Raw genomic sequence first — 138,243 nt, forward strand, 5'->3', positions numbered from 1 at the left:
GTGCAGGGGTTGTCAGGGCTGTTTTATCCTGTAGTACAGGGGTTGTCAGGGCTGTATTATCCTGTAGTACAGGGGTTGTCAGGGCTGTATTATCCTGTAGTGCTGGGGTTGTCAGGGCTGTATTATCCTGTAGTACAGGGGTTGTCAGGAGTGTATTATCCTGTAGTGCAGGGGTTGTCAGGGCTGTATTATCCTGTAGTACAGGGGTTGTCAGGGCTGTATTATCCTGTAGTGCAGGGGTTGTCAGGAGTGTATTATCCTGTAGTGCAGGGGTTGTCAGGAGTGTATTATCCTGTAGTGCAGGGGTTGTCAGGGCTGTTTTATCCTGTAGTACAGGGGTTGTCAGGGCTGTATTATCCTGTAGTACAGGGGTTGTCAGGGCTGTATTATCCTGTAGTGCTGGGGTTGTCAGGGCTGTATTATCCTGTAGTACAGGGGTTGTCAGGAGTGTATTATCCTGTAGTGCAGGGGTTGTCAGGGCTGTATTATCCTGTAGTACAGGGGTTGTCAGGGCTGTATTATCCTGTAGTACAGGGGTTGTCAGGAGTGTATTATCCTGTAGTGCAGGGGTTGTCAGGGCTGTATTATCCTGTAGTACAGGGGTTGTCAGGGCTGTATTATCCTGTAGTACAGGGGTTGTCAGGGCTGTATTATCCTGTAGTACAGGGGTTGTCGGGGCTGTATTATCCTGTAGTACAGGGGTTGTCAGGAGTGTATTATCCTGTAGTACAGGGGTTGTCAGGGCTGTATTATCCTGTAGTGCAGGGGTTGTCAGGGCTGTATTATCCTGTAGTACAGGGGTTGTCAGGGCTGTATTATCCTGTAGTACAGGGGTTGTCAGGGCTGTATTATCCTGTAGTACAGGGGTTGTCAGGGCTGTACCATCCAGCAGTACTGCAGTGCTGGGGTTGTCAGGGCATTATCACACAGGTGTCAGGCCGCCCTCCCCGGGTGGAACGCCCCCCGTCCTCCGCTCCGGGCCGGCGCCCCTCCCGTTCCGGTTTCCTGTGCCCCCTCCTCTCCCGCACACATCCCCGGACATGGCTCTGTGAGACAGCACATGGCGGCCCCGGCCATGCAGAGCCCCCCTAAACCATCCAACACCCCCCCGCTCTTCCTCCTCCGCCACTAGAACACCCGACACTACGCCCCACTCACCAGCAGCAGAAGCGGCGGCCTCCGGCAGCATCATGGGGGTGCACGGCTTCCAGGACTACATCGAGAAGCGCTGCCCGGGCGCGGTAGTCCCGGTGGAGCTGCAGAAGCTGGCCCGCGGTAGTTTAGTCGGGGGAGGCCGCCAGAGACCCCCCCAGACCCCGCTCCGCCTGCTCATCGACGCCGAGAACTGCCTGCACCGGCTGTACGGCGGCTTCTACACGGACTGGGTGAGCGGGGGCCAGTGGAACCACATGCTGGGCTACCTGGCGGCCCTGGCCAAGGCCTGCTACGCCGGCAACATCGAGCTCTTCGTCTTCTTCAACGGCGCCCTGGACAAGGCCCGGCTCCACGAGTGGGTGAAGCGGCAGAGCAACGAGCGGCAGACCGGGCAGCAGATCATCAGCCACGTCCAGAACAAGGGCACCCCGCCCCCCAAAGTCTGGTTCCTGCCCCCCGTCTGCATGGCCCATTGCATCCGCCTGGCGCTAGTCCGCTTCCACATCAAGGTGAGAGCTCAACATGGCGGCCTGGGAAGGATGCCCTGTGCACCAGGAGGGACAGCAGTGCCACCTGTCATTACTGTCAGCTACGGGCACTGCATGCAGCCTGGGCCTAGACTGGCACCATGCCACAGGACTACCCGCCTGTGCCATAGCCAGAATGGTGCTGTGTGCCAGTCGTATGGGACAACCCACCTGTGCCATAGCCAGAATGGTGCTGCAGGCTGTGTTCCAGTCAATGATGATGGCTGACAACATAGTACATCGACTGCCAATGGCCCCTGCCACCCACAGTGGGCACATGTGATATACACTCCTCTATTAGACTGAAGAGAAGCTCTTGATGATATCGTGTGTGTGGGCACCAGGCCTAGTTACTTACATAGTGCATTGATCCAGAGCAAGGGTGGCACACCAGGCTTGTCGGAACTCCCTGCCAGGCAGATAGATGCCTGGTGGCCTCCTGCAAGGGAAAAAAATAATAATCCTGACCCTAGACATGGCACTGTCAGGATTAAAGAGTGATGCCAGGCTGCGCAGTATAAATGATTGCGGTATATCAGCCCCTGATCTGTGTTCATGGTGCCCCCCCGTGCTGCCACCTGTTGAGTTGTGAAGTGTAGGGACGCCCCATAATGACAGACGTGGGTGAGGAAGGATCGGCCATGTTGGATGCTGAGAGGCGGCTGGCAGTGCCCTGTTCCCCTCTGATCCTTGGAGATTATTCTGTACGGGCTGAGGATGCATGTCTTCGGGGAGCTGCTTTCCAGCTCCTTCTCGGGCACCGTGGGTCTCGGGTTCGAAATGAGTCGCCCTGGTCACGTGACGTATGGGTGACATGTCACTCCCGCGGCCTGCAGTCAGGTGACCCACGTCAACCCGGATGTTGACGCAGGCACACCTGCAGCACGTAGTGGGGAGAGATGGCGCTGGATCACAGCGGTGGGGGTCAGCTAAATATGATTCCTGGCACAGGTCCGGCCACATTATGGGGGTCTGCAGAAAAGATCCCCAAGGATGAATGAACACCCCCTATAAGGGTGCAGCCACCTGTAGAGGGTCTGCTGTGGGTTTTTTATCAGTGGCAAGTTGCACACCAAATAGTGTGGATTTTTGGCGCTAGAAATTAGAATGACACGTTTTTAGCGCAGATTTCACCCGAGTTACCTGTGGATTTTCTTGCTCGTGGATGTGATTTGTGCTCACGGATCTGCCACGGATAATTTTCAGTAGTCGTGCCACACATGGCTGTAATGGTATATGTCAGGGATCAGCAACCTCCGGCTGTTCTGAAACTACAACTCCCAGAATCCTCCTTTCACTTCTAATGGAGTTACAAAACCAGCTGAGTTAAGTGGGCATGCTGGGAGTTGTAGTTTCACAGCAGCTTTAAGGCCGAAGTTTGGTCATAAAAGTCTGCTCACGGGAAAGTTTTTTCGGATCCTGTAAACGGCGGGACTGCCTACGGCTCTCCTGCTTTACCTGCGGTCTATAAACACCCAGCACAGGACCGGCAGTAGTCCGACCCCCGGCATTTCTGTGTTTATGGTTCTGCATTTTGTCTACTGGTTGTTGCGCACCTATCTCATAAACTGACAAAGCGAATAAGGGGGCACAGCGCATGCGCAGCCGGAGGAAAAAAATAATTAAAGGTGGAATCTAATTGGTGGCTTTGGGCAATTAAGCCAGTTTTCCTTGACACCAGTTTTGATAAATCTCCCCCAAGGCCTTGTAGGGCTTGCTCTGCCGTATGTAGTGATAGCTTTTACTTCGCAATCTGCTGCTTCATTCTGGAGAAAAAGTGCTTTTTAATCCATATGCAAATGAGCCTTTAAGTGCACCAAGGGCGGGTCCAAGCTACTCTGTGCACCCTCCTGTGTTGCTCCTCCTGATTCCTCTGCCAGCCCCTCCTACTCCTTGATTGACAGGGCCAGAGTCCTATATATTCATCTCGCTGGGCCCTGTCAATCAAGGAGAGGGAGGAGGGGCTAGGCTGCACTTAGCGGTTTGGACCCGCCCCCCTGTGTGTGTCACAATACGATGATGTGACCGGCTCCATGGAATGCCATTGGCTGTGTCTTCAGGTCTCATTCTATATGGAATTAATACAGATTGGTGTACACAAGTGTGAATGGAGCTCTATACATTTAGGACCAGTGCCTCCATACTGTAGTACCGTGTCCCTAGCAACTGCACAAAAATGAAAGCTGTTATCCAGCTGCCATGACAACTGCTTATTGTCTGCTCTATATTCTAAAAGTGAGGTCAACAATGTCACCTGTATTTCTTACAGACTCTTCAAGGGGGTATCCAACCCTCTAATGCTCGGGCTCCGCATACAGGTTATACTTATCTTGCTCCCCTGCACCCGCGTCACTCCTGATGCCCGCACGGCCGCCACTGCATCTCTCCGTAATGCGTATCAAAACATCTGGCAACGCAGGGGTGGGTTCTAGGGGGGCTCGTCCCCGTTGCGGCCTGCTATTGCCTCATGCCACCACCTCCGGTCCCTGGCTGTTTTGATCCATACAACAGGGAGTTGCTACGGCGGCCGTGCGGGCATCAGAAGCGGCACGGGTGCCGGAGAGAGCGGTAAGTACCATCTGTGTGAGAGTCATGAGACTAGATGCTCCAGAATTGTTATTACAAGGGGGATGCAAGCAGGCACTAAAACAGACATGTTAGGAGAGGTGACATGTCCCCTTGAAAGGGGTTGACCACCTTTTTGGAGGGGGGGGCGTGGCTGGATGTTTGGCAACCCCACCTGTGTCGTGACCGCATTTTTTCCCTTGATATTCCAATTATGGGGAAAAGGCAGCATTTTGGTGTAATTATGGCAAACCACGCCCCAAAATCTTATACACCGTTATATAGAAGCCCCAAGATGAGATGTGATGTGCAATGCCAGACGTATAAAAAAAAAAATATCTGTCAATTAATTTTATTCTGACCCGGGGCGCAGTGCGGGTTACGTGCGATTCCGTCAGCTGGGATACAGCAGGGCACAATTTTTTTTTTTTTTAAATGTCTTTTTAGAAAAAGTCCCATTGATGATGCAGGCCGTGATGGAGAATGACATGAATCGACGGCTCCGAAGCTGCATTGTGCTGTCAGCACATTGACAGTTCAGCTTTGATCAGCTGGGTCACTGGTTGCCACGGAGACACTCCCTAACAGCGCCTTCAGTGGGGTTGTCAGGCAGTGCGTCCATAGCAACCAGTCAGCCTCAGACTGCTCAGGTCTTCAGTTCACATGAAAGTAGGCCTCGTCCACACACCCCTGACTATATGGTCGGTGTTTCATCCGTGTGGTCGGTCCGTGTCATCCGCGTTACACAGGCACTGCTAGGCCGAAAATGAATTCCCAGAGCATCTCCTAGCAACAGTCTGTGAAAACCACAGACCAAACATGGATAGCATCAGTGTTGTGTGGGTGTTTTTTTTTCACGGATTGTAATGTGTATGAGGGATCCATAGTGTTGGTCAAAAATAGGGCGTGCTTCTGTGGTGTCACCGCGGTCCATAGGAGACAACTGAGGTGTGAATACACACAGTGAGACCTTAGGCCTAGTTCAGACTTCAGTGTTTTGGTCAGTGATGAGCCAAAACACAGAACAGGAGCGAATATCTCATGCACATGCCGTAGTTTTGGTCTGTATCTGATCTGTGTTTTTTTTTTTTTTTTTTTCGTATCACATGCGGGCCCATTCATCACAATGGGATCGCAAAAAGATGCAGACAGCACACCGTGTGCAGTCATGCTAAAAAATAGAACATGTCCTATTGTCTGTTTTGCGGACAAGGAAAGGATAGTTCTTTAGGAGTAAAAAAAAAAATAAAAAATGGCGGCATGCACTTGTTTTGCGGTTCTGCGATTTTTGGGCTGCAAAATATGGACGGCCGTGTGCGTGAGGCCTTATACCTTATCTCACTGTAGACTACACTTCTGGTTTTTGCTCACAATCACTGATGGAAATCACTGGTCTAAACACTGATGTGTAAACTAGGCTTTAGGCGTCATGCATACGACTATATTCGTTTTGGGGTCTGCAAAACGCAGATCCGCAAAATGTGGATAGAGTCCGTGGTCATCCTGCAATTTTCGCGGGACCAACTGCTAAAAAGCCTATTCTTGTCTGCAAAACGGACAAGAATAGGGCAGGTTCTATAATCTGTGGTCCGGCCACACGGATGACATCCATGTGCTGTCGTTTTTTTTTGTTTTTTTTGTGTATGTGGACCCATAGAAATGAATGGGTCTGTGTGTTCGATCCGCAAAAAATGGAGATCAGACATGGACCAAAAGTACAGTTGTATGCATGAGGGCTTAATCACGGACAGCACACGTACCAGTCCGGTGGTTCGTGGTTACTTTACGGAAGTACTCCCTATTTTTGGCCGTGTTTACAGATGCTATAGGTCTGTGAAAAAACACGGGACACGGATGTCGTCTGTGTTTCATGGGTCGTTCCTTGGAAATACACTAGGAAATGTATTTTCAGCCTAGCATTGCCTGTGGAATAGAGATGACACATAGAGGGCAGAAAACAAACACATGGACCAAACACGGATCCTTCGCGGACAAACAACTGATCATCTTGTCACTGATGTCATCACGGACACAGATGTGTGAATGAGGCCTAAAGTCAATGGATGCGTGAGCAGTCTGTGGAGACCACAGACACCACGTGTTCACTGGAAGAGGCCGTATGCTGTGGTTTGGCAAAAATCACATTGAAAAAAGTGTAATTACCTCAGCATGTGAATGCAAAAATAACTGTGACCAACATATGAATGCGCCCTCTGTCATATGTATGGCTGTACACTACACCAGTACGACCAGTAGATCGGTCATGAATGTTGGCACAGATAGGTGTATGAATACTCCAAATTACGTCTGTACAATCCGCCATCGTCTTCCCCTCTCAGCCTGCGGTTATTTTGTGGATCGCTGACTATTATGTTTGGCAAGGCGTGTTCGTCACCTTTGATTCTCTCTCTATCCGTGTTTGTAACCGGAACCTGCAGCGCTTTGAAATCAAGATTATCACTAGTGGCAGCATAAGTGGCTGTGCAGGTGTGTAAAGTAGGGCGGCCACATCTCATTGCCCTGGGCTGTATGAGGGACCTGATCCCCATTGTCTGAATTCATTGCTCTGAACTTCCCCCAGTACATGACATTGATAGTACTGAGATCTTTTACAGTATTGTGCACGCCCATTCCCAGCGTGGCATTAACACCGTCTTCTCTTCTTGGCACCACTCCGATTCGTTACTGGATGCCTGGCACAATACCATATAGTGCGTATGCTGCCATTGATTGGAATGGCTCTTTGCTTAGATTGTTGCATCCGATTTTTCAGTCGTGTACATTTCTGAAGCTGTGTATACAATCTGTGACAGTGAGGCTTCTCCAGTGGTTGTTACGTCAGCGGCCCGTGCCCACCGCTGTCCCACTACTTAGGGCTGGTACAGACGCCGCTCCACTCCCCCTGTGTCTGTCGCAGGTCCAGCGCTCCGGCAGCAGACCCAGGCATCAGTGTTCGTTGTGTATTTTGGGGATATTCTTCTTTGAACCTTGCCTCATTCTGCTGTACTGCAAGGGTTAAACCCGCCTTTGGTTCTGTTTCTAATGTGTAATCAGCTTCTGCTATGTATACCATGCTGTCTCATTCTCTGCCTGAGCAATCGACTAAGTAGATCCTGTAAGGCCCCCTGCACACGATCAGGATTGCGTGCGGATTTTGCATGCGGATTTGCGTGCGGAAAATCCGCACCGTAGGTCATGTACATTGTATTCTATGAGAATTTGAAATTCTCAATGCACACGATGCGGATTTTTTCTGCGCGGATTTTGACCTGCGGTGCGGATTTTAAAATCCGCGACATGTCAATTAATTTTTTTTTTCCTGACCGGATTTTCTTCATTCACTTAGTGAAATCCGCATGCGGAAAATCCGCACGCAAATCCGCATGCAAATCCGCACCAATTAATGCGGATTGACCGCACGGATTTGCCAGTGAAGACCTGCGGATTTCAGTGCGGATTCTCCGCACATGAATCCTGAACGTGTGCATGTAGCCTTAGGCCCCTTTCACACGAGCGTGAAGGACTAGGTCCGGATGCGTTCAGTGAAACTAGCACCATTTTGCAAGCCAAATCTGCGATTGCGTTCAGTTGTTAATTTTTTTTTTTCTGCGCAGGTGCAATACGATTTGATGCGTTTTTCACGCACGTGATAAAAACTGAAGGTTTACAAACAACATCTCTTAGCAACCATCAGTGAAAAATGCATTGCATTCGCACTTGTTTCCGGATACAATGCGTTGTTCACTGAATCCCCATTCACTTCTATGGGGCCAGGGCTGTGAAAAATGCAGAATATAGAACATGCTGCGATTCTCATGCAACGCAGAACTGATGCGTGAAAAAAAAAAAAAAAAAAGCGGGTGCTATGTGTTCACATCACGCATTGCACCCGTGCGGAAAACTCGCTCATGTGAAAGGGGCCTAGAGGTGCTATAATCTGGTTGCCTGACTACTGGATTCTAACCCTCTGCTACCTTACCTGACTCATGCTTGGTCACCATATTGACCCTGTGCTACTTGCCCCGACCTTTGGACTGTTTCTCGGATTTGTACGAACTCTGCCTCGACCTTGGGCATGTTGCAGATTACGAGTTTTGCTTCGCACCAGTGTCCCTGACCCCCATGGCTCTGCTGTCAACCACGCTGGGACTACTTTAGGGGACGGTCAGGATAACACTCTTTGGTTTAGCCCAAAGTCAAACCTGTTGGCTGACACAGTGGTTCTACTGCCCGTAACAGTCATGTTTAGAAGGATTGTGTTTCCTTTTGAACCCTTGGTGTAGGTTCACACAGAGTTCTTTGGAGGAGGTTTTGAGGCAGATTTTCCTGCATGTTTTTCAGCCAAAGTCAGAAGTGGATCCAGCAGGAAGGAGAAATAAAAGTCCTTCCTCTACAGGTGAAACTCGAAAAATTAGAATATCGTGCAAAGTTAATTTATTTCAGTAATGCAACTTAAAAGGGGAAACTAATGAGAGACTCATTACATGCAAAGCGAGATATTTCAAGCCTTTATTTGTTATAATTTGGAGGATTATGGCTTACAGTTTATGAAACCCCAAAGTCACAATCTCAGGTCCCCTTTGCTCAGGGGGTATGGAATAATTTGCTGACTAGAGTGTGACACTTTGAGCCTAGAATATTGAACCTTTTCACAAAATTCCAATTTTAAGTTGCATTACTGAAATAAATGAACTTTTGCACAATATTCAAATTTTTTGAGTTTCACCTGTATATTTCCCATTCCTCTCAAATCCACTTCTGGCTTTGGCCGGCAAACCTGCAGGAAAATCTGCCTGAAAAATTCCTCCAAAAACTCTGAACCTACCTTGTGTGTTTATGGCCAGATTATGGCTTTGTGGAGTTGTTATATACTTAAGACCAAGGACCAAGGAAAGCCTTTTTGTAAACTTTCATGATCTCGCAGGACAGGAACCCATTCCGTCTGTGGTCCTACACAGAACCACCATATGGCCTTCTGCGTGAAGCAGATCTTCTCAATTCCACTCCAGTTATCATTAGAAGTGTTTCTGGGCTACAGAGGCCATGGATGATGAGTGACCCTAAGGGAGGCCCAAAAGAACAGGGACCTCCAGTTATGGGTTATTAATCCATATGGTCCAGAGCCGTGGTCTTCAGTCTGCAGATTGGAAGGGCTCTTGTGACATGCTGGAGATTTCATTAAAGGTCCACTCATCCAGTCGGTGGCCTCCCTGACCCCTTTAAAATGCCACACGTTGTGGCCAGTGAGGTAATGGACATGGTAACTAGAAGTGCCAACTGCTAATCTGAGCAGCAAAGGTGCCCTTCCTCCTGTTGGTCAAAATAGGGGTCCCCTGTGGGTAGCACGGCACTTTTCTGAAAACGGGCGTGTTCAGAACATTTGAAACCATGAGAAGGACACATTGCAACTTTTTGGCGTGCATTGCTGGTTGCACCTGTATATAAATGCGTACGGAAATGCACTTTTAAAGGTGTAGAAATTTACTGAGTATCTCATGGACGAGGTTTGGTTTTTCCATAGATTCTGCTGATATCTGGCTTGGCCAAGACCTGGTTTCTTATTTCGTCTTCTATAATGGGTGACCTGCGAGAATTGCTTCATGTCTGCGTCTTTGTTCTACAGCATAGTCTATAGGATGTGACCTTCAGAGCAGGGAGATTAGTAACCAGAGCTTAGCATTATCAGGATGGCGCTGCCCCCGCCCTATCTACAAGATTATTCCATGGTGGTGGCTGGGAGAGATGCAGGGTGGATGATAATCCATTAACCCCTTTCTGATGCTTTTCTTTCGACTCTATATAGATAAAGTCTAAATATATTTTGACTTTATAAAGATAAAAATACAGGAACAAGCTAGGTCAGACAATGCCAGAATTCTGAACTTAGGCTTGAATAGCGTCATATAGGGGGAAAGGAACCCGGACTAGGGGGCAATTTAAAAAAGGGTTGTCCAGGATTAGAAAAACATGGCTGCATTCTTCCAAAAACGGCACCTCCCCTGTCCACAGGTTGTGTCTGGTATTGCAGCCCAGCTCCATTGGAGTCACTGGTGCAGACCTGTAATGCTGCAAGTTTTTCTAATCCTGGACAACCCCTTTAAACAGAGGCACCGGGCACTGAGAGCACGTTACTGAGCTGCCCTATATGAATTTAGAAGAGTAATGTACAGGTAAAACTCAAAAAATTAGACTATTGTGCAAAAGCTCATTTATTTCAGTAATGCAACTTAAAAGGAGTTGCATTAATGCAACTGAAAATTAGAATATTACGAAAAGGTTCAATATTCTAGGCTCAAATTGTCACACTCTAGTCAGCTACCGTATTTTTTGCCCTGTAAGGGTCCATTCACACGTCTGTTTTTTCTTTCCTGATCTGTTCCGTTTTTTGCGGAACAGATCAGGACCAGATCAGGACCCATTCATTTTCAATGGGTCCTGGAAAAAAAATCGGACAGCACAATGTGTGCTGTCCGTTTCCGTTGTTCCGTTCCGCATGTCCGTTTAAATATAAAACATGTCCTATTATGTTCCTGAAAAATCGGATCCTGGTACAATGCAAAGTCAATGGTTCCGCAAAAAACGGAAGACATTCGGATGTCATTCCGTATGTCTTCCGTTTTTTGCGGAATCCGTTCCTGGAAACACATAGCAAATTTTTTTTAGTTTTTATTTTTTTTCAAAGAAATCCAAACAACTTTATTTGATTATTGAAATGTATACATGTTTCCGTTTTTTGCGGATCCGAAAAAAACGGATGACATACGGAAACATTTTCAGGAACAACGGATCTGCAAAAAACGGACCGAAATTTGGATTATAGAAAAATACTGACGTGTGAATGTAGCCTAAGACGGTGCGGCACATAAGAACCCCCTAGTTTTTAGAGGACGACAATAAGAAAAAATATTTTTTATTAGACCTTAGGTCAGACCAGCAGTCAGACCCCCAATGTTAATCAGACCTCAGATCACAGCTCCAATCGGATCCCCAATTTTAATAAGACCTCAGATCTGACCCACAATCAGACCTCCGCTCACACCCAAAAGTGAATGACCCACAATCAGACCCCTAGTCTCAAATTGGCTCCCCATGCCTCATTTGATCAGCCCCCAGTCTCATATTGGCCCCCACTGCCTCAGATGATAAAATAAAAAAAACTACTTCTCCTGCTCCCGGCCGCCGCGATCCTCTTCATCCTGCTGTCGGCTGTGCTGTGAACTTGCGCGCACAGCGCGAGGTCACAGAGCACCCTCACGCTGTGCGCACCCTTCACAGCTGACAGCGGAGGACCAGGAAGCGGTGAGTACAGAGCCTTTGCCGCTTCCCGGTCCTCTGATGCTAATGAGTGCTTCCATAATGGAAGCGCTCGTTAGTATTCACCCCATAAGACGCAGGGGCATTTTTCCCCTCTTATGGGGCGAAAAATACAGTAATTATTCCATACGCCCTGAGCAAAGGGTACCTGAGATAGTGGTGACTTTGGGGTTTCATAAGCTGTAAGCCATAATCATCTAAATTATAACAAATAAAGGCTTGAAATATCTTATATTAGTTTCACCTTTCAAGTTTCGAGTTTCACCTGTATGATGCAGGGTTAAAGGGGTTGTCCTGATTTGGACATTGGGGTCATATCGCTAAGACCTATTCATTTCTATGGGACTGCCAAAAATAGCAAAGTGCACTGCTACCTCAGCTATTTTCGTAAGCCCCATAGAAGTTAAGGGAGTGGTGAACGAGCTTTCCCAGAGCGTCTCCCATTTATTTCAATGGGACTTCTGAAAATCGCTGAGCAAGCTATTTGTGGTAGTCCCCTAGTAATAGAGTGCGACCGCGCATGTGCGGCGCACCCTCCTGCACTTGGCGGGCTCCGTTCTATATATAGGTGCAGGTCATTGGGGGTATATGCTAGCGATGTGCCCTTAATGTCCAAGATGGGACAACACCTTCGATATCAGATCGGCTTGGTTCGATTCTCTGCACCTCTGCCTATAAGCTGTTTGAAGAGAGCGCAGATCTCCTACGAGTGCTGTCTTCTCTTCACTGTTTCCCTGCTCGCTGCAGCAATTGCAGTGGTGATCAGGTGTAATTACACCTATGACTAGTGCATATGTTCGACCCCTACCAGTCTTGCATTGATGACCTATCCTGAGGATAGGTCATCAATATAGAAAAGCAGACAACCCCTTTAAAAGACCCGTTACAATATAGCGGTACATTATAGGAGTCCCCCCTCAATTGGAATTCATTCAATTATCACTGGACAGGTAAAAAAAAATTAATCGGTGGTCCCAAGCCACCGCTTGTAGATTGTGTGGATTTCCTGTTGAGCAGGTCGAAGCTACGCTATTCAGACTCTATGGGACTGTGGGAGACAGGCGAGTACCGCGCAAGGTGCCTTCGTGACCCTCGCTCCATTCGCATTACTCACTATGATCATGCAGTGCGAAGGACCAGCTAAGTTTGCAATTTTCAAATTGTCATGTACATGGTGCAAAAATGTAACTGCGGTGCGGAGCTTGAAATCCACATCAAGTAAATTGTGCGGATTTTCATTACAGATTTCACCCTTTGCAATGCAAAGGTTGAGATCTGGGGCAGACCCGCCTCGAACTCCACATGTAAAACGGATTTTGGTGCGGAAACTCCATGAAAACCACACAAAATCCACCCAATATGCACTGAGTCAGTGCATATACATGCTGTCTGCTGATTACTTTGACTTTTGTGGTGACAGGTCCTCTTCAAGGACTTATGCACATAGAAGAGTCTCATGGAATATAACTATGGCGCTCATACTAATCTGTGGGCCCATACTAGATTTCCACGTTTTCAGTTTTATGCACAGGTTTTATGAATTTATTGAGGGGGGAAAACAGTTGTATGCTTCAGTACATGCTTTATTTGGAAGGTCTTTGTCCATATTTTTTACAATTAATCGAGTAATCTAAAAAAAAAAATGAATGAATAGACTGTTTTCCTTTATAAAAACTCATCAGACCCCCCTGCCATCAGTCCCAACACCCTTCGTTCCCCCTTGTGCAATCAGCCTAAGTGCATCAGTTCCCCCAGTGCCTTCAGCTCCACTTCCCCCACCCCAGTGCCTTCAGCTCCACTTCCCCCACCTCATCCATTGCTATGTCCCCCAGTGCCATCTGATCAGCCCCTCCATGTCCCCCATTGCCGGCTGTCCCCCTTCAGTGCCATGTCCCCAGCGCCAGTGAAATAATACTTACTTTTCCTGTAGGGGCGCCGCTCCTCAGCTCCTTCCTCTTCTCCGCGCGCTGCACTGGATCCTGATGTCACACAACGTCGGGCATAGTGCGTGCTTACGTGCACTATGACTGGACAATGTGTCAGGATCCAGTGCAGCGCGGTATGGGCTGGCAGGTGACCACAGAGCGGTAAGTAATAGCAAGCGCTTCACTCCCGCTCCGTGGTCACATGACACACACGAATCCCTGATGCAAAAAATTAGCATTAAGGATTTTTTTGGTGTCAAATTACTCGATTCAATCGAGTAATCGTTTCGGCCCTAGTAGTATGTGTTGCAATATTAACCATTTGCATCAGTGTGGATGCAGCCGTGGTCATTGTTTGCATGAATTTTCATGTGCACGTGTCCACCACTACACCACTACACATTGGATTCCACTTTTTCTACTAGGCCTTATGCTGTGCTAACAGGTGTTCAGACAGGTCACTTCCTGAAACAGCTGATCGGTGGGGGTGCCGAGAGTCGGACCTCCGCTGATGTGATGATGGTGACCTATCCTGAGGATGGATCATCATTATCTTTATCCAGATAACCCCCTTAAAGGGGTTGCCCCACCATAAGAACTGGATAGAGGATAAATATCTCTGATTTGGTGGGTGGCTGACCTCCGGGATGTAGAGTTGAATGGACCAGCAGTTTACATGTCACCGCCACCTCGTTCCTATGATCGGTGGGGGTCCCAGAAGTTGGACCTCCACTGATCAGACACTTAACCTCTATCTTGTGGCTAGGGGATAAGTTCTTATGGTGGAACAACCCCTTTAAAGGGCATCTGTAATGCAGGCGCTCTCTGTAGCCTGGCCAAGAGATGACGATCCTAAACAGGGGACATGCTTCTATTAGGGCAGTGTTTCCCAACCAGTGTGCCTCCAGCTGTTGCAAAACTACAACTCCCAGCATGCCTGGACAGCCTTTGGCTGTGCGAGCATGCTGGGAGTTGTAGTTTTGCAACAGCTGGAGGCACACTGGTTGGGAAACACTGTATTAGGGTATATGACAATAGGTTTCTCTAAGCTTTAGTAAAGACAGGACAACTCCTTTTATTTAAAGGGGTTGTCCTGTCTTTACTAAATGATGTCCTGTCCTCAGGATAGGTCGTTACATAGTAAAAGGAGGACAACCCCTTTAAATGTAGATCTGTTGACTATTGTATGGGCGTGAATGTCTTCTCAGATTTTAGAGCGATGACGGCAGATATGATGAAGGCACGCTTCCGCTTGATTATAACATCCAGTCAGCCGCAGTTGGCAGTTCGTGCCATTACTTTTAGATTGCAGTTTGATACAATCAGATTATCTTTTGGGAGTTGGCATCTGGGGCGAGCGGGTGTGATGATAAGCGACTGTTGGCAGAGACGATGGGAAATGTTTTGGTCAAACCCAAGCAAAATTTTATCAGATATCTTAGTAAAGATCTCTGGCCTCCGCTGTCATTTCTGGTAAGAGGATACGAGTAAGGCTCCATTCAGAAGTCCGTATGAATGGTCTGGATCCGTTCCGCAATTATGCGGAACGGATGCAGACCCATTCATTTTCAATGGGCCCGGTAAAGATGCGGACAGCACACAGTGAGCTGTGCGCTTCTGCACTTCCGTTCCGCATCCGCACTTCGTTCCACAAAAAAATAGAACATGTCCTATTTTTGTACACGGACAAGAAAAAGTCTTTCTATTTAAAGTGCCTGGCATGTGCGGTCCGCAGGTGTCCGTGTTTTGCTGATCCGCAATTTGCGGATTGAAAAACACTTGCGGATGTGTGAGTGGACCCAACATAATAGTTTTTTTTTTTTATACTGGAGTTTCCATTTTGTTTGTTTAGTTGGTTTAGATCCATGAGTGACATTCCAGGCATCTCGGAGTGGGAATAGGTCAGGGTGTCAAGGGTTTTGGACACTGAGAGCTGGACATTTGCTTTCATCGGACACAGCGTGCATGCTGTGCTAATCTTGTCAGGAGATAGAACAGAACTGCAGAGCGTGGCTTCAAACAGCCTCAACGAGCAGTGTGAACGTGGTCTTAAGTCCTCAGGCACATGACCATTGTTTGGGTCCCATTCACTTCAATGGGGCTGCATCTGTTGCTCCGTTCTGTGGCCCCACAAAACAATACAACATGTCCTATTTTTGTCTGTTTTGTCTGCATTTCTATAATGGGCAGCCCCTTCCGTTCCACAAATTTTGGAAAGCACATGGCATGTGCATGTAGCCTAATACTGTATTACACAGCCCGATCTGGTAGACGATTGCTGGGAGTGAAGCGTTCCCTCCCGGCAATCGCCTGCTTGCTAGCAGAGGAGACCGTTGCTATTACAGGCAACAATCTCTCCCGCAACATGGGGAGAAGTGATCACTATGCCATCGCTCGTCCCCATACTGTCTAGGGGTTTGCCAGTGGCAGATCTGCTGCCTACAAACAATAGTACCAAAAAAAACAAAAAATTGCCCCGCGAAAAAACAAGCCCTCACACAGCACTGTAGACAGAAATATGGAGTTGGAAAGATTAATATTTTTTTCCCCCAAAGGTTTTATTTTCTTAAAAAATAAAATAGTAAAACATAATAAAAAATTAAAAGATTTAATCGAACCCGAGTTGAATTTTGCCTGACTCGCTCCAGGCACTGGATACTTATGATCAGCTGTTAACCCTTTAAAGTGTGTGGTTACCTTGTGGTGTGGAATCGAATCACCGATACTTCTCCTAATACATGCCTATTGTCTGTGTCTTGTAATAACCCCTGGACGTGGCTCCTCCAGTCCACGTGTCTAGGAGTTTTACAGTGTGTGTTTAATAGAAGGCAGTCCTGTATGGCTGTAGTAATGTTATCATTACCCATGATAGTACCTGGACCCACCTTCTATTAGCGGTTTCTTTTAATGATCTTCGGTCTTGCTGTAACCTCTTTCTTTCTCCTTGCAGGTCGCACAGAGCATTGAAGACCATCACCAAGAAGTTATTAGTTTCTGCCGAGAAAATGGATTCCATGGCCTTGTTGCTTACGATTCAGACTACGCTCTGTGCAACATCCCTTACTACTTCAGTGCCCATGCGCTAAAGCTGAGTCGCAATGGGAAAAGTATCACCACCAGCCAGTATCTGATGCATGAAGTGGCCAAGCAACTGGACCTCAATCCCAACCGCTTTCCCATATTTGCTGCTCTTCTAGGTAACGTCTTTGGTTTGCTGTAATGTCTACGACTAGAAAATAAGGCTTAGAACTTAGATCTTGTGCCATTTTAAAGGGTGGTTTCATTACAACAACTTATCTCCTCTCCAATGGTTAGGGAAAAAGTGTCTAATTGGCAGGGGTCCGACCACCGGGTCCCCCACCAATCTGGAGAACAGGAGCTGAGTGGCAGATAGGTATGCACGTCAGCTGCCCCATTCAGCTGTGTGATAACAGGAGGACAATTGTCTATCTCCGGGCAGCCCCGCGGACTTGAATGAAGCAGCAACTGGCCCCCATTTGTGCAATCATCTTGGACCCCCGCCAATCAGACACTTATTTCCTATCCTGTGGATAAGGGAAGATGATGTTCTTATGAGGCAATTGCTTTAACTTAAAGCTTAGATACCAGGAACATAATTCTAGGTACAATATTGAAGTTCAGCCTCATTCACACATCCGTGTCCGAGCTCAAATCCGCGAGCAGGTGGTCAGTGATGCATCCGTGAAGCTGTTTGTATAGGGTCAGTGTGTCTTTTTTTTTTTTTTTTTTGCTCTCCGTGTTGCATCCGTGTTTCACTGACACTGAACAGCTGAAAAATAATTTTCAAAGCATCTCTTCTTAATGATCCATGAAACGCGGATGCAACACAGCAACACAGATGGCATCCGTGGTTTTCACTGACCCATAGACTATAATGGACGTGACAGACAAAATAGAGCATGCATCCGCGCTAAAACACTGATGTCTAAATACACACTTTAAAATGAATGGAGACATGTGCTGTCCATGGAGAACACGTATAGCACACGTCCGTGAAACACTGATGTGTGAATGAGGCTTTAGAGAGAAGCAAGTAAAGGGAATGTGTCATCAGGAAATGAACAATTGTTTAAATCACGTTTTTATGTTTAACATATTGTTAAAGAATTTTTGCTGATGTTTTTAATTTTCCATTTCAATATATTTAAATAAAAACCATAAAATCCTGCAGTTTTCGCACTAGCCACTAAGCCTAATAATTGCTGCCACTCCTTGGTCTGTACAGATCACTTTACTGCAGTTATCTTCTTATCTGTCATTCTAATCCTGCCTGTAATGATATCACCTCTGTGTATAGAAAAGACAGGATCTGCCATTGACCATAGGTGATATCACAGCTTATCTTCTCCCTTCTGACCTCTGCACAGGTCAACGAGCATGCCTAGAAAACACTCCCATAGAAGTCAATAGGGTCAGCTCCAGACCATTGTGTCTGAGGCCCATAGGGCTGCCGTAAAAGCTGTTTTCTTAATGCTTTGTAAATGCTGTTGCAAAACGGCTCAGGCAAGATGGCCGCCCCCGTAATAATGTTCCTGAAATGGAATAAAAAAATTAAAACAGATTAGAAAAACAGGATAAGTGTTGTTATATGGTTTTAACTATGGATGAGCGAATCAACTCCGGATGAAACATCCGAAGTCGATTGGCATAAAACTCCGTTCTAATACTGTACGGAGCAGCTCTGTACAGCATTAGAATGTATTGGCTCCGATGAGCCGAAGTTATTGCTTAGCGAATTCTCGCAAGACTTTGCGCAATAACTTAAATGAATTTGTTATGTAATAAACTTTTTCCCGCATTCTGGTTTGGTTCCAAGTGGTACCTTGGAACCGAACCAGAGTTCAGGAAATGGTCGATTCACTTATCCCTAGTTTTAACTGTCAGAAGAAAAAAAATTGGCACATTTTAAGATCCTTTCTACCCCATGTGCAGCATCCAGGGACCCCAGGGGCAGGGGAGGGGGTTAAAGGAACTTTCCTTTACCCACCCATTTTACAAACAAGACAGGAGAGTTTTTCCTTTTCCCGCTTACTTTGTTTGCACAGCACGACATGCTGCCCAGAAACTATGGTTTAGGAGACCGCGATAGCAATACTTTCGTCCGCTAAACGAGAATTTGCTCATTCATCGTGTAATTGGTGGCACATGTAGACAGGGCAATTATCAGGAATTCTCCTCCTAGATAAGTGCCTCAATTGTCAGCCCATTTGAAGGGGTCTTTAAAGTTAAAATATAAGCAGTTGTGCATGTAATGATTGACCTCTGGCATCCATTCCGGCCACTTGCCGACTACGTGACTCTTTTCTTTCTATTTTTATGATATATATTTGCTTATTTTTAAAAAAATATTCTTGGCATGTATGTCGCCCAATAAGTCACTTTTTATTTTATTTTTATTTTACTGCGACTTGGACATCTAATGGAGCCCCTTGTGGGGGCAATGTACACAGGCAGAGCTGAACTGGATGAGGATCCATTCACATGACCATAGTTTTGCTCTGCATCCGATCTGCATTTTTTTGCGGGTCTGATGGAGTCCCATTTATTTCATTGGGACTGCAATGTCCACGTCTGTGTGTCCTTTCCGCAGTCTGCATTGTTACAATGGGGCTGCAAAAAAAAAAAAACAGATGAAACAGTCATCTGTATTTTTTGCGGTACCTGTTTTACGGACTGCAACATACATACAGTCGTGTGAATGCACCCTTATGTACAAGAAAAAGTTGTCAGCTCACAACTTCAAACAGTCATCAGAAAAGCGGGTCCTATCGGCGTCTGCAAAGTGCTGGAGGGTTTTCCATTCACCACAGAAGTAAATGGAGCAGTGGCCGCGCTTGCACGGCGCACTTCCCATTTGTTTCAATGGGACTTCCGAAAATAGCTGAACGTACCTATAGAAATGAATGGAGGGTGGCGAGCGCTCTGTCACATTGTGGGCTCCATTCTAAGGATAGGTTCAGGTCCTAGGTGTGGGACCCACCTCTATCAGACATTGGGAGCATATCCCAGAGATATGACCCCAATGTCCTAGATGGGAATATATAAAAAAAAAACACACAATAAAAAGAGTGTTGGTCCAGAGAAATCCCACAAGGAATTTTTTCTGAAGCAACAGAGCAGGGCGCCAACGGTAGTACCGCCACTGATCTGATAGTTATAATAATTTGTACCTACCGGAATACCTCTTTAATGCACAGTTAAGGCTACTTTCACACTAGCGTTCAGAACGGATCCGTCTGCATTATATTGTAAAAAGTGTGAAAGTAGCCTGAACGGATCCGTCCAGACTTTTACATTGAAAGTCAATGGGGGACGGATCCGTTTGAAGATTGAGCCATATTGTGTCATCTTCAAATGGATCCGTCCTAATTGACTTCCATTGTAAGTCTGGACGGATCCGAACGCCTCCGCACGGCCAGGCGGACACCTGAACGCTGCCAGACTGATGCATTCTGAGCGGATCCGCGTCCACTCAGAATGCATTAGTGCTGGACGGATGCGTTCGGGGCCGCTTGTGCGCCCCTTCAAACGGAACTCACAAGCGGACACCCGAACGCTAGTGTGAAAGTAGCCTTACAGATCCAAAATGTGACTTGCGTTGCGTATCTGTATGGGAACAGTAATGTGACATGGTACATAACCTGGTAAGAAAATCAAAGAAGCATCTGCAAAGGATCCAGGGCCCTAAACGTCCATCATTTGACAGAATCCTTGTGTGAACGTCATGCTAATACCATCATTAAAGGCGGCATTGAAATAAATTGCCATTTTATTTTTTCCCTGTGCGTAGTCTTTGGTCAGAGCATGTCTGTGTGAGACGATCATTACAGCTTTGCCCGGTGAGGCCTGCTCCGTTGTCAAGGTTACGGAATCCTTCAGTGGGGTGTCAGGTGCTAATCTCCAATGGAGGCGGCCCAGCTCATTCTGCGGCCTCAGCCAGAAGTGCCTCATTGTTCCCCGCGCTCTGAAATTTGCCTGTAATTGTAACTAGGAGGCCGGTGCGCTGGGTGTCTGCATGTATAAGTGTACTGGGTCACAATGGTAGAAAGTGGTTCCTAGAGGAGCAGTTTTCATGCTTGGATGGCAGCGTACATACTGTAATACTCGCTGCGTTTGTCCTATTTCCATTCCTGTGTAAAAATTCAGCCTCTAGTTTGCTTCCGTCAAGATAGAGCAGACTTTAGGGAATCTTTTTCTTGAAGACTTTAATGGTGATACTGGTTCTGGGCCTAGCTGATACTGGGCCCAGAGCACCCTCATAACTTGAGCAGACAATGAAGGAGGTTTATAAAAAAAAATTGGTGCAAATAAAATGGAGGAGCCAAAGAGATCCTACCAGGGTGTTGCCTTCAGTTTTAGGCTACATTCACACGACCGTAGTGTTTTGCGGACCGCACATGGCCGCCGCAGTCATAGAAAATGCCTATTCTTGTCCGCAATTGCGAGGCCACAGAACGGAACTGTGAAATTGCGTAACGGATGCGGACTCATTCATACGGTCATGTGAATGAGCTCATTCACCTGACCGTATGAATGAGTCCGCATAAGTTCTGCAATTTCGCAGTTCCGCAGTCTTTTAGGGTCTATTCACACAGTCAGCGATTAAAGAATAAACCGTCAGCACTGTCCAGGTGGAGGCCATTCACGAGCCAATATACACGGTAGCGAGTGAAGCCGTATGATGGCGGTGGTGGTGCTCAGTGCAGTAGGGTAGTCCATGCATCAGTCCAGACTGAAGAAAAGTAGGACAAACTCCTTCTTTATTAAAGGGAATGTGTCATCAGAAAACGACCTAGTATTTTAAATCACGTTTGTATATTTAACATATTAAGTATTTTTTATATTTTTATCTTTCCATGTCACTATATTTAAACAAAAACATAAAATCCTGCAGTTTTCACACTGACCGCAATGTCGAATGATAGCCCCCACTTCTTGGTCTGTACACATGACTTTACTGCAGTTACCTGCTTATCTATCATTCTAATCCTGCCTGTAATGATATCACCTCTGTGTACAGATAAGACAGGGTCCACCATTCACAATTCATGATATCACAGCTTGTGTTACTATCTGATTTTAACTCGCACATTTCCTTAAGGCCTCATGCACACGACCGTTGTTGTGTTCCGTTCCGCAAAATGGGGTTCCGTTGTTCCGTGATCCGTTTTTGTTTCCGTGTCTTCCTTTATTTTCAGTGGACCACCAGACATAAAGGAATGTAAAAAAAAGTCTCACAGGTTTGCCATGCAAATGATAGGAAAAAAACGGACGCGGGTGACAATCTTGTGTGCCTCCGCATTTTTTAGCAGTTCCATTGACTTGAATAGGTCCGCAAACCGTTTTCCGCGAAAATAATAGGACAGGTTATATATTTTTTGACGGATTGGAATCACGGACACGGATGGCAAACCGTGCATTAGCAGAGTTTTCAACGGAAAAGAACAACGGAAAAGAACAACGGAATAGAACAACGGTCGTGTGCATGAGGCCTTAATCTGCTGTCCTATCCAGGTGCAGGACAGGGGATAAAAATCATGCAGCAGGTGGCCTACGGCTGTTCGCTTCCCTCTTACGTTTTCAACGCCCTGAGCGCCATGAAACTTTTCTCGTTCTGGAAAAAAATTTCACACTCCGCTCACAGTGTGCGTCAAACGTATACGTTGGGGAGGATTTTCCGGGAGCATGTCTCCAACATAAGCCACTGCAGTGGCATACGTATTCCTATCTTAAAAAAAATCTCATATGTAGTTTTTAATATATTGGATGCTTCTTATAAAATTAGCATCGTATTTTTTGCACTCCATGGGGGTATATGGATATGTTGAATATATGCGCCAGAAACTTTTCTAGTGCCTGTGCCAAACATACACTGCTGATATCCTATGTCTGCACCAAAATGAGGACTGGAGTCTGATCAGTACAGTGACATTTATCAATAATGTGATCAATGGGGGGGATACTTACACGGCTTTTAGCACAAGCTGGTAAACCAGAGTGGCACTACCGCCCCCACCTTATAGGATGTGACCGGAGCCTCACATATTTATTGCAACCATAAGTGAAGTACCGTAACTTTAAAGCTGAAACTGATCAGGATTCCTCTTATTCTTCTTGCTGTTTTTCAGGGAACCACATCTTGCCGGATGAAGATTTAGCCGCTTTCCATTGGAGCTTACTTGGCCCAGATCATCCATTGGCTTCATTGAAAGTAGGTGAAGAACTTGTGTGTACTGTACACCGTATGGGATTCCTACATTTTACCTTATCTAGAGTTTATTCAAAGGGATTATTCCACGATTGATGTAAAAAATGAAAATCAGACATTGTATAGAACAGTTGTGGCGAACCTTTTACAGGCCGAGTGCCCAAACTGCAACCCAAAACACACTTATTTATCTCAAAGTGCCAACACGCACTTTAACCTGAATGCCAATATAGTATATCTTCCATGTACTTTATCATGTAGCTGTAATAGCCTGCCTACATTCAGTGCGCTGCCTGTGCCATTCATAGTGAGCCCTGCTCTGATGAATGGCAGGAAAAGTCTAAGGCATACTGGTACACCATACCAGGGAGCGGGTGCCCACAGAGAGGGCTCTGGGTGCCACCTCTGGCACCCGTGCCATAGGTTCGCCACCACTGGTATAGAACATGACGATACCTTTCTAACAAATCTAGAACCGGCTGCGTTTTGGTTACAGGCCTACAGCCCGTGACTGCAATGCTGAGCTTTGCCAAGTCTCTGCCTCCAGATTTTAGCTCTTTGAGGGACATTTATCAAGACTGGCGTACCCATTTTTATCCATTTATTATTCTCACTATGTAGCAACATACTCTGCAAACTCCATGCAGTCCTGTCGAACCCAGGACTCCAGCTCTGCAAGGCAACAGTGATGGCCAGTTTGCAGTGTTCTCCAGCGAACACATGTGAGCTGCCATCTTAACTCACAAGTCCGGCGATGCACAGGTAAGTCCTTACCTGTGCGCGAGCCGTTCTGAAACAAATGCGGTCACCGGGAGCTGGCAGTTCCGAGTTCAGCCGCCGGGGGCCTTCATCTGGCTGTTCTCGGAACTGCCAGCTCCCGGTAACCGCATTTGTTTCAGACCGGCTCGCGCACAGGCAAGGACTTACCTGTACATTGCCGGACTTGAGTTAAGATGGCAGCTCGCATGTATTCGCTGGTGAACACTGCGAACTGGCCATCACTGGTGCTAACCACTGAGCGACCGTGCTGCCCAGACCATACACCAGTCTTGATCCCTGCGCTGACGTGAGAGACATATCCCTCCCCTTCCATGCGCCAGGAGCTGAAGTCTACGCCAGCATGGGGCTGGTATATACTTCGGCTATAGTTTCTGGTGAAAGAGAACGATATAGTAAATGCGGTGGTCCACAAGAAGCCCAGGCTTCCCACTAAGCCACTCCCATTTTCTTGTGACCTTGGAAAAGCTCAAAAAGTCGCAGAGTATTGCACTAATATGGCGTGCGCTATAAATTGCGTTCTGGAGTTAGGCGAGGGTCCCTAGCAATATGCCTCCAATGTCTAAAGGCCCCTTTAAACTGCCCAAACCTCAGGCAGATCATTGCTAACAAGTGTTCATAGGGACACTCGTTGGCAATAATCTGCCGGTGTGAAGGTGTCGCCGATTACCCGATGAAATTCATCAGATAATAGGATTATTATCCTGCTAAGGAGGAACGCTTCCTTCCCCTCAGTCGTCTGCTCAAGTGAGCCGTGTAAAGGGGGCTTAAAGACGAGACAAACAATGGCAAGAAAATGGTAATTGCCTCTCAATTGTTTTCAGTGGCTTTTGTCACTAGATGACACTGTGAGATGTGTCTGGGCCACTTTAGAGACCCACCAGGGGTTGACACTGGTGACCTGGGCAGGCGCCTTTTGTCCTGGTTTCTGCTTTGAGAGAAGGCAGTCGGAGCAGCGGATCCTTGTTCATTGCTGTAATAGTTTGTTAGCTGAATGACCGTGACGAATGTGCCGCTTGTTTACAGGCACTTAAAATGTTTGTACGGGATGTGGCTGAATAGGAATGTAAGGCCGCAGGTCACTAAACAGCGATGGCTGCTTTTCAGTCGCCAGGACTCGAAAACCTAAAGGGGAGTAGGGGGTAGTGGATGCTTTGTGATGCTGGTGACATTCCAGTATGTGCAGGCAGGTTTATCAGTGCCACGTCTTGTGCCAGTTGTTGGGTTTTTGAGTGTTTTTTTTTTTTTTTTTTTTTTTAAGGGTTGTGCCAAGTTTAATAGTTCAACTAAAATTATTAATAGAGGATGTTGCACTACTTTCAATTGTTGGTGAGCAGGTAAAAAAGGGAGAAATCTGTCAGGCCCCTATATAGAACAATTCACACGCACTGAAAATCAGCAAGATTAAGAACCGGAAGTAAAGGTGCAAATCAAACGCTTATATTTATAGTTCATAACCCAAAAAAGGGATTTTGGAAGCTGTTCACACTGGTGGTATTGCAGCGAGGTCCTATGCGGTTTGTGCAGCAGGTCCAGTGTAGACCTTGAAGATGTCTATTCCTCCTTTCCACACTGTTCACCGAACCATCTCCAGATAATCAGAGTTCGCCCCAGAAGGAGTGAATAAAATCGGGTTCATCGGTCACAGAACCAAGGCGTAGCTCACCCCCCACTCAAGCAAATGGAGGTGTGGGGGTCGGCGCTGTGCTTGGTGGGCTGCGAGGAAGCCTCGGCTCTTCCCAGAGCTCCATTGAGCCTCACGCTGCTGATCAGACCTCCACTGATCTCATGATTCTCTTCTCTTGGAAGTATGCATACACAGCTAGTCTCCTTAAAGGGGTTCTGCGCTTTGTTTAAACTGATGATCTATCCTCTGGATAGATCATCAATCAGCATCTGATCAACAAGGGTCCGACACATGGGACCCCCACCGAACAGCTGTTTGAGAAGGCAGCAGAGCTCCAGCAGTGCCGCGGCCTTCTCACTGTTTACCGCCGGCCCAGTGACGTCACGACTTGTATCAACTGGCCTGGACGGGGCTATGCTCCATTCAAGTGAACAGAGCTTAACCCCGCCCAGGCCAGTTGGTGCTAGTCGTAACGTCACTGGGCCGGCGGTAAACGGTGACAAGGCCATGGCACTGCTGCAGCTCCGCTGCCTTCTCAAACAGCTGATCGGCGGGGGTCCCGGGTGTCGGATCGCCGCCGGTCAGATGCTGATGATCTATCCAGAGGATAGATCATCAGTTTAAACAAAGTGCAGAACCCCTTCCAAAAAGTGGTGCTAGTGAGATGTTTTTTTTTGTTTTGTTTTTTGCCTGGGAGATACCTCCCTGAGTGTAATGAAGAGAATCCTGGTGAATTCGGGGCATAGCATATCAGATTTTTGCCACAGGTTTTCCACTTTGCACAGGGTGAAATCCGCAGGGAGCACATCTTATGTTTCTGCAACACAAAAGTAGTCCCAGCTTCTGGTTGTGACTAATCTTACAGGAAAGGGGCTGATTTTCTAGTTAGAAAAAAGGAAAAACATTTGGTGGGGATGTATCTTTACCTATTGCAACTAATCGCAGTGCAGCTGTTATTTTGACTGATAGATTTAATATTCACATTATTTTTTCCCTTTTAGGTCCGTGCTCACCAGCTTGTGTTACCCCCTTGTGATGTTGTGATCAAAGCGGTTGCTGACTATGTCCGTAATATTAAGGATACCAATGATTTGGCCTCTATTTCTAATGATGTTTTCCAGCATTCACAGGTAAATAAATTACTGACATGACTCCTCAAACCTCTGTAACCAGTGCTCTTGCCTCGTGCACTTTCCATTAGTCTCCCATGTACTTTCCATCCCCCGTGCACTATCCTTCGGCCTCCCATATGCTTTCTGTCCCCCGTGCACTATCCTTTGGCCTCCCATGTGCTTTCCGTCCACCCCCACCCCCTTGTCCCCCCCCGTCATTATCCATCGGCCTCCCATGTACTTTCCGTCCCCTGTGTACTATCCGTAGGCCTCCCATATACTTTCCGTCCCCTGTGTACTATCCATAGGCCTTCCATGTACTTTCCATCCCCTACCTCCCCCGTGGACTATCCTTCGGCCTCCCATGTACTTTCCCTCCCCTGTGGACTATCCTTTAGCCTCCCATGTACTTTCCATCAGACTATGTAAAGGCCTTTCAAACCAGCACTCGAGTTGCTTTATCGTCCATGGGCGCTCTTGGAATTTGGGCCGTGTAAATGGACCCTAACAGAATATAGTATAAGCTCTCCAGCTCTCTTTGGAAATGCAAGGTTTTCAAGAAATACCTCTGTGCAGCTATTGACTTAGCTTTGTGCTAGGCTTTACAAGTTACAGATAACCCTGAGCCGTGCCTAAGGTCTTGACACTAGTCAAATTAACATGTTACCAGCAAGATGTCAAAAAGTAGTGAGATAGTGAAGAGGTGGAATGAAGTATTTGATGGCCTGTGAAGTATGACATTGCTTTCTTGAAACAGAGGATAGGGTTAATTGCTCATGCAATTATTGCAGGCAGCGCCAAATAGGTCATTCCTTTATGTCCCCTGGGGCTAAGTGTTCATCCTGAACTGCTGGTATATAACACGGATGCAGACAATAATCATACAGCCGTTTATTTAACCGTGTCTTGTGGTTTCAAGAACGTATACTTACAAACAAAATATTAATCAAAAAGATGCCGGTGGGAGATGTAAAACACAATAGGGCTTAGGGCCCTTTCACACCTGCGTTATAGTCTTCCGGCATAGAGTTCCGTCGTCGGGGCTCTATGCCGGAAGAATACTGATCAGGATTATCCTAATGCATTCTGAATGGACAGTCCATCCTTCAGGATGCATCAGGATGTCTTCCATTCCGGAACGGAACGTTTTTTGGCCGCAGCAAATAGCGCAGCATGCTGCGCTTTTTGCTCCGGCCAAAAATCCGGAACACTTGCCGCAAGGCCGGATCCGGAATGAATGCCCATTGAAAGGCATTGATCCGGATCCGGCCTTAAGCTAAACGTCGTTTCGGCGCATTGCCGGATGCGACGTTTAGCTTTTTCTCAATGGTTACCATGGCTGCCGGGACGCTAAAGTCCTGGCAGCCATGGTAAACTGTAGCGGGGAGCAGCATACTTACCGTCCGTGCGGCTCCCGGGGCGCTCCAGAGTGACGTCAGGGCGCCCCAGGCGCATGGATGACGTGATCGCATGGATCACATGATCCATGCGCATGGGGCGCTCTGACGTCATTCTGGAGCGCCCCGGGAGCCGCACGGACTGTAAGTATACCGCTCCCCCGCTCCCCACTACTACTATGGCAACCAGGACTTTAATAGCGTCCTGGGTGCCATAGTAACACTGAAAGCATTTTGAAGACTGATCCGTCTTCAAATGCTTTCAGTACACTTGCGTTTTTCCGGATCCGGCGTGTAATTCCGGCAAGTGGAGTACACGCCGGATCCGGACAACGCAAGTGTGAAAGAGGCCTTAGGCACATTAAGGAAAAGTTACAGAATCCGCTTTTACTCACGATACTGTAGGTAGGATACAGGTGGGGCTGAAAAATAACCTCTGAGGACACTTCAGGTTCTCCACGCAAGTGGTGTCACTCCGGATGAAGGCAAAAACTATCCAGGGTTGTAATCTACCGCTTCATCCCAGGAAGAAAGGTATAAGCTCTTCACAATGCCGAACAATGCCGCAGGCCATTACATTGGCCATTATCATGCCAGTGCCATTGTGCTTTGAAGATTTCCTCCCCTGATGAACCGATGCACCTGAGCTGGGGAAACGCGTCGGCAGTTTGATAGTGGAGACAGGACACTATAAGGACTATTCATTCTTGACTACAGGCTACCTAACAACTGGGAAACCTCCTTTAGGTAGGGATTCTTTAGTACGGTGCAACCACCGAGAAGTGGGGCCGCGCCTTTCGGGGCGATTACTCTGCTTGTAGGCAGGGAGAGTGTAGACTGATAGCGAGAGCCTGCCATTTGCCTATAAGCGGATGTCTATCATCAATATTGTCCGGCATTTTGAAGAGCTGATACCTTTCTTCCTGGGATGAACCGGTAGATTACAACCCTGGATAGTTTTTGCCTTCATCCGGAGTGACACCACTTGCGTGGAGAACCTGAAGTGTCCTCGCTGGTTATTTTTCAGCCCCACCTGTATCCTACCTACAGTATCGTGAGTAACCGCGGATGCGGTAACTTTTCCTTAATGTGTCTAAGCCCTATTATGTTGTACGTCTCCCACAGGCATCTTTTTCATATTTTCTGTTTGCGGGTATACGTTTTAAGTTAAGTGACGTTTTAAAGGGTATTCACATTAGCTTCAGTGACATATATTCTATATATGATTTTTGTTTCAAGCTTGTTAGCCCTGATCAGTTCAAGATATGAAAACCAAAAGCAAAGGCTTCCGTTTTGTATTCCGTCATAATACAAGTCTATAGGCAGCATAATGGATCTGTCCTGGTTCCCGTTATGCAGAACGGAAAAAAAAGTCCTGTCAATGACTGACTGATCCTTTATGATTCCCATGTTATAACGGAAAGCCATAGCGGAATCCAGAATGCTGATGTGAACCCACCCTTACCTGCTCCCAACTGCTTTGGTCGTCTGTGCTTGCTCTTGTGCCTCCATCTTCTGCTCCAGGGTTTGAATTCTTCCTCCCTGGCATGGCCACCTGATCCTCTTCAGCTGACCCCTGGCTTCAGGAGTGATGTGTCCACAAGACAGCAGTTGGCTAGACAGGATCAAGTGATCATGCCAGGGAGGAAGAAGACAAACCCGGCCCAGACCAGATGATGAAGGTGCAGGAGCCAGTGCGGAGGACCAGAGAGGAGTGCAGCAGACAAATATGATCCTTTCGGTAGGGCAGACGCGTTAGCTGTTACAAATTATTCATTCCTGGACAACCCCTTTAAGCTGGCCGTACACATTTCATTGATTTCGGTGGGATTGGCTGACCATGTAATGTGTATGGATGTGGCCTCCAGACTCTCCTTCAACAGCAGATGTCAAGGAGAGAGAAAAGTTCCTTTTTTTTCCCCAGAAGAAAAGCTATCCACTGAAGATGTCTGTTATTCCACTCTCCCATTCACAACGCATGCAATCTCGGTAATCAGGCGGGGTAGCTATCGGTCAAACAGTCATTCGACCAAGAGCTATCTCAAGTGTATGGCCAGCTTTAAGGAGCAACCAGGCAGAATTAGTATTAATATTGTGGTGATAGAAGAGCGAGAAAGAGATTTCACTGGTAAGTTTGACAAAAATCTTGTTTTTTATGGTTGGGTATGTGGTGGTGATGTTGGAGGCTGGATCATATTACTACATGACAGTGGGGTGTGTGATGGTTCGGGGTGGACTACTTATGTGAGAGGATCTTCAGATGTTTTCGCCTTAACCTTTTTATATTTCGTTAATTTTGTTTTTCAGTCAAGGACGGATGACAAAGTTTCCCGGTTCAAGAGAGCAGTCGCTTACTACAGAGCCACCAACAAACCCTTGCCATACTCAGCAGCGCCATACCCTGGTCAGTGTGAAAAATTATTTCCCCAAAAACCAATGCTTTCCATGACCGCGGCTTGAAATATTCAGTGCTTTGTAACTTGGGGTCATGGCTATGAATTCTGAAGGGTTACCACTTGTGTTTCCGGTCATTCCCTCTGAAAGGGAAGTTCCTCTCCGAACATCAGTATGTATTTTGTATTTAGTGTGAAAATGCAATGTGCGTTCAAGATTGAGATGTTTATGTTTAAAGGGGTTCTCTCACTTCAGCAAACGGCATTTATCATGTAGAGAGAAGTAATACAAGGCACTTACTAATGTATTGTGCTTGATTCATTTTTTCATCCCAATATACGCTGCTCGTTTCCAGACGTTAAGACCACCCTGTAATCCAGTAGCTGTGGTCGTGCTCGCACACTATAGAAAAAAGTGTGTGTCTACGTGTGATCCCACGGTCCCGGTCACCAGAGAGGCCAGAGCTTTTTCCTATAGTGTGCAAGCACAACCACTGCTGCTGGATTGCTGCAGGGTGGTCTTAACCCCTGGATACGAGCAGTGTATAATGTGGCAGAAAAATGAATCCAGCCAGCAAAGGAGACAATATGGAAAATCGCAATACATTAGTAAGTGCCATTTGCTGAAGTGAGAGAACCCCTTTACGGAGGGTTATCCTACGAGTAGCATTTCTCACCTCTCCACAGGATAAGTGATAAATGTTGGATCGTTGAGGGTCTGCTAGGATCAGCTTTCCTGATGAGGGGTAACTGAGCCCCCCCCCCCCCAGTGTGAATTAGAAGTGGTGCACATGTTGCTCTGTTCACATCTATGGGACTGACACAGCACAGTTGACATCAGTGCCATAGAAGTAAATGGAGCAGTGGACTGATGTGTGCTTTACCACCCTATTCAGTTAGGGGCCTCAAGGACCCCGTTCTCTGCATTGCTTGGGGTCAGAGAAGTCAGACCCCTAGTAATTCAATAATTTTCACCTATCTTGTGTACAGGTGATGAATGCTATACATAGCATAACCCCATTAAAAAGGGATTGTCCGCTTTTTACTATTGATGACCTATCCTCAGGATAGGTCATCAATATCAGATCGGTGGGGGTTAGGCTCCCGGCACCCCTACTGATCAGCTTTTTGAAGAGAAGGCAGGTACGAGCGCTGCCTTGCTATCAAACAGCTGATCGGCAGGGGTGTCGGGAGTCGGACCTTCATTGAACTGATATTGATGACCTGTCCTGATGAAAGGTTATCAATAGTAAAAAGCGGACAACCCCTTTTAGGGTCCATTCACACGTCCGTTGCAGAACAGGTGCAGACCCATTCATTTTGATGGGACGCAAAAGATGCGGACAGCACACCGTAGTTCTGTTCCGCAAAAAAGATGGAGCATGTCCTATTCTTGTCCGCAGCCACGGACAATAATAAGGCATTTGTATCACAGGGCCAGCCATGTTTTGCGGATCGCAAAACATTTGTGGACGTGTGAATAGACCCTAAAGGGTTTTCCAATCTGGAAAGATGGTCTGGCAGGTGTAATTCCTGTAAGTCATCGCCAGGGGGAAGCTATAGGTGGCTGCACATGTCTCCTACAAAGTCAACAACATGTAATGTTACTTGGTGCCTTTTCACATGAGTAGGTGAGCAAGTAATACATGGTCACACTGAGCCTTCCAAAGTGGGAGCTCTTTGCAGTGGTTTTCCGCTCTGGACGGTGGAGTCCTCAGTAGGAGACGTCTTAAAGGGACACAAACTTTTCACAAAACTTTTAATACGTCATAGAAACATATCAAAAGTTTTTTTTCTGTGGGGTTCTGAATGCTGAGACCCTTGCTGATTCCTAGATTGAGGAGAGAGAATCACTGAAACCACTGAATAGGTGATAGGGCTGGGCGTTATGGCCTAAAATCTATATCGTGATATAATTTGAACTATGTGCGATAACAATATATATCGCGATATATTATGCCATTGCCATTTGCCATCATTCAGCCAGCGCCATCAGCCCCATGCCATAACCATTCTCCAACCAAACCGCTGCCCCAACTCCCTCTACCCCCCGGGTAGAGACAGGCCCCTGCTAATATACATACTTATTCTGCAGGGTGCAGGCTGGCTGATGGAGTCCGCAGGAGACGGATCGTGTCTTCTTCCCAGCATGCACTGGGAGGGACCTGATGTAACACACAGGGTCAGCCAGCGCAGTGCCGATGTGTGCACGCAAGGCCCTGGTCAGTGCAACGTGGTGCCGACTCGGAAGGCCACGCAGCAGTGAGTGAGAAAAAGCTTCTTCAAATCACTACTGCTCCGTGGTCATCTAGGGCGATATAGACAAAATCTATATCGTTTATCGCCCACTCCTAATAGGTCATAAATAAGAGCAACAAATGTCTGACCACTGGGACCCCCACCGATGACCAGAACATGGACCCCAGTCCTGCATCCCTTCCTCCTACCCCGCAAATTCAGTAGTGCAGCTAGATGGAGTTTGAATGGGGCAGCTGTTTTGAAAGGGCAGGACACAGGCTGGACTCCTGCCACAGTCTTGTCTTCCAGGGGGGGAATGGCAATCAGAGGAGGTTCTGGCTACCTTCACACTTGGGTTGTTAATTCCACTATTGAGATCCAACAGAGGATCTCCATTCTGGAATTTGCACATCAGGATGTGGTTGTGTGAAATCAAAACTGAAAAAGCAGATCTGTCACTAAATGCATTGAAAGTCAATGGGTGATGGATCTGGTTTTATAGGCTCCTAAAAAAAAAAACACAGATCAGTCACCATTGACTTACATTGTTTTCAGTGCCGGATCTGTTTTTTTTTTTTTTGTTTTGTTTTGTTTTTATGACTGGAAACAAAACTGCAGCTTGCAGCGGTTTTGTGTCCGGTCACAAAACGTAATGCTGCTGGAACTGAAGACATCCTGAACGGATCTCTTTCCATTCAGAATACATGGGGACTGAACGGAAACATTTTTTTTTTTTGTATATTTGGCTGGGAGCTCGGGATCAGAAAGTGGAAACCCCAGTCCTCCCTGTAAGGCCTCGTTAAAGACGCTTGTCAGATGATGTGTTCACTTGCCTTTGACGACACAAACAGAAGGTCTACTTTATTGTATTTCTACCCCTCAGTCACCAATTGAGTGATTCCCTGCTGGTTTATATTCTTATAATGTTAGCACTGCTGTATAATGAGCACGTGTGTGTGTATTCCATATCTGCATGTAGTTACTTTACTGCTCATTGATGGGCTGTTTTTCTTCTTCAAACAGGCAGACCAAATAGAGGCCCTGGTATGATGCAGGTATGTCCATCTTCTCAAATCATTGATTCCTCTTTTGCACAAGGAGGGTACATCCACATGGGACATTAAAAAAAAAATCCATTGCAGATTTCACGCCAAATGCATCGCAAAGGTTCAGGTTTGCAGTGAAAATCTACATATTGTGGATTTAAAGGTGTTTTCCAGCAGGATAACATTTTTTTTAAGATAAGGCTGTGAAGGGAGTAAGAGGAGCATTATTCACCTCGCTGATCCCCCTGCAATTCCAGCTCTTCTGCGGCCTATGACTGGCTTTGTGGGCATCACCTTCCTCTGTTCTGTACCTTGCCAGGACTAAGGCCCACACAGGCCTGGTCTATAAGAGTAAGGGCTCGTTGCCGTATTGCGGATCCACAATTCACGGGCACCGTTTTGTGGCCATTCCGCATCATGGATGGGGACCCATTCATTTCAATGAGTCCGGAGACACTGAACACTACGGAGTGCTTCTGCACCGCAAAAAGATAGAGCAAGTTCTATCTCTTTGCGGAGTGGAAGGATTGCGGGCCCATTCAAGTGAATGGGTCTGCGATCCCCATGCGCCTGCCCCACGGACGGTGCCCGTGCATTGCCGACAGTGGACGTTTGTGTGAACGAGCCCTGACAGAGTGGATGTGTATACCTGATGAGCACCATAATGACCTGTATACCTGCTTAATGTCCTTGCCGGGCCTCAATTGTTTGGCCCATATATTCCATTAACTTCATCGGCAGGTCTGCTGATGTATCAAGTTTGTGATGGGGAAAATTTTCAGAGTTTCAGCGGCTATAAAATGTAGAATTCTGATCCATATAGTTTTGCTTATTAGAAATTTTGAGTTCAGCAGTGGAATCCAAGTAAATGAAGAAAATAGTCCACTACAGGAAACAGTCAGTGCTGCCGACTGAGATGCTGTTATATATGGTCTTTATCGTCTAGCCCCATAGATTTGACTCTTCATATGTTTACAGGCACCTCACATGTCCATCCCAGGTGGCGCTCCTCATAAAGGTCCATATCCGTACAACCTTTCTGAATCCACTGCCACCGTCAGTCCAACAAACAAAAGTGTGTCTGAGCAGAACAATTACAGCAACATTCCTCATGAAGGCAAACACACCCCCCTGTACGAGCGATCCTCTCCCATCAACCCAGCGCAGAGCGGGAGCCCAAACCATGTAGACTCTGCGTACTTCCCACAGTCATCTGCTTCATCCTCATCCGATAATGATGATGGCACTGGAGGAGCCACCAAGTGAGTGTCTTTATCCTCTCAGCTCACCACCATTTGTCTCATTGCACCAGCAGTTTTTTCCTATTTCTATCGAAATCCTCCCTTGTGAAAGAACTAACGTTCTTCATTTCATATATGGATAGCTGTATCTCAGAAAGTGGGGCATGCATGACCACCTTTCGGCCTTTGTAGGGTTTTCTCCCCCCTAAATTCCCAAACCGCAAATCTGTTGTGTACATTGCTACTGTGACAAAAGGATGACCCAAATTCCTCTCATCCCTGATTTATTTCCCAAAGATATTCTTAATTCCTAAAAGTGTGGACTCCATGTTGTCTTAAAGGGGTTGTCCAGACCACAAATATTGATGACCTATCCTCAGGAAAGGTCATCAATATCAGATTGGTTGCGCTCCAACCCCCTTACTGATCAGCTGTTTCAGGCGGCCTCTGTAGCTGATCGGCTCCATACACACTGTAATTTCCAATGCTGGCATATTGCAAGCTCAGCTGCCATTCACTTCAATGGGAACTGAGCTGCAGTACCCAAAACGGCCACTGCACATTGCACGGAGCTGTCTGCTTCCAGCTCCGTACACTGTAGTTTCTGGCGCCATGGCTGCCTGAAACAGCTGCATAGTTGGGGTTAGGTCCCAAACCCCATGGCGTAATATTGGTGTTTTGTGTTCTTTCTATTTTTTTATTTCTTTACTTTGTTCACATTTTCCTTTTCAGCCACATCAGCGGGACCAAACCTGATTGGGATAAAAAGAGTAAATCACCTGGCAAATCAAAGAAGGATGCCACAGACCAAGCCAAGGTAATGTTCCCATGTACCCAGGCTCACATTGCATGGCAGATTGAAGAACATTTTGGAGTTTTCCAGTTTATCTGCCAGTTGTGTTAGCGGATTTGATTCAATGTGTACACGAGAGTGAAGCTTCTTATGTAGTGGTGTCAGACACACTTCCATGAAATAAGACAATTTAAGACATCTTTAAAGAGGACCTTCCACTGTTTTTGTTAAACTAAGTACCTTTACAAGCAGGGTATGCTCCGCTGATGCAGTTATAACTTTTCCTTTTTTCAAACGCCCTTTGGCTGCCCCGCTGTGCCCCTCTTCTGTTTTCGCGCCCTGTATGCAGTGGACTGTCCAATCGCAATGGACCACATTACAGCCAGGGAGAGAAAACAGCTCAACTTCTCCCTGGCTGTGACGTGGTCCATTGTGATTGGACAGCACCACAGCCAGGGAGAAGGAGACGCCCATTGAAAAGCGCTGGTGTCTCTTCCTCCCTGTACCGATGCTATCTATTAGCATACAGGACGCAGAAGCAGAGCGGGGGCAGAGCGGGGCAACTGAAGGGCGTTTGAAAAAAAAGTTATAGCAGCATCTTGCCTGTAAAGGTACTTAATTTAACAAAAGAAAACCTGTGAAAGGTCCTCTTTAAAGGCCATGAACACTTTCGTGGCAACTTTTTAAAATATTTTATTTTTAATTGTGGGCTATGTAACGGAACGCCTGGCACCCCGACCGAGTACCTCCGTCGATAGATGCTCCTAGTGCTTTCCGAGGACTCCAAGCACTCCACTTGACACCGTACGCCCTGCAGACCCCAGACCTCCTACAGCCAGAGAGCAGGAACAGCTCTTACAAGAGCTAGTAGTTATGCCAGGGGAGTATAGCAAATCTTCAGCGTATAGCAATCCCCCAGTTTGATCAGTTATCCAAACACCAGTCTCAACATGATGAAGGATAAAACAGGAACACTTTATTGAGGGCTACCCGCCCGTATTTATGCAGGTCCCCATCTGGTGGACACGCCCCCAGGGAACCAGAATGGAGACTGCGACACACCGAACAGATACAACATATCCCCACAATGCATCATGGTTTCCTCCTCTCTGCCCCAGAGACAACCGAAGGATAATCCAATTATCTCTCAGGACAAAGGGGAGATCACCAATACACATGTGGGGACAACAGGACAGAAATCACCATTTAAACACACAATGTCACACCCTCCCAGCAACCACAGACATTTAACATATTCCCAGATAGCTCAAGTCTGAGTGCATATCGTTAGGCGAATGGCATTCAGACCACACAAATACAATTAAACTAGCTATCTGGGTGCCCTCACATAACAAAATACAATTCCAAAGACAGATTTAAGCTGTGCGGCCGGCCTGTCTTCTTTAAAGTTAGTATGGGCCATAATCCTGAGGCAGGAGGCTGGCAACCAGCCCCCTCCAAAACACTGTGGCGAGGTTGGTTTCGTCACAGGCTAAAAATAATTTTTTAATTTTGTCTTCATTAAAAGAAATGTTCAGCTGTTTTTCAGATTCAGGGGTTAAAAAAAGTCTGTTTGTGGAACATCACTTTTCCATCCCCTCAGCTGACCGCTCATATGAAGCCTTATCTCCGATCTCCTGACCTCATAAACATTCATTGAGACCATATTCTTATCAGCTTGATAAAAGTTTAGCTATAATGAATGTTTAGGATTAGGGATGAAACATGTGAAGTCGATTTGCATAATACTTCATTTGAATACTGATACCTTGGAACTGAACCCGGGTTCGGGAAATGTTTTTTTAGAGTAGAAATCAATTTATGAAGTTATTATTTGAAGTCATAACTTCGGCTCTTCGGAGACAATACATTCTAATACTGTACGGATCGCTCGCTCCGTACAGTATTCAAACAAAGTATTGGGGTCCATTCACACGTCCGTAAGTGTGTTGCGAATTCGCAAAACACTGACACCAGCACTATAATAGAAAATGCCTATTCTTGTCCGCTATTGCTGACAAGAATTAAATGGGTCCGCACCCGTTCCGCATAATTGCGGAACGGATCCGGACCATTCATACGGACGTCTAAATGGAGCCTTATGCTAATCGACTTTGGCTGTTTCATCCGAAGTCTATTCGCTCATCCCTATTTATGACGTCAGAAGATCAGACATAAGAGTTCACATGAACTGACAGGACTGAGAAGTGATACTCTGCAAACAGATTGATTATTATTTTATTTTTTTAAATCCTTTTATCTGAACGATAGGCCAAATAGACTAGACCAGTTAAAAAAAAAAAAAAAAAAAAAAAGATTTTTAGCTCAACATGAGTAAAGTGCAATCATAGAAAATTGCTCCAAAGGTATCCCGTATCATTGAAAGATGGTCTACTCGGTAGCTGGTCCACTCAAACAACATGGCTAATATAATAGATAAAAATTTACATTTGTCACAGGAAATCTGGTACATTACAAAGGTTTCACTGTACCTCATTTATTAACTTGTCCCCCCTTTTATTTAACAGACTGAAAATCCCTCTCCAGCCCCATCAGGATCCAAAGCCACCGACAAGAAAGGTATCCAGGGAGGGCTACAGATACCTTGTCTTCTTTCCATGCCCACCAGGAACCACATGGATATCACGACTCCTCCGCTGCCTCCCGTGGCACCTGAAGTGTTGAGAGTAGCGGAACATCGTCACAAGAAAGGGTTAATGTACCCCTACATCTTTCACATCCTTACAAAGGTATGCAGTGACCCTGCTGCACACTGCATCCTTCTGGTGCTCATAATGGGAGACCTATGTGATAGAAGTAGGCGGCTATTCCTTATGTTTCTTACTACGAGCCACGTTTTTTGTGTGTAATGTATTAACATATACCTCATGCTGCTATTGGAAAATGGCATATCATGAAGATGTATAACATTGATACTACATTTTACTTTTGAGGATATCTTAAGTTGTTTCACTGTAAAGGCTTCTCGTGGCAGATTTCGGTGGCTGCCACGCGGTGTCCACCTCCCAGTTGGAGGCTGCACTGCCAGTGGCTTAGAGCTACGACTGTGCCAAGAATGGACATGTCATTTCTTGGCACGTGTGCGGACCGGCGCTGCTTGAAACCACGGCAGGTGTCTTCTCGCAGTGTAGCTCTGTTCAGTGGTGCAGCTGGCATCCAAAGTGAACAACCATTGTCAGCAGCGTCAAGATCCGCCATGTGAACCTACCCTAAGGTTTGTCGTTTGCTTTAGTGGATAATGACAGACATTTTTATTTTAATAAAAGGGAGAAATAAAAATTCCAGTTACCATTGAAGATGAAGCAAACAAGGACCTCCCCCCTGCTGCAATCCTTTACAGACCTGTGCGCCAGTATGTCTACGGAGTCCTGTTCAGCCTGGCAGAAAGCAGGAAGAAAACGGAGCGTCTGGCATTCAGAAAGAACAGAATGGCTCCAGAATGTGAGTGATCGACAGTCATTAGGGAATAATTTATTAAAGGGACAGAACCATTAATTGATTGCTGTTGGTGGGCTCTTTGGACATGTCACAATCAAACCAAAACCAACACTATGCAGCCTTTCTGTAAGTGATCCACTGTGGGCAGTTCAGTTTTATCCTCCTAGGATCAGAGCTCCGTTGGCAGCTAAATGTGTTTTTAAAGTGGGTTGTATGTTACTTAAAGGGGTTTTCCGAGATATGTTTTTACTGAGGATAGGTCATCAGTATCTAGTCGGTGGGGGTCCCACAACCGGGAGTCCCAACGATTAGCTTTTTGAGAAGGCGCTGACAGTAGTGCTACGGCCTTGTCTCAGCTTAGCCTAGGCCACGTGACGTCACGATCATCGGTCACATGTCCTAGACGCAGCTCAGCCCCATTGACGTGAATGAGTGTGAGCTGCAATACCAAGCACAGCCACTATCAAATAGATGGCACTGTGCTTGGTTAGCTGCGAGAAGGCCGCGATGCTACTGCCTTCTCAAACAGCTGATCGGTAGGGGTCCCAGGTGTCGGGCACCCACTGTTCAGATACTGATGACCTATCCAGAGGATAACCCTTTTAAATAATATGAGCAGTGTCTGGTACATCAAGTGAATGAGTACACAGCCCTTGAACACGAGTGCTGCGGTTTATGGAAAAGTATGGTGTCCTACAATGGCTGTAATGTTTCTGCCCACCGTATCGGGTGAAAGAAACCATATTGGACATGCTTGGCTGTTTGGAAATAGTACAATAATCTGAGCATGGCTGAAAACCACATATATTGGTTGATTTGTGCACTAAATTAAAAACTTTTGTTCTTCTCTAAAGTTGGATTTATACAGTTCTCCACTTCCCCCTAGCCTCAACAACACTGCATGGTCCCTATTACTACATAGCAGACAGTCATGGGTACATGTTGTGCATCCATATAGTGCACTGTATGGCCCTGCTATTCTTACACCAGTGTACAGGAAGGCCCCACACATTATAGGTGCCATGTTACAGCTCCATAACACAAGTATGCAGTCCCTCTAGGACCAAGTGTTTGGGCACTGTCCCTTGTATCACTTTGCTCTTCCTGCTCGGTATTAATTTTTACTGCATATACCTTACAGATTACCCAGTCGTTATAAAGGAGTGGGCCGCCTACAAAGGAAAGTCCCCACAGACCCCAGAACTCGTGGAAGCTCTTGCTTTCAGGGAATGGACCTGCCCAAATCTAAAGAAACTTTGGTTAGGAAAAGCGGTTGAGGACAAGAACCGGAGGATGAGAGCTTTTCTGGCATGCATGAGATCTGACACACCAGCCATGCTCAATCCCGCCAACGTGCCCACTCACCTCATGGTGCTGTGCTGTGTTTTACGGTAAGCAGCTTATACTTGTTACTACTTCTGTCATGTTGTAGAATTTGCCAACTGTGCAGCAACTTATGTTTGTGTCACCACATTATATTGTATACCGCCATGCCGTGTGCAGTATATAACGTTTCTCAATGATTACATTGATGGTTATAATAGGTGGATGCACTTATGCACAGTGGGTCTGCAAGAAAACAGTACGCTCTGTAGAGGAGTGGTCTTCAGCTGATGTAAAACTACAACCCCCAGCATGCTCTGACAGTTGCAATGTGTTGTAGTTTCACAACAGCTGGAACAGGTTGAAGACCGCTGCTGTGGAGGAAGGTTAGTGGTCACAGCTTTTATGGTGAATTCTCCCAAGATACCTTTTGGTTATTTAATGGTGGGCTTCCTTTATACCAGGCAACTCTTGCAAGACCCTCTGCAGTTTTCTTCCCAAAAAGGATCATAGAGCACATTCTGTATGTTGTACTGGATGCTCCAGTCTCCTCACTACACCAGAAGGCTCTTTCAGATCTTGTGCATGGTCAATGAATCCCATCATGTTAAAGAATTAGAGGTCATCTATAATATTCAACGGGCAGTACTGATCTGGTGGTTGGGGTGCGCCTCCCCAAATGGCAGAACTTCCTTACCACCGATAGTATAAACAAAATCAATAAATAGGTGATGAGTATATTAGGTGTCTATGTCTGAATAAAGACCACTGTTTGAAGGGTCACTGAGTTTTAGGACACTTTTCATATCTCATAGACACATCAAAAGTTTTTATGAGTGGGGTTTAGAGCGCTGAGACCCCGATCGATCCCTAGAAAGAGACGAGAGAAGCGCTCACATATGGCATTGGCTTTACTCGCTGCAAGAGACTGAATCGAGTCGGGCCCATAGACTTTCTGTTGAGTCCGCTTCGCCTCCTACTGCGAGGAGAGAGACTGTGGTATGCAAGAGCTTCTCTATCCTAATTCTAGCGATAAGTGGGGGGTCTCAGCACTCAGACCCCACCAATTAAAATATTTGATATGTCTGAGTTTTCTGAAAACTCAAAAAACTCTTAATATTCCATGCAGCGGCTGCTATACATAACCCTGCACGGTTGTGATTTATCTGACACGGACATGTAATAAATGTGAGGCATGTTCGTGGTATTTCATGAATTCTGTAGAAATTGTGTGCTGTACGATTTATTACTGAAACACAAATGCGTCACCTCCAAGCGTTTGTCTCCTTGTTCAGGTATATGGTGCAGTGGCCTGGCATAAGAATACTCCGGCGCCAGGAACTTGATGCCTTCCTCGCCCAAGCACTGTCACCAAAACTTTATGAGCCTGATCAGCTTCAAGAACTCAAGGTAAATGCACAAATATTCTGGAGAGTGTTAAAGGGGTGGTTCACCTTTTGGGGAGTGGGGGCAGCCCTCCACTCCTGCGCAGACCAGAGAAGGGAAGCATACTTATTTGCTTTCCAGCTCTTCCCCCACCCCCTGGACTCGGCTGCTCCACTGCGCTCCCTGCATGTAAACTTGTTTGATGCTGCTGCAGCCAGTTGCCGGCCACAGTGGTGACCCGTCCCCCTTGCGTCATGACAAAAATGGTCATGTGACTCAAGGTGAGCAGGTCACTTCTGCAGCAAGCGATTGGCTGCAGTGTCGTCAAACAGTAAGTTTACATACAAGGAGAACAGCCGAGGCTGTGGAGCGAAGGAGCTGGGAAGCAGGTTAGTATGCTTCCCCTCGCAGTTCTGCTCAGGAAGGGGGCGGGGGATTTGCCATAACTTTCTCCACCCACCCCCGTGTTGCACATCCCTTTTTAAAGATGTTTTTTTTGTAATACTTAACAAGTATGGAATGAATATATAGTAGTCAAAATTGACCACTGGCCTACAATCCTTACAAAGCCCACAGCCATATAAGCCAACACTGCCAAATGGATGTCACGTGACAGTATCGGGTGACAAAAAAGTGTAAAAATAAAAATCTCAATAGTGGAAAACTCCCTTAAGATAGTTTTGCTTGTGGTTACTAATTATCACTTGTTAATGAGTTTTAGTTTCACTGTGAATTCTCGTCCTTCTTTAACCCCTTAAGGAATAGGCTCAATTGTGGGGGGGTTTTCTCCCCACATTCCAAGAGACAACCTTTTTTTTTTATTTTTTATTTTTTCCATTCACTTAGCTATAGCTTCTTTTTTTTTTTGGGCTGCACAATTTGTATTTTTGTTAATGGCACCACATGTTTTTTTTATGCACCGCATATTATATTGGCACACAGGAAAATAAAAATAAAATTCTTTGTTGTTAACTTGAAAAAACCCACAAGTTTTTTTAGTTTTTTTTTTTTGGGGGGGGGGGGGGGGAGGATTTTTATATTACGGCATTCACAGTGTGCTAAAAATGACATGACAGCCTTTTCTACGGGTCAGTACGATTACAGCAATACCATATTTGTATAGTTTTTTTATTTTGTTTTACTACTTAAAAAAAAAAATATAGAACCGTATGAGGGCATGTTTTTTGCCATTACAGCCGGCACCCGCAACATATGGAGCAGGCTCAGCACAGCAGCCCCCTACATACCACCCCTTAAAGGGGTTATCCTATGATTATTGTAAAAAATGGGCATCAGGCATCATACAGTATATGACAATCTCTTTCTACCTTTGTACCTCACATGGATCCAGAGATCTCTACGTTCATTGCTCTGCTAGATTTATATGAAGCTGACAGCTCAATAGGAGGGTCCTTTCTGCTGCAGCTCAGGGGGCGTGTCCATGCTCTCCTTATCACAGCTCAGGAGGCAGTTGAAGGATGAAAGTGAGCATGTGCGGCCGTCTTAGTGAGCAGGACAAAGAAATAAGGAAAAAACTAACAGCAGGTGGCGCTATACAGATACATTTTATTGAATAACAGTGGCTATACAAAATTTTCAATTACATGCAATTACAAAAATATTCAGATCCAGGAGCTGGTTTAAAAACTGTAGAATATATTATTTTTTTTTTTTGGGACAATCTCTTTAACCGCTTAACTCCCAATGACACAGCCTTATTTCACCTTAACCACCTCCGGACCGCCTAACGCAGATCTGCGGTCCGGAGGTGGCAGCGCTGCGCACAGTCACGCATATACGCGTCATCTCGCGAGACGCGAGATTTCCTGTGAACAGGCGCGCGCGTTTACAGGAACGGAAGGTAAGAGAGTGGATCTCCAGCCTGCCAGCGGCGATCGTTCGCTGGCAGGCTGGAGATGTGATTTTTATTTTTAACCCCTAACAGGTATATTAGACGCTGTTTTGATAACAGCGTCTAATATACCTGCTACCTGGTCCTCTGGTGGTCCCTTTTGTTTGGATCGACCAACAGAGGACACAGGTAGGTCAGTAAAGTCGCACCAAACACCACACTACACTACACCCCCCCCCCCTGTCACTTATTAACCCCTTATGAACCCCTGATCACTTAATATACACTCCTTGATCACCCCCCTGTCATTGATCACCCCCCTGTAAGGCTCCATTCAGACGTCCGTATGATTTTTACGGATACATGGATCGGATCCGCAAAACACATACGGACGTCTGAATGGAGCCTTACAGGGGAGTGATCACGCATATAGACTTCTTGATCACTTCCCTGTTATTGATCACCCCCCTGTCATTGATCACCCCCCTATAAGGCTCCATTCAGACGTCCGTATGATTTTTACGGATCCACGGATACATGGATCGGATCCGCAAACACATACGGACGTGTGAATGGAGCCTTACAGGGGGGTGATCACGCATATAGACTTCTTGATCACTTCCCTGTCATTGATCACCCCCCTGTCATTGATCACCCCCCTGTAAGGCTCCATTCAGACGTCCGTATGATTTTTACGGATCCATGGATACATGGATCGGATCCGCAAAACACATACGGACGTGTGAATGGAGCCTTACAGGGGGGTGATCACGCATATAGACTTCTTGATCACTTCCCTGTCATTGATCACCCCCCTGTCATTGATCACCCCCCTGTAAGGCTCCATTCAGACGTCCGTAGGATTTTTACGGATCCATGGATCGGATCCGCAAAACACATACGGACGTCTGAATGGAGCCTTACAGGTGGGTGATCAATGACAGGGAGGTGATCACCCATATAGATTCCCTGATCACCCCCACCTGTCATTGATCACCCCCCTGTAAGGCTCCATTCAGACGTCCGTATGTGTTTTGCGGATCCGATCCATGTATCCGTGGATCCGTAAAAATCATACGGACGTCTGAATGGAGCCTTACAGGGGGGTGATCAATGACAGGGGGGTGATCAGGGAGTCTATATGGGTGATCACCCCCCTGTAAGGCTCCATTCAGACGTCCGTATGTGTTTTGCGGATCCGATCCATGTATCCGTGGATCCGTAAAAATCATACGGACGTCTGAATGGAGCCTTACAGGGGGGTGATCAATGACAGGGGGGTGATCAGGGAGTCTATATGGGTGATCACCCCCCTGTCATTGATCACCCCCCCGTAAGGCTCCATTCAGACATTTTTTTTTGGCCCAAGTTAGCGGAAATTTGTTTTTTTTTTTTTTTTTTTTTTCTTATAAAGTCTCATATTCCACTAACTTGTGTAAAAAAATAAAATCTCACATGAACTCGCCATACCCCTCACGGAATCCAAATGCGTAAATTTTTTTAGACATTTATATTCCAGACTTCTTCTCACGCTTTAGGGCCTCTAAAATGCCAGGGCAGTATAAATACCCCACATGTGACCCCATTTCGGAAAGAAGACACCCCAAGGGTGAGGGGCATATTGAGTCCATGAAAGATTGAAATTTTTGTCCCAAGTTAGCGGAAAGGGAGACTTTGTGAGGAAAAAATAAAAAATAAAAATCAATTTCTGCTAACTTATGCCCCAAATTTTTTTTTCTATGAACTCGCCAGGCCCCTCATTGAATACCTTGGGGTGTCTTTCCAAAGTGGTGTCACATGTGGTGTATTTATACTGCCCTGGCTTTTTTAGGGGCCCTAAAGAGTGAGAAGAAGTCTGGGAATCATATGTCTAAAAATGCCCTCATAAAAGGAATTTGGGCCGCTTTGCGCATCTAGGCTGCAAAAAAGTGTCACACATGTGGTATCGCCGTCCTCAGGAGAAGTTGGGGAATGTGTTTTGGGGTGTCATTTTACATATACCCATGCTGGGTGAGATAAATATCTTGGTCAAATGCCAACTTTGTATAAAAAAATTGGAAAAGTTGTCTTTTGCTAAGATATTTCTCTCACCCAGCATGGGTATATGTAAAATGACACCCCAAAACACATTCCCCAACTTCTCCTGAGTACGGCGATACCAGATGTGGCACTTTTTTTTGCAGCCTAGGTGGGCAAAGGGGCACACATTCCAAAGTGCACCTTTCGGATTTCACCGGTAATTTTTTTACAGATTTTGATTGCAAACTTCTTCTCACACATCTGGGCCCCTAGAATGCCAGGGCAGTATACCTACCCCACAAGTGACCCCATTTTGGAAAGAAGACACCCCAAGGTATTTTGTGATGGGCATAGAGAGTTCATGGAAGTTTTTATTTTTTGTCACAAGTTAGTGGAATATAAGACTTTGTAAGAAAAAAAATAAAAATAAAAATCATCATTTTCCGCTAACTTGTGACAAAAAATAAAAAGTTCTAGGAACTCGCTATGCCCATCAGCGAATACCTTAGGGTGTCTACTTTCCGAAATGGGGTCATTTGTTGGGGTTTTCTACTGTCTGGGCATTGTAGAACCTCAGGAAACATGACAGGTGCTCAGAAAGTCAGAGCTGCTTCAAAAAGCGGAAATTCACATTTTTGTACCATAGTTTGTAAATGCTATAACTTTTACCCAAACCATTTTTTTTTTTTTTGACCCCAAAATTTTTTTTTCTTAAAGACATGTAGAACAATAAATTTAGCGAAAAATTTATATATGGATGTCGTTTTTTTTGCAAAATTTTACAACTGAAAGTGAAAAATGTCATTTTTTTGCAAAAAAAATTGTTAAATTTCGATTAATAACAAAAAAAGTAAAAATGTCAGCAGCAATGAAATACAACCAAATGAAAGCTCTATTAGTGAGAAGAAAAGGAGGTAAAATTCATTTGGGTGGTAAGTTGCATGACCGAGCAATAAACGGTGAAAGTATTGTAGTGCAGAAGTGTAAAAAGTGGCCTGGTCATTATTAAGGGGGTTTCTGCTAGCGGGGTTGAAGTGGTTAAGGACCAGGCCATTTTTTGGAAATCTGACCAGTGTCACTTTAAGTGGTGATAACTTTAAAAAGCTTTTACTTATCCAGGCCATTCTGAGATTGTTTGTTTGTTTTTTCGTCACATATTGTACTTCATGACACTGGTAAAATGTAGTGAAAAAAAATCATTTTTATTTATAAAAATAAAATACAAAATTTGCCCAAAAATTTGGAAAAATTAGTAATACCTACAAAATAGTTATTACTTTACATTCCCCATAGGTCTACTTCATGTTAGGATCATTTTGGGAATGACATTTTATTCTTGGGTGACGTTACAAGGCTTAGAAGTTTTTAGAAGTAAATATTGAAATTTCTCTGAAATTTTCAAAAACCCACTTTTTAAGGAACAGTTCAGGTCTGAAGGCACTTCGTGAGGCTTACATAATAGAAACCACCGAAAAATGACCCCATTCTAGAAACTAAACCCCTCAAGGTATTCAAAACTGATTTTACAAACATCGTTAACCCTTTAGGTGTTCTACAAGAATGAATGGAAAATAGAAATACAATTTAAAAATTTCACTTTTGAAAGATTTTCCATTTTAACCACTTCAGCCCCGCTAGCTAAAACCCCCTTAATGACCAGGCCACTTTTTACACTTCGGCACTACACTACTTTCACCGTTTATTGCTCGGTCATGCAACTTACCACCCAAATGAATTTTACCTCCTTTTCTTCTCACTAATACAGCTTTCATTTGGTGGTATTTTATTGCTGCTGACATTTTTACTTTTTTTGTTATTAATCGAAATTTAACGATTTTTTTGCAAAAAAAATGACATTTTTCACTTTCAGTTGTAAAATTTTGCAAAAAAAAACGACATCCATATATAAATTTTTCGCTAAATTTATTGTTCTACAAGTCTTTGATAAAAAAAAAAATGTTTGGGCAAAAAAAAAAAATGGTTTGGGTAAAAGTTATAGCGTTTACAAACTATGGTACAAAAATGTGAATTTCCGCTTTTTGAAGCAGCTCTGACTTTCTGAGCACCTGTCATGTTTCCTGAGGTTCTACAATGCCCAGACAGTACAAACACCCCACAAATTACCCCATTTCGGAAAGTAGACACCCTAAGGTATTCGCTGATGGGCATAGTGAGTTCATAGAACTTTTTATTTTTTGTCACAAGTTAGCGGAAAATGATGATTTATTTTTTTCTTACAAAGTCTCATATTCCACTAACTTGCGACAAAAAATAAAAAATTCTAGGAACTCGCCATGCCCCTCACGGAATACCTTGGGTGTCTTCTTTCCAAAATGGGGTCACTTGTGGCGTAGTTATACTGCCCTGGCAATTTAGGGGCCCTAATGTGTGCGAACTTTGCAATCAAAATGTGTAAAAAATGGCCTGCGAAATCCGAAAGGTGCTCTTTGGAATGTGTGCCCCTTTGCCCACCTAGGCTGCAATAAAGTGTCACACATCTGGTATCGCCGTACTCAGGAGAAGTTGGGGAATGTGTTTTGGGGTGTCATTTTACATATACCCATGCTGGGTGAAAGAAATGTCTTGGCAAAAGACAACTTTTCCAATTTTTTTATACAAAGTTGGCATTTGACCAAGATATTTATCTCACCCAGCATGGGTATATGTAAAATGACACCCCAAAACACATTCCCCAACTTCTCCTGAGTACGGCGATACCAGATGTGTGACACTTTTTTGCAGCCTAGATGCGCAAAGCGGCCCAAATTCCTTTTATGAGGGCATTTTTAGACATTTGGATCCCAGACTTCTTCTCACGCTTTCGGGCCCCTAACATGCCAGGGCAGTATAAATACCCCACATGTGACCCCATTTTGGAAAGAAGACACCCCAAGGTATTCCGTGAGGGGCACGGCGAGTTCCTAGAATTTTTTTTTTTTTGGCACAAGTTAGCGGAAATTGATATATTTATTTTTTTTGTATTTTCTCACAAAGTCTCCCTTTCCGCTAACTTGGGACAAAAATTTCAATCTTTCATGGACTCAATATGCCCCTCACGGAATACCTTGGGGTGTCTTCTTTCCGAAATGGGGTCACATGTGGGGTATTTATACTGCCCTGGCATTTTAGGGCCCTAAAGCGTGAGAAGAAGTCTGGAATATAAATGTCTAAAAAATGTTACGCATTTGGATTCCGTGAGGGGTATGGTGAGTTCATGGGAGATTTTATTTTTTGACACAAGTTAGTGGAATATGAGACTTGGTAAGAAAAAACAAAAACAAACAAAAAATTTCCGCTAACTTGGGCCCAAAAAATTGTCTGAATGGAGCCTTACAGGGGGTGATCAATGACAGGGGGGTGATCAGGGAGTCTATATTGGGTGATCACCGCCCTGTCATTGATCACCCCCCTGTAAGGCTCCATTCAGACGTCCGTATGATTTTTTACGGATCCACGGATCGGATCCGCAAAACGCATACGGACGTCTGGATGGAGCCTTACAGGGGGGTGATCAGGGAGTCTATATGGGTGATCACCCCCCTGTAAGGCTCCATTCAGACGTCCGCATGTGTTTTGCGGATCCGATCCATGTATCAGTGGATCCGTAAAAATCATACGGACGTCTGAATGGAGCCTAACAGGGGGGTGATCAATGACTGAGGTGAACAGGGAGTCTATATGGGTGATCACCCCTCTGTCATTGATCACCCCCCCTGTAAGGCTCCATTCAGAGGTCCGCATGTGTTTTGCGTATCCGATCCGTGGATCCGTAAAAATCATACGGACCTCTGAATGGAGCCTTACAGGGGGGTGATCAATGACAGGGGGGTGATCAGGGAGTCTATATGGGGTGATCAGTGGTTCATAAAGGGTTAATAAGTGACAGGGGGGGGGGTGTAGTGTTGTGTTTTGTGGTACTTTACAGAGCTGCCTGTGTCCTCTGGTGGTCGATCCAAACAAAAGGGACCACCAGAGGACCAGGTAGCAGGTATATTAGACGCTGTTATCAAAACAGCGTCTAATATACCTGTTGGGGGTTAAAAAAATCACATCTCCAGCCTGCCAGCGAGCGATTGCCGCTGGCAGGCTGGAGATCCACTCGCTTACCTTCCCTTCCTGTGTGCGCGCGTTCACAGGAAATCTCGGCTATCGCGAGATGACGCACGGATGCGTCCAGGAGGAATGAATCAACCACCTTCCGGACGCATCCGTGCGTTAGGTGGTCGGGAGGTGGTTAATAGTTTTTTTTTCCAGTTACAAAGCAAGGGTTAACGGCTAAACAAAACTCAATATTTATGGCCCCGATTCTGTAGTTTACAGAAACACCCCATATGTGGTCGTAAACTGCTGTGCAGAAAGAAAGGAATGCCATACGGTTTTTGGAAGGCAGATTTTGCTGGACTGTTTTTTTTGACACCATGTCCCATTTGAGGCCCCCCTGATGCACCCCTAGAGTAGAAACTCCAAAAAAAGTTACCCCATTTTAGAAACTACGGGATAGGGTGGAAGTTTTGTTGGTACTAGTTTAGGGTACATATGATTTTTGGTTGCTCTATATTACACTTTTTGTGAGGCAATGTAAAAAGAAGTAGCTGTTTTGGCACCTTTTTATTTTATTTACAACATTCATCTGACAGGTTAGATGACGTGGTATTTTTATAGAGCAGGTTGTCATGGACGTGGCGATACCTAAAATATATACAATTTTTTATTTAAGTTTTACACAATGATTTCATTTTTGAAACTGGATGAGATGACTATTTGGCACTATTTTGGGGTGCATATGACTTTTTAATCGCTTGCTATTACACTTTTTGTGATGTAAGGTGACAAAAAAATTGTTTATTTAGCACAGTTTTTTTTTTTACGGTGTTCATCTGAAGGAATGCATCAGGAAAGTCATGTGATATGTTTATAGAGTCGGGTGATACCTAATATGTCTACTTTTTTTATTTTTATTTTTTATTACCAGTTTTTTTTTTTTTACTTTATTTGGGGAAAATGACGTTTTTGTTTATTTTTACTTGAAACTTTGATATTTTTTGGGGGGGATTTTATTTTTTAACTTTTTTTTTTTTTTTACTTTTTTTTTTGTCCCACTTTGGGACTTCAACTTTTGGGGGTCTAATCCTTTACAATGCATTCCAATACTTCTGTATTGGAATGCATTGGCTGTATGAGTAATGGTTCCGTCTCCCATTGACTTTGTGTGTTTGCATTATAGGTGCGGATCTGTCTGTGCAGATACCAGACGGATCCGCACCCAACGCAGGTGTGAAAGGCATTTTTAGAGTTATTCACACATAAAGTGACACATGTCAGATTTGCCAAAAATTGCCTGGTCCTTAAGGTGAAAATGAGACCGGTCCTTAAGGGGTTAAGCATGACATACATGTACGTGATTGTGTAAGGGGTTAAAGGACTTTTCCCTACAGTGGACATTTATCATATGTCCACAGGGTACGTCTGCATGATCATAAATCGTCCTCAGAACAGAGTTTCTTTTTGGTTTTTTTATATTTTAATAAACAATACATGCAAAAAGTAAAAAACGGTCAGCGAAGAGGAATTTGTATGGCGCAACTGGTGAGCATGCACCTTTCTGCTATATTAGAGGTCTAATACACTGATAAGTTGTTTCCAAAAAGATGCACTAAATGACTCCCATTTGCATCCTGGGGGTGCAGGATATACTTATGCATTTGGTGTACTGGTCAAACACTTGTATCTTTTTTTTTTTTATTGTTTGTCTGACATGCTCATGAGACATTAAATGGGGCAGCAGTGTACATTTGTGTATCCTTTTTACATACAGGTTTTGGGGGGGTTTTTTTCATTAAAAGTGGTATCAGGTCATCAATATATTACCAATCATCAGGATAGGTCATCAGTATCAGCTGATCGGTGGGGGTCTCTGGTGTCAGACCCATGATCTGTTAGAAGAGGTCGGGAGCTTGGTGAGCACCGCTGTCTCTTCCTAGACCAGAGATGGGCAGACTGTGGTTCTCCAGCTGTTGTAAAACTACAACCCCCAGTATGCCCAGTCTGCCTACAGCTATCAGCCTACAGCAGGGCATGATGGGATTTGTAGTTTTACAACAACTGGAGAGCCGCAGTTTGCCCATCACTGTCCTAGGCCATATAATGTAACTGCATCTGTCACCTGGCCTAGTTGGAGCTCAGGCCCATTGAAGTAAATTGGGCTGATCTGCAATACCACGCACAGCCGCTATACAGTGTACGGCGTTGTGCTTGGAGAGCTGCCGGGAGTGCAGCGGCTCCCTGGCCCCCGCCGATCTGATAGTGATGACCTATCCTGAGGATAGCTCATCATTATCTCACTGGGTAACTCCTTTTAAAGTCAGTTGATAAAAAGTTCAGAACATATTGGAGTTTATACATAGATTTTAACTACTATTCCACTTCCCATTATTTTTAGTTGGAATCCGCAGTAGGTACCCAAATTTGGATCTGAAGCAGAAAATCTGGAGTCAGCCTCTGATCTCTGCTGTGGATTCTGACGCAGATAATTTCAGCAAAAATGAAAACCAATAGGGCTTCAGCTTTGTCGGTTCAACTAGTGAACCAAAGCCTTAGGATGAGAACTTTGCAAAACTTGCAGCAAAAAAGTTTGCCCATGACGTGTTAACTCAACCTTCCAGTTTGGGTATTCCCCCACTGTTCTGCTGCTGTTTTATTTTTCAGTGGGATCTCTGTTCTTGGACCATTAAGTTGTTTGCCATTTCACTTTAATATAATCTTCTCGTTACAGATTGATAACTTGGACCCCAGAGGGATTCAGCTGTCTGCCCTGTTCATGAGTGGAGTGGACATGGCTCTCCTGGCCAACGACGCCTGCGGCCAACCCATTCCTTGGGAGCACTGCTGTCCCTGGATGTATTTTGATGGCAAATTGTATCAAAGCAAGCTTATTAAAGCCACCAGGGAAAAGGCCTCACTTATTGACCTCTGTGATGGTCAGGTATGTGACCAGAGCTCCAGGTAAGTGCATGAGCAATCTGTAATCCTTTACATGAAGAACAATGTGGACTTGGATGCCACATGGAAATAGCTACTCTAAAAAATATTCCTACAGAGGCCAAGGATACATTATAGACTTATTAATGTCTAGAGAAATGTTCAGGAATTGCCCTGAGAGGCCAAGTAACAGCAACATAGACTTCAAACCGTTCTTTATGCCAGAGAATGTCCCAAAACTGTCTTGGGGCTTTTTATATGGCAGCTATGTTGGTATGACCACTATCTAAAGTATATTTTATTCTCTTGAAGGCAGAACAAGCTGCCAAGGTGGATAAGATGAGACAAAGCATCCTGGAAGGGCTACACTTTTCCAGGCAGAACCACCCACTGCCATTCCCACCACCACCTGCCATGCCTTTCTACCCTGCTATGTATCCACGACCCTTTGGACCAATGCCTCCACCTCCAGGTAGAGGAAGAGGATTTTCTGGTGAGTGTGTGTGTCTGGAAAACCAGTTGATCACTTTTATCTTGTTGCCTTCTTAGGATATGGCAGCATTAACAGGGTTCTGCCAAAATAGAAACTTATCCCCTCTTCACAGGATAAGGGAGAAAAGCATCCCATCGATGGGACCTGACTGCTGGCTACCCACCATTCACAAGATTAAAGGTCCCTTGTGGGACCTTGGAGCAGCCGCCTGTGCCTGTATTGCGGCCTGCAAACAGTGGCTCCCCTATATACACTCACCTAAAGAATTATTAGGAACACCATACTAATACGGTGTTGGACCCCCTTTTGCCTTCAGAACTGCCTTAATTCTACTTGGCATTGATTCAACAAGGTGCTGATAGCATTCTTTAGAAATGTTGGCCCATATTGATAGGATAGCATCTTGCAGTTGATGGAGATTTGAGGGATTCTCATCCAGGGCACGAAGCTCCCGTTCCACCACATCCCAAAGATGCTCTATTGGGTTGAGATCTAGTGATTGTGGAGCCATTTTAGTACAGTGAACTCATTGTCATGTTCAAGAAACCAATTTGAAATGATTCGAGCTTTGTGACATGATGCATTATCCTGCTGGAAGTAGCCATCAGAGGATGGGTACATGGTGGTCATGAAGGGATGGACATGGTCATAAACAATGCTCAGGTAGCCCGTGGCATTTAAACGATGGCCAATTGGCACTAAGGGGCCTAAAGTGTGTCCAGAAAACATCCCCCACACCATTATACCACCACCACCAGCCTGCACAGTGGTAACAAGGTATGATGGATACATGTTCTCATTCTGTTTACGCCAAATTCGGACTCTACCATTTGAATGTCTCAACAGAAATCGAGATTCATCAGACCAGGCACCATTTTTCCAGTCTTCAACAGTCCAATTTTGGTGAGCTCGTGAAAATTGTAGCCTCTCTTTCCTATTTGTAGCGGAGATGAGTGGTACCCGGTGGCGTCTTCTGCTGTTGTAGCCCATCCGCCTTAAGGTTGTGCGTGTTGTGGCTTCACAAAATCTTTGCTGCGTACCTCGGTTGTAACGAGTGGTTATTTCAGTCAACGTTGCTCTTCTATCAGCTTGAATCAGTCAGCCCATTCTCCTCTGACCTCTAGCATCAACAAGGCATTTTCGCCCACAGGACTGCCGCATACTGGCTGTTTTTCCCTTTTCACACCATTCTTTGTAAACCCTAGAAATGGTTGTGCGTGAAAATCCCAGTAACTGAGCAGATTGTGAAATACTCAGACCGGCCCGTCTGGCACCGACAACCATGCCACGCTCAAAATTGCTTAAATCACCTTTCCTTCCCATTCTAACAATTAGTTTGGAGTTCAGGAGATTGTCTTGACCAGGACCACAACCCTACATGCATTGAAGCAACTGCCATTGGAGGACAGTGGACATGTCGCGAACGGTCGTAACAGAGGCAGCAGTTGCGTCCCACTGACTGGAAAGGGGAATAGTTAAACCTAATCTAGTGGAGGGATCTTACATCTTGAGGAGAGGGGAACTTTTCCCTGTCGATTTGTTCTCAACAAGAGACCTGTGGCTAGGGTCTATTAGTGATGATAGGTTGCTTTATCACCAATACAAGCAATTAATCTTCCTTTAGTAACACGCACAGTTATAAGAAAAAATGCTCCAGAATTATTTCTGGATGAATACAACGATTTACTAAAACATATATGTCACTAGAGGTGATGGGTCCTCTTTAAATTAGTCATTCAGTCACTTCTTTTTAAATATACAACACTAGTCAGGTCTTTAAAGATGTGTCTGCTCTGGAGCAAAATGGGTGCCAAAGCCACCTGGGTTTCAGATGTTTCACACAGCAGAGACTGGGGACTAATACCTGTGATCGGAGATAACGCCGATCACAGACTTTTTAAACATCTCAGAGTCAATTGTGACCACGACATCTGAGGCAGCTTTCCCCAGGAAATCTGCTCCACAAGTGATGATGGGGGAGCGGTTTGTTCCTTGTGGTTGCCTTGATTCCTCTAAAGCAGGCATCCTCAAACTGCAGCCCTCCAGCTGTTGTAAAACTACCACTCCCACAATGCCCTGCTGTAGGCTGATACCTGTAGGCTGTTCTGGCATGCTGGGAGTTGTAGTTTTGCAACAGCCGGAGGGCCGCAGTTTGAGGATGCCTGCACTAAAGTATCTGAGGCTACCACAGCAGTAGTACCTGAAGGGACTTAAAATGTGTTTTAAAAAAAAAAGCTGTTAAAAATTCAAATTAACCCCTTCATAATAAAAAATAGATTATTTACACGTTCTAGAATGGCCATAATATTAAAGTACAAACTTATACTGCACGGTGAATGCAGTAAAGGTAAAACAAAAATCAAATGGCCAATTTGCCACTTTTTTCTCTTCACCTCTCTAAAAGTTAATAAAAAGACATACATACTCCAAAATGCTATCTTTACAAAACTACAGATTGCCCGTTCAAAAAATGAGCCGTGACACAGCGCATTAGACTTGCCTTTTTTTAAAAAAAGTTACGTGGCTCAGAATATGGTGATGCAAAGAAAAAATGTTACAAAGGTTTTAGTTTTTTTTGTAAGTACACAAGAAAAACTATATTAATGTGGTATTGCTGTAAATGTACTGACCTGATGAATGAAGGTAATAGGTCAGTTTTACTGCATAGGAACGTCGTAAAAATAGGATTTTTGTGCTTACCTGTAAAATCCTTTTCTCACTGATGTCAGCGGTGTGTCACTCATGAGCTAAAAGTAAGTGGTTGCTGAGAACCAGCATCATAATCATTACAGCCCAGGCCTTTAAAAGAGTCAAATCTACCTGAGAAGAGTCCTGGTTATTCATAATCTCCTGCTCTCGCCCATCTGCTGATGATTGGCAGTTCTCTCCTAGACAGAAAGGGAGAAAACTAGGTAGAAGACGGTCAGTCATCAGCAGGTGGGCAGGAGAGCAGGAATTCATGAATAACCAGGACTCTTCTCAGGTAGATTTGACTCTTTTCCAGGCCCAGTCTGCAATGATTATGATGCTGGTTCTCAGCAACCACTTACTTTTAGCTCAAAAATGACACACCGCTGAAATAAGCATTTCTGTCACTATTTTATGCTGCCCTCAGTGAGATCAGCATAAAGTTGATGACAGGTTCCCTTTAATGTCTGTTTACCATGATAGTTTCCAGCGATCGATCCATAATCTTCTCAGGACTAACCTCTCCTATTTTAATGCCCTATAACGCTTTGCCGCCATTATGCTAATTAGCATAAATAATTCACAAGGGACGAAAAGATCTCGGCTTGTAGCCCCTAAGGGGGAAAATAGTTAGTAAATAAAAAGTAAAAAAAAAAAAGAAACTGAGCGATTCGCTATTTTTTTTTTTTTTAGTCACCTTGTACCCCCAAAAAATAAAATCGGGCTGTTCTATTATGGGCCGGACGTTCCATAAAATGCGGAATGCACGTGGCTTTTATTTGATGTGTTTTTTTTTTCTGTTTTTTTTTTTTTTCCTTTCTCATGGTATCGAGTATCGCAATACTTTTTTTATGGTATCGAAACCGAATCAAAATTTTGGTATCGAAACAACCCTATTCCCTTTAAACGAACACTCCAGTAAAATGAACGTGTTCTACCTAGTGTATGGCTTAAGAGGGGGCGGTGCAATAGTTTGGTGTTTTTTTTTTTTGAGTCATACATTGCTTTTAGCTTAACCGTGCATTTATCTGATATTTTGCTGGAAGTTGTAGTCATTGTTGTTAGCATTTGTTTACCATGTCATCCAATGTACTGTTCACAGCCGGAAGCCTGTAATGTGGTAGTCTCAGGCCGTCCTCTTGTTGTGGTGAACACAATAGAACTACCTACAGCACAAAGCATGAAGTCGGTGCTGGTCCACATGAAATTCGGTCAGCCTAACCGGTCATTGGGTGGACCTAGTCTCAGTGGTATACTGAGGCTTCATGCAGGATAGCAGAAGAAGGCCTTTAGGCGAATAAAAATGATGCTTTAGTCTACATACTGAGAATTTCAAGTGGAAAGCATAATTTATACATCTACTAAAACTACTTGGATCTCGCCTTGGATTTTTCCTAAAGCACATCACATGCCGTTTTTTCACACTTTTTCTTTCTTCTTTTCTGTTCAGGAGTCCAGCCCATTCCTTCTCAGGGAGGGAAGCTTGAAATCGCTGGGACAGTGGTTGGCCAGTGGGCAGGAACAAGACGTGGCCGTGGTAGAGGACCTTTTCCACTGCAAGTGGTTTCTGTTGGTGGACCAAATAGAGGGTAGGTGTAGCCTGTCTTAATGGTAATATGGTCTTATATGCTGAAAGTATTATCCGCATGCTACTGTGTCCGGCGGCTGTCGTGGCTTGCTGCGATGTTACTTCCAATGAATGTTACTGGATCAGAAGGTCCATAACACGATATGAGAACTTTATATCTGAAATTATGGATCACCTTAAATTTAGAAATGGTCTCAGCAGTACTACAGGAGATACTATAAAACAGATTTCCTTTGGAACAGAATATTGGGGATTAGGGAATTGCAGAAATGTAATTTTATTTTTTTGTCTTACAGACGCCCCAGAGGAGTTATATCTACCCCAGTGATAAGAACATTTGGAAGAGGGGGCAAATATTATGGAAGAGGAGGATACAAGAATCAAGGGCCATCTCAGGTAGAAAATTAAGTGTTGCTGGAAATTCTGGATTCTCTGCTATGCAGGGTATATAATGTGCACCTACACCTGCCCTGAACCGAAGGGTATACTACCTTACATACATATTACACTTTGTTTCAGCTTACACAGGAATCGCTGATCTTTACCTTAGTGTTAAAACGCCCAAAGCTGGATTCACACACTGCAGATTATTCGCCAAATCGGTAGTAAATTACAGTACAGTACAGTGATTGAAATGCACAGATCCACACGTGGCTGGGAAAATGTGTGCAGGAAAATGAGCTTCTCATGGATTTCTTTCCTTTAGTGTATAAAAGTGAAATCCATGGCAGATTTCCTTAAAGGGCATCTGTCAGCAGTTCTGTAAATATAAAATTGGCTGACCTGTTACATGTGCACTTGGCAGCTGAAGGCATCTGTGTTGGTCCCATGTTCATATGTGTCCGCATTGCTGACAAACATGTTTTAATATATGCAAATGAGCCTCTAGGAGCAACGGGGGCGTTACCATTACACCTAGAGGCTCTGCTCTCTCTGCAACTGCCACAGCCTTCTCTACTTTAGGATTAGACAGGACCAGGTGTGATTTTATATTTACACTGCCTGGCCCTGTCAAAGTGTAGGGGCGTCACAGTTGCAGAGAGCAGAGCCTCTAGGTGTAAAGGCAACACCCCGTTGCTCCTAGAGGCTCATTTACATATATTAAAACATAATTTTTCTCAGCAATGCGGACACATATGAACATGTAAGGAGTAGGGACAAATCTGCTGACAGATGCCCTTTAGCTATATGCAGACCCAACATAATACCTATGCAAAATTTAAAACATATAATGTAACAAAAAGCTTTCAAAAAAAGAAGCTGGGGCTTAACATCCCTATGAGGAGATGCTGGTATGACACCATGCCTAAGTATGCCTTAGCTGGCCGGATGTGTCCTAGTAAACACTACAGAATGCAGAATAACTACCCCAAAAATACATTTTCTGTTTAGGTGAAAAGGCTCACCTACCATATTTCGTATTTTGGCAAGTTGGATCATCCCTGATTAATAAGTATGACTCTTTTTTTATTTATTTATTTTTATCTACAGACCAAGCCGGCATATGCCACTTCTGCAGCCGAAGTGGCCAAAGAGCTTAAGACACAATCCGAAGACTCCAAATCATCCGCCGTGTCTTCAGATGGATCTCTGACCGAGAACGGAGTGGGGAATGAGGAAACTCAAGCTTCCCAGATAAACGGGGGCTCTGGAGAAGTCCAGCCTTCTAATCACTCTGAAAGTGCCTTAAGCAGTGACTCTAAACAGTGCAATACAAATCCTCACTTAAATGCACTAGCTTCAGACAGCGGGCGCCGTGAAGAGGAGACTCTCGAGGCGGCTGTCTTAAAAAAAGAAGAGTAAACTTATTTTTCTAGAGGGTGAAGGGTGTTAGACAGTTCAGGGTTAGGAATATCTGGAAAGATGGAGAGCCTACAGTTACGTACATTTTTTCCTTTCCGTAAGTGAAAAATGAGGATTTGGAAATTCGGATCCCTCTTTTGATGTCAGGCTAAAAACAATTAACTAATAAAAAAGAGATAAGATTTTATTTTACTTTTTAACCAGTTTGTAGTCAAAATGCTACAGGGATCAATCACAGCTGAGAATAAGAAGAGCATTTGACTCCCACATTTAGAGAAACATACACAGGGATAAAACTGGTTGTAACAACGACAACAAGAAAGACAAAAATAAAACCGCTTGTTCTGTTTCTCGCGATACCAGAACACAAATTTTTGGCAGTTTTTTTTTTTCAGTATAAATATATATATAGCTTAAATATAATTTGTAATATCTGGCACCATATGTATGCCATTATATTTGATTTTACATTACTGTGTCACAAGATAAAAAAAAAAAATCAGAAACTTTGGTTTCCAGATTATGATAATGAAATATGGCACAAGCGTTTTTTTTTCCTTTTCATTCTTTATTATTTCATCGCTGTTGACGTGGTTTTTCTTTTTCTTTTTTTTTTCTACTAAGACGTGCAACTTATTGGAACACAAAAAAATAGTGTAACCTTTTGCAGATTTTTGCTGATATTTTAAATACTCATTACTCATACTATTCAAGCAACTTTGAAATCATAGGGAAAAAAAAAACTGACTTTTTTTTTTCCCGAACTGAGAAAATGGGCGTTCTCAAAGTTTTTCCGTGATACTGTTATACCATGCATCCGTGATCAATGAAGTTGTGTGGTTTTTGAATCAGACGTAGACCATTAGTGCTAATATTGACCTGCATGGTTCATCCTTTTAAGGTGTATAGTTAATATTATGCATGTTCTTGTCCTATTTCTACCATTCTTACAAGTTCTGTGCCCATCTGCAAAACAAGAAAAAAAAAAACTAATAATCAGTAATAGTTCTATGAAAGATGTTACTTATGTTTAGTCATTGACTGATCTCTCTCTAACCTTTAAAGGAAATTTTGTGATTATTGACCTCTGTTGCATTTATCCTAAAAACAAAAAAAAATTATCTAGCCGTTTAAATATCAACGTTTCCCTGGTGTATCCATTGCTGTATTGCATTATTGTTCTTTGTTGCTGTTTTCACATTAGAAACTATGAATTCTGTGATAAAAAGAAATCATAAAGTGCTTTGATCTTTAATCCTACCCGCGGCCCCCCCACCCCACTTCTTTAGCAGAACAGGTTTGCCAGTTCCTGGCATCTTCACTTTCAGGAATGTAGCTTTTTTTCCTTCCGCAAAGTACACCTGTATCATTTTGATGTTTCTGTTAGTGTTTCCAAAACTTTTAAATGTACTTTTTTGGAAAAAAAAAAATCCAAACCAACTTTCTCTTCGTTTTCTTATAATTCTCCTGATGCTCTTCATCACTCATTAGTGATCAGAAATGAGGTGTAACTCCCCCATTCCTTGCCCGCAAGAGCTGAGTAGGTATTTTTAATGTAAGTTGAAAGGAGTTTTGCCCCAACTCATGGACTGTGCAAGAATGAACTACTGTTGGCTTTGACTGGAAGTCGGTGGATTGAGGTGCGTTCTGTTTGAAGGCTATTGAATGCAACTTACAATGCTTAATAAAAATCTTTATTCTTTTAGTATAAATCCAGACTTTGTCTTTTCATTGCTGCTATCTTGTGTTCTCTTCTTTTTATGGTTGGGCTTGATGTAAAGTGTACCTAAACGTTCACTTCCTTTTTTTTTTTTTTTTTTTTTTTTCTCAAAGTGTTAGAAATGGCCTAAAAATATTTTTTCTAATACATTTTATTTATTAATATTATAATCATATCAGAGAAAGAGGTCCCTGAAGTTCCTTAAGGAATGGGGTGTTCCCATCTGCGAAAATTGGGGCATATCACTACCATCAGGCTCTCTCATAGAAGTGAATGGGACCGCACCGCGCCTATTCATATCTACGGGGCCGACGGAAATAGCCGAGCCAGCACACGCCTATTTTCAGCGGCCTTGCAGAAATGAATGGAGGGCTCCTGTGCAGGACTTTGACAGCTGTGTTTACTAGAGAGCTGCTGAGACCTGCACCTATGAGACAATGGGGGCATATCCTAATGATATTCCCCCATTGTCTGAGATAGCCAAAACTTAAAGGGGTATTCCTATTTGGGTCTTGGAGCTGATGACAACCCCTATGGTCTGGACCTGTGTCCTCGAACATGAAAAGCAGTCTCCCCAGCCTGCGCAGTCCTGCCACTATTATGTTCTGAGACAGCGGCTGGGTCCTGTGACTGCTGTGGCCAACCATAAGCCTTAGTGGTCACGTCAGCTTGAATGTTGCGTTACATTAGGTGACAGGGCATCTGTGCAGTCTAATCCAGGGGTTAAAATATGCTGTGGGCCCTAGCAGCAATGATTGTACTCTATAAAGTATGGGCGCATTCACATTACTGTGTGATTGCAGACTGCGGATCCACAAAACACGGGCACCAGCTGTGTGCACCCTGCATCGTGGTGTGGCCGCATCTTACGGATCGCAGACTCATTGAAGTCAATAGATCCACAGAGCACATGTTTTGTAGATCCGTGGTTTATGATCTGATCGGCCAAACGAGCAAGGCCATCACACGGTCATGTGAATGCACTCTAACAGTTCAGTGTAATGCCAGTGAAAAATGACTTGGAGCAACTGTTTGCAAGAAGGTCAGCCAGTCATGTTGGCATCATGCACAGTCTTCAACAGAACAAAGGTATGGCCAGATTGAAAAAGAATATCTCACCAGCTACAGCTGCAAAAAATACAACCTGTATGTGGTCTACAGAAAAGGACCTACAATGTATATTGCAGACTATTTATCAAGAGCAGAATGACTGCCCAAATTATGGACCGAGATACTCCTGGTTATATGAGATTCTCCATACAAGCAGAGGACGCCTTTTACAAGTATCGTCTGTTGATAAAATTGGCAAATTATTTGAGTTTCTGATTAGTGACTAAAACAAATCCTAAAGTGCACTGAACAAGATGAAGTCTTGCAAGTATAAAAAATACCTGTTCTTATAGGATGGACAGACTTGAACAAAAAATAAAAGTACCTATAAGCGTCTGCAGAGGCATTAGGGATGAAATAAACCCACAAAATGAAATTCTGTATAAAGGACACAGTCATAACAAAAAGGATGCAACCCGAAATGATAGAAATGTCTTTACAAAGGCCATCACAGCAGGTAGTTATTGGAAACGAATGGTTATGACTAAGAACTCGAGTAGTGTTTGAAACGCGTAAGCATTTTTTTTTGGGGGGGGGGGGGGGGTCCAATAGTGCGTTGTCACTGTATTAAAAAATAAAAATGTACACTTGAATGCTGGGTCGCATTTTATTGGAAACGAGCTGTTCATTTCCAATAATTGCCTACTTGTCAGGAGGTGAAAGTTACATTTGCATGCCGCAATCATCTCTGTATGGGAAGGATCAATCACTGCTGCGATTGTTCCCATCGAGGATCATTGCTTCTGCGCAGCAGTTCACTGTTTAGACATGAGAATCTGCTGCCCAGAAGCTATGATTTAGCTGCACACATTAATGATGTTTTCACCCAATTACTATTACGTCACATGTCGGGTCTTTAAAGATGGCGCCCGCTCCTGAGCACAGTGGGCACCATAGCATCCGGATGCCTGCCATTTCTTACAGCAGACACCAGCGGCTAATGTCCGCGACTGGCAGTAATGCCGATCACGGATATTTAACCTCTCAGATGCCGTGGTCAAACCTGAAAACTGAAAGCACGCGCTTCCGGTGATGCTCCAGCTCCCCCGTGTGGCGATCTGAGAAGCCGGAGCTTGTGTGCAGCAGCCCCTGTCATAGTGGATGATAGGAGGCTGCTGCACAGTGTTTCCTATGAAGCCCTGGTCTGTAATAGGGCTCCATAGGAAAGTAGTAAAATCATCATAGACTATAATGCTAGTGCATTTGAGTCTATGATAATAGCAATCTAATGATTGCTTGTTATAGTTCCCTATGGGAACTATAAAAAAAGTGGAAAAAAAATTATTTACAAGAAAAAGTTACAAATATAAAATTTAAAATCACCCCCCTTTCACCCAAAATGAGAAATAAAAAATACACATCATGGGTATCGCCGCATGCGAAAACGCCCATACTATCCAAATATTAGTAATGATCCCATATGGGGAAAAGGGTCAAAATTGACAATTTGCCATTTTTTTGTTGCTTCCCCTCCCACAATTTTTTTATATTTTTATAACAAGTGATCAAAAAGTTGTACACAGCCCAGAATGGTATCCATGAAAAGTACAGATTGCCCTGCAAAAAAGAAGCCCTCATAGGACTATGTGAACTCAAAAATAAGTTATGACTGGGAAGGCAGGGAGCAAAAACGAAAATGCAAATAAATAAAAACCTCCGGGGTAGAGGGGGTTAAGAATGGCAAAAGACACTCCTCTAGAAAGCTAAAAGTGTTGGCAAGGATATCTGGAAAGCTGTTCTTGACTGGAGGAATACCTCAACTGAAGGCATCAAGTCATCCTGTACAATTGCTAATGTCAAGAAGGACCAGGACTTCACTTTCTATAGCTCCGAAACTGCTGTTTCCAAAGGTCATGAAAGGAGTGGTGGAGAATCTAACCTACTCTGATGAAGTGGCCAAGGAACTGCACATATAACCTACTTTTCATCAACAGATGGAATTTGACAACAAGGTGATTGTAGACATTTTTTTGATGATCCGATGTTGTGGAAGCAAATGGACAGTTTTACAGAAGAATTAAAGGGGTCGTCTGACTTCAAGTGGCATGTATCATGTAGAGAAGGTTAATCCATAGTAACAGTTTATAAGGCTGAAAAAATACATCTGTCCATCCAGTTCTGCTTGTCATCCTGCAAGTTGATCCAGAGGAAGGCAAGCACTAATACAAGCCACTTATTAATGTATTGTGATTGTCCATTTTGCTTCCTTTGCCGGCTTGATTAATTTTTTCATTGCATTTTACACTTCTCGTTTCCATGGTTACGACCACCCTTCAATCCATCAGCGGTGGCCGTTGGACAATCACAATCCATTAGTAAGGGCCTTGTATTAACTTTCTCTACATGATAAATGCCACCTGAAGTGAGACCAGGGGCGTTGCTAAGGTCTGAAAACATCCGGGACACAAGCCCATTGTACCACGCCCGTGTGAAGCTATGCCCCCACCCCGAGAAGCCTTGACCCGGGGGGGTGCTTCACAGTAGTTATTAACCCCGTTCAGTCCCCCTTCAGTGAATGGGGGACTGCTGAAAGGGGTTAATAACTACTGTGAAGGGCCTAGCCGTCTGGGCAACCCCACAGATCATCCCCCCACCCCCCTTGTACTTGTTCCGCTACTTGCGGGCTGCGTCGGCATGACTTCAGTCACTTTGGTGTGCAATCCCGTCCTACGGCGGGTCTCGTGGGATTATGCGCCGCAGGACGGGATTGCGCACCGAAGTCATGCACCCGCACAGCCTGCAAGTAGCGGAACAAGTACAAGGGGGTGGGGAATAGCCAAATAAATAAATAAAAATGCTACCAGCATAACATTCGGGGCACTGGACAAAACATCCGGGGCTCAAGCCCCGAATGTTTTGCACTAACGACGCCCCTGAGTGAGACAACCCATGTAGGACATTTTAAAGGACTGGGGATGACAAATCTGACCTCGATATAAGTGATTACACTAGATATGTCTGCTGAGCACCCCCCCGATAGAACAATTCCAGAAACCAGAGACAGATGAGAATGAACACTATGCGCTTCCAGCCATACCAAGACATAACAGAACTGGGGTCATTAGGACACCAGCAGGAAATACGGATTTTATATGCTAGATGTTTTAATAAGGTTAGCTGGCCAGTTCATCCAGTCTGAATCTGGGCAATTTTCACTTGCCTCATAGTGAGGTCCTCTAAGGAGGCAGCAGGTTATAGAGCAGGAGAAGCTGAGCAGATTGATGTCGTTTTGTTGGGGAACAATTCTGTAAAACATGGAATTTTAAGAGGAACGAAGAGCTTATCTCCTGTTACTAACTGGATCACCATGTATTGTGTAGTAGCCATAAATGAACAGCTTTTGGGTTCAAAGTGATGTTACAGGTCTGGATTGTATCCTAAATCCATTTCCACAAATCTTTAAGTATAAGGCTAGAAACCCTGGGACATATTTTTTTGGTCTTGCCTAAGTCTAGTTGCATACTAGCACTAGGAATCCGGCAGGCCATTCCAGCAGGATCTCTCTGCATTCTGGCATTGCTGGAAGCATGAACGTACCCGTCCAGTCCAGACGCACAGCAGTTTTCTTACGGCTGATTCTTGGCATATTTGCCGGGTTGTAGCTGGATCTCCGCCGGTCTCCATTATAGTTAATGGGGCCGGGCAGGGGACGTTCAAGCTTCCGGCAATGCTGGAATGTAGAGTGATCCGGCAAGATGTTCCCTGTAGGAACGGCAGAGTGAAACTAGCCTTAGGCAAGACCCAAAAATATGTCCACTAGTTTCCAGCAGGACTCATTCAGAGATAAACCCATCAGTTTTAATGCATCAGGCATGTTATACCACTGGGTTAATATCTTAAGGCCTCATGCACACGACCGTATGTATTTTGTGGTATACAAAACATGGACCCGCAAAAAATACGGATGACGTCCGTGTGCATTCCGAATTTTGCAGAACAGCTAGCCCCTAATAGAACAGTCCTATCCTTGTCCGTAATGCAGACAATAAATAGGACATGTTCTATTTTCTTGCGGAACGGACATACGGAAATGGAATGCACAAGGAGTAACTTCGGGGGGGGGGTGGGGGGGTTTGGGGACCCATTGAAACAAATGGTTCTGCATACTGCCTGCAAAAAACCCCCAAAAAAACAGAATGGCCTCGGAAAGAAAATAAGTTCGTCTGCATGAGCCCTAAGCCTCATTCACACGACCAGGGGCGGATTAAGTGCATGATAGGCCCGGGGCTGTCTACCCAATTCGGAGCGGCCCCCCTGCCCCCCCCCCCCCATCCATTTTAGTTTTAGTTTTTTTTTTTCTATATGAAGAGGCTGCGGTGCTTCGTAAGCGCCAATGTCTCTTCCTAGGCAATATGACATCGTTCACATGGTCTAGGTGCAGCTCTGTCTCATCTGTGCGATTGCGGCTGAGCTGTAATACCGAGCGCAGGGCTATCAAATGGACAGCGCTGTGCTTGGTAACGAGCAAAGAGGCTGCGACGCTCACTGGGACATCGCAGTCTCCTCAACAGCTGATTGGTGGGGGTGCCAGGAGTCAGACAACCCACCATTTCATAACTCTCTGTGTACAGATGTCATAGATGTTACCTGCAGTCCTATGTAACAACCCACATAACAGTGAACTATTGTGTTATGTGGGGTGTTACATAGGACTGCATGGAACATCTACTACATTATCTGCACACAGAAAGTAATCACTGTTATCTAGGCTGTTACATAGGACTGCAGGTGACAAATACAAATTTTAGTTGCCAAATTTAAAACACATACGATTATGATAAAAAAAAGACTTGGAGGAGAAGATGAGACGCAGGTCACAGTGGTGAGCCAGCTCTACATATAGGGGAATACAGCACCACATACCTGTTACATCCAGTGACATCTCCTGTCATGTAGATCCTCTCTTTCATCTTCTCCTCCGTTTGACCAAGACCGCCATGACAAATTCTTTCAGCCGCATCTCGTCTCTACAGAGTTTGTTACACAGACACGTTAGAGTTCTCATAATTGGGGTCATTTATCAAACTGGTGTAAATTACAACTGGCTTAGGTGCCCACAGCAACCAATCGGATTCCACCTTAAATTTTCCAAAGGAGCTGTGAAAAATGAAAGCTGGAATCTGATTGGCTGCTATGGGTAACTAACCCAGTTATACTTTACACCAGTTTGATAAATTACCCCAAAGGTCCCTATAGTGTCTACAGCAATTATAATGCCCCCTAGAGTGCCCCCAGTAATAATAACACCCTATATTGTGTTCCAGGTAATAATACCTGTATAGTGTCCCCAAATAGAAAGGCCCCCACACTACCCCCATATAGTAATTTCCCCCACACTGCCCCAAATAGTAATTTCCCCCACACTGCCCCCATATAGTAATTTCCCCCACACTGCCCCATATAGTAATTTCCCCCACACTACCCCCATATAGTAATTTCCCCCACACTACCCCCATATAGTAATTTCCCCCACACTACCCCCATATAGTAATTTCCCCCACGCTGCTCCCATATAGTAATTTCCTCCACACTGCTCCCATATAGTAATTTCCCCCACACTGCCCCATATAGTAATTTCCCCCACACTGCCCCATATAGTAATTTCCCCCACACTACCCCAATATAGTAATTTCCCCCCACACTGCCCCCATATAGTAAGTTCCCCCACACTGCTCCATACAGTAATTTCCCCCACACTGCTCCATACAGTAATTTCCCCCACACTGCTCCATACAGTAATTTCCCCCACACTGCCTCCCATGTAGTAATTTCACCCACAAAGTAATTTGCTGACCACACTGCCCTATCAAGTAATAACACTACACACTGCCCCCCATTAGATCATTTTACCTGACACTGCCATCCATTAAGTAATTTGCCCCCACACTGCAATCCATTAAGTTATTTGCTCCCACACTGCCATCCATTAAGTGATTTGCCCAGACACTGCCATCCATTAAGTGATTTGCCCCCCACACTGCCCCATCATTAAGTAATTTGCCCCCCACACTGCCCCATCAAGTAATAACCCCCCACACTGCCCCCCATTAGATAATTTGCCCCCACACTGCCATCCACTAAGTAAATAGCCCCCCACACTGCCCCCACAGTATTAATTTCTCCACACTGCCCTCACAGTATTAATTCCCCCCATGGTAGTAATTTGCCCCTACAGTATTAATTGTCTCCCACACTACCCCCACAGTATTAATTTCCCCCATACTAGTAATTTGCCCCCACGTAGTAGTTTGCCCCCCCCTGTTCCTTCAGTAATGTCCCCCAAAGTCGGCACACAAAAAAATAAAAGGTAATACTTACCTGTGTCCCAGCCGGCGCTCACTCGTAGATGGTGCAGGCATGCGCACACACGTTAGTGTGCTGCGTCCGGGCACGGGCACTGCGTGATGACGTCATCACGCCCGCCTGCAACGGGATTTTACTACCGCATAGGCTTCAGGCCTGCTAGGTCTGAAGCCTATGGCGGTGATCGCGCGCGGGGCAGGGAACTATGCGCTCCCGTGCCCCGCCGTAGTTTGTGGGCGTTTGGGTCGTTGGGCCCCCCAGCGATGCCGGGCCCGGGGCTACCGACCCAAACGCCCCAATTATAATCCGCCACTGCACACGACAGTGTTTTGGTCAGTGATTTCCATCAGCGATTGTGAGCCAAATCCAGGACTGGAGCCTCCACAGACATAAGGTATAAGGGAGAGATCTGCACCTGTTCTGTGTTTAGAGCCGCACCTGGTTTTGGCTCAAAATCACTGATGGAAATCACTGACCGAACACTGACGTGTGAATGAGGCATTAGGTAAATTATCTTGGAAACAGACACATTTGGAGAATGTATGATTGTTCAGTATAGGACCTAGACGAGTCCAGTTCTCAGTTTCTAACATATGCAGGAGTAACAGTACATAAAAAATATAACAAGTAAATTGGCAGTGAAGGCAGCATGTGATAAATAATATCCCTAATTCTCAGCCCCGCCATATGCAGATGCTCCCTAATAACCTGCAGCAGAGATTCCATGACTAAAATAAAAAGGGTCGGCCACAGGGGACAAACTTGTCGGGTGCCATTTGCCATCCCGAATTGTGAAGGCACCAGACAGGATGCCATTTATTTCGATTTTGAAAGGATAGAAGAAATGAAACCAGCCCGGAAACCAAATTTAAGAAGAACGGACTCAATAAACGTCCAGCCATTTCTGTCAAAGGCTTACTCAACATCTGCACCAAGATGGACTAGACGAATATTACTGTCTATAGCGTATTGCATGGCATGAACCTATCTCTCCCAAGCCCCCCCCCCCCCCCCAAAAAAAAATGTCTGCTCAGCCGAGGTAGATTACCAGAAGCTTCACTCTAAATTTTAACATCTACATTAGGGGGAGAGAGATGGGTCAATAGTTGCCACATCTCTAAGTCCTTGTCATCCTTTGGAAGGATTGTGATGATGCCTTCAAATTCCTGCTTAGGAAGTTGTGTATCCTGCATAAGTGCATTGCACCAGTTTGTAATATAAGGGAGGAGGGTAAGTAGTAACATTTTGTGATAGTCGCTCTGGCCCAGGACTCTTCCCCAACGACACATATAATAATCATAGCTGCTTCTTCAGTTGTAGCAGATGTCAACAGAGCCTCCAATACAGAAAGTAATGGCTGGGTGACGTTTAAAGGGCTCAGGAATTGATCATTTTGGGAATGCAGTTCTGGGTTGCAAAATGAGAGGTGGGTCTTGAGATTATATGATCGATAAAAAATGTATAAAAGTATAAATTCTTCAGAACTCTTCTCCAGCTTGATCTATGTGATACAGATACCATGTGCCCTAATGATAGATTTAATACACAGTTGAGTTATGTTATTATGACCACCAGCAACCTTCAGCACTCCAGCTGTTGTGAAAGTAAAATTCCCAGCAGGCTCCTTTACTTTTTTTGGAAGCTCTGAGAAGACCAGGGCAACTGGTCATGCTAGGAGTTGTAGTTCATTACAGCTGGAGTGCCAGTGGTTGCCTTCCCCTGATCTAGAGTAACCGTTGTGTGCAGCACAGACAGCAGCTAGACGGGCTTGGAATGACTCAAGGTCCAGGTATGATGTCAGTGGTATCTGGATCTGGAGCCATGCTAACTGCAGTGCATCTCACAATGCGTGGGGGAGGATCCATAGAGTGAACATGATGATCGAGGTGGTCCCACAGATGCTCAATTGGGTTCAAGTCTGGGGAATTAGGGGGCCAGGGTAGTATTTGGAATTGTCGCATTGTCTTGCTGAAAGATCCCATCCTCTCCAGGGAAGACAATCAGCATGAATGGGTGTACTTGATCTGCAAGGATGGATTTATATCCAAATCAGTTGAGTCCACATGGATGAATGGGCCCAGAGAATGCCACGAAAACATTCCCCTGACCATAACGCTGCTACCACCAGCTTGTGTTCTTCCAGCAATGGTTGCAGGGTGTTTGTTCTCCATCACATCAATGTCCACCCGTTCCATGAAGCAGAAAGAGTGACTCATCGGAGAAGACAACCCTTTACCAATCAGCAGAGAACCAATTCTGATACTGCCACTAAAATTTAAGCTGTTTCTGCTGATGCAACTTCGCTAGCAGAGGTGCAGTAATCCTCCATCTGCTTCGAACCCCATATGCAGTAAGGTTTGCTGAACTGTTGTTTTAGACACACGTCTGGTAGCCCCTGGTTCATTTTGGTGGTGAGCTGCTCCACTGTAGAGTTTTGATCCACCCTTGTGTGCCTTTGTAGCCGACATTCACCTCTCACAGCAATGGCACATGATGCTCCGCGGTTTCCACATCGCTTATTCACAATGGTGCCATTTGTCTATTCTTGATACACTTTCACCACAGCAGCACGGAAACAATTCAGAACAATCGCTACCCTTCGCCCCAAAGGCCAATAATCACCCTTTTGCAACTCTGATATATTGTCATTTTAACCTATGATAGCAACGAGGGATACGTGTGCAGACAGCCTATCACACACCTTCCTTCATGAGCTACACTCTGCCGACGTCAAAAGTAGGAAGTGGTCATAATAATGTGACTCATCTGTATATGAGGAGTCTTTCTCATTCTTTATCAAACGGAACATTAGCTGATTCCCCTTGTCTCTATTCACATAATATTTGAACATATTGATGTCCTAGCCGCCTGGATGATATAATCTGGAAGCTACCTCCTGAGGTTAGCAAGATCATTTTTAACCTGAAGAAATTGTGAATATTCGTAGATCACCTCAAGGGTAGAGGTCTGGGATAATAGGGGGTTCAGTGTATTGAGACACATTGGAGGTCATTTATTATACTGAAATACAGTGGATATAAAAAGTCTACACACCCCTGGTTAAATGTCAGGTTTCTGTGCTGTAAAAAAAAATTAGACAAAGATAAATCATTTCAGAACTTTTTCCACCATAAATGTGACCTAGAAACTGTACAACTCAATTGAAAAACAAACTCAAGGTTGAACTTTTTGGCCATAATTCCAAAAGATATGTTTGGTGCAAAAACAACACTGCACATCACCAAAAGAACACCATCCCCACAGTGAAGCATGGTGGTGGCAGCATCATGCCAAGGGGCTGGTTTTCTTCCGCTGGAACCGGGGCCTCAGTTAAGCTAGAGGGAATTATGAACAGTTCCAAATACCGGTCAATATTGGCACAAAACCTTCAGGCTTCTGCTAGAAAGCTGAACATGAAGAGGAACTTCATCTTTCAGCATGACAACGACCCAAAGCATACATCCAAATCAACCAAGGAATGGCTTCACCAGGAGAAGATTAAAGTTTTGGAATGGTCCAGCCAGAGCCCAGACCTGAATCCGATTGAAAATCGGTGGGGTGATCTGAAGAGGGCTGTGCACAGGAGATGCCCTCCCAATCTGACAGATTTGGAGTGTTTTTGCCAATAAAAGTGGACAAATCTTGCCAAGTCAAAATGTGCCATGCCGATAGACTCATACCCAAAAAGACTGAGCGCTGTAATAAAATTTAAAAGGTGCTTCAACAAAATATTAGTTTAAAGGTGTGCACACTTATGCAACCATATTATTAAATTTTTATATTTTTTCTTCCCTCTACCTAAAAGATTTCAGTTTGTTTTTCAATTCAGAGGTACAGTTTATAGGTCACATTAAAGGTGGAAAAAGTTCTGAAATTATTTATCTTTGTCTCATTTTTTTACAGCACAGAAAACTGACATTTTAACAGGGGTGTGTAGACTTTGTATATCCACTGTACACCTATATTATGCGTATTTCTGGTGCAGATGTTGCGCTGCCATCTACGACTTCTCCCCGCTCACGCTAGGTCTAAAAAAGGTGTTGTGCCGGGGAAGGGGATGGGGGATAATTATGGAGAGGCAGGTGCCTCTTCATAACTTTGGTGGAACCACCGCCAGCTTAGGGGTCTTTTTATTTTAGAACCATGAGGCAGTGAGCTCACCTCAAACATACGGTTTTATGCATCTCCTAAATTAGTCTGAAAAGGGATGAAAAAAAGAATACCTTAGAGAACTAAAAGCGGCCTCAGACTTTCAGTAATTGTCTCATTCAATTACTGGGACATGATCAGAAATAGAGCCTGGTATATGTAACATAAAAATTACCAGATCCACAGATAAGCCTAGTATAATACATAAATATAATGAAAAAAAAGGGCAGCACCGGATGCAAAAATAATAAAAATGATAACAGGTGCAAGCCAAATGGGACAAGACTATTGCCCAAATAAAAGCAAAACGGCAGTACTCTCATTGGATGAATAGAAAAAAGTTTATTCACCCATGTGGACGCGACTTTTGGCTCTAACACTAGAACCTTCCTCAGATCCATAGATAAGTATCTGAATAAATATATATATATGAATACATAAATATATAACTAAAATACCTAAATCATGACAATGAATATAGATAGATTAGACAAATGATAGATAAATAGATCGATCAATAGATAGATTTGTGTAAATGTAAAACAGGCAATAATTGTTTAATTCCCATTCTCTCCTATGGTGTCCCACCGGTCTTTGCTTACATTGCTATAATGACAGGTTACCAAAAAACTAATTATACAGTATATATGTGTATGTATGTATATATATATATATATATATATATATACTGTATCATTTTTTTTACATGTGCAATATTTTGTTTTAAATATTTTATTTTTAATTAGTTTTTTATGTACAATATTGTTTCTGTCAAATAGTTACCAAGGAAACAATTTACCTTCAATGCTTGGTTTACTAATCACATCAGACGACTATAGCAGATGACATTTGCCACCATGTGAAACATCTACATAGCACACACATCTACGTCATGACAAATCAGCTTCATAGTTGCTGTTCAGTTTAATTGCCTTTAGTTCTCAATGTAGCAAATGCCATAACATAATATATAGCATTATACATCAGATATTCCTACATTGTATTGTCTGAAAACTAATCATTACAACTGCAGTCAATATAAAATGTTCGGATATAAAATGTCATCTGGGCCCATGAAACCATTTATACTCATAAAGTCATTTAAAGAGGACCTTTCATGGGTCCAAACATTATAAACTAAGTATCAGGATACGTAGGGCATAGTGCAGGGATCTAACTGCACTTACTATTTTTTCTGGGCACCGCTCCGTTTTCCCTCTGTGGTCCCCGTTGTATTCTCCCGCCTGGTATACTAATTTTAGCATCAGAACAATGAGGAGGAGACTGAGTCTTTCTCCGTGGGCGTCTCCTTCTCCCCTGGCTGTAGCGCTGTCCAATCACAGCGGAGAGCGTCACAGACAGAGAGAAGGTACTTTTTTTTTTCTCCCTGGCTGTGACGCTCTCTGCTGCAATTGGACAGCGCTACAGCCAGGGGAGAAGGAGACGCCCACGGAGAAAGACTCAGTCTAAAATTAGCATACCAGGCAGGAGAATACAACAGCGGGCGAACGGAGCGGCGCCCAGAAAAAATAGTAAGTGCAATTAGATCCCTGAACTATGCTTTATGTATCCGGATACTTCGTTTATAATGTCTGGACCCATGAAAGGTCCTCTTTAAAGGGGTTGTTCGGGTTCAGAGCTGTACCCGGACATACCCATATTTTCACACAGGCAGCCCACCTGATGTTAGCATCGAAGCATCTCATGCTCCGATGCGCTCCCTTGCCCTGCGCTAGATCGCGCAGGGCACAGGCTTTTTTGTTTCTAATAACACACTGCCGGGCGGAGGCATCCGCCTGGCAGTGTGTTTACTGACATTACTGGCTCTGATGGGAGTGCTTTAGCGCTGCCCTAGCCGTTTTACATGGCAGCCCCATGGAGAGCCTGGTTCGTCACTGGAACTCCTGAAAATGCATTTGTCCTGCGAGATTTAGCCCTGCTCCAATGGTCAAGTCAGGGGGGCTGCCTGGGTGAAAATGGAGATATGTCAGGGTTCAGCTCTGACCCGCACATGTGACGCGCTATTCCCCCAGGTTTGGGGCTGCAAGGATGTTGTGCCCATTGACCATCTTGGCCAGTTGGAGTCGGCGAGGTGACAGCCAGCGAGATGTTTGCTGCCTGATGTACTTGAGCAACTTCTCGCCAGTGTGGCTACTCTCTCCCAGGCCGATCAGCTCCAACACAGCATAGCAACGCTTGATTTGACACATGTGACATTGTGATAGGAAGAAGGGGGAATGAGAGTGACGTTGTGCCCTGCTGCTGTTGGGGACGGGACCGTATCTATGGAGGTGGAGGTGGATAAGTCAAGTAAATGCCTGCTGTGGGAGTCAGCCCCATGATATGGTGGGAGGGGCTCAAAAGGATCTCGTCATGGTGCTGAGGTGCTGCCTCTCCACTGCCGCAAACAACATTGACCCAGTGGACTTTGAAAGGCATGCACTGTCCCTACCCGTAACATCTGCTGCAGGTGTCCACCGTGTAGTGCAACTTGATGCATAGTGAGAATCACAAGGAGTGGCCCACATTCTGTGCCATGTGAGAGTACAAGGCTCTACTAAAATCGTACTACAGCGACTGCACCACTAGCAACGTGGCCAGGTGGCAGTCTGACAGTCTGCAGTTAAAGCACATCTTGTTTGTTTCATTTCAAATCAATTGTGGTGGTGTATACAGCCAAAACATTTAGAATTGTGTTGCTGTCCCAATATTTATGGACCTGACTGTATATACAGTTGCAAGAAAAAGTATGTGAACCATTTGGAATTATATGGATTTTTGCACAAATTGGTCATAAAATGTGATATTATCTTCACCTAAGTCAGAACAATAGACAATCACAGTCTGCTTAAACTAATAACACACAAAGAATTAAATGTTACCATGTTTTTATTGAACACACCATGTAAACATTCACAGTGCAGGTGGAAAAAGTATGTGAACCCCTAGACTAATGACATCTCCAAGAGCTAATTGGAGTGAGGTGTCAGCCAACTGGAGTCCAATCAATGAGATGAGATTGAAGGTGTTGGTTACAGCTGCTCTGCCCTATAAAAACACACACCAGTTCTGGGTTTGCTTTTCACAAGAAGCATTGCCTGATGTGAATGATTCCTCGCACAAAAGAGCTCTCAGAAGACCTACGATTAAGAATTGTTGACTTGCATAAAGCCGGAAAGGGTTATAAAAGTATCTCCAAAGGCCTTGCTGTTCATCAGTCCACGGTAAGACAAATTGTCTATAAATGGAGAAAGCTCAGCACTTCTGCTACTCTCATTAGGAGTGGTCGTCCTGTAAAGATGACTGCAAGAGCACAGCGCAGATAAAGACTTACAAAAGTCTCTGGTATATGCTAACATCCCTGTTAGCGAATCTACGATACGTAAAACACTAAACAAGAATGGATTTCATGGGAGGATACCACAGAGGAAGCCACTGCTTACCAAAAAAAAACATTGCTGCACGTTGACAGTTTGCACAAGAGCACCTGGATGTTCCACAGCAGTACTGGCAAAATATTCTGTGGACAGATAAAACCAAAACTATGTGTGGAGAAAAAGAGGCACAGCACACCAACATCAAAACCTCATCCCAACTGTGAAGTATAGTGGTGGGGGCATCATGGTTTAGGGCTGCTGGACGGATTGCTATCATCGAAGGAAAAATGAATTCCCAACTTTATCAAGACATTTTGCAGGAGACCTTAAGGCCATCTGTCCACCAGCTGAAGCTCAACAGAAGATGGGTGTTGCAACAGGACAACGACCCAAAGCATAGAAGTAAATCAACAACAGAATGACTTAAACAGAAGAAAATACGCCTTCTGGAGTGGTCCAGTCAGAGTCCTGACCTCAACCCGATTGAGATGCTGTGGCATGACCTCAAGAAAGCGATTCACACCAGACATCCCAAGAATATTGCTGAACTGAAACAGTTCTGTAAAGAGGAATGGTCAAGAATTACTCCTGACCGTTGTGCACGTCTGATCTGCAACTACAGGAAATGTTTGGTTGAAGTTATTGCTGCCAAAGGAGGTTCAACCAGTTATTAAATCCAATGGTTGACATACTTTTTTCACCTGCACTGTGAATGTTTACATGGTGTGTTCAATAAAAACATGGTAACATTTAATTCTTTGTGTGTTATTAGTTTAAGCAGACTGTGATTGTCTATTGTTGTGACTTAGATGAAGATCAGTTCACATTTCATGACCAATTTGTGCAGAAATCCATATCATTCCAAAGGGTTCACATACTTTTTCTTGCAACTATACATATATATACAGTATAATATATATAGTACAGACCAAAAGTTTGGACAAAACTATGAATTAACACATGCAGAATTATATACATAACAAAAAAAGTGTGAAACAACTGAAAATATGTCATATTCTAGGTTCTTCAAAGTAGCCACCTTTTGCTTTGAATACTGCTTTGCACACTCTTGGCATTCTCTTGATGAGCTTCAAGAGGTAGTCACCTGAAATGGTTTTCACTTCACAGGTGTGCCCTGTCAGGTTTAATAAGTGGGATTTCTTGCCTTATAAATGGGTTTGGGACCATCAGTTGCTTTGTGGAGAAGTCAGGTGGATACACAGCTGATAGTCTGACTGAATAGACTGTTAGAATTTGTATTATGGCAAGAAAAAAGCAGCTAAGTAAAGAAAAACGAGTGGCCATCATTACTTTAACAAATAAAGGTCAGTCAGTCCGAAAAATTGGGAAAACTTTGAAAGTGTCCCCAAGTGCAGTCACAAAAACCATCAAGCGCTACAAAGAAACTGGCTCACATGCGGACCGCCCCAGGAAAGGAAGACAAAAAGTCACCTCTGCTGCGGAGGATAAGTTCATCCGAGTCACCAGCCTCAGAAATCGCAGGTTAACAGCAGCTCGGATTAGAGACCAGAGTTCTAGCAGCAGACACATCTCTAGAACAACTGTTAAGAGGAGACTGTGTGAATCAGGCCTTCATGGTAGAATATCTGCTAGGAAACCACTGCTAAGGACAGGCAGCAAGCAGAAGAGACTTGTTTGGGCTAAAGAACACAAGGAATGGACATTAAACCAGTGGAAATCTGTGCTTTGGTCTGATGAGTCCAAATTTGAGATCTTTGGTTCCAACCACCGTGTCTTTGTGCGACGCAGAAAAGGTGAACGGATGGACTCTACATGCCTGGTTCCCACCGTGAAGCATGGAGGAGGAGGTGTGATGGTGTGGGGGTGCTTTGCTGGTGACACTGTTGGGGATTTATTCAAAATTGAAGGCATACTGAACCAGCATGGCTACCACAGCATCTTGCAGCGGCATGCTATTCCATCCGGTTTGCGTTTAGTTGGACCATCATTTATTTTTCAACAAGACAATGACCCCAACACACACCTCCAGGCTGTGTAAGGGCTATTTGACCATGAAGGAGAGTGATGGGGTGCTGCGCCAGATGACCTGGCCTCCACAGTCACCGGACCTGAACCCAATCGAGATGGTTTGGGGTGAGCTGGACCGCAGAGTGAAGGCAAAAGGGCCAACAAGTGCTAAGCATCTTCCAAGACTGTTGGAAGACCATTTCAGGTGACTACCTCTTGAAGCTCATCAAGAGAATGCCAAGAGTGTGCAAAGCAGTAATCAAAGCAAAAGGTGGCTACTTTTAAGAACTTAGAATATAACATATTTTCAGTTGTTTCACACGTTTTTGTTATGTATATAATTCCACATGTGTTAATTCATAGTTTTGATGCCTTCACTGTGAATCTACAATTTTCATAGTCATGAAAATAAAGAAAACTCTTTGAATGAGAAGGTGTGTCCAAACTTTTGGTCTGTACTGTATATATATATATATATATATATATATATATATATACACAGTTGTGTTCAAAATAATAGCAGTCAGACATCACTAACCTGATCAATCACTGTTTTTAGTAGAAATGATATTTCTACATGGCAAAGAATTTACTAGCAGGTGTAGTAGAGTAATAGAAATCCAACAGTCATGACATGCATGCTGCTGATTCTCTGTAATTCAATCACTTATTGAAAGGGGCATGTTCAAAATAATAGCAGTGTGGAGTTCAATTAGTGAGGTCATTCATTCTTTGAAAAACAGGTGGCAATTATTGCCCTTATTTAAGAAAGGAAGGCAGCAAATGTTGTACATGCTGGTTACATTGCATTTCTCTCTGAAATTCTGAGGAATATGGGTCGTTCCAGACATTGTTGAGAAGAACAGTGTACCTTGATTAAAAAGTTAATTGGAGAGGGGAAAACATATAAAGAACTGCAAAACCTGAAAGACGTGGAAGAATATGAAAAACTACAATTTGAATGGATAGAAGATTAGCCAAAATGGCAAGGACTCAGCCACAATCAGCTCCAGGAAGATCAAAGAAGGTCTAAAATTACCTGTGAGTACTGTTACAATTAGAAGACACCTATGTGAAGCCAAGCTATCTGCAAGAAGCCCCCACAAAGTCCCACTGTTGAAAAAAAGACATGTGCTGAAGAGGTTACAATTTGACAAAGAGCACATTGACTGGCCTAAAGAGAAATGGCACAACATTTTGTGGACTGTGATGAAAGTAAGATGGTTCTTTTTGGGTCTAGTGGCCGGAGACAGTTTGTCAGATGACCCCCAAACACTGAATTCAAGCCACAGTACACTGTGAAGACAGTGAAGCATGTGGCGCAAGCATCAGGATATGGGGATGTTTCTCATACTACGGTGTTGGGCCTATTTATCGCATACCCGGGATCATGGATCAGTTTGAATACATAGGAATAGGGTGTTCCAACAAGACAACGACCACAAGCACACCAGTAAACGTGCAACATCTTGGTTCCAGACCAACAAGATTGACGTTATGGAGTGGCCAGCCCAATCCCCGGATCTTAATCCAATAGAAAACTTGTGGGGTGACATAAAAAAATGCAGTTTCTGAGGCAAAACCAAGAAATATAGAAGAACCGTGGAATGTAGTCCAATCATCCTGGACTGGAATACCTGTAAAGAAGAATACAAACACTGCTATTTTTTAAAACTATTTTCTAATATTCACTTTTCTTAAAAAAAAATTGAGGAACAACACACATTTGATATATTTTTCTTCATGTTTTGATTTGGAATAGAATGTGTAGTGTTCCCTAATGCATTTGTGTTTATGGAAATAAAAGCTATTAGAAGGATTCTGAGCTTTATTCACTTTTTTAAACACTGCTACTATTTGGAACACAACTGTATATACTGCTTATTTTGAACCCCAGAAAAAAAGGATTTCTGTGAAAATAGGAAAACAAAATGAAAGTATTTGCTTGCAGGTAACTACTTTTGCAAGTGACCACCTCTTATAGCAGGCACAGCCAGCCACAGGTCCTGTCTCCAATCTCCCTGTCTGCCAGCTGCCCTGCTTCTCTCCATTGTACACAACACATACACAATTCTTCTTTGGAATCTTAGGCTTTCCCTTCACTGTCCCTGTCAATACACTTGGATGATTGATTTCTGACTCTCCCTAATTGATTCCTGGCAGACACTGTAACATCCAACCACCCTTATTCACAGCCCAGCACAAAATGATGCTCTGCTTGTTCTGCTAGGGCACCTGCTGCAGCACTGATTGGCTCCTCCAGGCTGTCTGTCAGCTTGGAAGCCAATCAGAGCAAGTCCTTCTCCCAGGGTCATATGAGAACCCTTCTTCTTCCTCCCTAGTGCTTTTTCCCTGCCGACTTATGCACTAAAATGGCGCTACGTGCCGTTTTAGTGGATTCGTCTGAAAGATTCTGGTTTGTCTGCTGTCTAAAAAATAGCAGTTCGGAGTGAACTCAGTTTGGTCCGAACTGGATCACTTATCCTTAATATGCAGTGTTCTCCCCTAGAAGCATCACATTTGGGGGTCCACAGGTTATGGGATAACTATTACGGTAGATTGTTGGCGGTCCTACTACTGGGACCCTCAACGATTATAAGAACAGGTACTCTACACCAGGGGCGTTGCTAGGTTAAAACATTCAGGGCCTGGGCCCCTGATGTTTTGCCTCAGGTCCCGAATGTCCTGCCTGCCAGCTAGATACAACTGTATTGCTATCCTCAGGACGGCAATACAATTGAATCTAATGCACTGGAAGAGCTGAGGGACCTGTGATTACATGTGACCAGTAAAACAGGCAGTGGTTGAGAAGGACCTGCGATGATGTCACCATCATGTGACCAGTGCAGGCAGTAAAGAGGAGACGACCTGGGGGAAGAAGCTGTGGTGATGTCTGCTACATGATGAGAGGTAAGTGAAGGGATAGGCAGAGTAATGCTGGGAGTTGTAGTTATTTAACTGGGACTGTAAGTTAGGGCTGAAGGGAGGGATGTTATTTACATGGAACTATTGGTTGGAGGTGGCTGGGGAGGGGGTCATGTTGTTTACATGGGACTGTATGTTGATGGTGGCTGTAGGAGGGAGTGATGTTATTTACATGGGACTGTATGTTGGAGGGGGCTGGGGGAGGGAGTGATGTTATTTACATGGAGCTGAATGTTGGAGGGGGCTGGGACAGGGAGATGTTATTTACATGGGACTGTATGTTGAAGTCTGTAGGAGGGGATTATGTTGTTTAGGGTGGGTTCACATCACCGTTATGGATTCCATTTTTGTTTTCCGTTATAACATGGTTATAACGGAAAATAACGGAATCCATAAGAGGGAAGTCAAAGCTGAAGCCTTTAAGAGGCATTCTGCTTTGATCCTTCATAATACAAGTGTATGGGAATCATAACTGATCCGTCTTGGTTTCTATTATGCAGGCATCCAGTCCTGCATAACGGAAACCAGGACGGATCCGATATGCCGCCCATAGACTTATATTATGAAGATTCAAAACGCCTCTGTGAGGCCATTATTAATACTGGAGGGCTCTTCTATGAATGGGGGCACTCTTGGGGAGCATTATCACGGTTAGGGGCACTGTAGGGTGCAGTATTAATAATAGGGGCATTCTTAGGGAGCATTATCAATGATGGGGGCTCTGTAGGAGGCTCTATTACTAATGAAGGCATTCTAGAAGGGAATTACTATTGAGACTATGAGGAGCACTATTACTATGGACGGCACTATATTTTCTTCAGGACAGTATTTGGGGGTATTGGGGGTACAGCGAGCAGCAGGATAACACTGATAGGACTCCAGGTTGGGGGATGATGATAGAAGTGTGAGGAAGCTAAGAAGTCTGTGTCACACTCTGCAGAGACGAGGCGGCTGAGAGAAGTTATATGGACCAAATGGAGAAGATGATGACAGAGAAGATCTACATCAGAGGAGACGTCACCTGGAGGCACTGGATGTGACAGGTATGTGCCGCTGTATAGCAAGTACAGCAAAATGCGGTGTGTGTGTGTGTGGGGGGGGGGCAACTTAGAGAACTGGGCCATATTTATTGGGGCTTGGGCCCCGGATCTTATGAGACCCTAGCAACGCCCCTGCTTTGCATTCTTTTTAGCCTGCATCTCTACAGGAGTTCCAGAGACAGCCGAGCAGAGCGCTCTGCTATTTCCAGAAGTCCCATAGAGATTAATGGAGTGGCAATTCACATGCCTGACCGGCCGCTCCATTAATTTCAGGGTGAGAGTGGGGGCTCTGATGGTTATGAGGTACCTGTTCTTGTTCTCGGTAGGACCCACACCTGTGGAAAGGGGATACCTTATAACAACCGGAATACCCATTGAATATCACGTTGTGTCAAGGTACTGTGTGGTGGCACATGGCATGCCTATGGCTCCATACTATAGAGCTGCATGTCCCTCTGTATGGGCTCCACTCCATGCACATGGTTCTGCCTAAAGCTTGGAAACACACTTTACTAGACCAAATCTTCAAATTTCAAGGTGGTCTGGATGAAGGCCAGTAATGTAATACGAAATCTATGACTGTGGGTTACGTTGACAGACATGATAAAACTTCACTAAAGTCAACACATTTTTTTATTCCAGGGGATTAATATGTTTGTTCAAGCTAAACCCTTCCCTGCCTTGGAATGAGAGAGTGGTGGGGCTGTGTGCGTGGCCGTGCTGCTGTCTCCCCTCGTTGTATCCTTGTGGGTGGCTTCTCTTAGTTATTGTTTCCTCTTTATGAATTTATTATTCTCAAATCTGCATTAGAAATGGAACTTTTTGCATGCGCTTTAAATCCAAAATGACCCTCAGACGTGAAGTCCCCAGCTATAGGAAGTATTATCAATCACGCACCCTAGAAGACGTTATGACCAATGCAAATCTGGCAGAAATGCACCCAAGGTCTTCTTTACGTAAAACACTTTGGATCAGATAATTTCCCGACTTGCATACTTACATATCACTCTGCTACTCATAGTTAAAGGGGATATCCTATTGCAAGCTCTGATCCCTATCCACAGGATAGGAGATGTGTCTAATTGGTTGGGGTTCAACCACTGGGGTCACTGCAGACCACGAGGGCCTGTCTTTGCTCAATGAACAGAGCAGTTGTCACACGTAGAGATGGCCTTGCGGTTCGCCCGGCGGTCGTTTTGCGGCAAACTTTGCTCGTTCGCGATTCGCCGAACATGCGAACATATGGCGCTGTCCGCCGGCGCATTTTTTTTTTCATTGTGCCGAACTTTGACTCATGACACATACATCAGGTGGGACAGGACAGCTAATTGAGACGTTTCAGCAGATTGACACATCCCCTACCCTATAAATAAACCTGATCTGGCCGCCATTTTACATTCAGTCTTTTGCCAGTGTAGGGAGAGGTTGCTGTGTGGAGCAGGGACAGACTGTTAGGGACACCAAACGCTAGCTAGTAGGGCCACAAAAGCATTTTTAAGGACTGGTATAGGTGTGCTATCGATAGGTGTGACATACTGATGGCTGTTATATACTTATAATATACTTTCTAACATAGAAAGTATATTACAGTGCATTTGTATTGTGCAGGAGTTGTGTGCGTTCTGCTGAGATAACCCAGCTATACAGAGGGACAAATGCTATTGGAACAACTAATTGCAACTGGTGTGATATACCTTTTGCCCCCAAAAAAACTGATTGAGGCAGGGGTGTGATATACCTATAATATAATTTCTACATAGTGCATTTATATTTGCAGCAATTGTGTGCGGTTCTGCTGAGATAGCGCAGCTTTACAGAAGGACAAACGCTATTGAAACTAATTGCAATGAGAACGCGATCAAGTGTTCGCGAACCGCAAGTTTGCGGCAGGCCCCATTTATTTTAATGGCAGGCAAACCTGAAAAACCTTCAGCTCATATTTGCAGCCACCAAATACTTAGTAGAAGTGCACAAATAGTACTGCAACATGGACAGTGACCTACTAGAGGGGGATCAATGACAAAAATTCCAACAAAAAATGTGTCTTAATCAGGGGACATTTTTTGCGTCTTAAAGCGAAATTCTCTGAAATGTGCCCTGTTGGAGCCTAGAATTTTTTTATTTCAGGCCATTCTGATTATGTGGCTCGAGGTACATTATGCGGTCAATGGATAAAATTTTTACTGTAGGTCATTGGACTACAGGCCCCAAACATTAGGCATTTACCGGACAGAAAAGATCAAGTGATTATGCGGCCAGAGGTATACTACACGATCAATGGATATCAATTTTACTGCAGGCCAGTACAAATACAGGTCAAATACATATGTTTAAAAGAACTAAAAATATAAAATTGGATTAAAAACATGGCTAACGAAATCCCCCCTCTTTAAAAAAAATCCCTAATGATAATAGTTGAAATTCGATAACACGTGGTCGTCACTGGTGTTGAATTCCTCCGAGGCCCCAACAATTATTCATTCACCGTACAAAAAAGAACAAGTAAGTATGTGGCTGGAGGTAGATTACACGGTCATTGGATATCAATTTTACAGCAGGCCAGGGGACTACAGGCCCCAAAAATAATGCATTCAGCGGACAGAAAAGAACAAGTAAGTATGTGGCTGGAGGTAAATTACACGGTCATTGGATATCAATTTTACAGCAGGCCAGTGGACTACAGGCCCCAAAAATTATGCATTCAGCGTACAGAAAAGAACAATTAAGTATGTGGCTGAAGGTAGATTACACAGTCATTGGATATCAATTTTACAGCAGGCCAGTGGATTACAGGCCCTAAAAATTATGCATTCAGCGTACATAAAAGAATATGTAAGTATGTGGCTGGAGGTAGATTACACAGTCATTGGATATCAATTTCACAGCAGGCCAGTGGGCTACAGGCCCCAAAAATTATGCATTCAGCGTACATAAAAGAACAAGTAAGTATGTGGCTGGAGGTAGATTACACAGTCATTGGATATCAATTTTACAGCAGGCCAGTGGATTACAGGCCCCAAAAATTATGCATTCAGCGTACATAAAAGAACATGTTAGTATGTGGCTGGAGGTAGATTACAAGGTCATTGGATATCAATTTTATAGCAGGCCAGTGGACTACAGGCCCCAAAAATTATGCATTCAGCGTACATAAAAGAACAAGTAAGTATGTGGCTGGAGGTATATTACACAGTCATTGGATATCAATTTTACAGCCGGCCAGTAGACTACAGGCCCCAAAAATGATGCCTTTCAAGGTACAGAAAAGAACAAGTAAGCATGTGGCTGGAGGTAAATTACACAGTCATTGGATATCAATTTTACAGCCGGCCAGTAGACTACAGGGCCCAAAAATTATGCATTCAGCGTACAGAAAAGAACAAGTAAGTATGTGGCTGGAGGTAGATTACACAGTCATTGGATATCAATTTTACAGCAGGCCAGTGGACTACAGGCCCCAAAAATTATGCATTCAGCGTACAGAAAAGAACAATTAAGTATGTGGCTGAAGGTAGATTACACAGTCATTGGATATCAATTTTACAGCAGGCCAGTGGATTACAGGCCCTAAAAATTATGCATTCAGCGTACATAAAAGAATATGTAAGTATGTGGCTGGAGGTAGATTACACGGTCATTGGATATCAATTTCACAGCAGGCCAGTGGGCTACAGGCCCCAAAAATTATGCATTCAGCGTACATAAAAGAACAAGTAAGTATGTGGCTGGAGGTAGATTACACAGTCATTGGATATCAATTTTACAGCAGGCCAGTGGATTACAGGCCCCAAAAATTATGCATTCAGAGTACATAAAAGAACATGTTAGTATGTGGCTGGAGGTAGATTACAAGGTCATTGGATATCAATTTTACAGCAGGCCAGTGGACTACAGGCCCCAAAAATTATGCATTCAGCGTACATAAAAGAACAAGTAAGTATGTGGCTGGAGGTATATTACACAGTCATTGGATATCAATTTTACAGCCGGCCAGTAGACTACAGGCCCCAAAAATGATGCCTTTCAGGGTACAGAAAAGAACAAGTAAGCATGTGGCTGGAGGTAGATTACACAGTCATTGGATATCAATTTTACAGCCGGCCAGTAGACTACAGGCCCCAAAAATGATGCCTTTCAAGGTACAGAAAAGAACAAGTAAGTATGTGGCTGGAGGTAGATTACACAGTCATTGGATATCAATTTTACAGCAGGCCAGTGGACTACAGGCCCCAAAAATTATGCATTCAGCGTACATAAAAGAACAAGTAAGTATGTGGCTGGAGGTAGATTACACGGTCATTGAATATATATTTTACAGAAGGCCAGTGGGCAACAGGCCACAAAAATTATGCATTCAGCGTACATAAAAGAACAAGTAAGTAAGTGGCTGGAGGTAGATTACACGGTCATTGGATATCAATTTTACTGCAGGCCAGTGTATTACAGGCCCCAAAAATGATGCATTCACCGTACAGAAAAGATCAAGTGATTATGTGGCTGGAGGTCTATTAGACAGTCAATGGATATCAATTTTACTGAAGGCTAGTACAAATACAGGTGAAATACATATGTTTAAAAGAACTGAAAATATAAAATTGGATTAAAAACATGGCTAACGAAATCCCCCCTCTTGAAAAAAAACCCTAATGATAATAGTTGAAATACGTGGTCGTCACAGGTGTTGATTTCCTCCGAGGCCCAAAACATCAGGCATTCACCGGATAGAAAAGGCCTTTTATGCTGCTGTATTTATCTAAGACAGGGACCATTATTTGTTCTGGGTGGTGTCGGATATTTGTGGGTTGTCATGAGGAAATTCAATTAAACGTGGTCGACTCGTCACAGGTGTTGAATTCCACCTAGATCAATGCCTCATTCATTTTTAGAAATGTGAGCTAGTCCACACTGTCATGAGATAGGCGAGTGCGCTTATCGGTCACTATTACCCCTGCTGCACTGAACGTCCTTTCGGACAGGACAATGGATAAGGGCAAGCAAAGAGTTCCATGGCAATTTGTGCCAGCTCTGGCCACAGGTCAAGCCTGCACACCCATTAGTCCAGGGGTTCCTCGCTTCTCAGAGCGTCCATATCGGCTGTTTACACGATGTAGTCGGACACCTGTCGGTCTAGGCGTTCCCTGAGGCTGGATCTGGAGGGCGGCTGTCGATGGGTTGGATGCAAGAATAATCTCATATCTGAAGTGACCAACACATCTTCAAACCTCCCTCTTCTTGCATGTGCTGTTTGATTGGTACCCGCAACTGTTTCTCTGTGAGTGGAAATTCCTCTGCCAGCTCCCGCAAAAGCAGAATGCAGCATTTAACGAAGCAAGGACTTGAAGTGTTTTTGTATCGGGGGTCAAAGTACATTGCCACCCAGTACAGGTCTTTGCCCTTTATGCTTTTTATACAGGGGTCCCTCTTCAAACACTGGAGCATAAAGGCCCCCATTTGCACTAAATTGGAAGTGGTGGAGTGACCTGGCTCCTGCTTATCGTCCAGGAGTATGTCTTCCTCGGTCTCCTCCCCCCAGCCACAGACAACACCAGGGATCCCAGAAAAGTTTAAAGCATGCTCTTCTTGCTCCTCCTCCGTCCCAGCACCATCCTCCTCTGACTCCTCTTCAGACTCCTGTTGACTTGTCTCAGATGGAGTAGCCCCCCCCTAGGAATTCATCCAGCATTGCGACTTCCTCATCTTCCTGCTCCTGCTCCTCGATGGCTTGATCAATGACACGACGCAATGCATGCTCCAGAAGGAAGGCATAAGGTACAATGTCACTGATGGCACCCTGGCTGCGACTGACCAGTTTGGTGATCTCATCAAATGGCCGCAAAAGTCTGCATGCATCGCCCATGAGCAGCCACTCGCACGGTGAAAAAAACAAGCTCCCAGAACCTGTCCTGCTGCAGAGTTCGTACAGGTAGTCATTTACTGCACGTTTCTGCTGGAACAGCCTATCAAGCATATACAAGGTTGAGTTCCATCGCGTCGGGCAGTCACAAATCAGACGTCTGACGGGCAGGTGGTGTTGCCGCTGAACGTCAGCAAGGCGAGCCATGGCCGTGTAAGATATTTTAAAATGGCTAGAGATTTTTCTGGCCTGCCACAATATGTCCTGGACCGCGGGGTATTTGGCAACAAATCGCTGCACAACTAAGTTTAGGACGTGTGCCATGCACGGCACGTGTGTCATTTTGCCCTGTTTCAGCACGCTCAGCAGATTGGCACCGTTGTCGCACACCACTTTACCAACTGTCAAATTGAGCGGGGTTAGCCACTGATCGGCCTGTGACCGCAGAGCTCAAAGCAGTGCAGGAACGGTGTGGCTCTTAGCTTCCAGGCACAACAGCCGCAGCACAGCATGGCAACGTCTCACCTGGCACGTCGAATAGGTTTTGGGGAGCTTAGGGGGCGCAGCGGAAGAGGCGGTAGCAGTGGAAAAGGAGGATTCAGCCGAAGAGGAGATGGATGATGGAGTAGGAAGAGGAGAAGAAAAGGCAGGCCTGCATGAAATCCGTGGCGGTAACACCAAATCCACACGGGTGCCACGGGTTGCATGCTTGACAGCTGTCAGGTTCACCCAGTGGGCAGTAAAAGTTATGTACCTTCCCTGCCAGTGTTTGCTAGACCACGTGGTCAGATGTATCTTGGCACCTACACTGTGTGCCAGAGATACATTCACTTGCCGCTGAACGTGACCATATAGCTCCGGGATGCCCTTCTTGGAGAAATATTTCCTTCCGGGGACCTTCCATTGCGGTGTGCAAATGGCCACAAATTTTTGAAAGGCCTTAGAGTCCACCAGTTTATATGGCAGTAGTTGGCGGGCTAGCAGTTCCGACAAGCCAGAGGTCAGCCGTTGGGCAAGAGGGTTATCAGGCGTCATAATCTTTTTACACTCGAACATTTGGGCCACGGAAGCCTGCCTTTTTTTCAGATGAACGCGACAACAGCATGGTGGAAGGTGGAGTGGAGGACAAAATTGGAGGTGAGAGGAGAAGGAGAAGAGGCAGGACGTGGAGCGCCGGAAGTGTGGTTTCGTGGGTTCTGACGGTGTTGCCCCCACTGGGCTCGGTGAGGTCAGGTGCCTACTTAAGACTGTCGTCCCTAGGTGAGTGTTGGGCTTACCGCGACTTATGCATTGACAGCACAGGCTGCAGATAGCAACACTATTGTCAGCAGCGGACACTTTAAAAAAAGCCCACACTGCGGGGCCATGTGCCGGCGTCCTGTGAGCGCCAGATTTGACCGTGCATGGTGGATGGCTCACTCCAGATACATTTGCTTTTTGCCTCCTGTGCATTGTAAGTTCTGCCTGCTTCTCCTCCTTCTCCTCCCTATCTGCTGCTCCTTCTCTCCCTCTGAACTCACCTACTCTTCCTCTCTTGTGGGCACCCACGTGACGTCCATAGACATGTCATCATCGTATCCTTCACCACCACTGACATTAGAGATCTCTGAGTAGGCAGCAACAGCGGGGACCACTCTCCTTGGGATGATCTGGGTACTATCGTCTGACTGAAGGGTGTCGACCGTTGATACCTCCTCTTCCTCATCCGATGCTAAGAATGGCTGCGCATCGGTAAGGTCTTAAGAGGCTGGCCGTTCCGCAGGGGTGGTATGGGTCGGGCAGGTGCACCAGGCCGGAGCCTAAGTGGGAAGTTGGAGAAGATGTGTGCGATTACGTCAAAGGACGGTGAATGCATAATTTTTGGGGCCTGTAATCTAACTAGCCAACAGTAAAATTGTTATACGGTGACCACCTAATGTACCTTCAGCCACATTATCAATTGTTCTTTTCTGTACGGTGAATGAATAATTTTTGGGGCCTGTAATCTAACTGGCCAACAGTAAAATTGTTATACGGCGACCGCCTAATGTACCTCCAGCCACATAATCACTTGATCTTTTCTGTACGGTGAATGCATAATTTTTGGGGCCTGTAATCCAACTGGCCAACAGTAAAATTGTTATACGGCAACCGCCTAATGTACCTCCAGCCACATAATCACTTGATGTTTTCTGTCCGGTGAATGCCTAATGTTTGGGGCCTGTACTCCATTGGCCTGCAGTAAAATTGATATCCAATGACCATGTAATATACCTCCAGCAACATAATGACTTGATCTTTTCTGTATGTTGAATGCATAATTTTTGGGGCCTTTAATGTAACTGGCCTGCAGTATAATTGTTATACCGTGACCGCCTAATATACCTCCAGCCCCATAATCACTTGATCTTTTCTGTACGTTGAATGCCTAATGTTTGGGGCCTGTACTCCATTGGCCTGCAGTAAAATTGATATCCAATGACCATGTAATATACCTCCAGCCACATAATGACTTGATCTTTTCTGTACATTGAATGCATATTTTTGGGGGCCTGTAATGTAACTGGCGAATAGTAAAATTGTTATACGGTGACCGCCTAATGTACCTCCAGCCACATAATCACTTGTTCTTTTCTGAACGGTAAATTAATAATTTTTGGGGCCTATACTCCACTGGACTGCAGTAAAATTGATATCCATTGACCGTCTAATATACTTCCAGCCACATAATCACTTGTTCTTTTCTGTACGGTGAATGAATAATGTTTGGGGCCTGTAGTCCACTGGTCTGCAATAAAATTGATATCCAATGACCTTCTAAGGGTATTTTCACACTTGCGGCTGAGGTTCCGGCATGTAGTTCCGTTGCCTGAACTGCCTGCTGTATCTGGCAATCAGGACACAAACGGATACATCTGTGAGACGGATGTGGATCAGTCTCACAAATGCATTGCATTACCGGATCCGTCTTTCAGGTCGTCATCTGGAAAAACGATTCCGGTATTTATTTTTTTCTCATTTTTAAAGGTCTGCGCATGCACAGACCGCAAAACCGGATCAGTTTTGCCGGAACACTTGGTGCCAGATCCGGCATTAATGCATTTCAATGGAAAGTAATGCCAGATCCGGCATTCCGGCAAGTGTTCAGGATTTTTGACCGGAGAGAAAACTGTAGCATGCTGAGGTATTTTCTCTGGCCAAAAAACGTAAGAGGGACTGAACTCATGCATCCTGATGCATACTGAATGGAATGGATTTAGGTTTCCCGCTTCTAGGGGGCGTAGTCGGCATTTTCGCGCTCCTGAGAAGGCGTTCCTGTGTTTTCCCGCTTCTGGGGGTCATGGAGAAGCTGTGCCATTGCATAAATATGGTGAATTAACCCTTGGAGTGCTGGCGCGCACTGTTTAGCGCTTTCGGGCACCACAATGAAAACAATAAAGTCAATTTTCAGGGTCGTGACACAGTTCTTAGGCCTTGTAGTAGTGTTAAACACACAATCCGATCCTGTTCGACACACAATTCAATCCTGTTCGTGAGGCCACTTTATGCAGTAACCAGGAATGTGTACGCTGACGCCACTTTAATGCAGTGGTTGGTACGGTGGATAATATATCCTGAATTTGTTTGTGACACCAATTGCAGCATGCGCAGGGTACTATCCCAGGGCCCTTCCATGGTGTTATAAAGCACGTCCCAGATTAGGAATACCAGAGTGGTGTAATGGTCTATAATGTCTCTATAGCTTGATGTTAGTTGTATCACGGTGTCTCCTACCTGGGTACGGCCGGACTCCTGGATCCTGGCTCACTTGCAATAAATTTGAGTGTAGTGATAGTAGGAATAATAGAGGAACTTGGCAGAATAAATGATGTCCAGACCTTTAGATGAAGTTCAAACGTTTCTTTACTTCAAAATAACTTGCATCCAAGCGGTATAGAGCTTTGGTCTCTTGGTCCCAGCAGGTTTTGGCAATCATTGGCATGAATGAATACTTCTGCTTTAAATGTGGAGCTTGCAGGTTAAAACGTCTGCTTGGTAGCTCTGTAACTATGGCAGGATTAGCTTCTGCACTTATCTAGTACCTTCTGCTTTGTGGGGACAGACTAGCTGAGGAGGAATTGGCTTCTCCTAGGCACTGGACTTATCTCCCAGATGAATTCTCAGGGGATGCTTTCTTCCTGGAACTCTGGAGTTGGTCTGTAGTTTCTGTTTTCCTCATCCAGCAGAGCTGAAGGTGCTCAAGCTGGGTATATGGCCAAGTCTCAGCCGAGACTAGGTCCTTGCTGTCTTCCCTATGAAGGGGTTCTCCTGGACGCTATCACACAGCCTTTCCCTAGGGGGAGGCTACACTGCTCTCTAACTTCCTTCTCCACCCATGCTGCAGGATGTGGGACCAGCCCACTTCTCCACAGAAGGGGAGCTGAGCTGGAATAATCTATTCCAGCTCAGATATACTAAACACTAAACTGACTTGTACCTGCCAATTTGTTGCTGCCACCTACAGGTAACCAGGCAAATTACATGAACAATTGCATTTAACATAGATTGATATGCACATTTGTGGAAGATATAATGTATATTATATCTGATGACAGTATAAAGGCTCTTAGGGGATAGAGGTGTGTAGTAACACAACTCTGGGGTGTTACCCATAGAAATTATTAAGCCCCATATCAAGAATCTGAATTGAGAACCCAAGTATAGTTCTGTATATTACACTGCACCCCATGCATAGTCCTGTATATTACACTGCACCCCATGTATAGTCCTGTATATTTTACAGCACCCCATGTATAGTCCTGTGTATTATACTGCATCCCCATGTATAGTGCTATGTATTATACTGCATCCCCATGTATAGTCCTGTATATTGCACTGCTCCCCATGTAAACTCCTATATATTTTACTGTACTCTATGAATAGTCTTGTATATTGTATTGCACCCTATGCATAGTCATGTGTATTATACTGCATCCCCATGTATAGTCCTGTATATTACACTGCATCCCATTTATAGTCATGTGTATTATACTGCACCCCATGTAAAGTCCTGTATATTACACTGCATCCCATGTATAGTCATGAATATTATACTGCACCTCATGTATAGTCCTGTATATTACACTGCTCCCAATGTATACTCCTGTATATTTTACTGTACTCTATGAATAGTCTTGTATATTGTATTGCACTCCATGCATAGTCATGTGTATTATACTGCATCCCCATGTATAGTCCTGTATATTACACTGCATCCCATTTATAGTCATGTATATTATACTGCAACCCCATGTATAGTCCTTTATATTACAATACACCCCACGTATAGTCCAGTGTATTACACTGCACCATGTACAGTCCTGTATATTACACTGCTCCCCATGTATACTCCTGTATATTACACTGCTCCCCATGTAAAGTCCTGTATATTTTACTGTACCCTATGTATAATCCTGCATATTTTACTGCACCCCATGTATAGTCCTGTGTATTATACTGCATCCCCGTGTATAGTCCTGTATATTATACTGCATCCCCATGTATAGTCCTGTATACTACACTGCACCCCATGTATAGTCCTGTATATTTTACTGCACCCCATGCATAGTCCTGCGTATTATACTGCATCCCCATGAAGAGTCCTGTATATTGCACTGCATCCCATGTATAGTCATGAATATTATACTGCACCCCATGTATAGTCCTGTATATTACACTGCTCCCAATGTAAAGTCCTGTATATTTTACTGCACCCCATGTATAGTCCTGTGTATTATACTGCATCCCCATGTATAGTCCTATATAATACACTGCATCCCATGTATAGTCATGTATCTTATACTGCAACCCATGCATAGTACTGTATATTTTACTGCATCCCATGTATAGTCCTATATATTCTACTGTACCCTATGTATAGTCCTGTATATTTTACTGCACCCCATGTATAGTCCTGTATATTATACTGCATCCCCATGATGTATAGTCCTATAAATTATACTGCACCCCATGTATAGTCCTGTATATTTTACTGCACCATGTACAGTCCTGTGTATGCCACTGTACCCTATGTATAGTCCTTTATATTATACTGAACCATGTACAGTCCTGTATATTACACTGTACCCTATGTATAGTCCTGTATATGCCACTGTACCCTATGTATAGTCCTTTATATTATACTGCACCATGTACAGTCCTGTTTATTACACTGTAATCTATTGTGGGGATTCGCTCTGGTAGTTAGGATTAGCGGGTGCAGCACAGAGGCAAAGTACAAATTCTTGGTTCAAAACATCAGTGCTTGGTGATCGTTCACACACATGAAAAGTTCATATATAAAACAGTCACCTTTTTTCCTGGGTGTTACTTCACACCCTGTTGGAAGTTCTGCCTTGTCAAGTCCACAGGCAGGCATTATGCGGCCTGTTCACCCTCACAGGGGTCTGAGTCCTCCAGCCCGGCTCAAGCCGCGGATCCCAATACAACCCTCAGATCCCAGCATACAGACCTCCTGAGCTCCACTGTCAGACGGAAGTAATCCTCTCCACCTGGCAGTGCTGGCTGGTTTTTATGCCTGGCAAAACCCGGCCTGGAACATGGGGAGTAGTCACCCACCCAGCACTTTAACTACTCCCAGTAAGAGCCATCCCGGATCAGCTATTACAGCCATACTAAGTATCAAGGTGTCAAACAGCAACTGCTGCTGACACATAAAAACCGGCTCTTACTCCAATGAGGCCAGGAACCTCGGTGACACGTATCTATCATCCCCGATGATTCCTTGTACCTTCTTACATACCTTTCCCCTTTGTTCAACCCTGAGGGGGTGAACACATGCCATACAGTATACCCGGGACAGGGGATCCACGTCTCCCTGCAACTGGCCTGCTCTGTGTTCTACGGAGAACTTAAAGTTTTGTAAGGACAGGAACCACCTGGTGACTTGGGCATTTCTCTCTTTGGCCTGGCTCATCCACTTGAGAGGGGAGTGGTCAGTCACCAGGCGGAATGTTTTTCCCAACAAATAATAGCGGAGAGACTCGAGTGTCCACTTGATAGCTGGGCACTCTCTCTCTACTATACTGTACCTGGTCTTGGCTGGGGTGAGCTTGCGGCTTAGGAAGACAACGGGATGCTCCTCCCTGTTGACTTCCTGAGACAGCTTAGCACCGAGGCCTACTTCGAAAGCGTCCGTCTGTACTATAAATTCTAGCTTGAAGTCAGGCGTCACCAAAAACAATGTCCATTAGCCTTTGGAAAGTGGCGGGGGCGCCATGTAGACCAAAGGGTAACACCTTATACTGGTATAGCCCCTCCAGTGTGATGAAGGACGTTTTCTTTTTGGCAGCCTCCGTTAAGGGTACCTGCCAGTACCCTTTGGTGGGTCCAAAACAGAAAAATACCAGGCTTGTCCTAACCTCTCAATCAGCTTGTCTACCCGGGGCATGGAATACACAACAAACTTGGATATTTCGTTTAGTTTCCGGAAATTGTTACAGAATCGTAATAACCATCCGGCTTTGGTATTAAGACTATCCGACTGGCCCACTCACTTTTGGATTCCTCAATGACTTCTAGTTGCAGCATTAGCTGCACTTCCTCCGATATGGCTTGTCGCCAAGCCTCAGGTACCCAGTATGGTTTCAGCCGGATTTTAGCCTGAGGCTCAGTGACAATGTCATGCTGGATTATGGAAGTGCGTCCAGGGAGGTCTGAGAACACGTCCATGTTCCTGCTGACGAACTCCCTGGCCTCCTGAGTCTGTTTAGAGGGGAGGCTGTCAGCAATCTTCACTGTGGCAACCGCTTCCCTTACATTAGACTGAGGGGCCGGAACCTCTCCTCCTAGAAAACTCGGCCTCGGGCTGTCTTCAGTACAGGTTTCCCTATCTTTCCAAGGTTTGAGAAAATTCACATGGTACACCTGCTCTGGCTTCCACCGCCCTGGCTGGTGTACCTTGTAGTTTACTTCTCCAACCTTTTCGAGTACCTCGTAGGGTCCCTGCCACCTAGCTAGTAACTTACTGTCCACTGTCGGTACCAGAACCAAAACCCGATCTCCCGGGTTAAAGATCCGGACCCGAGCCTGCCGATTATACACCCGACTTTGAGCTTGCTGAGCTGCCTCCATATGTTCCTTTACCAGTGGCAACACGGTTTCCATACGTTCCTGCATCTAGGTAACATATTCAATAATGCTTTTATATGGTGTGCGCTGTTGCTCCCATGCCTCTTTGGCTATATCCAACAGACCACGTGGATGTCTGCCATATAGAGGTTCGAAGGGCGAGAACCCAGTAGAGGCCTGGGGCACTTCTCAAACTGCAAACATAAGATAGGGCAGAAGGAGGTCCCAGTCCTTCCCATCCTTAGACACTACTCGTTTTAACATAGTTTTTAATGTTTTATTAAACCTTTCTACTAGGCCGTAAGTTTGCGGGTGATAGACGAACGTCCGTATCTGCTTGATGTTCAGCAACTTACAGAGTTCCCACATGCCCTTGGACATAAAAGAGATCCCCTGGTCAGTCAGAACCTCTTTAGGTAGCCCCACTCTGGAGAACATCTCCATTAACTCCTTTGCTATGAGTTTGTCCGATGTATGTCTCAGTGGCACCGCCTTCAGGTACCGAGTGGCGTAGTCTAGGACTACCAAGATATTTTGGTGCCCTCCATAGCGATTCTTTCAAATGGAGTCTCGATAATCGGGAGAGGCACTAAGGGACTGCGGAACAGGTGCTGGGGGCTAGTTGTTTGGCAGGTCGGTCAAGACTTACAAAGGTCATCCACCTCTCTAAACACACTGGGCCAGTAAAACAGTTGTAGTATCCGATCCTGTGTCATCTGTAGTCCCAGATGACCCCGAGAACATGTTGGTGGGCTAACTCTAACATGAGTTTTCAATAAGCCCAGGGCACCACCAACTGTTCAATGGGTTCACTCGCATATTCTGGTTGACCACAAACCGGGAAACATCGACTAGGCCCCAGGTTGTCGGGGTACCCCATCAACTATTACCACATTCTCCCAAGCCCGGGATAGGGTTGGGTCTCAGCTTTGGGCTGTACTGAAATTCTCCACGGAGACGTTGAGGTCTGCCAACTCAGGTCCCGGTGGTAATTCCCCCATGCCTCCCACCATTACCCTACGCAGGGTTGTCTCCCCCTCTTCCACCGAGGTAGTGGCCACCCCTACTGCTGGCCCTTCAGCCTCAGGTTCCCAGGGTTCTGGCCGTCATCCTGAACAAGGCCAATCTCCTGGGCTCACCCCTGACTCAGGGGTACCAGTCACTCTCACAACCGGCCATAGGGCAGGGAAACCCAGAAAGTCTCTCCCTATTATGAGTTTATAGTGCAAGTTTGCGGAGACTGCCACTTTGTGGGTTCACCTGTCGGCTACCGTGGTTAGAGTCACCAGCGCTGTGGGGTAGTCTTTTAAGTCTCCGTGAATGCACATCACCCCAACTTTCTGGCCAGTATCCTCAGCGAACCGCACTAGGGTAGCCCTTACTAGGGTCACCAAGCTCCCTGAGTCCAGCAGCGCCTCAGCTTGACTGTCTCCCACTTCCACCTGGCACAAGTGGTCTAGAGCCTCTCGGGGTAACTGTGGCACACAGTTTGATAGCATACAGTGACTGACGGTAACCACAATTAGTGTTCCTGGGCTCAACCCGATGGGGACACTCAGCCCTTATATGGACAGGTTCCTGACACCGCCAGCAGATTACCAAGACTGGTGCAAGGATTTTTGGCACCCTAGGCAAAAGCTAATTTTGCCGCCCCCTTTGACTCCGCCTATTGACCACTCCCTTTGACCCGCCCCTTTTTTTATCAGCCACCTATTTATACAGACTGTACCCTTTATTGTGGTAAGGCCACGTTATCTCCCTCCAGCTACATACCATGTCATCCACAGATCCCCATCAGTGTCATCCAAAGATCCCCCATAAGTGTCATCCACAGATCCTGCATAAATGTCATCCACAGATCCCCCATAAGTGTCATCCACAGATCCCCATAAGTGTCATCCACAGATCCCACATAAGTGTCATCCACAGATCCCCATAAGTGTCATCCACAGATCCCCCATAAGTGTCATCTGCACCCCATGTATAGTCCTGTATATGATACTGCACCCCATGTATAGTTCTGTATATTACACTGCACCATGTACAATCCTATATTACACTGCACCCCATGTATAGTTCTGTGTATCATACTGCATCTCCATGTATACTCCTGTATATTATACTGCACCCCATGTAAAGTCCTGTATATTATACTGCAACCCCATGTATAGTCCTGTATATTATACTGAAACCCCATGTATAGTTCTGTATATTACACTGCACAATGTACAGTCCTGTATACAAACCGGATTCCAAAAAAGTTGGGACACCAAACAAATTGTGAATAAAAACTGAATGCAATGATGTGGAGATGGCAAATGTCAATATTTTATTTGTAATAGAACGTAGATGACAGATCAAACGTTTAATCCGAGTAAATGTATAATTTTAAAGGAAAAATACGTTGATTCAAATTTTCACGGTGACAACAAATCCCCAAAAAGTTGGGACAAGTTGCAATAAGAGGCTGGAAAAAGTAAATTTGAGCATAACGAAGAGCTGGAAGACCAATTAACACTAATTTGGTCAATTGGCAACATGATTGGGTATAAAAAGAGCTTCTCAGAGTGGCAGTGTCTCTCAGAAGCCAAGATGGGTAGAGGATCACCAATTCCCACAATGTTGCGCAGAAAGATAGTGGAGCAATATCAGAAAGGTGTTACCCAGCGAAAAATTGCAAAGACTTTGCATCTATTATCATCAACTGTGCATAACATCATCCGAAGATTCAGAGAATCTGGAACAATCTCTGTGCGTAAGGGTCAAGGCCGTAAAACCATACTGGATGCCCGTGATCTCCGGGCCCTTAAACGACACTGCACCACAAACAGGAATGCTACTGTAAAGGAAATCACAGAATGGGGTCAGGAATACTTCCAGAAACCATTGACAGTGAACACAATCCACCGTGCCATAGGCCGTTGCCAGCTGAAACTCTACAGTGCAAAGAAGAAGCCATTTCTAAGCAAGATCCACAAGCTCAGGCGTTTTCACTGGGCCAGGGATCATTTAAAATGGAGTGTGGCAAAATGGAAGACTGTTCTGTGGTCAGACGAGTCACGATTCGAAGTTCTTTTTGGAAATCTGGGACGCCATGTCATCCGGACCAAAGAGGACAAGGACAACCCAAGTTGTTATCAACGCTCAGTTCAGAAGCCTGCATCTCTGATGGTATGGGGTTGCATGAGTGCGTGTGGCATGGGCAGCTTGCATGTCTGGAAAGGCACCATCAATGCAGAAAAATATATTCAGGTTCTAGAACAACATATGCTCCCATCCAGACGTCATCTCTTTCAGGGAAGACCCTGCATTTTTCAACAAGATAATGCCAGACCACATTCTGCATCAATCACAACATCATGGCTGCGTAGGAGAAGGATCCGGGTCCTGAAATGGCCAGTCTGCAGTCCAGATCTTTCACCTATAGAGAACATTTGGCGCATCATAAAGAGGAAGGTGCAACAAAGAAGGCCCAAGACGATTGAACAGTTAGAGGCCTGTATTAGACAAGAATGGGAGAGCATTCCTATTTCTAAACTTGAGAAACTGGTCTCCTCGGTCCCCAGACGTCTGTTGAGTGTTGTAAGAAGAAGGGGAGATGCCACACAGTGGAGAAAATGGCCTTGTCCCAACTTTTTGGGGATTTGTTAACACCATGAAATTCTGATTCAACATATTTTTCCCTTAAAATGGTACATTTTCTCAGTTTAAACTTTTGTTCCGTGATTTATGTTCTATTCTGAATAAAATATTAGAAGTTGGCACCTCCACATCATTGCATTCAGTTTTCATTCACGATTTGTATAGTGTCCCAACTTTTTTGGAATCCGGTTTGTATTATACTGCAGCCCCATGTATAGTCCTGCATATTACACTGCACCCCATGAATATTCCTGTATATTATACTGCAAACCCATGTATAGTCCTGTATATTGCATTGCATCCCATGTATAGTCCTGTATATTATACTACAACCCCATGTATACTCCTGTATATTACACTGCTCCCCATGTATACTCCTGTATATTACACTGCTCCCTATGTATACTCCTGTATATTACACTGCACCATATACAGTCCTGTATATTATACTGCAACCCCATGTATAGTCCTGTATATTACACTGCTCCCCATGTATAGTCCTGTATATTATACTGCACCCCATGTATAGTCCTGTTTTACACTGCACCCCATGTATAGTCCTGTGTATTACACTGCACCCCATGTATAGTCCTGTATATTACACTGCACCCCATGTATAGTCCTGTGTATTACACTGCATCATGTAAAGTCCTGTATATTACACTGCTCCCTATGTATACTCCTGTATATTACACTGCTCCCCATGTATACTCCTGTATATTACACTGCTCCCTTTGTATACTCCTGTATATTACACTGCTCCCTATGTATAGTCCTATATATCACACTGCTCCCTATGTATAGTCCTTGTTACACAGTTAGAGGTTTGGTCTTGGAAAACAGGTATTTTCCTCCCAGCATGTGCTGCTGAGCTGATTTACAACCAGGTAAGGTCAAATACCGGACCGGGTTTTGGCAGCACCTGGCTGTCCTTAAATAAGCAGCTGGGATCAGAAGCCATGTTTCTGTGTTGGGATCTGGGAGCCTTGTGTCTGGATGAAGGCTTGCTACCGGTTTGGCGTGAAAACAGGTTGGTGCTGCTATCAGCAAGGACTCTTTGAGGCAGAATTGCCGCATGGTGTGAATTACCACGAACACCACAAGGTGGCTTTTTGCTTGAATATGACTGCTTGTTTTGTCACTTGCCTAAAGTGTGAATAAAACCCTGAACTGTTTGGTCCAAAGAACTTGTTGCCTCTATACTGTGTCCGCTAATCCTGTCTACCAGAGTGAGTCCCCACATCCTGTATATTACACTGCTCTCCATGTATACTCCTGTATATTGCACTGCTCCCCATGTATACTCCTGTATATTACACTGCACCCCATGTAAACTCCTGTATATTAAACTGCTCCCCATACTCCTGTATATTACACTGCTCCCCATGTTTACTCCTGTATATTACACTGCTCCCCATGTATAGTCCTGTATATTACACTCTACCCCATGTATAGTCCTGTATATTACACTGCACCCCATGTATAGTCCTGTATATTACACTGCTCCCCATGTACAGTCCTGTATATCACACTGCACCCCATGTATAGTCCTGTATATTACACTGTTCCCCATGTATACTGCTGTATATTGCACTGCTCCCCATGTATAGTCTTGTATATTACACTCTACCCCATGTATAGTTCTGTATATTACACTGCACCCCATGTATAGTCCTGTATATTACACTGCTCCCCATGTATAGTCCTGTATATTATACTGCACCCCATGTATAGTCCTGTATATTGTACTGCACCCCATGTATAGTCCTGTATATAACACTGCTCCCCATGTATAGTCCTGTATATTACACCCTACCCCATGTATAGTCCTGTATATTACACTGATCCCCATGTATAGTCCTGTATATTACACTGCACCCCATGTATAGTCCTGTATATTACATTGCTCCCCATGTACAGTCCTCTATATTACACTGCACTCCATGTATAGTCCTGTATATTACACTGCACCCCATGTATAGTCCTGTATATTACACTGCTCCCTATGTATAGTCTTGTATATTACACTCTACCCCATGTATAGTCTTGTATATTACACTGCACCCCATGTTTAGTCGTGTATATTACACTGCTCCCCATGTATAGTCCTGTATATTACACTGCACCCCATGTATAGTCCTGTGTATTACACTGCACCATGTAAAGTCCTGTATATTACACTGCTCCCTATGTATACTCCTGTATATTACACTGCTCCCCATGTATACTCCTGTATATTACACTGCTCCCTTTGTATACTCCTGTATATTACACTGCTCCCTATGTATAGTCCTATATATTACACTGCTCCCTATGTATAGTCCTTGTTACACAGTTAGAGGTTTGGTCTTGGAAAACAGGTATTTTCCTCCCAGCATGTGCTGCAGGGCTGATTTACAACCAGGTGAGGTCAAATACCGGACCGGGTTTTGGCAGCACCTGGCTGTCCTTAAATAAGCAGCTGGGATCAGAAGCCATGTTTCTGTGTTGGGATCTGGGAGCCTTGTGTCTGGATGAAGGCTTGCTACCGGTTTGGCGTGAAAACAGGTTGGTGCTGCTATCAGCAAGGACTCTTTGAGGCAGAATTGCCGCATGGTGTGAATTACCACGAACACCACAAGGTGACTTTTTGTTTGAATATGACTGCTTGTTTTGTCACTTGCCTAAAGTGTGAATAAAACCATGAACTGTTTGGTCCAAAGAACTTGTTGCCTCTATACTGTGTCCGCTAATCCTGTCTACCAGAGTGAGTCCCCACATCCTGTATATTACACTGCTCCCTATGTATACTCCTATATATTACACTGCTCCCCATGTATACTCCTGTATATTACACTGCACCCCATGTACACTCCTGTATATTAAACTGCTCCCCATACTCCTGTATATTACACTGCTCCCCATGTATACTCCTGTATATTACACTCTACCCCATGTATAGTCCTGTATATTACACTGCTCCCCATGTATAGTACTGTATATTACACTGCACCCCATGTATAGTCCTGTATATTACACTGCTCCCCATGTACAGTCCTCTATATTACACTGCACCCCATGTATAGTCTTGAATATTACATTGCTCCCCATGTACAGTCCTCTATATTACACTGCACTCCATGTATAGTTCTGTATATTTCACTGCTCCCCATGTATAGTCCTGTATATTACACTGCACCCCATGTATAGTCCTGTATATTACACTGCACCCCATGTACAGTCCTGTATATTACACTGCATCCCATGTATAGTCCTGTATATTACACTGCTCCCCATGTATAGTCCTGTATATTACACTCGACCCCATGTATAGTCCTGTATATTACACTGCTCCCCATGTATAGTCCTGTATATTACACTGCCCCCATGTATAGTCCTGTATATTACACTCTACCCCATGTATAGTCCTGTATATTACACTGCTCCCCATGTATAGTCCTGTATATTACACTGCATCCCATGTATAGTCCTGTATATTACACTGCTCCCCGTGTATACTCCTGTATATTACACTGCTCCCCGTGTATACTCCTGTATATTACACTGCTCCCCATGTATACTCCTGTATATTACACTGCTCCCCATGTATACTCCTGTATATCACACTGCTCCCCATGTATACTACTGTATATCACACTGCTCCCCATGTATAGTCCTGTATATTACACTGCTCCCCATGTATACTCCTGTATATCACACTGCTCCCCATGTATACTACTGTATATCACACTGCTCCCCATGTAGTCCTGTATATTACACTGCTCCCCATGTATAGTCCTGTATATTACACTGCTCCCCATGTATAGTCCTGTATATTTCACTGCTCCCCATGTATACTCCTCTATATTACACTGCTCCCCATGTATACTCCTGTATATTACACTGCTCCCCATGTATACTCCTGTATATTACACTGCTCCCCATGTATACTCCTGTATATTACACTGCTCCCCATGTATACTCCTGTATATCACACTGCTCCCCATGTATAGTCCTGTATATTACACTGCTCCCCATGTATAGTCCTGTATATTACACTGCTCCCCATGTATACTCCTGTATATTACACTGCTCCCCATGTATACTCCTGTATATTACACTGCTCCCCATGTATACTCCTGTATATTACACTGCTCCCCATGTATAGTCCTGTATATTACACTGCACCCCATGTATACTCCTGTATATTACACTGCTCCCCATGTATACTCCTGTATATTACACTGCTCCCCATGTATACTCCTGTATATTACACTGCTCCCCATGTATAGTCCTGTATATTACACTGCTCCCCATGTATACTCCTGTATATTACACTGCTCCCCATGTATACTCCTGTATATTACACAATAATCAACTGTACAGTATCGAAAATATCTTTTAGGCTGCTTTCACACTAGCGTTCGGTATTCCGTTCGTGAGCTCCGTTTGAAGGAGCTCACGAGCGGACCCGAACGCAGCCGTCCACCCCTGATGCAGTCTGAATGGAGGCGGATCCGCTCAGACTGCATCAGTCTGGTGGCGTTCAGCCTCCGCTCCGCTCGCCTCCGCACGGACAGGCGGACAGCTGAACGCTGCTTGCAGCGTTCGGGTGTCCGCCTGGCCGTGCGGAGGCGTGCGGATCCGTCCAGACTTACAATGTAAGTCAATGGGGACGGATCCGTTTGAAGATGCCACAATGTGGCTCAATCTTCAAGCGGATCCGTCCCCCATTGACTTTACATTGAAAGTCTGGACGGATCCGTCCCAGGCTATTTCCACACTTAGCTTTTTTTTGCTAAAATAATGCAGACGGATCCGTACTGAACGGAGCCTCCGTCTGCATTATTATGGGCGGATCCGTTCTGAACGGATCCGCCCGAACGCTAGTGTGAAAGTAGCCTTAAACGTTTTATTGTGAAAATGTTACAATATAGATAAATATCTGTAAGAACTCCAACTATCTTACACAGAATGTATCACTCCCATTCTCTCATACACATTATATCACTCCCATCATTTCAGACACAATGCATCACTCCCATAATCTCACACACAATGTTTTATTTCCAATTTTCCATCATGGGACACACAATGCATCTCTCTCATCATCATACATAATTTATCACTCCTATCATCTCTATCTCATACACAATATATTACTCCCATCATCTCACAATGTATTGCTCCCATCAACTCGCACACTGGGTCAGATTGATAGTAAAACTGTCTTGTTGCCCCTAGCAACCAATCACAGCGCGGCTTTCATTTTTCCAAAGCAATTTTAGAAATGAAAACTGAGAGGTTTAGAGATTTAGATGGAAATGGGGCAGATGTGGTAAAATGGACAAAAATAAAAAACTGGCTTTGTTGCCTGTAGCAACCAATCACAGCGCGGCTTTTATTTTTCAAGAGCAGAATGCAAAATGAAAGCTGCACTGTGATTGGCTGCTACAGAGACCAACGGTCTACTTTTAGACTGTTTCATAAATGTGCCCCATAATTCCACCTCTGGGGTCATATATCCCACCACTCACCCCAAAATCTATCTGAAGAGACATAAAGACATTTTCAGGCAAGAACATGTATGTAGATGTGTGATATAAAAAAAAGTGTCCCAAGAACACTCCTGAGAGCAAAGTGTGAGCCCATTACATTCAATATGGCCGACTGCTCTCATGCTAAGACACTTCTTGTGATGTCATCATTAGAATGGAACGGTCTTGCTTGCCCCGCCCCCCCCCCCCCCCCCCCCTCCTTGGTATGCCTCTGGCATGACCCTTTTACTTGTGATGTCATAATGGGGGGCACAACTCATTTACTTGGGATGTCATAATGGGGGCATGACTCACATACTTATGACATAATAATCAGGGGGCGAGGTCTAATCTCATAAATCAGGGTCGCGCCTTGACACCAGTGTCTGTTCATGATGATGATAGCAAGATGGATATTGGCCCTCACCAATATCCTGATGATGTGGAGATGAAGGACCTTCAGGGGGCCACTACCAACATCAGGGCCTCTAACCCCCGGAAGAGAAAGCGGCCATCATGTATCATCTGCCGCCGGCTATAACATCTGCCGTTAGACCCTCAAAATAACATCTGCCCCATGGCCACCTAAATATCATCTGCTGCTCAGTTCCCATTTACCATCTGCCGCCTGGGGCCATTTACCATCTGCTGCTTGGGGCCATTTACCATCTGCAGCTTGGGGCCCATTTACCATCTACCCATTTACCCTCTAACCCTTGGGTTTTTACCATCCAAACCATCTGAAATTCCCATGAAGATGAGCTGAGCACCACCAGGTCCGGTAAGTTTGGCCCCTTCCCTCCATCTTCTTGTGTTTTTGTAAACTGTTTTTCTTATTTGGATATTTTCTCCTCTAGGATCCGACTACAAAACAACATGAGGAATCTCTCGTGACACTATTCCATCCCTCAAAATCTGCCAGAGGTGCGACCCCCGACCTCCTCTCTACGAATTAGCGGACCTGAATCCAGCCAATCCTGAAGACAGAGTCACCACCTCCCTTAACAAGCCAGAGCCGCAAAAAAATGCTTTGAAAACCTAAAATGTTTTATAATAAACAGTTTTTTTTCACCAAAAAATTGAGTTTTATTTCTCGCAGTTATCAAATTGCTCAAATTGTACTCAGCCCTTATTTTCTATTGGTATACTAATTGTGTATTAAGTAAGGCTACTTTCACACTAGCGTTCGGGGCTCCGCTTGTGAGTTCCGTTTGAAGGCTCTCACAAGCGGCCCCGAACGGATCCGTACAGCCCCAATGCATTCTGAGTGGATGCGGATCCGCTCAGAATGCATCAGTTTGGCACCGTTTGGCCTCCGCTCCGCTCAGCAGGCGGACACCTGAACGCTGCTTGCAGCGTTTTCGTGTCCGCCTGGCCGTGCGGAGCCAAACGGATCCGTCCAGACTTACAATGCAAGTCAATGGGGACGGATCCGTTTGACGTTGACACAATATGGTGCAATTTCAAACGGATCCGTCCCCCATTGACTTTCAATGCAAAGTCAGGAGTCCCCATCAGATCGGAGTTTTCTCCGATCCGATGGTATATTTTAACTTGAAGCGTCCCCATCACCATGGGAACGCCTCTATGTTAGAATATACCATCGGATTTGAGTTACATCGTAAACCTCAGATCCGACAGTATATTCTAACACAGAGGCGTTCCCATGGTGATGGGGACGCTTCATGTTAGAATATACTGAGAACTGTGTACAGACCCCCCCCCCTCCTCCTGTAATTAACTTATTGGTGGCCAGTGCGGGCCCCCCTCCCTCCCCAGTATTAAATATTACCAGTGCGGCGGCCTCCCCCTCCCTCCCTCCCCAGTATTAAATATGACCAGTGCGGCCTCCCCCTCCCTCCCCAGTATTAAATATTACCAGTGCGGCGGCCTCCCCCTCCCTCCCTCCCCAGTATTAAATATGACCAGTGCGGCCTCCCCCTCCCTCCCTACCCAGTATTAAATATTACCAGTGCGGCCCCCTCCCTCTATATTTATTGGTGGCCGGGCCAGTGCGGATTCCAAGTATTGTGAGCAGTGCGGCCTCCCCTCTCCCCCCCTAATTAAAATCACCCCCCCCCATCATTGGTGGCAGCGGAGAGTACCGATCGGAGTCCCAGTTTAAATCGCTGGGGCTCCGATCGGTTACCATGGCAACCAAGACGCTATTGCAGTCTTGGCTGCCATGGTTACTTAGCAATAAATACAAGCATTATACTTACCTGAAGAGCTGCGATGTCTGACCGGCCGGGCGCTCCTCCTACTGGTAAGTGACAGGTCTGTGCTATAGGCAATGCGCCGCACAGACCTTTCACTTACCAGTAGGAGGAGCTCCCGGACGGTCAGACATCGCAGCTCTTCAGGTAAGTATAATGCTTGTATTTATTGCCAAGTAACCATGGCAGCCAAGACTGCAATAGCGTCTTGGTTGCCATGGTAACCGATCGGAGCCCCAGCGATTTAAACTGGGACTCCGATCGGTACTCTCCGCTGCCACCAATGATGGGGGGGGGGGGGTGATTTTAATTAGGGGGGGAGAGGGGAGGCCGCACTGCTCACAATACTTGGAATCCGCACTGGCCCGGCCACCAATAAATATAGAGGGAGGGGGCCGCACTGGTCATATTTAATACTGGGGAGGGAGGGAGGGGGAGGCCGCACTGGTCATATTTAATACTGGGGAGGGAGGGGGGGCCGCACTGGCCACCAATAAGTTAAATACAGGAGGGGGGGGGGGGGGGGTCTGCCCCCTGCTGCCTGGCAGCATCTGCCAGGCAGCAGGTGGCAGTCGTGTACACAGTTCTCAGTATATTCTAACATGAAGCGTCCCCATCACCATGGGAACGCTTCTGTGTTTAGAATATACTGTCGGATCTGAGTTTTCCGAAGTGAAAAATCAGATCTGAAATAAACAGTTATGCAAACGGATCCGTTCTGAACGGATGCAAGCGTTTGCATTATAGGAGCGGATCCGTCTGTGCAGACACCAGACGGATCCGCTCCTAACGCAAGTGTGAAAGTAGCCTAAGTTGAGAGCTGGAGCCTGAAGGGGTGAGTTACCAATTTTCAAAAGCACATTTTTGCATTAAATCTGCGTGCGCCAAAGTTTGTGATATTTAGTTTATCAGAAATCTAGCATAAGTCTTAAAATAAATCCCCCCCCCCAGTAATACTTCATCCACTAGTGATATCTCCCTAAATGGTATGTTCATAAAGTCTAAGCCCATTACGTTCAAGATGGCTGCTCTCATGCTAAGGTACAGTTTGTGATGTCATCATTAGAATTCTGGCATGGTCACAGTTTTTGTGATGTCACCGTTAGAATCATGGCACGATAATGCTTCTTGTTTCCTAAGAAACACTATTTGTGAAGTCATCAGAGGTAGAGCAGGGGTCAGCAACCTTCGGCACTCTAGGTGTGGTGAAACCACGACTCCCAGCATGCACACTTGCTTGGCTGTTCTCAGAATTCCCATAGAAGTGAATGGAGCATGCTTGGAGTTGTAGTTTCACAACAGCTGGAGTGCCGGAGGTTGCTGACCCCTGAGCTAGAGAGTCTTAGTGTGCCATAATAAGTGACATGATTCAGGGGCATAGGTAGGGGTTCAGCAGGGGCATAGCTATAGGGGAAGTAGGGGAAGCGGCTGCTTTGGGGCCCATCCAGGAAGAAGACTAAAAGATTTTATTGTCATGGCCCCCTCAACAGTATTGTACAATGACAGTATAGTGACAGTATATACAGTGACATGACATACATTATATATGTGTAGGAAACGGAAGTAGTGGCTCCCTGGCCTGGTCTGTGAGAGCGCAAAGATGATTAGCCACAGAAGTGGGGGTTGCACGAGGGAGGGGGTTGCAAAGAAGTTGCTGGGGGGATGGCCCATTCAAAAATTTGCTGTGGGACCCAATCATTTCTAGTTACGCCACTGGTTTCAGCCTCTGTCACCTGAGTGGGCCCCCATTCCAGGAAATGCCACACCATGACTACTAGCAATGCACCTAAACAGTGACTGAATATTACTACCGTACTGTTACTAAACAAACCAGTACATTAATAACATAGTACAATTGTTTGTAATGCTGAAAAATGACATTTGTCCACATAATGCCCACAGTTGCCCTGTCACAGTAGAAATGCCCACACGTGCACCCTTCACAGTAGTTATTCCCACATTTGCCCGTGTCACAGTAGTTATGCCCACATTTGCCCGTGTCACAGCAGTTATATCCACATTGCGCCCCCTCACTGTAACTATACCCACAATGTGCCCCCTCACTGTAACTATGCCCACACTGTGCCCCCTCACAGTAGTTATGGCCACATGTGCCCTCTTCACAGTAATCATGCCCATATTGTGCTCCCTCACCTTAGTTATGCCCACATTGTGTCCCCTCACAGTAGTTATGCTCAGAAGTGCCCCCTTCACAGTAGTCATGCCCACAATTTGCCCCCTCACAGTAGTCTTGCCCACATGTGCCCCTTCATAGTAGTTATACCCAGATGTGCCCTCTTCACAGTAGTTATGCCCACATTGTGTCCCCTCACAGTAGTTATGCCCATAAGTGCCCCCTTCACAGTAGTTATGCCCACAATTTGCCCCCTCACAGTAGTTATGCACACATGTGCCTCCCTTCATAGTATTCATGCTCACATGTGCTCCTTCATAGTAGTTATACCCTGATGTGCCCTCTTCACAGTAGTTATGCCTAGATGCCTTTTACAATAGTTATGCCCACATGTGCCATCTTGACAGTAGTCATGCAGGGGTGTACATAAAATTAATTGGGGCCACGCTGGTAGACGCGCTGCTGGTGGCATTCCCACCTGACAGCGGGGGCACAGTGAAAGCACAAGGCAAAGGATGAGGAAGAGGTCGCCAACGCAGCTGGGGCACCGCCAGCACCTCAGAAGGCAGGGTTAGCATGGCCTAAATGTGGAAAAGCTTTGGCAGCACGCCACAACAGCCAGCACCACCAGCTGATATCAAACGTCTTAGCAGGAGGCAGCAATTCACAAACATGGTGGAGCAGTATGGGTGCACACGCCTATATGTACTGAATGACGGCTCTGCCCCCTTCAACTATTGGGTCTCCAAATTGGGCACATGGCCTGAGCTTGCCCTTTATGCCTTGGAGGTGCTGGCCTGCCCTGCAGCCAGTGTATTATCTGAACGTGTATTCAGCACGGCAGGGGGCGTCATCACAGACAAGCGCAGTCGCCTGTCCACAGCCAACATGGACAAGCCCCCGCTCATTAAAATGAACCAGGCCTGGATCCCACAAGACTTGTGCAGAATAGACATTTATACCACCATCAAACATACATTCTTGTACTCAAGTCAAGTGCAATGATTCTTTTTTTATTTTTATTTGTCCCAATATTTTGGGGGCTACCTACCCCAATAAAAAATAAAATAAAAAAAACATTGTTGGCTACCTCCTCCTCCTCCATTGTTGCCTCCACCTACAACACCACATTCACCGCCTCCTCAACCTCCGACTCCATATCCACCTCCTTCTCCGAGTTGCAGGTTAATAATTTGTAATTTTTAGTTATTTTATTTTAAGTTATTTCCCTATCCACATTTGTTTGCAGAGCAGTTGCCATGCTCCTAAGCACATTTTACTGCCTTTTACATCCCTCTAGCCTTTTCAAGGACTATTTTAGAGCCATTTTAATGCAAAAAAAGTGCCAATTTTAGTGCCCTAAATTGAAAAAATTATTATTTTCAATTGTCGGATGACATTTTACCATTTTTGGCGTATACAAACCCCTGCTGTGCCTGGGTGACAGGGGCCTAAATCTCTCAAAATCCTCTGTTCTATTGCTGGGTGACATGAACCCCTGTTGTGCCTGGGTGACAGGGGCCTAAATCTTTCAAAATCCTCTGTTCTATTGCTGGGTGACATGAACCCCCTTTTGCCTTGAATGAACCCCTGCTGTGCTTGGGTGACAGGGGCCTAAATCTCTCAAAATCCTCTGTTCTAGAGCCAGTTACACGTATTACTGCCCTCTTATACCACTGTCTCCCCACTTCCAAATTTCATTGAAGGTTTTACCCTTCCTACCTTTTACCCGTCTCGGATGTACAGAAAAGCGATATACAATGACACCTCGAAGCTACGAATGGTGACTATTTTCCGTCTTACATATGGGACGCATTTCCAGTGTCTTGCCTTATTGTTGTCGCTAAAATACGTGCGATAAATTTGACAGACCTGTGTTATGTACTTATTTGTGACCTATGTAAGAGTAGTGGAGACATGTCTTCCCTCCACTATTCTATGTTTGTATTTTATTGATTTGCTCAATAAAATTGTTTAAAAAAAAAAAAAAAAAAAAAATCCTCTGTTCTATTGCTGGGTGACAAGAACCCCCTTTTGCCGTGAATGAATCCCTGCTGTGCATTTCTGACAGGGAACTAAATTTAGTAAAAACATCTGTTATTGATCGGAAGATGCGCAACTACAAGCGCACGCTGATGATAGCATTCCCACCTGACAGCGGGGGCACAGTGGAAGCACAAGGCGAAGGCAGAGGAGGAGGAAGAGGTCGCTAACGCAGCTGGGGCACCGCCAGCACCTGAGAAGGCAGGGTTAGCATGGCCAAAATGTGGAAAAGCTTTGTCAGCCTTGGAGGTGCTGACCTGCCCTGCAGCCAGTGTATAGTGTGAACGTGTGTTAAGCACGGCAGAGAGCATTATCACAGGCCACAGCCAATGCGGACAAGCTTACGTTTATTAAAATGAACCAGGCATGGATCCCACAGGACTTGTCCGTACCTTGTGCAGAATAGACATTTATACCAGCCTCAACCATCCATTCTTGTACTCAAGTGCGCTTATTCTTAGTTTTATTTTGTTATATGTCCGAATATTTGGGGGATACCCCAATTTAAAAATAAAAAATAACACAAATCTGTGTTGGCTGCCTATTCCTCCTTCACCGCCGCTTCCACCTACACCGCCGCTTCCACCTACACTGCCACATCCACCGCCTCCTCAACCTCCTACTCCTAGATCCAGATTGTTATTTTTTAATTTTTCTGTTTTTTATGCTATTTTAAGTCATTACCTAGCCACATTTGTTTGCAGAACATTTGCCATGCGCTTAAGCACATTTTGATGCCTTTTGCAGCCCTCTAGCCCTTTCCAGGACTATTTTAGAGCCATTTTAGTGCCCAAAAGTTCGGCCGAACTCGTCGAACCCGAACATCCAGGTGTCCGCTCAACTCTAGTTTTGTGCCAATATTGACTGGTATTTGGAACTGTTCATAATTCCCTCTAGCTTAACTAAGGCCCCAGTTCCAGCTGAAGAAAACCAGCCCCTTGGCATGATGCTGCCACCACCATGCTTCACTGTGGGTATGGTGTTCTTTTGGTGATGTGCAGTGTTGTTTATGGGCCAATTATGGCCAAAAATTTCAACCTTGGTTTCATCAGACCATAACACCTTTTCCCACATGTTTTTGGGAGACTTCAGATGTGTTTTGCAAAATGTAGCCTGGCTTGGATGTTTTTCTTCGTAAGAAAAGGCTTTCGTCTTGCCACTCTACCCCATAGCTCAGACATATGACGAATACGAGAGATTGTTGTCACATGTACCACAGAGCCAGTACTTGCCAGATATTCCTGCAGCTACTTTAATGTTGCTGTAGGCCTCTTGGTAGCCTCCCAGACCAGTTTTCTTCTCCTCTTTTCATCAATTTTTTACCTCTTTTGGTAATGTCACTGTTGTGCCATATTTTCTCCACTTGATGATGACTGTCTTCACTGTGTTCCATGGTATATCTAATGCCTTGGAAATTCTTTTGTACCCTTCTCCTGACTGATACCTTTTAACAACGAGATCCCTCTGATGTTTTGGAAGCTCTCTGTGGACCATGGCTTTTGCTGTGGGATGTGACTAAGAAAATTTCAGGAAAGACCAACTAGAGCAGCTGAACTTTATTTGGGGTTAATCAGAGGCACTTTAATCAATGCCAGGTGTATGCGGACTCCTATTTAACATGATTTGGAATGTGATTGCTTAATTCTGAACACAGCTACATCCCCAGTTATAAGTGTGCAAACTTATAAAACCACATTATTTTTGTTTTTTTGTTTTTTTTTCCCTCCACCTAAAAGATTTCAGTTTGTTTTTCAATTGAGTTGTACGGTTTATAGGTCACATTAAAAGTGGAAAAAGTTCTGAAATGATTTATCTTTGTCTCATTTTTTACAGCACAGAAACCTGACATTTTAACAGGGGTGTGTAGACTTTTTATATCCACTATACATCCGCTGCAGAGGTTTTCATCCTGCAAACCAACTACTCACGTGGGATCCCGACAGACCCCATTATTGTGAATGGGATCCAACGGATTGCAGACGAGCGTGTCCGGATTATGTCCGGATGCGTTGCAGATGCGTTCAGTGAAAACAGCGCAAATTCGCAAACAAAGCCATTCAGTTTTGTTTGCGATTGTGTTCAGTTGTTCAGTTTTTATTGCGCGGGTGCAATGCGATTTACTGCGTTAGGCACGCGCGTGATAAAGAACTGAATGTTTACAAACATCGCTTAGCAACCATCCGTGAAAATCACATCCGCACTTCTATGGGACCAGTGTTGCGTGAAAATTGCAGAATATAGAACATGCTGCAATTTTCACGCAACACAAAAGTGATGCGTGAAAACCACCGCTCATGTACACAGACCCATTTATATAAATAGGTGCGTTCGCATCACGCATTGCACCTGCGCTGAATTCTCGCTCGTGTGAAAGGGGCCTTACTAAGTGTGGCTCTGTAGCTGGCTGTCACTGGGGTAGATCTTGACAGTGCTGGACTGTGGTCACCCTGCTGGATCAGGTCAGGTCCGGACTGGTCAGTCAGGTCACAATGTGATCCGTGCTGGCAGAAGAACAGGGTTGGGACAAGGTGCTTTGGTGCCCTAGGCAGATTAGGCAAATGGCACCTCCATTGTAGAATCAATTAAAAAACTACCTTACTTGCTAATAAAATACATTTTATAAAGTGCAGACACAGAATACTAAATAATTTAATCCAGACACAACTGATGTTTCTCTGTTGGAGTCATTCCCTTTTTTTTCTTCTCTATTTTCCCCAGACCACCATGAACATATCTCCCAAAGACTGCAAAGTCTCTATGGCTAGAGTCGTAGCTAGAGGTAGTTATGAGACAGTAACCGCATCTGGGCCTGTGGGAACAAACATCGCTCTGTCATATAACAAGACACCAGTATTATAATAGTACTTTGAGGGTACTATAATACACACCTCAGGTTGCTGCAGAGTATAATAATACACATCTTAGCTGCCGCAGAATATAATGCACATCTAAACCTCATAACACCTCAGCTGCTGCAGAACCTTATAGCACACCTCAGCTGCTGCAGAACCTCATAATACACAGATTAGCTGCTGCAGGACCTCATAATACACACCTCAGCTGTTGCAGAACCACATAATACACACCTCAGCTGCTGCAGAACCTTATAATACACACCTCAGCTGATGCAGAACCACATAACACACACCCCAGCTGCTGCAGAACCTTATAATACACACCTCAGCTGCTGCAGAACCACATAACACACACCCCAGCTGCTGCAGAACCTTATAATACACACCTCAGCTGCTGCACAACCTCATAATACACACCTCAGCTGCTGTAGAACCTCTTAATACACACCTCAGCTGCTGCAGAACCTCATAATACACACCTCAGCTGCTGCAGAACCTCATAATACACACCTCAGCTGCTGCAGAACCTCATAATACACACCTCAGCTGCTGTAGAACTTCATAATACACACCTCAGCTGCTGTAGAACCTCAGAATACACACCTCAGCTGCTGTAGAACCTCATAATACACACCTCATCTGCTGTAGAACCTCATAATACACACCTCAGCTGCTGTAGAACCTCATAATACACACCTCAGCTGCTGCAGAACCTCATAATACACACCTCAGCTGCTGTAGAACTTCATAATACTCACCTCAGCTGCTGCAGAACCTCATAATACACACCTCAGCTGCTGCAGAACCTCATTATACATGCCTCAGCTGCTACAGAACCTTATAATACACACCATAGCTGCTGCGGAACTTAATAACACACACCTCGGCTGCTGCAGAACCTCATAAAACACACCTCGGCTGCTATAGAACCTCATAATAAACACCTCAGCTGCTGCAGAACCTCATAATACACACCTCAGCTGCTGTAGAACTTCATAATACTCACCTCAGCTGCTGCAGAACCTCATAATACACACCTCAGCTGCTGCAGAACCTCATTATACATGCCTCAGCTGCTACAGAACCTTATAATACACACCATAGCTGCTGCGGAACTTAATAACACACACCTCAGCTGCTGCAGAACCTCATAAAACACACCTCGGCTGCTATAGAACCTCATAATATACACCTTAGCTTCTGCAGGCTGTAATAATACACACCTCAGCTGCTGCAGAATCTCATAATACATGCCTCAGCTGCTGCAGAACCTCATAATACACACCTCAGCTGTTGCACAACCTCATAATACACACCTCAGCTGCTGCACAACCTCATAATACACACCTCATCTGCTGCAGAACCTCATAATACACACCTCAGCTGCTGCAGAACCTCATAATACACACCTCAGCTGCTGCAGAACCTCATAATACACACCTCAGCTGCTGCAGAACCTCATAATACACACCTCAGCTGCTGTAGAACTTCATAATACATACCTCAGCTGCTGTATAACCTAATAATACACACCTCAGCTGCTGTAGAACTTCATAATACACACCTCAGCTGCTGCAGAACCTCATAATACACACCTTAGCTGCTGTAGAACTTCATAATACATACCTCAGCTGCTGTAGAATCTCATAATACACACCTCAGCTTTTGTAGAACCTCATAATACACACCTCAGCTGCTTTAGAACCTCATAATACATGCCTCAGCTGCTACAGAACCTCATAATACACACCTCAGCTGCTGCAGAACCTCATAATACACACCTTAGCTGCTGTAGAACTTCATAATACATACCTCAGCTGCTGTAGAATCTCATAATACACACCTCAGCTTTTGTAGAACCTCATAATACACACCTCAGCTGCTTTAGAACCTCATAATACATACCTCATCTGCTGTAGAACCTCATAATACACACCTCATCTGCTGTAGAACCTCATAATACACACCTCAGCTGCTGTAGAACCTCATAATACACACATCAGCTGCTGCAGAACCTCATAATACACACCTCAGCTGCTGTAGAACTTCATAATACACATCTAGGCTGCTGCAGAACCTTATAATACACACCATAGCTGCTGCGGAATTTAATAACACACACCTCAGCTGCTGCAGAACCTCATAAAACACACCTCGGCTGCTTTAGAACCTCATAATATACACCTTAGCCTCTGCAGGCTTTAATAATACACACCTCAGCTGCTGCAGAATCTCATAATACGCACCTCAGCTGCTGCAGAACCTCATAATACACACCTCAGCTGCTGCAGAATCTCATAATACGCACCTCAGCTGCTGCAGAATCTCATAATACGCACCTCAGCTGCTGCAGAACCTCATAATACACACCTCAGTTGCTGCAGAACCTCATAATACACACCTCAGATGCTGCAGAACCTCATAATACACACCTCAGCTGCTGCAGAACATCATAATACACACCTTAGCTGCTGCAGAACCTCATAATACACACCTGAGCTGCTGCAGAACCTCATAATACACACCTCAGCTGCTGCAGAACCTCATAAAACACACCTCGGCTGCTTTAGAACCTCATAATATACACCTTAGCCTCTGCAGGCTTTAATAATACACACCTCAGCTGCTGCAGAATCTCATAATACGCACCTCAGCTGCTGCAGAACCTCATAATACACACCTCAGCTGCTGCAGAATCTCATAATACGCACCTCAGCTGCTGCAGAATCTCATAATACGCACCTCAGCTGCTGCAGAACCTCATAATACACACCTCAGTTGCTGCAGAACCTCATAATACACACCTCAGATGCTGCAGAACCTCATAATACACACCTCAGCTGCTGCAGAACATCATAATACACACCTTAGCTGCTGCAGAACCTCATAATACACACCTGAGCTGCTGCAGAACCTCATAATACACACCTCAGCTGCTGCAGAACCTCATAATACACACCTCAGCTGCTGCAGAACATCATAATACACACCTCAGCTGCTGCAGAACCTCATAATACACACCTCAGCTGCTGCAGAACCTCATAATACACACCTCAGCAGCTACAGGACCTCATAATACACACCTCAGCTGCTGCAGAACCTCATAATACACACCTCAGCTGCTGCAGAACCTCATAATATACACCTCAGCTACAGAACACATACGGCTTTGATCACATCAGATTTGTTTAGAAGCTTGTCAGACATTAAGAGCAACATAGTTTTAAAGCAGATGATGACATTAATAAACAATAACAATGTTACAATCTAATGAGCACATAATACCAAAGGAATTCAATGTCAGCTTCATGTTCCCTTCATATTAGGCAGTCTGCTGAAGTAAAAAAAAAAAAAGAAAAAAGGAGGAGATCATAATAAGACCAATATTAAGGCTTGTTGCACATTCGCATTTGCCGTTCCAACATGCTGTTCCGGCCGGGAACAGCCTGCCAGATCCAGCGTCGCCGGACTCTGCCAGAATGCCGCCCGGCCCCATTAACTATAATGAGGTCCGGTGGTGATCCAGCTGGGATCCGACAAATATGCAGAGAAACGGCCGGACAAATACCGCTGCACTCAGAGGTTTTTGTCCAGACGATTCCTGACATTCTATGCCAGAACAACCTGCCGGCAATATGAAACCGGCCTATCTTATTCTTATCTTTCATTTTTCTGATACAGAGCTCCAAATCCCCTGCATAGATATAAAGATAAATAAACTGATTGAGGCAGGGGTTTTATCTACCAATAATATACGTTCTATATAGTGCACTTAGGTAGTGCAGCATTTGTTTGCGGTTTTGCTGCGTTACCGCATCTACACAGAGTGACAAACGCTATCAGAACAAATAATTTCTACTGGTGTGATATACCAGTTTCCCCCCCAAAAAAAGTGATTGAGGCAGGGGTGTGATTTACCTTCTTCCACAAATACAGTATTTTCCTGCGTTTAAGACTACTTTTTAACACATGAAAATCTTCTCAAAAGTCGGGGGTCGTCTTATATGCCGGTATGCGGCACGCTGAAAATTACTTCCTAGCCGGACTGGAGAAGCTGTCCTTCTCCAGCTTCAGGGACAGGCGCCCTCTAGCTGAGCCACCGTGCACTGCATCCCGGCCAGCCGCTCCTGAAGCAGCCCCCTCTCCCTGCTCTCAGTGGTTTTCTCATGCCGGCAGTATCACATTGCGTACTACCGCTCGGATCGTCTTGAAGACAGGGAGAGCTGACCCACCCAATCCAAGCAGGCTTTGTATGCAGTGTGCACCGAAAAATACCGGTACATCGCTTGCTGTGATTGGCTGGTTGTTGTATACTTGGTTGGATTAGCAATTCTGAGGGAAGGCAGGGGGAAGCAGGAGCATCTGCACTTCAGCCAATTCTAATGTTGGAACGGCAGATCTTTAATGAAGTTTGGTGTGCATCTTATCTGTGGTGGGAAAGCAGAGTCTGTCTGGGGAGCAGATATATGTGATGGAGAATACAGTACAGATCCAGTATCTGTACATACAGTACAGCACCAGTAACTGTACCGGTTCATACAGTACAGCACCAGTAACTGTACCGGTTCATACAGTACAGCACCAGTACATACAGTACAGTATACAAATTGCTAACAGTCAAGACCCCATCATGGCTCTACCAGCAAGAAGAAAGAAATATAAAGCCAGTTTCAAACTTAAAGGGAGTCTGTCAGCACATTTACCCCTTTTTAACAGTTCCCATAGCGCTGTAGCCGCAACACAGATGATTAAAACGGTACCTTTATATGCTTTTGTGGACTTGTAAAACTGCCAAAAACGAATTTTGATGCATATGTAAATGAGGGCTCGCAAGTGCCCAGGGGCGGCGTCCACCGCGTTGGTGCCCAGGCAGCTCTGCCTCTTCGGTTCTTATCCCCGCCCAGCCTCTTCCTCTGCCCGCCCATCTGTTTTCTCTCCCTCTCAGCGAGATCCCGCGCCTACGCGCTGACTTCCTTGGTCGGGGCATGCGCACTGTGATGCCCATTGCTGGCACGGCATCGCAGTAGCTTATGCGCCGGCTAACAGCGCAAAAACGGCAGAAAGGAGGCGGTCAAACGGCGCAGGAGAAGAGGAAGAAAGCCGAGCGAGCAGCTGTCACTGCAGACACAGAGAGCCAAGAGGGGTAAATTTATCTGTTTGATCCATTAGCCGGCGCATGCGAATAAGCTACTGCGATGCCGTGCCAGCAATGGGCATCACAGTGCGCATGCCCCGGCCAAGGAAGTCATCGCGCAGGCGCAGGATCTCGCTGAGGGGGGAGAGAAAACAGATGGGCGGGCAGAGGAAGAGGCTGGGCGGGGATAAGAGCCGAAGAGGCAGAACTGCCTGGGCACCAACGCGGTGGACGCCGCTTAATCATCTGTACCGTTTTAATCATCTGTGTTGCGGCTACAGCGCTATGGGAACTGTTAAAAAGGGGTAAATGTGCTGACAGACTCCCTTTAAAGTTGTAAACGTTGCCATGGAACATAATAACTGCGCTGCTGCAAGACAATATGGAGTAACAGAAAAGATGGTTCAGGACTGGAAAGCAAATGAAAAAGCATTAAAGAGTATGCCAAGGGATAAGTGTGCATTAGGAAGTGGCACCCCACATTGGCCAGAACTCGAAAAACATGTAGCAGACATGGTAAATGAGCATCGCCAAAATGGTTATGTAGTGACACGAAATAAAATAAGTTTGTTTGCACTTCAGTGGGCCAAATCTAACCCAGGTCACAGCAACAGATTTAAGGCCACTGTATCCTGGTGTACTAGATTCTTGGAAAGGCATAATATGGTACTGAGCCAAAAGACGAAAAATTGCACAACATTTACCTGCAGATCTTGATGCCAAAGTAAATAGCGTTGGAGGGGTAGTCTTATACGAGGAGTATAGCCCAAACCCTATATTTTAACTGGAAAAGTTTGGGGTCGTCTTATACACCCAGTCATCTTATACGCCGGAAAATACGGTACTGCTCTTCTATAGGGACTTTTGCCACAGGGTAATTTTGAAAATGACAGGCAAAGGAAGAGGCAGGCTATTCAGCAGGGGTGGTAGGGGTCGGGCAGGTGCACCAGGCCAAAGCCTAGGTGGGAAGTTGCAGAAGGTGCGTGCAATTACGTCAAAGGATGCACCAGACTTGGTTGAGTGGCTCACTCAGCCTTCCGCTTTTGCAACCTCCTCACTCTCTGCTGTGTGCACCCCCAAAGACACCACCACCACCATATCCCCTCAGCTCGAGTCAGAGTTATTTTCCCATCCATTACAAGACCTTACCGATGCGCAGCCATTCTTGCGATCGGATCAGGAAGAGGGGGTATCAACAGCCGCCACCCAGCAGTCTGACAACAGTACCCAGATCAGCCCAAGGAGGGTGGTCCCCGCTGTTGCTGCCTACTCCGAGATCTTTAATGTCAGTGGTGGTGAAGGATACAATGATGATGTGTCTATGGACTTCATGTGGGTGCCCACAAGAGAGGAAGAGTAGGTGAGCTCAGAGGGAGAGATTGAGCAGCAGATATGGAAAAGGAGGAGGAGAAGCAGGCAGAACTTACAGTGCACAGGAGGCAAAATGCAGACTGCTAATGTATCTGGAACGAGCCATCCACCATGCACGGTCACATGTTGCGCTCACAGGCCTCCCATCACCGAGCCCAGTGGGAGCAACACCGTCAGAACCTACAAAGCCACACTGCCGGCGCTCCATGTCCTGCCTCTTCTCCTTCTCCTTTCTTCTCCCATTTGTCCTCCACTCCACCTTCCACCGTGCTGTCGTTGCGGTCATCTGGCAAAAGGCAGGCTTCCGTGGCCCAAATGTTCGAGCGAAAAAAGATGATGACGCCGAATAACCCTCTTGCCCAACAGCTGACCGCTGGCTTGTCGGAACTGCTAGCCCGCCAACTACTGCCATATAAACTGGTGGACTCGGAGGCCTTTAGAAAATTTGTGGTCATTGGCACTCCGCAATGGAAGGTCCCCGGAAGGAAATATTTCTCCCAGAAGGGCATCCCAGAGCTGTATGGCCACGTTCAGCGGCAAGCGAATGTATCTCTGGCTCACAGCGTCGGTGCCAAGATACATCTGACCACATACACGTGGTCTAGCAAACACGGACAGGGAAGGTTCATAATTGTTACTGCCCACTGGGTGAACCTTCTGATGGCTGTCAAGCATGCAACCCGTGGCACCCGTGTGGATTTGGTGTTACCGCCACAGATTGCATGCAGGCCTGGAGAAGGTCTTTTCTTCTCCTCCTACTCCATCCTCTGTCTCCTCCTCGGCTGACTCCTCCTTTTCCACTGCTACCGCTTCTTCCGCTGCCCCCCCCCAGAATCTATTCGACTTGCCAGGTGAGACGTTGCCATGCTGGGCTGCGGCTGTTGTGCCTGGAAGCCATCTTGCGGCAGGCCAGGTAAATCTCTGGCCATTTAAGAAGACCTTACACAGCCTGCCCGATTTGTGACTGCCCGACGCGATGGAACTCCACCTTGTATATGCTTGATAGGCTGCTCCAGCAGAAACGTGCAGTTAACAACTACCTGTACGAACTCTGCAGTACAGAGTTTTTTTTACCGCACCAGTGGCTGCTCATGTGCAACGCATGCAGACTTCTGCAGCCATTTGATGAGATCACCAAACTGGTCAATCGCAGACATGGCGCCATCACTGACATCGTACCTTACGCCTTCTTTCTGGAGCATGTATTGTATCGTGTCATTGATTAAGCCGTCGAGGAGCTGGAGCAGGAAGATGAAGTCGCAATGCTGGATGAATTACCAGGGGGGCTACTCCACCTGAGACAAGTCAGCAGGAGTCTAAAGAGAAGTTAGAGGAGGATGGTGCCGGGGTGAAGGAGGAGCAAGAAGAGCATGGCTTTAAACTTTTCTGGGATCCCTGGTGTTGTCCGTGGATGGGGGAGGAGAACGAGGACGACATTATCCTGGACGATGAGCAGGAGCCAGGCTACTCCACCGCTTCCAGTTTAGTGCAAATGGGGGCCTTCATGCTCCAGTGTTTGAAGAGGGACCCCCATATAAAAAGCATAAAGGGCAAGGACCAGTACTGGGTGGCAACGTACTTAGATCCCCGGTACAAACACAAAATGGTGGACATGTTACCAGCATCACAGAGGGCTGGCAGCACTTCCAGGCCTTGCTTCAAGAAATGCTGCATTCTGCTTTTGCGGGGGCTGGCAGAGGAATTTCCACTCACAGAGAAACAGTTGCGGGTACCAATCCAACAGCGCATGCAAGAAGAGGGCAGTTTGAAAATGTGTTGGTCACTTCGGATATGAGATCATTCTTGCAGCCAACCCATCAACAGCCGCCCTCAGGATCCAGCCTCAGGGAACGCCTAGACCGACATGTGTCCGACTACATCGGGTTAACGGCCGATGTGGACGCTCTGAGAAGCGTGGAACCCCTGGACTACTGGGTGTGCAGGCATGACCTGTGGCCAGAGCTAACACAATTTGCCATGGAACTCTTGGCTTGCCCCTCGTCCAGTGTCCTGTCCGAAAGAACGTTCAGCGCAGCAGAGGGGATCGTGACCGATAAGTGCACTTGCCTAGCTCACGACAGTGTGGACTACCTCACATTTCTAAAAAAGAAGGAGGCATTCATCTCGGAGGGATTCAACACATGTGGCGAGTCGACCACGAACAAATAATGGTCCCTGTCTTAGGTAAATACATTGGCATAAAAGGCCTTTACTGCCCGTTGAATGCCTAATCTTTTGGGCCTCGAAGGAATTCAACACCTGTGACGGCCACGTGTTTCAACCATTATCATTAGGGTGTTTTCAAGAGGGGGGATTTCGTTAGGTATGTTTTAAATATTAATTGTATATGTTTAGTTCTTTTAACCACTTAAGGACCACAGGTTTATACCCCCCTAGTGACCAGGCCCTTTTTTACAAATCGTCACTCCACAACTTTAGCGGTTTATTGCTCGGTCATGCAACTTACCACCCAAATGAATTTTACCTCCTTTTCTTCTCACTAATAGAGCTTTCATTTGGTGGTATTTCATTGCCGCTGACATTTTTACTTTTTTTGTTATTAATCGAAATTTAACGATTTTTTTGCAAAAAAATGACATTTTTCACTTTCAGCTGTAAAATTTTGCAAAAAAAAACGACATCCATATATACATTTTTCGCCAAATTTATTGTTCTACATGTCTTTGATAAAAAAAAAATGTTTGGGCAAAAAAAAAATGGTTTGGGTAAAAGTTATAGCATTTACAAACTATGGTACAAAAATGTGAATTTCCGCTTTTTGAAACAGCTCTGACTTTCTGAGCACCTGTCATGATTCCTGAGGTTCTACAATGCCCAAACAGTAGAAAACCCCCACAAATGACCCCATTTCGGAAAGTAGACACCCTAAGGTATTCGCTGATGGGCATAGTGAGTTCATAGAACTTTTTATTTTTTGTCACAAGTTAGCGGAAAATGATGAGGATTTTATTTTTTTTATTTTTTCTTACAAAGTCTCATATTCCACTAACTTGCGACAAAAAATAAAAAATTCTAAAAACTTGCCATGCCCCTCACGGAATACCTTGGGGTGTCTTCTTTCCAAAATGGGGTCACTTGTGGGGTAGTTATACTGCCCTGGCAATTTAGGGGCCCAAATGTGTGAGAAGAACTTTGCAATCAAAATGTGTAAAAAATGACCGGTGAAATCCGAAAGGTGCACTTTGGAATATGTGCCCCTTTGCCCACCTTGGCAGCAAAAAAGTGTGACACATCTGGTATCGCCGTACTCAGGAGAAGTTGGGGAATGTGTTTTGGGGTGTCATTTTACATATACCCATGCTGGGTGAGAAAAATATCTTGGTCAAATGCCAACTTTGTATAAAAAAATGGGAAAAGTTGTCTTTTGCCAAGATATTTCTCTCACCCAGCATGGGTATATGTAAAATGACACCCCAAAACACATTCCCCAACTTCTCCTGAGTACGGCGATACCAGATGTGTCACACTTTTTTGCTGCCAAGGTGGGCAAAGGGGCACATATTCCAAAGTGCACCTTTCGGATTTCACCGGTCATTTTTTACACATTTTGATTGCAAGGTACTTCTCACACATTTGGGCCCCTAAATTGCCAGGGCAGTATAACTACGCCACAAGTGACCCCATTTTGGAAAGAAGACACCCCAAGGTATTCCGTGAGGGGCATGGCGAGTTCCTCGAATTTTTTATTTTTTGTCACAAGTTAGCGGAAAATGATGATTCTTTTTTTTCCTCTCTTTTTTCCTTACAAAGTCTCATATTCCACTAACTTGCGACAAAAAATAAAAAATTCTAGGAACTCGCCATGCCCCTCACGGAATACCTTGGGGTGTCTTCTTTCTAAAATGGGGTCACTTGTGGCGTAGTTATACTGCCCTGGCAATTTAGGGGCCCAAATGTGTGAGAAGTACTTTGCAATCAAAATCTGTAAAAAAATGACCGGTGAAATCTGAAAGGTGCACTTTGGAATATGTGCCCCTTTGCCCACCTTGGCATCAAAAAAGTGTCACACATCTGGTATCGCCGTACTCAGGAGAAGTTGGGGAATGTGTTTTGGGGTGTCATTTTACATATACCCATGCTGGGTGAGAGAAATATCTTGGCAAAAGACAACTTTTCCCATTTTTTTATACAAAGTTGGCATTTGACCAAGATATTTTTCTCACCCAGCATGGGTATATGTAAAATGACACCCCAAAACACATTCCCCAACTTCTCCTGAGTACGGCGATACCAGATGTGTCACACTTTTTTGCTGCCAAGGTGGGCAAAGGGGCACATATTCCAAAGTGCACCTTTCGGATTTTGCAGGGCATTTTTTACAGATTTTGATTGCAAAGTTCTTCTCACACATTTGGGCCCCTAAATTGCCAGGGCAGTATAACTACGCCACAAGTGACCCCATTTTGGAAAGAAGACACCCCAAGGTATTCCGTGAGGGGCATGGCGAGTTCCTAGAATTTTTTATTTTTTGTCGCAAGTTAGTGGAATATGAGACTTTGTAAGGAAAAAAGAAAAAAAAAGAAAAATCATCATTTTCCGCTAACTTGTGACAAAAAATAAAACATTCTAGGAACTCGCCGTGCCCCTCACGGAATACCTTGGGGTGTCTTCTTTCCAAAATGGGGTCACTTGTGGCGTAGTTATACTGCCCTGGCAATTTAGGGGCCCAAATGTGTAAGAAGTACCTTGCAATCAAAATGTGTAAAAAATGGCCTGCGAAATCCGAAAGGTGCACTTTGGAATATGTGCCCCTTTGCCCACCTTGGCTGCAAAAAAGTGTCACACATCTGGTATCGCCGTACTCAGGAGAAGTTGGGGAATGTGTTTTGGGGTGTCATTTTACATATACCCATGCTGGGTGAGAGAAATATCTTGGCAAACGACAACTTTTCCCATTTTTTTATACAAAGTTGGCATTTGACCAAGATATTTTTCTCACCCAGCATGGGTATATGTAAAATGACACCCCAAAACACATTCCCCAACTTCTCCTGAGTACGGCGATACCAGATGTGTGACACTTTTTTGCAGCCTAGATGCGCAAAGGGGCCCAAATTCCTTTTAGGAGGGCATTTTTAGACATTTGGATCCCAGACTTCTTCTCACACTTTCGGGCCCCTAAAAAGCCAGGGCAGTATAAATACCCCACATGTGACCCCACTTTGGAAAGAAGACACCCCAAGGTATTCAATGAGGGGCATGGCGAGTTCCTAGAATTTTTTTTTTTTTTGCATAAGTTAGCGGATATTGATTTTATTTTTATTTTTTTCTCACAAAGTCTCACTTTCCGCTAACTTAGGACAAAAATGTCAATCTTTCATGGACTCAATACGCCCCTCACGGAATACCTTGGGGTGTCTTCTTTCCGAAATGGGGTCACATGTGGGGTATTTATACTGCCCTGGCTTTTTAGGGGCCCTAAAGCGTGAGAAGAAGTCTGGAATATAAATGTCTAAAAATGTTTACGCATTTGGATTCCGTGAGGGGTATGGTGCGTCCATGTGAGATTTTATTTTTTGACACAAGTTAGTGGAATACGAGACTTTGTAAGAAAAAACAAAACAAAACAAACAAAAAATTTCCGCTAACTTGTGCCAAAAAAAATGTCTGAATGGAGCCTTACCAGGGGGGGGGGGGGGGGTGATCAATGACAGGGGGGTGATCAATGACAGGGGGGTGATCACCCATATAGACTCCCTGATCACCCCCCTGTCATTGATCACCCCCCCTGTAAGGCTCCATTCAGACATCCGCATGATTTTTTACGGATCCATGGATCGGATCCACAGAACGCATGCGGACGTCTGAATGGAGCCTTACAGGGGGGTTATCAATGACAGGGGGTGATCAGGGTAATCACCCCCCTGTCACTGATCACCCCCCCTGTAAGGCTCCATTCAGACATCCGCATGATTTTTTACGGATCCATGGATACATGTATCGGATCCACAAAACGCATGCGGACGTCTGAATGGAGCCTTACAGGGGGGTTATCAATGACAGGGGGTGATCAGGGTAATCAGGGTGATCACCCCCCTGTCACTGATCACCCCCCCTGTAAGGCTCCATTCAGACATCCGCATGATTTTTTACGGATCCATGGATCGGATCCACAAAACGCATGCGGACGTCTGAATGGAGCCTTACAGGGGGGTTATCAATGACAGGGGGTGATCAGGGTAATCACCCCCCTGTCACTGATCACCCCCCCTGTAAGGCTCCATTCAGACATCCGCATGATTTTTTACGGATCCATGGATACATGGATCGGATCCACAAAACGCATGCGGACGTCTGAATGGAGCCTTACAGGGGGGTTATCAATGACAGGGGTGATCAGGGTAATCAGGGTGATCACCCCCCTGTCACTGATCACCCCCCCCTGTAAGGCTCCATTCAGACATCCGCATGATTTTTTACGGATCCATGGATACATGGATCGGATCCACAAAACGCATGCGGACGTCTGAATGGAGCCTTACAGGGGGGTTATCAATGACAGGGGGGTGATCAGGGAGTGTATATGGGTGATCACCCGCCTGTCATTGATCACCCCCTGTAAGGCTCCATTCAGACGTCCGCATGTGTTTTGCGGATCCGATCCATGTATCCATGGATCCGTAAAAATCATGCGGACGTCTGAATGGAGCCTTACAGGGGAGTGATCAATGACAGGGGGGTGATCAATGACAGGGGGTGATCAGGGAGTGTATATGGGTGATCACCCGCCTGTCATTGATCACCCCCCTGTAAGGCTCCATTCAGACGTCCGTATGATTTTTTACGGATCCATGGATACATGGATCGGATCCACAAAACGCATGCGGATGTCTGAATGGAGCCTTACAGGGGGGTTATCAATGACAGGGGTGATCAGGGTAATCAGGGTGATCACCCCCCTGTCACTGATCACCCCCCCTGTAAGGCTCCATTCAGACATCCGCATGATTTTTTACGGATCCATGGATCCATGGATCGGATCCACAAAACGCATGCTGACGTCTGAATGGAGCCTTACAGGGGGGTTATCAATGACAGGGGGGTGATCAGGGAGTGTATATGGGTGATCACCCGCCTGTCATTGATCACCCCCTGTAAGGCTCCATTCAGACCTCCGCATGTGTTTTGCGGATCCGATCCATGTATCCATGTATCCGTAAAAATCATGCGGATGTCTGAATGGAGCCTTACAGGGGGGTTATCAATGACAGGGGGTGATCAGGGTAATCACCCCCCTGTCACTGATCACCCCCCTGTAAGGCTCCATTCAGACATCCGCCTGATTTTTTACGGATCCATGGATACATGGATCGGATCCACAAAACGCATGCTGACGTCTGAATGGAGCCTTACAGGGGGGTTATCAATGACAGGGGGGTGATCAGGGAGTGTATATGGGTGATCACCCACCTGTCATTGATCACCCCCCTGTAAGGCTCCATTCAGACGTCCGTATGCTTTTTGCGGATCCGATCCATGTATCCGTGGATCCGTAAAAATCATACGGACGTCTGAACGGAGCCTGACAGGGGGGTGATCAATGACAGGGCGGTGATCAATGACAGGGGGGTGATCAGGGAGTTTATATGGGGTGATCATGGGTGATCAGGGGTTTATAAGGGGTTAATAAGTGACGGGGGGTGTAGTGTAGTGTAGTGTGGTGTTTGGTGCGACTGTACTGACCTACCTGAGTCCTCTGGTGGTCGATCCTAACAAAAGGGACCACCAGAGGACCAGGTAGGAGGTATATTAGACGCTGTTATGAAAACAGCGTCTAATATACCTGTTAGGGGTTAAAAAATTCGGATCTCCAGCCTGCCAGCGAGCGATCGCCGCTGGCAGGCTGGAGATCCACTCGCTTACCTTCCGTTCCTGTGAGCGCGCGCGCCTGTGTGCGCGCGTTCACAGGAAATCTCGGCTCACGCGAGATGACGCCAATCGGCGTTAGCGTAGCCTGGGAGCGCCGCGGAGATGACGCCTTTCGGCGTTAGCGTGGCGCCAAGTGGTTAAACATATGTATTTGACCTGTATTTGTACTGGCCTGCTGTAAAATTGATATCCAATGACCGTGTAATCTACCTCCAGCCACATACTTGCTTGTTCTTTTCTGTACGGTGAATGAATAATTGTTGCGGCTTCGAAGGAATTCAACACCAGTGACGATCGCGTGTTATCGAATTTTAACTATTATCATTAGGGGTTTATTTTTTAAGAGGGGGGATTTCGTTAGCCATGTTTTTAATCCAATTTTATATTTTTAGTTTTTTAACCTCTTCAGGACACAGGGCGTACAGGTACGCCCTTATGTCCTGGTACTTAAGGACACAGGGCGTACCTGTACGCCATGTGTATTTCTTATCACCGCCGTGCGGCGGGCGGTGATCGGAAACCGGTGCCTGCTCAAATCATTGAGCAGGCACTTCGGCTAAATGCCCGGGGGGGGTCACTTTAATTCAGACCTGCGGTTTGCGGCTTTTACCTATTGCGGCAGCGGGCGGTGCCATCGGGTCCCCATGCGGCTGTAGGTAATTTAGTAGTTTGTAAAATCAGTTTTGAATACCTTGAGGTGTGTAGTTTATAGAATGGGGTCATTTTTGGGTGGTTTCTATTATGTAAGCCTCGGAAAGTGACTTCAGACCTGAACTGGTCCCTAAAAATTGGGTTTTTGAACATTTCTGAAAAATTTCAAGATTTGCTTCTAAACTTCTAAGGCCCCTTTAACACGGGCGAGTTTTCCGCGCGGGTGCAATGCGTGAGTTGAACGCATTGCACTCGCACTGAATCAGGACCCATTCATTTCTATGGGGCTGTTCACATGAGCGGTGATTTTCACGCATCACTTGTGCATTGCGTAAAAATCGCAGCAAGCTCTATTTTGTGTGTTTTTCATGCAACGCAGGCAAGTGCGGATGCGGTGCGATTTTCACGCATGGTTGCTAGGTGACGATCGGGATGGAGACCCGATCATTATTATTTTCCCTTATAACATAGTTATAAGGGAAAAAAATAGCATTCTGAATACAGAATGCATAGTACAATAGCGCTGGAGGGGTTAAAAAAATAAATAAAAATAATTTAACTCACCTTAATCCACTTGATCGCGCAGGCTGGCTTCTCTTCTGTCTTCTTATTTGCTGTGTGCAGGAAAAGGACCTGTGGTGACGTCACTCCAGTCATCACATGATCCATCACCATGGTAAGAGATCATGTGACAGACCATGTGATGACCGGAGTGACGTCACCACAGGTCCTTTTGCTGCATACAGCACAGAAGACAGACAGAAGAGATGCCGGCTGCACGATCAAGTGGATGAACCCTTTCAGCGCTATTGTACTATGCATTCTGTATTCAGAATGCTATTATTTTCCCTTATAACCATGTTATAAGGGAAAATAATACAATCTATAGAACACCGATCCCAAGCCCGAACTTCTTTGAAGAAGTTCGGATTTGGGTACCAAACATGCCGATTTTTCTCACGCGCGTGCAAAACGCATTACAATGTTTTGCACTCACGCGGAAAAATCATGCATGTTCCCGCAACGCCTAAGCCTTATAACATCCCCCAAATTTTTTATATCATTCCCAAAATGATATAAACATGAAGTAGACATATGGGGAATGTAAAGTAATAACTATTTTTTGAGGTATTACTATGTATTATAGAAGTAGAGAAATTGAAACTTGGAAATTTGCAATTTTTTAAAAAAAATTGATACATTTGGTATTTTTTTATAAATAAAAATGAATTGTTTTTTACTTCATTTTACCAGTGTCATGAAGTACAATATGTGACAAAAAAAACTATCTCAGAATGGCCTGAATAAGTCAAAGCGTTTTAAAGTTATCACCACTTAAAGTGACACTGGTCAGATTTGCAAAAAATGGCCTGGTCCGTAAGGTGAAATAAGGCTGTGTCCTTAAGGAGTTAAACATATGTATTTGACCTGTATTTGTACTGGCCTGCAGTAAAATTGATATCCATTGACCGTCTAATATACCTCCGGCCACATAATCACTTGATCTTTTCTGTCCAGTGAATGCCTAATGTTTGGGGCCTGTAGTCCAGTTGCCTACAGTAAAATTTTTATCCATTGACCGCATAATGTACCTCAAACCACATAATAAGAATTTATTTTATGTCAGGTGAATGCCTAATTTTTAAGGCCTGTAGTCCCGTGGCCTAAAATAAAAATTTTCTAGGCTCCAACAGGGCACATTTCAGGGAAGTTCCCTTTAAGACGCATAAAAATGTCCCCTGATTAAGATACATATTTTTTGTTGAAATTTTGTCATTGATCCCCCTCTAGTAGGTCACTGTCCATGTTGTGGGACTATTTGTACACTTCTACTAAGTATTTGGTGGCTGCAAATATGAGCTGAAGGTTTTTCAGGTTGGCCTGCCATTAAAGTAAATGGGGCCCGCCGCGAACTTGCGGTTCGCAAACATTTGATCGCGTTCCCAAACCGTCCCGGCCGATGTTCGTCCATCACTACTGGTGAGTAGTTTCTTCACTATGCGGGTGAAGAAAGCTGCTCATCAGCTACTCTAGACTCAGGCTGCTGTTGATGGAGCTGGTACTGCTCCTGCCACTCAACCCCTCACCAGTAGCCATGGCAGTGGAACGTGAGAGCAGAGGGCCCCCTGGTCAGACCTGCGTGAGGATGGATGATGGTGCAGATAGGCAGCAGCCAACTGATTACATAGGATGTCTCTATAGTAGTTCAGTTTGTTCTCCCTCTCAGCGGGGGTAAAGAAAGGCCCCCATTTTGGACCGGTAGCGAGGGTCCAACAAGGTGGAGAGCCATAAGTCATCCCTCTGTCGAATTGTGACAATTCAGCTGTTACTACCCAAGCAAGTGAGCATGCAGCGGGCCATTTTCGCAAGTGAATCTGAGGGACTCCCTGCCTCCATGTCCACTGCATACTGCCATGGTTTGTCTGGGTCATCTGCCATGTCTTCCTCATCACCCTGTAGCTCCTCTGGCTGCTCCTGCTCCTCCTCTCCTTTCACCTGTGTATAAAAACCACTAATTTCGCTACACATTGCTTGTGCTCCAATGTCCTCCTCCTCCTCCAGTTCAGCCCCCTCAGGGCTCATGCGGCCTTTAAATCTAGGCTCCACTTCTCCAGTCCCCTGACCAGCAATATTTTCCAGCATCTGTTCCAGGACATGAAGCAGTGGAATGACATCGTTCATCCCGTATTCCTGGCGACTGACAAATAACGTGGCCTCCTCAAAGGGCCTGAGCAAACGGTAGGTGTCACGCATGAGCTGCCACTGGCTGACATTGAAGTTACACAGGGGAGTACTCCTGTCCATTTGGATCATCAGGAAATCGTTTATGTCCTTTCTCTGTTCATACAGTTGGTCCAACATATGGAGGGTGAATTCCAACGGGTGGAAATGCTGCATATCAGCCTATGTTGGGGTATTTTCACGGATAATGGGGAAGGGGAAAACACCAAATACACACAAAAGAAATAGACAACAGTCTAGGCCTCAAAATCTAAGGAAGAGGGATGGTAACCTCCTAGTAATCCCTAGGCCTTTCCCTAACTCCTGCCAGTATGAGCAGATCCTGATGGTGGAAATGCTCATACGCCGGATACCTATACCCTGCTAAAACTGACGAGCCCTAGGATAGGTAGTATGAGACAAGACAGCTGTCTCCTTCCCAGATGAAGAAACCCACGTCTCCCTGAGACCTAGAACCAAAACACACCAGAGAACAACAAACAGAACAGGCAACTTGTACTTAGCTTTGAGATGTATGGAAAAGCAGGAGATCCAAGACAAACAAGCTCAAGCAACTCCAAGAGGAAATATCAACCGCATGGTCAGCAGTGAGGCGGACCTAAATAGAGCCTCATCACTGATAACCAGCAGAACCTGAGGATAGGTGAGATCCTGCCAAACAGCATACAAAGAGGAAAACAAAGAGACCTGTCAGACAGCCTCACGTGCAGCAAGTCTATCTGATCTTCTTAGGTCTGTCACGGGAGGGACCGTGACAGGTATGCCGCTCTGCTGCTGCAGCTCAAGGAGGGTGTGCTTTGCTGTGTACGAGTGGCTGAAGTGCCTGCAAAGTTTCCTGGCCATTTTAGGCAAACGAGGTGCAGAACAGCGTGACACCGCCGTGCCCTGCACATGTGGTATGCTGGAGGGACCCTGTGTATTGTCCCTGCAGTGGAGGCTGAGGACATGGTGGAGGATGAGGCGGACATTGTCGCTGGACCAATGGCGTGGCAACGTTGAGGCGGAAACGGCGTCACCTAGCCAAGTTGCTTGTGTGGCTGTGCAGGAACCACATTGACCCAGTGGGCTGTAAAGGACATGTAATGTCCCTGACAGTAGTTACACCTCCACACGTTGGCGCTGCCGTGCACTTTGGCAGACACCGACAGGCTCAAGGACTGGCCCACCTTCTGTTCTACATGTGTGTGCAAGGCTGGTACTGCCTTTTTGGCAAAGAAATTATGGCTTGGGACTCTCCACCTCGGCACAAGCCAACAGTTCTCTGAAAGGTGCAGAGTCCACCACTTGGAAAGGGAGGGACTGCAGCCCCAGCAACTTGGAAAGGAGCACGTTCAGCTTCTGCTCTGTTGGATGAGTGCACGCATACTGTCTCTTGGCAATCACTTCAGTGATCGATTGCTGATGGAATGAGTGACGAGGAGGAGGAGAAGCAGTAGCATCAGGACCGGCAGATGATGGAAAGGACAGACAGCTACCTTCGGCTGAGGTGGTGGAGCCTTGACTGCCTGATATTAGGTGTGTACCCCTGGGTGGTGTACCACCACATTGAAGCCACGGTTCTCCCAGGCCACTTTATGGCGACGCTGCATATGTTGACGCAGTTCCGTAGTGCCTACATTGGCACCCTGGCCATGCTTCACCTTCTGCCCACAGATTCTACATATGGCCACGTTCACCTCCTCCAGCGGCTTAACAAAAAACTGCAACACCACCGAGTAGGTGATTTTACCCCCAACACTGCACAGTGACTGACTGCTACCTCCGCTGCCTCCTTGAACCACTTCCCGAGCAGGTAGGCTCCCGCGCAATTGGCTATCGACCTCCCACTGCTGCCACCCTGCTGACTCCCGCCCACGCTAGCGACTTGCTGGCTCACGGGCAAGCTGCCACCCTCTTCTCCCGATAATGATGAAGCCCCTTCATCATTCGGCTCCTAAGTGCAATCAGCTACATCATCATCATCAAGTACTATCTGCACGTCACTGATGTCCTCCTCAACTGTCTCTGGTCCTGACCGCTTGCAACACCAGTTTGCAACCAACTCTCCTCATCACTACTTGCCCGCCTAGTGGAGGAAGTGGCGGATGTCTCCTCCAGATCTTGGCTGGTCAGTAGCTGCTGACTGTCCTCCATTAGCTCTTCCTCGTTGAAAAGTGGAACTGAGCCTACGGCATATAATACTTCTCGCGGTGAGGGAACTGAAAATGACAGAGGAATGTTCAGGACAGGTGGGGGCACAGGGCCTGCTCCCGGGCCATGCCAACTAAGCGTTGTGTCAGAGGAACCCACCGACTCTTGGCTGGGGGTGTCTGATGTCACTTGGGACGAAGTGGATAACCGAGTCAACCATTCAAGAACCGCTGGGTTGCTGGTCAAGACACGACCGCTAAATGACACCGGGAGCTCTCGCTGCGACCCCTGCTGCCACGCCCCCTTACTCTGCTGCGAATTCTGCCTGTGCCAGAAACATTTAGGCCACTGCCACTCCCCTATGCAGGGCCTGGCACTTCTGTCTGACATACTGTTAGATCAAATAATCAAATGTTAGATCAAATATTTTTTTTTCTCGCCACTAATACACGGCAAACTGGGCTTTAGAGTATATCACTGCACTGCACAAGGGCAATTAGGCCCCAATTTTTTTCTACTTTTACACAACTTACACAACACATCAGGCTTTTCAACAGATAAGTGCAATGCTGAATGGCGAATATATTTTTATTTCGCCACTAATACACGGCAAACTGGGCTTTAGAGAATATCACTGCACCGCACAAGGGCAATTAGGCCCTCATTTTTTACACAACACAACAGGCTTTTCAACAGATAAGTGCAACGCTGAACGGCAAATATATTTTTATTTTGCCACTAATACACGGCAAGCTAGGCCCTAATTTTTTTCTATGGTCCGCAATACTGCAATGGGCAACACATGTTCGTGTGCAGGAGGCCTAAGAAAGAAGCTGAGTTCTATAGCCAGCCTGTCAGTACAGCAGAGTCAGAGAGCAACAGATGTAGCAGAGATAAGTTTGCCTGCCACAGTTTTAATGCTAAAGCCTGCTGGAACCAAGAAAAAGTCTGTAAACCGTTTGGAGAAACATTTATGCAAAGTAAAGCTGTTATTGAACTTCAGCGTATCCAGGTAGGAGCAACGTGACACAACATTACTTTAAGGGACATTGTAGGCCACCCTATATCACTCGGCCATTCCTACATCTCGTACCACCACCACCAACTCTTAATGGGACTGCAACTCTCACTGCAACTGGTGTCACGAACACCCTTTGCCCAGATGGGCAGGTGTTTATTTTCGATGTTTATGTGTGTAATGGTGCTGAAGTGCCAAAATAAAGTACCTTTTTGGACTTCAACCCCGTTGTCAGAGGAGAAGTCTGTGATTGTGACCCCCTGAGAGAGAGCGATCCCTTACAATTGGTGGAGAATGCAAGCAATGTCCATGCAAAAAGGGCAACAGCAGGTTGCTAAGGGCATGTGTCCATGCTAAAAGGGCACAATGTTGTTGCTAGGGGGAACAGGAAGTTAAAAGGCAAAGTGTCGCTGGGGCGACGGTATGACAAATGAGCATGTGCTGCTGAAGGTTGTATTGGAGAATTTTAAAGTACCGGAAGCCCAATGTCTGGATATAGCTGCTGTTGCAAATCTGGACACTTTTGCTGTGTTGCAAGGAAATCCTTGCAGTGATTTAAAGGGACGGACGCCCAAGTAAAAGAGTCTGACCTGTGGAGAAAAAACTATTTTTTTGGGGTCACTATGAAATCCTATGTGGAAGTTGCTGTGGCTTGGTGGAGCCCATCAGGTGAAACAAAGTATTGCTGGCAGTGTTGCCAGCTGGAGGACTGTGCAATGGAGGATCGTTTGATCAGGAGATCTGATAAAACATGTGAGAGGTCCTGCGAGTTGGTGATTGGGGGAATCCCTCTAGGGGTCATTCTAGAGTCCTCCTCCGTTCCGTTATTGCACAAAACATATCCGCATTTGATCCTTTTTTTGCGGATCGGAAACAGTAACTTATTAATTACCAAACACATGAGAAATATGGGCTGGGCATAGCATTTCTACAGTATGGATCCGCAAAATACGGATGTGTTCCGTGTGCGTTTCGTATTTTTTTGCGGACCCATTGACTTGAATGGGGCCTTGGAGCGTGATTTGCAGACAATAATAGGACATGCACTACTTTTTTGCGGAACGACCATGCGGACAAATGGAAACAGAATGCACACGGAGTAAGGCTAAATGCACACGAACGTTTTTTCTGTCTGTTCCGGTTTTATTGCGGATAGGATGCGGACACCTTTATTTCAGTGGGTCCGCAAAAAAGGTGGACAACACACCATGTGCTGTCCGCATCAGTATGTCCGTTCCGTTGCCCCGCAAAAAAAATAGTGCATGTCCTATTTTTTTCTAGTTTGCAAACAAGGATAGGCATTATTACAATGGATCCGCAAAAAAAAAAAAAGATGCCATACGGAACGTCACCCATTTTTTTTTTTGCGGACTGCAAAACACATACGGTCGTGTGCATGTAGCCTAACTTCTGTATTTTCAACAGCCCAATTGAAGTGAATGGTTCTGCACATGGTCCGCAAAAAAAAAAGGAACGGAAGCGGAAAGAAAATACGTTTGTGTGCATGAGCTATTATACAGAGTCTCCTGTGTGTAGTATAGTGTTATACAGAGTGTGCTGTATATAGTACAATGTTATACACAGGGCAGTGTGTGGTGCAGTATTTTGAGTGCAGTGTATAGTATTGTGCTATACACAGGGCAGTTTGCTGTGTGTGGTGCAGTGTATAGTATTGTGTTATACACAGGGCAGTTTGCTGTGTGTGGTGCAGTGTGTAGTATTATGAGTGCAGAGTATAGTGTCATACATAGGGCAGTGTGCTGTGTGTGTGGTGCAGTGTGTAGTATTATGAGTGCAGAGTATAGTGTTATACACAGGACTGTGTATAGTGTCATACATAGGGCAGTGTGCTGTGTGTGTGGTGCAGTGTGTAGTATTATGAGTGCAGAGTATAGTGTTATACACAGGACTGTGTATAGTGTCATACATAGGGCAGTGTGCTGTGTGTGTGGTGCAGTGTGTAGTATTATGAGTGCAGAGTATAGTGTTATACACAGGACTGTGTATAGTGTCATACATAGGGCAGTGTGCTGTGTGTGTGGTACAGTGTGTAGTACAGTGAATGAGTGCTGTGTATAGTGTCATACATAGGGCAGTGTGCTGTGTGTAGTACAGTGAATGAGTGCTGTGTATAGTGTCATACATAGGGCAGTGTGCTGTGTGTAGTACAGTGAATGAGTGCTGTGTGTAGTATAGTGTTAGAACTCTTTCACACAAACGTGACGGATTGGCTCCAGATGCGTTCAGTGAAACTCGCACCATTTTGCAAGCAAGTTCAGTCAGTTTTGTCTGCTATTGTGTTCAGTTTTTTCTGCGTGTGATAAAAAACTGAAGGTTTACAAACATCTCTTAGGCCTCTTTCACACTTGCGTTGTCCGGATCCGGCGTGTACTCCACTTGCCGGAATTACATGCTGGATCCGGAAAAACGCAAGTGTACTGAAAGCATTTGAAGACGGATCCGTCTTCAAAATGCGTTCAGTGTTACTATGGAAGCCAGGACGCTATCAAAGTCCTGGTTGCCATAGTAGGGAGCGGTATACTTACAGTCCGTGCGGCTCCCGGGGCGCTCCAGAATGACGTCAGAGCGCCCCATGCGCATGGATCACGTGCCATGCGATCACGTGATCTATACGCTTGGGGCGCCCTGACGTCACTCTGGAGCGCCCCGGGAGCCGCACGGACGGTAAGTATACTGCTCCCCACTACACTTTACCATGGCTGCCAGGACTTTAGCGTCCCGGCAGCCATGGTAACCATTCAGAAAAAGCTAAAAGTCGGATCCGGCAATGCGCCGAAACGACGTTTAGCTTAAGGCCGGATCCGGATCAATGCCTTTCAATGGGCATTCATTCCGGATCCGGCCTTGCGGCAAGTGTTTAGGATTTTGGGCCGGAGCAAAAAGCGCAGCATGCTGCGGTATTTTCTCCGGCCAAAAAACGTTCCGTTCCGGAACTGAAGACATCCTGAACGGATTTCACTCCATTCAGAATGCATTAGGATAATCCTGATCAGGATTCTTCCGGCATAGAGCCCCGACGACAGAACTCTATGCCGGAAGACAATAACGCAGGTGTGAAAGAGCCCTTAGGGTACTTTCACCTTAGCGTTTTTCTTTTCCAGCACTGAGTTCCGTCCTAGGGGCTCAATACCGGAGAAGAACTGATCAGGCATATCCCCATGCATTCTGAATGGAGAGAAATCCGTTCAGGATGCATCAGGATGTCTTCAGTTCAGTCCTTTTGACTGATCAGGCAAAAGAGAAAACCGCAGCATGCTACGGTTTTATCTCCGGTGAAAAAAACTGAAGACTTGCCTGAATGCCGGATCCGGCATTTTTTCCATAGGAATGCATTAGTGCCAGATCCGGCATTCAAAATACCGGAATGCCGGATCCG

The 138,243-nt window shown here is 45.2% G+C and overlaps 1 protein-coding gene across 2 annotated transcripts; it reads left to right on the plus strand.

Moving 5' to 3' along the window:
- The first annotated feature begins 987 nt into the window (after positions 1–987).
- FAM120A (family with sequence similarity 120A) lies at positions 988–60,640 on the plus strand. Of its 2 annotated transcripts, XM_044300536.1 has the most exons (18): positions 988–1,664; positions 16,437–16,683; positions 22,636–22,718; positions 26,121–26,249; positions 29,936–30,032; positions 33,283–33,314; positions 34,284–34,567; positions 35,279–35,363; positions 37,868–38,089; positions 38,627–38,801; positions 39,940–40,189; positions 41,417–41,531; positions 52,151–52,360; positions 52,669–52,849; positions 53,696–53,752; positions 56,988–57,126; positions 57,422–57,521; positions 58,617–60,640. In XM_044300536.1, the coding sequence occupies exons 1-18, from the start codon at positions 1,191–1,193 to the stop codon at positions 58,926–58,928; spliced, it is 3,192 nt and encodes a 1,063-aa protein (XP_044156471.1). In that variant the 5' UTR covers positions 988–1,190; the 3' UTR covers positions 58,929–60,640. The 2 variants fall into 2 exon arrangements, with proteins under 2 accessions (XP_044156471.1, XP_044156472.1); XM_044300537.1 differs by lacking the exon at positions 53,696–53,752.
- The last annotated feature ends 77,603 nt before the right edge of the window (positions 60,641–138,243 follow it).

This window comes from Bufo gargarizans, chromosome 7, assembly GCF_014858855.1.
Source record: "Bufo gargarizans isolate SCDJY-AF-19 chromosome 7, ASM1485885v1, whole genome shotgun sequence".
Classification (NCBI taxonomy): domain Eukaryota; kingdom Metazoa; phylum Chordata; class Amphibia; order Anura; family Bufonidae; genus Bufo; species Bufo gargarizans.

Coding starts and splice junctions, on each gene's coding strand:
- FAM120A (XM_044300536.1), top strand. CDS start 1,191: ATGGGGGTGCACGGCTTCCAGGACTACATCGAGAAGCGCTGCCCGGGC. Junction 22,719..26,120: donor ATCCATTGGCTTCATTGAAA/GTAGGTGAAGAA, acceptor TTTCCCTTTTAG/GTCCGTGCTCACCAGCTTGT. Junction 33,315..34,283: donor GAGGCCCTGGTATGATGCAG/GTATGTCCATCT, acceptor ATATGTTTACAG/GCACCTCACATGTCCATCCC.